Source organism: Rhamphochromis sp. 'chilingali' (genome assembly GCF_963969265.1).
Source record: "Rhamphochromis sp. 'chilingali' genome assembly, chromosome: 16".
Classification (NCBI taxonomy): Eukaryota; Metazoa; Chordata; class Actinopteri; order Cichliformes; family Cichlidae; genus Rhamphochromis; species Rhamphochromis sp. 'chilingali'.
This window is the reverse complement of record NC_137943.1, coordinates 1,442,520-1,586,698: the sequence shown is the minus strand read 5'-3', so window position 1 is coordinate 1,586,698 and position 144,179 is coordinate 1,442,520. Positions and strand designations below refer to the sequence as shown.

Here is a 144,179-nt window from a genome sequence, read left to right as displayed (position 1 = left end):
TCATCGCTCCGCGTAATTGTAGTGCTCTGTGTTTTATAACCCATATACATCACGTTACTGCCCTCTGCTGCCCTCTGCTGATCTCTCCTGTAAAAGACATTTTTAATGTTAATGAGCATTTTACATTCACAAATAAAGGATAAAAAGGGAACTGGAGCTATTACCTCATAACAGAAATGATCTTTCTGGCTTGACGTCATTCAAGAGAGATATGTTTGACATATGTTTTACAGATTATAGACCAACACGTCACAACTGCTAAATGCTGACAATCTGTTTGCGGCACAACTTTTTTGAATTTTCTGGGGAAGTTGAGCACAGGTTAAACCGTTAGTAACCGTGCTCGTTTTTTAAATGCTGATGCCTCAAGTTATTGTCACCAGTTACCTAACAGGGTTACATCACAGGCATGTAGTCTAACCATTGCTTGGTCATTTATGCGCCTTCTTAAAGAAGCATGCTGAACTGAGCTCGCTTGAGATTCACTTCAGAAGCAAACACATTCAAAATCGTTTAGAGGCCTGTACCACGAAGATGAGTTTTGGCATATTCAGGTAACTTCAGGGTTAACACTGAGTTTTCTCTGCTGCAAAGGTGGTTCACTCTTCCCAGAGTACATCCCCATGGCCACTATGCTTACCAATTCTGACGTCATCATGACACCATCTTTGTGTCATGCGACAGCTGCACCGAAGTGTCTGTGACACCAGATATCTATGTTCCAGTCGATTCTCTTATTTAAAATATCAATATTTTAGTAATTTGGGGTAAATTCATTTAGTTTGTCATTAACAGGAACACAGTGGAGAGTACATGTATTTTTGGGATCGTCTAAAGGGGCCAATATTACCTGCTTTGCTCACCGTTTGTTGTTCATCATTTACACCTGCTGTTAAGGGGCAAGAAGCTGCTGCAGTATTCTCCTAAATGACAGGTCTCGCCACTTGGACAATATTGCGTCATATGCAAACTGTTTCAACACTTGGACACACTCTCTGAGCTTGCAGGATTCTCATGAAAATGGTGGTTATTAAAATCCTGCTCCTCTTAAATAATCAGGCCCCATCTTAACTTAATGACCCTGTAGTACCATATCACCCTATTAGAGCACTTTGCTCTCACACTGCAGGCTCACTGCTGGGGGCTTCCCATGATGCATTCAGTATTTCCTTTTCAGTCACATTCTTCACTCACTATGTGTTAACAGACCTCTGCATTGAATCGTACCTGTTATTAATCTCTGTCTCTCCTCCACTGCCTGTCTTTATCCTGTCTTCCTCCCCTCGCCCCGCAGATGGCCCCGCCCCTCCCTGAGCCTGTTTCTTCCTGTTAAAAGGGAGTTTTTCCTTCCCACTGTCACCAAAGTGCTTGCTCATAGGGGTCATATGATAGTTGGGTTTTCTCTATATGCATTATTGTAGGGTAAATGGCCTGTATTTGTATAGTGTTTTACTAGTCCCTAAGGACCCCAAAGCACTTTACACATTCAGTCATGCACCCATTCACACACTAAGGTCTACCTTATAATATAAAGCGCCTTGAGGCGACTGTTGTTGGGATTTGGTGCTGTGTAAATAAAATTGAATTGAAAATTGAAAATCCAGGCTGGTATCGATGATACTGATCTGATACTGATACTTTGTACAAAAAAGTAATGTGTGGAAACTCAAAAGCAAAAGTAATGTATTTCAAATTATTCTTTCATAAAGAATACAAGACATCAGACTTCTTGTTCTAATTCTTTAATTAGGAAGAATTATCAAACAAAAAATTAAAAACACCTGAAAAGTCAATGCCTACATAGAAAAATATTCAGTTAGTGATCATGTGACTGAAAATAATAATATAGCTGAGAAACATTTTATAGACACATGTTATTATCTATCTTATTAAATATTTTTTGAGTTGAATTTCCATTATCTTGTATTTATTATAAAGGTTTTGCAATGTGGGCAACATGGTGGCATGGTGGTTATTAGGGCTGGGCCATATCATACCGTTCACCGCTATAATGTTGGGCAACGATAACAAATTGAAATATGGCGATAAAATATGGGTAAAACGCGCATGCGCAGTGCCTTTGTTTTCATATGCACATGGCGGAAAAAGTATGGCGGCCACGGAGAATGAGAAGAGTGAAAGTGGATCGTTGAATGAAACGAATGAACCTGAACTGGTTTGTAAAAATGCTGCAGCTTCACTGGTGTGGAACTGGTTTAGCTTTCGTCCCTCAGATACACAACAAAGCACTATTTTTGGTAGAGCATGCTAGTGGGCCGTCGTTATTACCGTGTTGTTTGGAAAATACGGCGCACTTAAAATCAACCCTTTGATTTGTCTGAAAGTCGACAGAGCACCTTATAATCCCGTGTGCCTTATGTATGAACTCTGGTTGTGTTTACTGACCTCGAGACGATTTTATGTGCACGGCGCTCGAAAATCTGTCAAATGCTTTAGTACGACTTTGCTAAGCTACGAAGCCGGTTGTCGTTAGCAACCACGACGGTTAAACAATGGCGTGGCTCCACCGTCCGCTTATTAATATATTGACCTTTCACAATAAAGCTCAAGATCCTGTTGAGACTTTTAAAAATAAACGAAATCCCGTGAAAGAGTATTCAGAGTGTTTACAGATGAGAAGCATAAAAGAGGCATCAGGTGCTAAAAAATAAACCTTAGACTCAAACGTTAGAACAGGCTTTTCCCCGCAGCACGCCGTGTAATAAATACTCACAAAGAAAACGGCACCGTTACAACTTATGTCTAAAAATGTATCGTTTCATGCATCGGTTAAAAGTCTCAACTCCAGGTACACAGCGCCCAGCTGAAAACACTTCACGCAAGTCGAGCTGCCCGAGATTCACAGAATTTACAGAAAATGTAAAATTTTTGTGATTTATATCGTTATCGGGACGATAGATGTCTTATATCAGGATATGAGATTTTGGTCATATCGCACAGCCCTTTGTTGATTCATGGTTTTCTTCAGTTTTTGTTCTACTGCAGAATATTTTTAAGGTTATCTGCTATAAAAAGCCAGGCCAGAAAAATCTCCTTCATGTTTTTTTCTGTTTTATCCTCAGTTACTTTGACACTGTCTGAGTCAGACCTGAATTGAATCAATAATAGAAATCAGTGTTGATACCCAGCCCTAGTCAGCAGCCTAGGCCTGACAGAAGTGGATGCAGCTGTGGGTAATGAGAAAAGATGAAAAGAACGATTGATAACTTTTTCGTTAAGGCCTGAACCATCTGAAATTCATAGCCAGCTCTGACATGGAGCCATCAACCTCTCAGGTTATGTCTAACACCGGTCCGGAGACGGCATCCCATAATGAGCCACACACGATTGACTCTGAGCCAGAGCCCACTGAAAGTAAAAGGGGGACGTGTATACATTTCAAAGAGAGTGGTTTGACCAGTTTCCCTGGCTAAGATACAGTAAAGCTGACCACCTGATGCACTGCGTTTACTGTGATGAGTGTGGAAAGACCACAAGCGGCAATACTGCATTTGTGACTGCTGCTTAGGGCTGGGCGATATAGCCTAAAATTCATATCGCGATATAATTTGAAGCACGTGCGGTAACTGTCATGGTCCTGGGTCGGTGACCCAGCGCTTTTAGTTTATTATCATTTTCTAGTTTATGATGATGATGATTATTGTTTGAGTTCTATGTGTTATATTCGGTCTGCCTTTGAGTCTGCGTCTGTGTCTCTGTCTGTCTATGGTGTCAACCCGTCTGTTTGTGAAGCTGTCTGTTTAGTTCTGTGTCTTGTTTGGTTCCCCGTGTTTGAGTTTCCTGCTTTATTGTGAAGGTCTCTGTCTGATGTGAGTGTGTTCAGTTTACATTTCCCCTGTCCCGTCAGCTCCGATTCCTCCCAGCTGTGTTGCCCTCCTGTCTCTCATCCCCTGATTACTGGTGTGTGTATTTAAGCCCTGTGTGTTCTCCTCCCTGTTGCCGGTTCGTCTGTGTTCCTCCGTGTCAGTCTGTGTTCCTCGGTGGCCTGCTCGTCGTCTGCCTCTCATCCTCTTGTCGTATGCTCCCAGGTCTGTTATTTTAGTTCTCCCAGTTTAGATGTTTTCAGTTATTTGTCATGCCCCCACTGCTTGTTTGCCACTACACCTTGTAAATAAACTTCACTAGCGTTTTCATCCACTGCTTGCATCTTGGGTCCTCCTTCCTCCACACCACACGGCTCGCCTTCCCAGCCGCGACAGTAACGATATATATCACGATATATTCTTCTGTATAACGTATTTCCCACACTATAAGGCACACTTAAAATCCTTTAATTTTCTCAAAAATCGAGAGTGTGATTTATGTATGAATTCTGGTTGTGCTTACTGACCTCGAACCGATTTTGGCTGCAGAAATCTGTTAAAAAATGTTTTAGTACAACTTTGGTAAGCTGCACTGCTTGATGGATTGTCAGAGCATTACGGCTGCCGTAGTGAGGAGCTTCGCGGAGTAATCTGGGTCCAAAACTCCGTCCGTTTCAGGTCCCAAAGTCAAACGAATACTAAGAGTTAAAAACGGTCTAAATTCTTTCATCATCAGCGTTGCTGCTTTACCAGGTGTAACAATTAAGTTTAACATCCAGGCATCCATGAAAACAGAATTTATTAAATTTCACGGAGTTAGAAGTTAACAGGAAGTTAGCTCGCTAGTTTACACCTAAACATGACATACTATGTTCTGACTGAGAGATTTTTGAAGCTAATTCAAACGTACAGCTCTGCTATCACTTCCTCTTTTTTTTTTCTTTTTTTTTTTTTGCCTGTCCCGTTTGGCTCTTTTGCCATCAGAATTGTTGTCTAAAGGCAAAGAAAGATGCCCAACGGATTTACTTTACCAAATTGACCATCCCAGTCTTGCCATAATGGTCCATTTGATTCACCTTTTATTGTTTATTTTATTTTCACTTGCTGAATACGGGACAGACTTGACTGGAGGAAAGAAGGGGAGAAAGAAAGAGGGAAAGAGAAAGAGCTGAGAAGAGGGACGGGGGAGAAGGGCAAAAAACAAAAACCAACAGAATGGGCAGAAAGAAAAAGAAAAAAAAATGCATATATCAGTCACCTGGGGCCCGTTCTTCGTACCTCGCTAAGTAAGTTAGCTGGATTTGATTGTTGACGATTTTGCGTGATCCTGGATCGTTCGGTTCCCCGAAGCTCATCCGGGACTTGCTGTCGTAGCAACAGAGCCGTAAGCGTAAACCTGCTCGGGAGCAGGTTTACTTTATGTAAACAGGATTAGATCGCGGCCACGCAGGTATGTCCGCTTCATTTATACGAAAGCAACAGCGATATTCCACCACTGTTTCACCATAAATAAATATTATCAATGTAACTAAAGATAATGCAGCACTGGATCCTTTTATTGATTACACACAGATACATACAGGTCATTTCCTAAAAAAAGGGAAATGTACTATTAACATTGTCTGTGAAGGTTCTCAGTCATCCAGGTCATCGTAGTCAAAGGAGCTTGCAAAGAAAAGCGTCTGGACTTCTTTAAGTTGCTTGAAGACGTTTCACCTCTCATCCGAGAAGCTTCTTCAGTTCTAAGGTCAAATGGTGGAGAGTCCCAGATATAAACCTAGTGGGAGTTTCCCCCCACAGAGGGACAAAAGGACCCCCTGATGATCCTCTAATCGCCTGAGCCAAGGTGGGAAACTGGGCGTGGGTCCCAATCAGCCAGAGTTTCGGGTGTGCTCATTGTGAAACCTGGCCCCACCTTATCATGTGAATTCCTGAGGTCAGATGGCCCAGGATGTGAGTGGGCGTTAAGGCGTCTGGGAAGGGATCTCAAAACTGGATTATAGATGGCAGAGAGTTGGTGTCGTAAACCCCCGCCTCTGTTCAAAGATGGTCGCTCACAGTGGACATAGATGGCTTCTTTCACTCCTCTTTCAAACCATCTGTCCTCTCTGTCCAAAATGTGAACATTGGCATCCTCGAAAGAGTGTCCTTTATCCTTAAGATGCAGATGGACTGCTGAGTCTTGTCCTGTGGAGGTGGCTCTTCTGTGTTGTGCCATGCGCTTGTGAAGTGGCTGTTTGGTCTCTCCAATGTAGAGGTCTGAGCATTCCTCGCTGCACTGTACAGCAAACACCACATTGTTAAGTTTGGAAATAAACACTTATGGATATATGTGATGTCTTGATGAATCGAGCAGGTATTTGAAGTTTACGCAGCACCATTCTCACATGAATCATCTTCAAAGGTTTATTTTGTGACCCAGAAAGAGTAATATTTCAAACTCTGCCACTCTGCGTTCCTCTGCCACTGCCTCGTTTGAGTTTTGGACAAAATGGATTCTGGGATATTTCATTTCGTCATTTTGAGCTGATTGGAGACAAAAACAGCCAATCAGATTTTTTTTGCATCCAAGTCTGTGATTGGCTGGTTTTGTCTCACAAATATAACGGTGTACAGAAAGAGTTGAGCGCGCACGGGCAGAAATGTTGAGAGCGCGAGTGACACATTGCGAGCGAGCGCAAGTGCAAAAACTGAGCGAGAGGGGCTGCTGTTGTGTGTGTGTGTGTGTGTGTGTGTGGATAATAGCAAACACTGAAATACAGTTTTTGCACGCAGGAATGAATTTTGTTCACTCAAATTCAGCTTTTCTTCGCTCAAAATAATTTTCTCCTCAAAATGCAACACTTGCACCTGCAAATTTTTTTTACGTGCGTTCAGAATAGTGGCACAAAAATAACGCCATACAACAGTGCAACCGTGACAACAAGTTAGTCTAGAGCTCTGACAGGTGTACTGCAGTCTTTATGCTTAGAGCCTAACCTACTCTCAAACAGGTTAAGTTCCAGATTAGAGATCAAGAAGTATGACATCATCACCCATTCACCAATCAGTTTTCCAGAAAATGGCATCACCATTCCTGGAAGATCCCATCAGACCTCCACAGAGTCCAAGGTTTAAAAATTAGGGGCTGGCTAAGAAACAAGCACTGATACAAAGCAAGTCTGTTTAAAAAGGAGGAGATTTGGAGATTGTGTGTTTTTGGATGAGAATGAAACATGAAACTGTTCATTATAGTTGTTCATATATTGTTTACATTATATTTGTTACATCCTGCACACAACCTAACCTTTTCTCACGCAGCATGCTTGGAGCAGTGGTGATTGGCATTGGCACAGCTGGTTGTGTTAGGATCAGAGACATGCTGGTGCCACTACGTGGCAGTCCTGCAGAGAAACTCGCTGTCAAAGGATTTATATCCAGGTAACACACACATGCTGATGCAGCTCATTAATGATATGAGATATAGTGTATGTGGTCTTTGTCAAGCAAAATTATTGTCATAAATCGTTAGCTCATGATGAGTCCAGAGGTGAATGAAAATAAAGCTAACTGATGGATGTCACAACATTGCAAGGGCAGCAGTGTAAGCAGAGACAAGTTGTCCTTATTCCTACCCAGGTCCTCCAGCTCTTCCAGGGGTGCACTGAGTAGTTCCCAAGGGCAGCTGAGATATCTAATCTCTCTAATTAATCTGTCCTGGGTTCTTCCATGAAGACCTCTTCAAAACAGGAGGCATCCTAGTCATCATGCAGAGGAATAGTAAAACTACAGTGAGCCCTTAACCAAAGCACGTGGATAGAATGTAGGTCGATTGGTAAACCAGCAGATTTGTTTTCAGACTCAGCTCTGCACCAATCGATGTCAGTCTTCTCACTTGTGAGACCCTGAGAAATTCCTTCCCTTGGAGTAGCTACTCCCCTCCAATCAACGGGCACTCTGCCACTTTTTTTTTTTTTTTTACAGAGGACCATCGCCTCAGACTTGGAGGTGCTGGTTTTCATTTGAGTTGCTTCCAGCTGGGCTGTTAACCACTCTAGATGAATGTTATCATCTGATCAAGCCAAAAGAAACAAATCATCTGCAGAAAGCAGAGGCCACCCTGAGGCCATCAAACCAGAGATTCTCCATCGGAGCAGTCACAGATACAGTAGAACACTTCTTCCACCTCTTCAGTTGCCGAACTGTTTCCCAGGATTGGAACAGGTTCCAGCCCCATTCCAGGGTCTGGTTTCAGAACCCCCAAGCTGTGACGAGGTGAAGTCAGCTGTTTCCAGCTGGTATCTCTCAACCTCACACACTAATTCATGCTCCTTCCAAACTGGAGGCCATGACTTGCCATGTACCCATAAAAAGTCACAGTACACTACAGTGTTCACTGTCCCGTCCAACTCCATGAATTCAGGTGTGTAAAGTCAAGCACCCAGGGTTGCAGACTGTGTTTACGAACAGTTTGTAAGACTGTTAGTGAATTAAAGTTCATAGCGTTGTAATGTAAAGCTGTTATGTTGACAATCGGTGTATATTTTCATTTTTGTTGTTTGTGAATCTTCAGTCTCATCGGATGTTGTCTTAACTGTGACTACTGTATTCTTCCTTTTGCTTCTTTTGCTTTGGTTTACCAAAGGAGAAGCCTGGAGCCTCAGCAGGGAGTGAGTCGGATCTCACTGGAGGAGGCTTTGGGTAGAGACGACGTTCATGTGGCGTTCATCTGTACTGAGAACATGTCACACGAGGACAATGTCAGGTAAATGTCTGTGCAACTACAAAATGTTGTAGAAAAAATGTACAGGGGGTTGGGAATACTTAGATTACAAACGTGAAAGAGGTTAAACATCAGATTTAAGGAAATATGCTGAGTCATTTTTCCTGGAGTGGAAACCGCGCAATTTTTTTTCACTGAATCAGTAGCCAGACTGCATCTAGACTTAGTAACACATTGTTTTTCCCTTCATCGGGAGCAGCGCTGGGCTCTCCAAATCACAGCCAAACAGGATCCCACATTCGTGATTTTTAGTTCACAAACACTTGTTATAATGACTAACTACTCCTGACATTTTGGAGATGTTTGCTCTTTATACAGTAAAGTTACAGCGGGATACAAATAACATCAGGCTGATCCTGCCACGATTTGTTCCCCCGGTTCAAATCACAGACAGACAGGATCCCACAGCTGTTTATGTTTTTGAACCTATTTCGCAGAGGAATTGAAAAATGTATTGACAGCAATGTTGAATATTATTACACAGGAAAAAACAACTACAGTAAAATAATCCCACCATGACGCCTCTGCCTTTGTAAATTGAGGGACAGTAACTGTGTGTGTGTATGTAAGTGTGTAAAACCTGCAGACAGTCAGATTAACAGTATTTTGTCTCTATCTGCCATTCTGCAATTTATCTCATGTAAACAATAATGTGGCCACAGCGTGACGTGATAAAAGGCGCATACCTTTGATGTTGTGTTACAAACTCCACACGTAAAGGCAAAAAATAAGTTTTAAAAAATCTCAGTTTTCTGTGATTTGAAACACGTTTACGTGGACGAAAGGTCCAAACACACAGAAACAGCTGCGTTTTTAAAAAAACCTGTGTGGGTGTTAACGCAGTGTAAAAGAGTTAGTAGTTTATTTTATTAATTTATTGCTGTTTACTTGCATTTGCTTAATTGTTTACTAAATGTTTGAGGTGTGAAATAAACCGCAGTGGAGCAAAATATGGGCGTGTGCGGTTGGAGGATGTGTTTGTGCGGGGGGGTCTAAACAAACGTTCAAATATGCCTAAGCGCTCATGTAAAATGTAATTACATATCTAATTTTGTCCCCAATAGTGCTCTATTATCTGACAGGAGTCTTTTTCTCCCATCGTAGAAAACATTTGTAACAAAATTCTGAATGTTTACGAGACCTACTACTTATTCTTGTTGCCTTCATTTTGACCAAGAACTCGTGTCTCATTAGGATGTTTCTGCAGGCACAGAAGCATGTCTGTGTTGAGTATCCTATGACCATGAGCTACAAGGCTGCGGTGGAGCTTTGGGACTTAGCTGAAGAAAAAGGTGATCATTTATGATTGTGTGCTACCATGCACTTTCCCTTTGCACGTCAAACGCTGAGTTCGGAGAAATGCTGTCAAACAGATAATTAAAAAGTGAAGCAATTCAGCTGTAACATCTCAGAGTAATGGAAGTTCCTTTTATTAAGTACAGTGTTGTCATCACTACTGCTGTGAGAACAGCATGAACATTTACCCCTGATGGTTCTGCAAGTGATCACTAATTCATAATAGCATTTGGATCGGTTGTTTTGCAGAAACACAGTTTGATGATACTGTGGGAAATGACTTTTTGTTTTATTTAAGAAAAATAGTAGCTCATTTTGGATTTGATTGCAGCAACACTTCACTTGTGTCAAGATGGGGAAACAAAGGCTAAAAAATATTTGTTATACTAAAAGAAACAGCTGAAGGAACATTTTGCGACAAATTAGGTTCATTGGCAACAGGTCAGTAATATGATTGGCTGTAGAAAGAGCATGTTAGAGAGCCAGAGTAATATTATGGGCAGAGAGTCACTAATCTGCAAAAAACCGAGTCTACAAAAGTTGTGGAACAATGTTAGAATAATGTTCTTCTGTTATGGACCACACAGACTAGATGTCTCCAACTACAGCAAATGATATTAATGATATATTAGATTCCAAGAATCTGGAGGAATGTCTGTGTGCATGGGCACAGAAAGGCTGAATGCCCCTCAGGGGGAGCTGCATTAAAAACAGACATGATTCTGTCATGGAAATGACAGCATGGATTTAGGAACGCATCCAGAAATAATTGTCTTTTAACACAGTTAGCAGGTTAAAGCTGCAAAGAAGAAGCCATCAGAAATCTGCTGTGGGCCAAACCTCTGAAGCTGAATCAAAATTTGAAATTCCTTCCCCAAAATATAAAGACGAGAGGGATCATCATGGAGGTGCATCAGACAGGAACAGACTTCAGAGGCTTTAGGGCAACATGTTTCTTCCAGGTTATACTCAGGGAGGGTCTTTGCATACCTGAGTAAGACAACAACATTTGGCACACGAGGAAATGAGATGCTACGCAGTGGCTGGCATCTTTTTGAGACACGTTGTCTTCAAATCCAAGTTGAGCTAATATTTTCACAACATTTTTCATAAATGGTAAATTTCCTCTGTTTAAACATTTGATGTTTTCTGTATTCTGCTGAGAATAAAATACGGGCACACATGATTGCATCGCCTGTTTGCATTTTGTGTAGCATGCCTTCTTTTTTTGTTTGTAAAAGTTTGAATCCTCTGATTCTCAGCAACTGTGTCTGTTTGTCAGGAGTGATTCTGCATGAAGAACACATTGAGCTGCTGACAGAGGAATACAAACAGCTGAAGAGAGAGGTAGAGGGGAAAACCTTGCAAGAAGGTACTCTTCATTTTACTGGTAAGAGACAGAAGCTAAAGAGTGTCTTTTTAAATAACCCTTGGGTTAGAGCTGGGCGATATATCGAGTTTTTAAAAAATATCGATATATTTTTATACGAGATATAAGATCTGACAATATCCTTTATATCGATATAGTCTATGTTACGTTATAATTATACTTGTGGAGCCGCAAGTTTGCCTCTCTTTCGTCCACTTTCGTCTTTACGCAACGTTACTCGGCCTCGCCTCTCTTTCACTGAACACAACTCCCCCTCCTCCCCCATCGCTTCACCTGCAGGAAGCAACAAGATGGACACGGCAAATCTCCTTTAACGAGTTACTGCGCATACCGTGCATTAGGGCTGCACGATATTAGGAAAACCTGCGATGTGCGATAACTGTGATCAATACTGCGATAACGATATGACTTGCGATAAAATAAATAGCAAAAAAAAAACAAAAAACAAATACATAATTTCCGTTTTACTGCACAGTTTTATTTAATGAAAGCTGCTGTATTAGCAGTGTAACAACAAAGTGCAGTCAAACATTGAAACATTGCCCCCATAAAAAAATTTCTGAGGCTTGAATTCTGAAAGACATCCTTCCCGGTCTCTATAATTAGTTTTAAATAAACATAACTTAAATTATACTGCAAATTATCTCTATGCAGTTGTTCATCATTTTACCACTCACCAAGTAGTTATGATGCAAGTCAAAACTGGAGTGGAAACTTTACTAGATTAAACTATAGGTAAGAACTTGTCTGCTGTGGGAACACACCAAAGAACAATTGTCTACCTTTGTGGTCGTACTGGCCAAGACTAATATTATCAACAATTAAGAACAATGTAGGTAGTGTATTTTTGTAATTTTTTGAAAAAAAAAAAAGGTTTCTCTATCTTGCATTCATCCTTCCTGAGTGAATGTTTTTTATGGCAAGTTCTTGTTAAGGAAAACCAACATGTTTACTCTCCAAGGTTTTAAACATGTGCGCTGACATGTTACTATGTTTCCTGATGTACTAAAAAGTCTCTCTGAAGGTGAGCTACTTGCAGGTATGCAGAGATACTTCCTTGCAAGCTTGCTTAGCTGTGGGAATGTCATTTTGTGGAGTTTCCACCATGCCAAGGGGTCTTCCTCACTGTCTATGGCCGTGGATAGCAAGTAGCTGTTAAGCTCAGCTTCAACAGCTTGTGAGAGATGCATAAAAGAGGAGGTAGGGATTGGAGCTGCCTTGAAGAAACTGCCCAGGGACTTTTTTGCCTTCTTCAGGGGACGACTGGGTGGATCATCTGTCTGGGCCTCTGGTTCAGCGGAGCTTCTCTCCTGGAACAGAAAGCAGATTATAAGAAAAGTAAACATTTTGGACTAAATATGAATTGAAAGGTTTTATATATAAGCATGCATGAATACCTTCTGTGCCACTGCTTCCATTTCTGACATCACTCTGGTCTTGATGTCTGAGACTCGATCAGTGCTGGTGTAGCTGACTTTAAATCTGGGATCCATGAAGCACGCCATGTCCATAAGTTCCTGGGTAGCTGGATTTTCATATTTAGTAATCAGGTACTCGAGGATTTTCTTCTTAATTGATTTTGTCAAATCACTGTCTTCTTCCTTCTCTGCAAGCACCGACGTCTTCATCAGATGAAGGACTGGTTTTACATATGAAACACTAACGTAGCTCTCACCAGACAGGGCATCTGTAAAGTCTTGCAGGGGGTGTAATGCCTGGTTGACAGACTCCAGTACCTCAAGATCCTGCCAAGTAGGAATCAAGTGTCTTGATTTCTTGTCTGCTGAGATGACATCAGAAATGGCCCGCTGCTGCTCCAGGACTCTCTCAATCATCTTCTGCCTGGAACCCCACCTGGTTGGGCATTCTGTGATCAGTGTGTGCTCTGGGAGGTTGAGCTTCTGCTGTGCTTTTTTCAGAGCCATCTTTGCTTTCCAGCTGTGGCAAAAATGTCCAACTAACTTTTTGCAAAGTCCAATGGCTCGGGCAATGCGGGCATCATCTTTGATAGAATTTTCTGGAGAAATAAGAGGAAACAAAAAAACTGTCATGTTTAAAACCTTTTTTTAAAAAAAAAAAAAACTAATTGAAATTTATAACTAAAGTTGTCTAAAAAGGTAACATTATCCTTATCAATATCAATTTGATAATAATGTATAGCACATTTTCATTGCTAAAAAGATCTGCCTTGAATAAAACTTACCGATTGCAAGGTGCAGCCTGTGTCCAAAACACTGAAGTCTGACCCAGTTGTTTAGCTCCGTGGCTCTCACAACATTGGCACCGTTGTCTGTGGTGATGCACACTTGTCGATCTTCTTTAAGATCCCAGCTGGCTAACACCTCACGTAATACATGGGCTATATTTTCACTAGTGTGGGAGTCTGGAAAATACACAGTCTCTAGACACCGTGTTTTCAGTTCAAAGTCTTCGGTGAGGAAGTACACTGTGAAACTCATATATGGTTCCGTTGTACGACTTGACCATAGGTCTGTAGTGCTTGCGTAGTTTTCAGCTTGGCTCAGTTCAAACATGACGGTCTTGCGGCATGTTTCATACATTTGTGGAATGGCGACATGTGAAAAGTAGTTTCGTGAGGGGATGCGGTATCTCTGGTCCACTTTATGTATCAGACTGGTGAAGCCCTCTCTGCTAACTGTATTTATAGGCATCATGTCTTTAGCCAAAAAATGTGTAATGGCCTCTGTTATTTCTTTGTACCGCTTCGACGTTTTCTCATAAGGAATTCCACTTGAAAAACTCTGATACAGAGACGGCTGTTGGACTGCTGCGCTCTTTGTCTTAACATTAGCAACCTTTGTTTGGCTAGCCCTATCTTTCTGGAACTCTTCAAACAGTTCTCTGTGGTTGTATTGAAGATGATGGTGGAGATTAGTCGTGTTTCCTCTGGTGGTTGCCACGAGTGTTCGGCAAGTTTTGCAGAGTACCTGTGTTTGGAGAACGTCGTCTTTATCAAATCCAAAGTACCTCCAAATAAGTGAGGTACTATTTTTTTTTTTTTAGCCACGAGTTCAGTAGCATTCTCGTCACGCGTCTCGCTCTCAGCCATTACAACTCTGACTCGTTGCTGCAGCGTTGTTCGCGCCCGACCTGCGTAGGAGGCGGGCCTCTAATCCATTTGATTGGTTAATGCCGTGAAGGGCTCTATTCGACTGGTCAAATGTGTAAATGGATTTCTTTGATTGGTAAATTCTTTACAGCACGTGTGTAAACATTTTAAGGTACCCAATTATCGCAGTTTACGCCGTCTTTTGCGATGGGCCCATCGCGCAGGCTGATATCGCGATGACAATAAATTTTCGATTTATCGTGCAGCCCTACCGTGCATGGGGCTGGACGGCGTCAATGTGTTAGCTAGCTAACCACGCTAACGAGCTAACCACGCTAACGCCATGCAGCCCAGAGGTGCTGCACGGACTAAAATCCTTTCATTTTCTCAAAAGTTGACAGCGCGCCTTATGTATGAATTCTGGTTGTGCTTGATGGCCGCGAACCGATTTTATGTGGTACACGGCACGGCGCTCAGCAATCTGTCAAAAATGTTTTAGTACGACTTTGGTAAGCTACGGAGCTGCACCGCTTGATGGATTGTCGGAGGATTACGGCTGAGCCTCGCGGAGTGATACGTACTGTGCTTCAACGTAATAGTACCCTACTGTGTATAAGGACCATAAATGGCACCTGTTAAGAGACGTGGTTACGAAGCGGATTTCAAACTCCAGGCTGTCAGTCACGCAGTAGAAGTTGGGAACAGAGCAGCTGTGAAATCTGTCTTTGTTATTGTGCTCGGCGTCTTTTAGTTTACATTTTGACTGCACAATTGTGAGCTCTTTGTTTAGCACAAAAACAACCTTGTTTTCTTTTATTTATGGAGCATTATTATTTAATAAATGCTCATAATTTATTTTTGAGTAAATTTTATGTACATCTGCTCTATGTTAATAAAAGTGCCTGTGTGACATCTGGGACACAGCTTTGACTAAGAACTCTCTTCTTGTTCTTACTTTATGGCTTTAAAAAAATATATCGAGATATATATCTTATATCGCCATCCAGCTAAAAAATATCAAGATATGAATTTTGGGTCATATCGCCCAGCCCTACCTTGGGTTTAAAATCTGATCACGTTTCCACCAGCAGAACGTTACCCAGGGAAGGGAATATTCTGAGGATCTGCAAAGGATGAACTAGGCCCTCGTTTACAGTCCCTGCACGCGAGGCAGAAGCACAATGACCAGTGAAAACCAGATGAATATGAAAACTCTAAATATGCTTGTATGTGTATCTATGTATAATATTCTGTGCAGCACCTGTAGTGTTTAAAGAAAATTGTTGGTGTAGTTACCGCCTGTGATTTAAATAGTGAATTGTGTATCCTGTTTGTGTATAGCAGCCTGCAGACGTTTGTTTGCGACAGCACACGTCTCCTGAGCAATCCCAGCACATTCTTCTTCGGCGAGTTAAAGCATAGGAGTGGTGTGTGCTGTTACTCAGTAAGACTAAGTTCAGAGGTAGTAACGTTGAGCTTGGTATTTTTCAGAAACAATTGTTATTCTATACAAACAAATATAGAAATTTATGCTTTCTAAAGAAAACTCGTATCTTTAGAAATGCTATCCTTTGCAATCTTAGAAACAGTATTAGGGGAATTTTTGACAAAAATTTGATGTGAGGTCTAATAATTCAGTCATCTGTACGATGCTTTAAACACACAACAGTTCTCATCAACTCTAATTCAAACTTCAGGAAACTCTTAGTAATGTACGTGCTGTAATTTCTTCAAGGTGGAGCTTTAAAGCCTGGATTTGGTTTCCCATCATTCAGCGGCATCGCCCGCCTTACTTGGTTGGTTGAGTTGTTTGGTGAGCTCTCAGTATCTGCAGCAACACTGGAGGAGGACCCTGCTAACAGCTACAGCAAGATGACTGCAAAGCTGCTAACATCTGACAACAGGTACGGAGGATAGATCCATCTGAATGAAGAACAAGAGGAGGACTATACCCTAAGTGAAAATAGGACATCTTATCCCACATGTCAGCACACAAGACTGGGGGCTAGGGCCAACATCAGAGCAGGGTTGGACCAAACAGACTAACTAAACCCCAAACAACAGGAATGTACATGTGGATAATATTTCAAAAATCATAGCCAAAAGTCTGTTTGAAGCATCACTCTTTTCTGTTGTCAGTTGTGCAGTACATGCGTCATAACTTCATTTCACCTAACTGGAATAAATAAAAGTATTTTTAAAGTCAGAAAGCCATTGGAGTAGCCACTGAGTGAGAATATGTCCCAGTCGTTTGGTTGTCATGACGAAAGGACAGATGAGAGGCGTAAATGACGTGTAATCATTTCATCTTATGTCCATCCAGATCTCTGACATGGATTGAGGAACGGCAACCAGGCCTCCCCCGAGCAAAAAACATCAACTTTCAGTTTGATTCAGGGCCTCTGACTCAGATTCCTCCGGCACCAAGAGGGACCGTGGGCCTTTTTATGCAAGACCTGATCCATTTCTCTGCTAAGCTGGCAGGCCAAGTGAGTCCTGAAGAGCTCCAGAGAGAGAGAGTCAGGGTCCTACACTGCCTGGAACTGGCAGGCAAAATACAAGAGCTTTGCCAAGGTTAAAGGGAAACTCCTTGATCTCATTGGATGATAGTTACATTTATACCCCTGTTTCAAAAAACATTTGGGATGCTGTGTGGAATGTAAATAAAATGCAGTGATTTGAAAGTCACATATATTTATAGGCTACGTCCACACGTACACGGGTATTTTTGAAAACGGAGATTTTCTGTTTTCGTTTTAAAAAATAATCCCGTCCACACATAAACGCAGAAATGAAGGAAAACGCTGCTATGAACATGCCAAAGCAACAGGTGGCGATATATTCCTAACCTGTAGAAATGTTGGCCAATCAGAAGTCTAGAAGCCTCGGTGGGAAATAGTAAACAAGGCTGGGGCATAGAAGCAGAACCGAGTCGTATGTGTGGAGGGACAGTAACTGTGTGTATATGTAAGCATTTAAACACTGCAGAGAGTACAAGTAACAGTAACAGTATTGTAGAAATTCATTTCACCGAAACAATTACGTGGCGTAATTGTTTCGGTGAAAAATGGCGCACACCTTTGACGCTGCGTTTTCTGCGTTTTCTCTGTTTTTTTCGTCCACACGTAAATGCAAAAACGGAGTTTTCAAAACTATCCACCCTGGCCGGAGTTTTTAAAAATCTCCGTTTTCAGTGACCGAAAACGCCGTTTACGTGTGGACGAAAGGTGCAAACGCATAGAAAAATCTGCGTTTTCAAAAATACCCGAGTACGTGTGGACGTAGCCTCAGTTTATTCACAATAAAACAACAACCTTCATAAATATCTGGGAAGTGAGGAATGCTGCGTTTGTAGCAGAGGAATGTCGTCCCATTGTTGTGTGATAGAGAATTCAAAGAACTCTTCTTTTGAACTGAGCGCTGACAACAACCTGGATGTCCACGTGCCATCCATGTTTCCCAAAAACAGTTGCTTTAATCGTTTGGCTTTTTCTTTGCATGACATAATTTTAAACTGCATTTATGGATGACATTATTGACTTGCAAGCTTATTCCAGTTGGACTTTCTAAGTGGGGACATCCCAGTTGTTTTGGGAAGTCAACAGGATGGTGATGTACACTAATAAAGTAAATATTAAACCACCTTAAAGTCTGACTTCATTATAGATCAATATTGGTAGGAGAGGATGGCTCGCAATGACAGACTTCCTCCAGACTTTGACGAATGAAAGCTGAAAGAATGAAGGTGCTTTCTGGATACGAGTCACAGCTCAACAAAGATAAGCAAGCAACTGGTGTTTTCATGGTTTCCAATTGGATGAGAGAAACAGTGGGGGAAACACTGGTTGATGACTTGAACAAGGACCCTGGTACGAACACATTACTCACGAATCTTGACAGTTTGTTTCTTGAAGAAAAAGACCAGACCTATGATGTTTCTTGCCTTGAGAAGATAACGACAGACCCCAGTGTAACTGTGACAAGCTCTACCATGGACTTTGAACAATGATACAGTCACACGTGGACGTACACGATGGAGCTTCCCAATGCAGTCTTGGCTTTTAAATCATTAGATGCTGCATGTTTGGATGCTAAAGTCTTTACAGCATGTTCAGATCTGACTTTTACATTTATGAAGTCGACTCTAAAAAGGATATTTGGAAGAAAATCAGAGGCTGTCTCAAGTAGGTGAATTAACCAAGAAATGGTAAATATCCCATAGCAAAAGTGACAGAAAGGCTAGCCACTGGCACAAAGGGATCAGGAAGAAACTCACTGTTTGGCTGCAGTACTAAATGTGCAGTTTATCCGTCTGTTTTTCACTGGGTTAAAGACTGTCCACAAAGGTGAGCAAGTCAAGATAACTGACACAGATAAAGGTGAAGAGTGTAATCCACCGTCTGTAACCAAAGAGTGCTTTGGGATGCAGTTACTGACATTGCCTGCACGCAAATTATGTGTGGGAAAAACAGTGGGTACAAAACTACATCACTGAGCAAAGCCAGAAAGAACTGAGTGCACTGAAGAAAACAATACAGTATGAAGTACAGTATATTATTCGTATTGTATTCTAATTTTTGCTATACAACTTTTGCACTGTCCACTTCCTGCTGCGACAAAACCAATTTCCCACATGCGGGACTAATAAAGGTGATCTTATCTTAGAAACACCCAACTGAAAACTGGTGTATTCAACAATAAAGGTGAAAATTACAGCAGAAATTGGTCTTAAGACCTTCTTTTCCAGAGCCTGAAACACAGCAGACACATTTGTTAATCCAAGTGACAAAGTGTCTAAACGGAGTATTAAAGGCCGTCTGAGACTCGCTGCCCTCCTGGATGCAGAGATGAGGCTTTTATTTTTCTTTTCTATGTTAGGAAGTTCCAATAATTATGAACATTCAGTCACATATGAATACAATTCTCTTCATGTTTAATTCAGTTTATGCAGTTTTATCATTAGCCCATTCTCACATGAACACCCACTGGGTCCTCTACCAGAGGCCTGGGGTCTTGGGGGTCCTTCAAGGTATCTTTGGTTCTCCAAGGACTACGCTTGTTCTGACTTTATAATTTACACTGGCTTATACAGTTTTATAAACTGCCCTAGAGCTCCCTCTGGTGGCTGCTTTGTAATATTCTTTTGATTACTTTGGAAAAAGAAAAATAGAGAAAGCGGAAAATCCAAGATGGCTGAACGTAATGCCAAAGTATTACTGTTTTAAGCTGACATGGACCTTAAAATGTTGCTTTGGACGAGATTTGTCCAAAAGTATGAGTGATGATAAAATAATAATTGTCTCTTTGTTTTATTTACAAATTGTATAATAATTTGTACGTGTGAGTTATGAAAGTTTTTTCTTGTCAGCTCGCAGTAAGTGTGTAACAAGCTAGTTTGCGATAGTAGTTTGCTAATGCAATATTTTGTATGTTTTCAGTTTTACAATAGTCAAAGAGAAGGCGATGATCAGAGGCCATTCTTCAATAAATCAGCACAAAAAAGGAAAATAAGTCTGCTTACTGGAGCATTATCTTACTGTCCAGCCGGTGAAAACAAAGGGCGAGGACAGCACAACTGGAGGGAGGGAAGCTCACCCCCAATTATCCTTTCGTCCCACCGCACTACCCTCTGGAGAGCTTTGCGGTCGTAAGTGGTGCTGTTGCCATACCAGGTGGTGATGCATCCAGTGAGGATGCTCTCAATGGCACAGCGATAGAAGGTCCTGAGGATGCGGGGGCTCATGCCGAATCTTTTCAGTCTCCTGAGGAAGAAGAGGCGCTGCTCCGCCTTCTTCACTGTTTTGTTTGTGTGTACTCACCATGTGAGATCCTCCCCCAGATTTACACCTAGGAAATGAAAGCTGCTGACTCTCTCCACAGCATCTCCATTGATGGTGATGGGCATGTGTGCTGCACCTCCGGAAGTCCACTATCAACTTCTTTGTCTTTGTGACATTGAGGGTGAGATGGCTGTCTCAGCACCAGTGCATCAGGGCGCTGGAGTCTTCTGAATCTTCTGGAATCTGCTGCTGGAATCTTCTGGAGCCACTCGCCCAGTTTGGAGGGTCATTGCCCCGAGTGCTCCCATTACTACAGGGACTACTGCTGCCTTCACCCTCTACATCTTCCTGTGTTCCTTTTCCTGTTGTTGCTATCATTCAGTATAGCTACGTCTATCACTGCAGCTGTCTTCCTCTGCTTGTCCACTGTTGAAATCTCCCAATTTTGGGCTGAAGGAAGGACAGTACTCGGTGTATTTATGCTCAATCAACAATACTTTATTTCCATACAATTCAACACTTAAGAGCATAGGGACCATCATGATGGGGAGACATGCCTGAAGAGGGTCACCGCAAGTCTCAAAATGGTGACGTGTTACTCAGCTTCTTATAGCCGCTAGTGGCCCCCACCTAGTCGTAAAAGCCCAAACATTCACATTCTTTCTCCCTAAGTTATGACCTCGGATCATTGCTCCTCTGCTCTAGACACAAAGTCTCCTTCTGTTTATGATTCAGCAATAAAACATGTCAAGAACACAGTATGAGACATTCACAGCAGATCAAGGATACAGAGTGATGCACACTTATCTAATAAACTAATAAGTGAATATGTTCTGTTAACTCAAAAGTATAATGAGAACTAAACTACATACTGATCACACACTCTATATTAAAGGGTATAATATGATCTACAGCAGTATTCTAATCCAACTACTTTGATTACATATATAAGGTAACATATAATAACAGAATAATCTCACACCACCACGACTATATCCTTTTGGTTAGCCATCACCAGCTTGTCTGTCTGTATTTGGAAGTTCCACAGGATTTTAATTCGGTCAGTCACCTCGGAGTCTCTAGGTCATCTCGACACAGATATTCCTGCATACTATGACAGCAACTTGGTAATGGCATTCCATGTATGGCCTGCCTGCTAGCACCTTGCTCTTAGGTGTTGGTTGTCTCAGGGGCATCTTTGCACAGCCTGTGTCTGGGGTCTTGTCCAGTGTGATAGACCCCAGCCTCTATTGATCGTGTGCTTAAGGGCTTGTTCTTGTGCTGCCATGAGTAGTGCTTCTGTGCTGTCTTTCACCAGCCACCGGTAGGATTTCTGGATGTCAGTCACTTTTTCTGCCCTCAGTACAAATCCTGCGGGCGCCTGTTCTTCCAGGGTGGTTTTTCCACTTGCTCGTCTTCTTTCTTTGGTTTCTTCTGCCTGAGGTATTCAATAAGCACTGGTGCTTAGTGTTCCTGATGCATTCATGGACATTCATGTTGTTTCATCCTGGATAGGGGACACAGTAGTCTTGGGCCTCCTTTCTTCTGCTTGACATATAATCTCAGGGTGCTGGATTTGGGGTGAAACCCTCCATACATGGTCAGGAGCTTTGTTGTCTTGATATCAGCTGTTTCTATCACTTCCTTTGGGCAGCTTATTATCCCAGTAGGGTATCTATCTATCGGCAGAGTGTAGGTGTGTATGTGCAAAACCTTCAGGATCTACAGTGGTTTTATATTGCTTGTATATTTTTATTGATCAAAATTCTTTGTCTTGAATTATAATTTGAATAAAATACTTGATTATTTTTGGTTGTTTTAAGATCAATATGATCGCTCAGAGAGATGTGTTTGCTGTATCAGCATGCAGGTCAGATAGATGTTTAAATGTTTTCATTCTTTTTTATGAGAGCCAAAACCCTTAATATTCCAGCTAATGACATTTAGTGATTGTATTGTTTTACTGTCATGATCCTGGGTCATGTGACCCAGCGTTTTGAGTGTTATATTTTTATCATTCATTGTAAGTTCAGCTCCTTCTATTTTCCCTAGGTTACCTCGTCTGTCTCATCTCCAATCCCCTTTTTCCTGTGTGTGTATTTACAGTGTGTGTTCCTCGTCAGTTTGTCATATTAAGTCCATCATGTGTTTCATGTCTGCATTTTCTGTGTAATCAGGTTTGTGTGGTCATGTCTGCGTCCTGTAATGTTTCCTATTTTAATTTTGAAGAGGTCATTTGTTCCATGTTCAGTGTGTTTAGTTTCACTTCCCATCATGTTTATTTGAATCAGCTGATTCCCCACGTGTTTCCACTTCCCTGATCACCTCCTGTGGGTATTTAATCTCTGAGCTCCTGTCATTCTTTGTCCGTTCATCTGTTTTGCCTGCTTACCTGCAATGTCACGCCACGTTTCCAGGTTTATGAAGTCTTCATGTTTCAGGTTTCTATGTTTATGTTTCAGGGTTTTTCATGTTTAGACTTCTTCCAGTATAGGTTATTGTTTCGTGTCGCCTTTGTTTTTGTACTGTTTTATCAGCCTCCAATAAACGGCTCACCCTTTGTTAAAATCAAGTTTCGTTTTGCGTGTCTGGACTTGGGTCCACCTCCTCACTCCACACAGTCTGCTTCCACAGATTGTGACATTTACATAGTAAAGTAAACAATGTCAAAGAAAATGAAAGAAAAGCATGTGACAGGCGACAATGACAAGTGAGGAAACAAACAAATAAAGGCAAAAATAACAGTGACAGTTCTTTGGTAAAGACAGCCAGGGTGTGACATCTTTGTCCCAGTACAATCTACTGTCTATGTACAGTTTGTCTGCTATTATCACGGCTTTCTTTCCTTCTGTCATCTTCATCTTTCTGACTGGGATAAGTTTCTTGCTCCTTTCATATATTTCCTGTGGAAAATGTTCATTTAGTCGGTAATTTGTTCCTCTCAGTTCTTTCCCTTGTTGCTGTACCATTTGTTTATGCTTAAATCTTTCAAATTTTGTGATTATGGGTAGAGGGCCATTGTTTGATGATTTCTTCTGACTGAGTCTTTGTACATATTGCTGAAAATTTCTCTGGAAATGTTAAGTTTCAATGTTATAAGTCCTTGATCAGCTGTTCAGGATCTTTGTTTATTTGTTCTTTGATGCTGGAGAAAATCAGATTGTCCCTCATGCTGCACATTTGTAAGTCGATACAATTCGAAGCTTTCACGCAGAGCTTGAAGTTCTTTGTATAATAGCTCGATCAATGAAAGTCTATTGTTGAATTCAGTTTTTGTTCAATGGACAATAAAATGTCACTCACCTCTCAAGGACTTGGATCAGCAGGGAATGTAGGTGAGTTATCCAAACTACTTGGAGTTGGACGAGATCTTTTAGAAGTCTGAGCTTTATGTGTTTGATATGTTTTTGCTTGTTTTTATTCATTGTGCAGAAATGGTCAAAACAACAGTCCATATATTCAATTAAATTTCAATTCATTTTTATTTACACAGCGCCAAATCACAACAACAGTCGCCTCAAGGTGCTTTATATTGTAAGGTAGACCCTACAATAATACAGAGAAAAACCCAACAATCACATGACCCCCTATGAGCAGCACTTTGGTGACAGTGTGAAGGAAAAACTAACAGGATCTACAGGGTGGGCCATTTATATGGATACACCGTAATAACATGGGAATGGTTGGTGATATTAAAGTCCTGTTTGTGGCACATTAGTATATGTGAGGGGGCAAACTCCTCAAGATGGGTGGTGACCATGGTGGCCAGTTAGAAGTCGGTCATTTTGGATACAACTTTTGTTTTTTCAATAGGAAGAGGGCCATGTGACACATCAAACTTATTGGTAATGTCACAAGAAAAACAATGACGTCCATTAAATTGTGGATGTAGCACAACGGCAATTCCACACACTTCACTCTTTGTTGTTGCTGCTCGTCGCTAGGCCAACTGGTCAGACAAACCAGAAGTGATGACAGTTAACATCACTATTGTGATCAACCTGCACCTGCAGGCTGTGTAAAGATGCCCCTGAGACAATCCAGCACATAACAGCAGGGTGCAAGATGCTAGCAGGCAGGGCATACATGGAGCGCCATAACCAAGTGGCCGGCATAGTGTACAGGAACATCTGTGCCGAATACTGCCAGGTCAAAATGGGAGACGCCCCCAAGGGTGGTGGAGAATGACCGAGCTAAGATCTTGTGGGACTTCCAGATACAGACGGGCAAAATGGTGGTGGCTAAACAAATGGATATAGTGGTGTTGGGCAAGCAAAGAAAGACGGCTGTAGTGATCGATGTAACGATACCAAATGACAGCAACATCAGGAAGAAGGAACACGAGTTACCAAGAGTTAAAAGAAAAACTTGAGAAGATGTGGAGGGTGAAGGTAACAGTGGTCCCAGTGGTAATCGGAGTGCTCAGGGCAGTGACTCCAGCAGATCCCAGGAACAGCATCCAAGATCTCTGTCCAGAAGAGCGCAGTCCTAGGAACAGCTAAGATGCTGCGCTGGACCCTCAAAACTCCCTAATGAAATGTTATCTTTGTTTCTGCAATGTATGCTTTCCTTTTGGCCAGATCTTTCATGAGAAAAACATTTTTAATCTCAGTAAACATTGATACCTGGTTAAATGAAGGATAGAAAAAAAAGGCACTTTGCCAAAACTGATTGCAGCTTCTACTGTCATGGTCCCTGTGCCTCCCCGGCCAGCCCAGTGTGGCCACAAGTGTTTGTTGTTTTTCTCTCGCTCTCTCTCTCCTACCTGTCTGCCTGGGCGGAGCTCTGATTGGGCTCCTGCCCTTGGCCCACGCACCTGCAGCTGATCTCGAGCGAATTGCAGTTCTCTGGCTCTTAAGGCTGGGGCTCTGAGCTATTCGTCGCTGGAATATTGAGTAACTCTCGTTAGTATTGCCTGGCTTCCTTGCGATTCTACCAGAGGTGGGACCAAGTCATTGTTTTGCAAGTCTCAAGTAAGTCTCAAGTCTTTATCCTCAAGTCTCAAGTCAAGTCTCAAGTAATGTCAGGCAAGTCAGAGTCGAGTCTCAAGTCACTGGTGTAAAAGTCCGAGTCAAGTCACAAGTCTGAAACTTTGAATTTCAAGTCCTTTCGAGTCTTTAAAAAAAACAAAACGAAAAAATAATGTTGCAGTTATGCTAAATGTAAATATTAGACCATGTAATTTTAAAATCTGTGTTTTTCTCAACACATGACAAAATAGTGAACGTAGAAAATATACACAAATTGTGAAATTGCACCTCTTTAAAATGCAGCTCAATTAAACCTAGCTCCAAGAATAATTTTCACCGACAGTTCTGAGATAAGCTGCATGTTATTCTTGGATGCGGTTGTAGGACCAGCTTTAAAATCGCATGACAAAAATATCATACACATTAAAAAAAACTGCATCACCAACGTAGCCTGGACAACATTTGCTAGTTAGATGAAGTCAGCTATCTCATCTTAGCATATTTATATGCATATTTATAATTATACGGTTCTTGGAGTGAGTGCATACACTCATGAAGTTTAGTAACTTCAGGTCACTGCAACAAGCCCAGGTACAGTTTACCGCCGGATGGGTACAGGACCTTGAAATGCACCGTGTAGAACGAAAGACCATCGTACGTATCATAAGTTTACCAGTCTCACAAACTGTCGTCATAAATACACATTCCTTAACCGTTTATTAATATAACCTTTGAGCTCAACGGTAATTAATTAGTAGTGGAAATAATTTCTGGTAGCGTTACAGAAATGTAGCAGTGACAACAATATTGGATGCTGTGATCGTACTGGGCAATTAGTGATACAAAAAACCTGTTTTATCCTGTGAATAAAAGTATATGTTTTTGTCAATGTACCATAATAACAGAAGCGAAACGCAATATTGTGTCAGGACAATTCACTATTTATGCACAATAAATAAAGGAGCATAGCGCGACAATTTCTGCTCAGCGCCAGACTTGCTTGTAACCTATATCACCAATTATGTTAAGAAAAATGACGCATTAACTACAACAGCAGACTGACCTTCGTGTAAATGCTTGGAGCAGACTAACCTGTGAGCTGGAGTGTTCTGGGACGTTATATTTGATCTTTGAATGGCTGCAATCCAGGCCATCCGTCGCGTCTTTGTTACTTCGGAAACATGGCTTGAACAATTTCTCTTCAACGACGTAATCTGATAACAACCGCTCTCTTTACCCGTCGGCTTCCCGTGGCTGTCATGCGACCGGCTATTGCAGTTAATAATACAACAGCTTCTTGACATTTTTGTGTTTCTTTTTATCGCTGTGTGACTGATTTTAATTGAAAGCCTGCGTGCGCTAGTACCGCTTGCCACGAGTTCCCAGAATCCTTTGCGGTTCTACCCGTGAATGACGTCACATTTTCAATCTCTATATAATATGCATGTTAAATTTTATATTTGGGGTAAAATATCAAGTCTTTTCAAGTAAACCGGTTCAAGTCCAATTCAAGTCCCAAGTCATTGGTGTAAAAGTCCAAGTCAAGTCACAAGTCTTAGAACATTTTTTCAAGTCAAGTCTAAAGTCATAAAATTAATGACTCGAGTCTGACTCGAGTCCAAGTCATGTGACTCGAGTCCACACCTCTGGATTCTACTGTTCCCGTGTTTGCCTTCGACTTACCCTCGTCTGTGTAAACAGGTTTACCTGGATCAGCCCTTTTGTGACCCCTGGACCCCGTGAGTAGGAGAGTGAGCTGCTTGTGTGGAGACTGTTTGGACGAGGAGCAGAGCGAGTGCGAAGAAGTGTGTCTCCCCAGCCTATTGATCCCCGGGACCCTGGTGTCCCCCCCCCCTTCACGTGTATATAGTGCACCAGTGTGATTAATAAAGTGTCGTTGAACTGTGCTACCTCGGTCTGCGCCTGAGTCCGTTCCACTCCCGTGACATCTACCTTGTGACAGAAATGTTCTTCCATCTCAAAATGACTCGATACCATTCATGACAGACATGTTTGGCAGACTATAGGACAACAAGCCATTTACAATGGTTTAAATACTTTTTTGCATCACCCATTCAGGTCTACAGTCGTCTTATCTTTTTTTAACTGCAGTTTATTATGCATTTGTTTTTCACATTTAGCTTATGTTACAGAGCCTTTATGTGTCTGTAAACAATAAGTGTTGCTAGTCAACCCAGCATGCCACAGTAGTTGTTTTGATTCCTGATGACCACTTGGTGGTTTTAGTGTTAAACATTTTGTTAGTAAATTTACATTTCAAAATGTTGTAACATTTTCATTAGTGGGCTCTGAATCTTAGACTGAAGACACAGCTGTTTAAAACACTATTTACTGCTTTTGTAGTGGAGCTGCAATCAATGAGTTGTGTGAATCATTTCTGCTATATCAGAATCATAATTCTATAGAATCTGCAGAAATAATTCTACAGAATCATAATAACCAAATTAAATAATACAACATATAACAAAGTTACAAAATAAAAGAAATAGATCTAACATATACAAATAGTTCAATCATAAATATCCAGAATATCACAGAGATAAAAAAAAATGCTCTGAACTGTAAAATGTTATTTTCACTGTAGAGCTCATGCAAAATGGTTCAGTTATTGCACTGTTTACTGTGGATTAGATGGAGGAGTCGTACACGGACAGAGCGACAGGCAGGAATAATTTCCTGTGTTGTTCAGTGGTGCATTTTGGGTCATCTCAGTCTGTCACTTAACATGCTCCTTAGACTTAATCATTATCTTGGACAACATCTGCCTCTCTGTTTATTGCAGCTGATCACTAGATGTCACTGACAGGATTGTCTGTGAATCGTTTTTTGTACAATCAGGAAGAAACCTCACAAAAGCGCCACAAAGCTTCATCCGCTCATATCTCTGGAAATGTACTTGGACTCTAAGCTTGTCATAATATGTGTGGAATTTGGACCTAAAATGCTTCACGACAGATTCTAATAAACAGAAACAAACCTTTATCTAATGAGGCAGCAGGTACAGATGGCTAAAGATGGACCGTTTGAAGCTGAAGCTCTGACACGTGTCAAAGAAACACCAAAACAGAAGCATTGTGTCGAGGTTTGGTCCGTCTGGCCAGGGTCACGTGATCAGTGACGTCCGAAGCTTTATTCAGTGTATCACAGCTTCAGCACCTGATTCAATTATTTATAAGGAAGTGAATAATTAGCAAAATTTTTCACAGTGATTTTGTGCAAAAAAAACCCCCAAACCAGCAAGAGAGGATGCGCTGTCATTCCTAAATAAAAACCAAATAGAATAAATGTGCTGTTTCTATTTTAGTAGTTCACAAGCAATTCTACCCCCAAAACATAAATAAAATATACACTATATGTATAAGTTTTTATATATTATATATAAATGTACCAGTCCAACCTCACAGCACACCCCCAACTTATTATACGATTGTGTTGTATATTATTATTTATATTGTCATTTTTATTGAATATGTTTACAAACATTAAGATGTCACAGGCAAAGGGAGACCGTGGCACATGCTTAAACAAAACAATTATTTATTAAAATAGATACACTGACCCAAACAAACAAACAAACAAACAAACAAACAAACAACACAAAAAATGAAAAACAAAGCACAACAACAGGGTAGCCCAATCACACAGAACTGTCAGTTCATACTATCATGGCTCAAGAGTTGGGTGTTCGTCTTGTAATCGGAAGGTTGCCAGTTCGAGCCCCGGCTCGGACATTGTGTCCTTGGGCAAGACACTTCACCCGTTGCCTTCTGGCTACACAAATACAGGTCATTTACTAAACAACTGAGCTCGGTATCAAAGCAGTGATCTACGTCACTCAGGGACCTGATTCTGTGGTTTATAAGAAAGTGAATCACTGGTGGGATTTGTGTTGTGATAAATAGCAGACCGGTGTGCGACACAATGACAGAGATTGAACTCCTCTCTTCCTCACTGGTTCAAACAGAATAACATAATGTGTTATGTTTTTATTTCACCAGTTCATAAGCAATTTTACCCACAGGTCCAAAACATAAATAAGAAATAGACTATACATGTAAATGTACCTGTCACTGGTCCATTACAAAGCCATGTGGAGGCAGGGACCTTACAGCACAAGCATACATTTATTAATCAACAGGACATAACATCATTTTTTCACCCCCCCAAAATGCAAGTTCAAAGCACCAAAATAGGAGCTCAGTATCACACAGAACAGTTGTGCCACTATTCTGAGCGCACGTAAAAAATTTGCAGGTGCAAGTGTTGCATTTTGAGGAGAAATTTATTTTGTGCGACGAAAAGCTAAATTTGAGTGAACAAAATTCATTCCTGCGTGCAAAAACTGTATTCCAGTGTTTGCTATTATCCACAAACACACACCAGCAGCCCCTCTCGCTCAGTTTTTGCATTTGCGCTCGCTCGCAATGTCTTGCTCGCGCTCTCAACATTTCTGCCCGTGCGCGTTTAACTCAACTCTCAAAAATAACGCCATACTAAACAGAAGCTATCAGCTGGCTCTGCAGACTGGGCAATCATAATGATTCAAGCTGCTCTTCATATTTTTGGCCACCAGATGTCACCAAACACATGAGAAAACATAAAGAAACCAAACCGGAAATGTGTCACAACTCAAGACTGCAAAAACGACAAAAAGAACTAATTTTAGTTCTTCTTAGAAGCATGACACAAAAACATTAAATGAGAGAAACAGAGAGTCCAAAACACCGGGTCACAGACCAAGAATCATGAAAAGCTACGTTGTGCACAAGTTACTTAAACTGCCTAAAGTAAATGTACTCATTACGTAGAATGGCATTTTTCAGAATCTACATTATATTATTGAATCATTGCAGATCATTATGTCTATGGTGCTGGATAGCTTTATATATAATAATGTTTCCATAGACGAAACAGAGGTTTTTAACATAACTAGAATGATATACAAAGTACAATATTTTCATCCAAAATATGCCAGAATAGAAGCAACATAACACGTAACATAGAAATACTTAAAGTAGATTAAGCTTGTCCTTTAGTAAAAGTTATCTTAAATTGCGACACGGGCGGTTGCCCGGGCGGCATCGTGGTGGGGGGCGGCATCACGGGCATGGCAAAAGAAATAAAAATAAAAAAAGCTTTCTATTAGAGCGGACAAAAAGCACCACTTAGATTCTACAACTAATTAAAATGATCTTACACAAATGTAACAAAATGGGACTGTCTACATGCGGAATGATGAATGGAATCAAATGAATGACATACCTAAGAACACGTCTGTGTAATATCTATCACTCAACTTTGTGCAGCACTAAAAATAAAATAAAAACAGAACAAGAACCTAAAGATTAGTTTACAAGTTTATTTTTAGCAGTGACAATGACACTATTTTCTTTCACAGTTGCAATAAAAATAATCTTTGATGTTGTGTTGCACTTTCCAGCAGCCATGACCATTTTGGTAATAGAAAAGCCACGCCCACTTATGAGTTGGAGGATTTCTCATAGGACAGAGTAGAAGGAAAATACAGCGTTATGCTCCCTGCCATTCCCTAACGGCCCTGACTGTTGAATGCCACGGCATCAAAGTTTGGTATGCATGTGATCTAATTATCTATATTCCACTTTATCAAAGTGATTACAGTAACAATAATTTCCTTGGCACAGACTGAAAACAAAGACACTGGACCAGATTACACAAACACATCATGTAACATGAAATCCAGTTTTAAATGCATCTCCTTAGAAACAACTGAGGGGAAAAAAACAACAGAAAATAAACATTTATTGCACAATAACACGTGACAACATGACAAACGTATCACTTGTAACAGTCAAGATGATAATTACCTTTAGAAGTCAAGCCATAGTGGTCACTACAGTGGACAGCTATTCAAAGGCTGCTGTCTTGTATTTGTGTCAGTGTTGATGGTATACTTGCACATAAATCACTACACTGATGTGTCACTCCATACTTGCCACCCACTGGGCAGCCAGTGGCCTGACTACGTGGACATTTTACATCTAAAAAACCCTTAAAATAAAGACTCTTAAAATGCCTCAAAAACACACAGCATAGAGTCAAGTACAAACCCTAGAAAAGAGGAGACTGTCATGTTGGTGTAAAATCAATACTAAAATAGACTTCACAGGAGAGATATTAATGCTTAATCCAATCACATACTTTTATTTGTCACAAAGGCTGAAATCTAACTCAGACAAAATATCATTTACACATTACAGACATTTATTTTCCATAAAGAAACTCTCCCAGTCTGTCGTCACAAACAGCATATTATCAAACTGTCAGTCCTGGGCTGTCTCCATCTCTTTGCTACTCATACAACTTCTTTCTATATCAACAGTTTTTCTTGGACTCTAAAAAAGAAAAGAAAAAATCAGACCTGAGTAAAATATTATGTTTCATAACGCACTGCCTGCCATAAACCTCGACCATGGAAAGACACAGACTTTATTCCTAATAAGCAAGTGTTCAGGCTTAAAATAGCACAGCACTAAAAAAGCAGGAGGGCCTGTTATGTGTGGGCCTGTTGCTATATTGAGAAGATGACATACTATACATTAATCAGCCTGTCAGATGCTCCAACACTGCATGGTACTCCTGAGACGGGAGCTGACATCTAAGAAAGTTAACGGGATCATTTTATAGTCTGTAGCGAGAAGCATGAAGGAAATAGTAGAACAGACGATTTCATCAGGTTAAGTTTTGAATCAGAATCCGGTCGTCTACAACCTGATTTCCAAAAAGGATTCAATGCAACTTCCAAATGTAAAGATGTGGAAGGATTCAGCACTCTGTAAAAAACTGGAAGAGCAAATAGTTTCACAGAATTACAGCATCGTGCAAAAGTCTTGAGTCATCCCTGTTTTTTTTACATATTTTTCTTCCAAGGAGCAAGACGCTGGAATTTCCAAGGTCTGAATCTACCAAACGTTTCCAAAGGCGACAGAGTATTGACTAGAATCAAATTATAATTTTATCTAAAATCTACATCAGACAAACAGTATCTGACACACAGAGCCAAACTTTGTGTCATTCACATAAGCCTTTCTGATGATGTTACTATTTTTGTCATATGTGCTCAACAATTCAAAGTTCATTGAAAATATTTTCTTCATTTTGTTAAATAAGAATTTCGTGTTAAAAAAAATATTGGACATATTTTATTCTGGATTAATGTGAAATATAACTATATACCATTCAGACATTATCATTAATCTTTTGCAAAGTTAAGTTGTTTACAGGTCAGCAAGATTTTTTTCTCCATATTTTAATTAACCGCCTAAAGTAAATTAATTAACACAAATTACAGCTCCTGATTAATTCTGATGGTAAGAAACAGCAGTAAAGAGTTTTTGAGATATGTTCAAATATTGCCTCAAATTTCAATGTGCAGAAACCAAAAGGACTGAAAATTGCAGGATGGACCTTTGTTTGACCTTTGACAAAAAAGATCAGGTATTTGATATATGAAGATTAAATTTCATGTCAATCTTTATATATTTTGTGCAAATCGGAGACTGTTAGAGCAGAAGGCCTATGTTCATTTCAGGTGGAATTACTCAGTGGCTCAATTTTAGCTCAGCAATTCAGAGTGTATGGCTGGGTCTCTCCACAGCGTTATTTATTGAAGCAGTGTGTGGTCACCTGGACAGAGAACAGAAAAAAGTCAGCCAACATCCAAAGAGTTTTAAATATCCTTCGACAAACCCAAAGAACTATTTCTGATGGCTACTTTTAAAAATATTACCAAACAGCTTCTTGAAGATAGTTCAAGCTGTGTTGGTCCTACCAAATACTGACTTTAAACCTTGTTATAATTGTGCAAACTCTACTTTTGCCTTATGGACTGTATTTTCATGTATATTGCACAGCTCAATAACACCGCACCTATTTTAGACTAGAAAAGTTTCACACAGTACTGTATATTCAAAGTGAAAAATGTACAGAAACAGGAATAAAATGTACTACACGCTGTTGCAGTACTAGTAATGTTTTATTTGCATCCCCCCCTCCAAAGATCACTTTGAGCAGCTTTGCAGCCGACTTGTTCCTGGCACAGCTCTCCCCAAAGCAGTCCCAGCCCACTGCCTCTCCATTCTTCTGCAGCACAGCCGCAGACCACTCCTACCACATACCTCCGCCGCCCTGAGGCCGGGGAGCCATCTGGCCGAGCCTACCGAGCCAAACAGATAGGTGGCAGCACATGCAGCATGCGGACGCAGCACTTGGTCCATGAGAAGCTAGAAATTGACTGGGGCTCCAAACAAGCCGAACAGAAGTGTGACAAATTGGTACAAACCGTACTGAGTGGAGAACGACGTATTTTTCCTTAAACTCTGGACAAAAAGAATCTGCCACTATCCCTTGGTTCAATGAGCAGTGCCTAACCGGTCCAGATGCTTGTCGACCCAGGCCCTGGGATAAGTGACACCTCATTCACCTTACGATAGTCAGCACAGAACCACATAGACCCATCTTTGTTTCCCACACGAACTATGGGGCTACACAAAGCACTGTAAGACTCTTCTAGTGGAGATATCATCTGAATTTCAGGAGCGGGACCACTCCTCCTTCACACCCCCTCTGGCTTCAGGCTATAAAAGCCCCCCTTCTCCAATACCCACTGTTCTCATTTTCATGCGAACACTCGTCGTCATCAGACGCCTCGCAAATCCTAAGAGCTCGATTCCTACTCACCCTTCAGCTCATCACCACGAATTCCCCGTCGCTCAGCCCATTGGACCATTTTACGATAGTTACGGGTCAGAGTATCTGTTAAGATGTTAAGAATAACAAGTATCTCTTAAAATGTTTCCAATAATGAAACATTTCAATATAATGTAGACAAAAAGGAAAAATAAAAAGATAGTTACGGATCAGGACTCCCGATCCTTACTTACATGTACAAAGTCGGACTGTACAAATCGGGTCTACCCGATCTGTACCGCGCATGTGCAGGGGTTTTCTTCTTCCTGTGTTCGTTTAATGGCAGTGTACTCCCCAGTGTACGAGGATACTGCCACCTGCTGATCGAGCAAATGAACCCTATTGTAAACTGAATTAGCGTCATTACAAACGTGTATTAAATTTGATTTAGTGATAATCGAGTGTGTTTATGTTTGTCTGTGTGGAGAGGATTGATTGGAATAGTGATGATGATGTCCGCTATCACTGTCAATTGTCAGTAAACACTTCATCTGGCTGATGAACCTACACGTGACATATTACAAAGTCTGTATTATTAACTCTGTAATTAGGCGCCATTCTTCTTATTTTACGGCGCTGTTGTTCAATCGGGGAACGCTCTTTGTTGAGGAGAAAAGCATGAATTTGTTTGTATACGGATTATCCATTGTTTAAATGTCCCGGTAGTCGAAAAGGAGGCAGAGCTGCTGAGAAATGCTAGGAGCTAACTGGGCGCTAACCGTGTCATTCAAATATATTGAATGTCGCAATGTTGGCAAAGAGAGGAAGTGACGTAAGATTTGCGCATGCGGGGTACCGATCGGGTTTCCGGTATGGATCAGGTAGTGACAAGCCTCACCCAGCCAGCTACAGCCGCAGCTCGCCACCACTCCGCATGCTCCCTCCCCAGCTGCTCCTCCCACCCAGCGTGACACTCGCCTAGGGTTGCCAGTTCTGCGTGCCTCTATTCCCCCTTCGCAGCTCGCCCCACAAACCCTCTTGGCACCGAGTTGCCAAACCCTCAGCCACGTATTCCTCCTTTGCTAAACTTTGCCTCCAACCTCGGCACCGGGATGCCAGGTTTTCAGCCACCATTTCCTCCTCTGCTAAACACCACAGGTAACCTCAGCACCGGGATGCTAGGTTCTCAGCCATTCATTCCTCCTCCGTTAAACGCCACAGCTAACACCTACACAGCGTTGCCGGGTCCAACATGCTACTTATTCCGTTTCTTTTAACATCTCAGCACCCCTGCTCTCATTCACCGAACTCAGTTAATTCTCTTCCGGGCACAAATGCAGCTAGCGCTTCCATGAACAACGCCTCCTTGCTCCTTTCAGCCTCACCTGACCAGCTATAGCGGCAGCTTGCCACCTCTCCGCACGCTCCCTCCTCAGCTGCTCCTGCCACTCAGCGTGACACTCCAGGGTTGCCAGTTCTGCGTGCCCTATAAGCCCCTTCGCAGCTTGCCCCACAAACCCTCTCAGCACAGAGTTGCCAAGCCCTCAGCCACACATTCCTCCATTGGTAAACTCTGCCACCAACTCTGGCACCGGGATGCCAGGTTTTCAGCTGCCTTCTCCTCCTCTGCTAAACACCACAGGTAACCTCAGCACCGGGATGCTAGGTTCTCAGCTACTCATTCCTCCCCCGTCAAACGCCACAGCTAACATCTGCACAGCGTTGCCGGGTCCTCTCACCTCCGCTACTTCCCACCGTATTTCAGCTAACATTCCTCAAACCAGCCGTCTGACTGCTCCTACCTCCAGTTCAGAGCTGCACCTGGCCTAGACTTTTCGCCCAGGCCCCATTTCTCCAAGCTAACACCATCCAGTTTTTGCTGGCCACAGCAATTCTTCCTTTCAACCCACCGGCCCCAAAGCCTTCTCCTGTATCTGCTAACCTTTGCTAACTAATCACCGCCTGTAAACATGTGGATTTGGCCGAGCTCATTCCTCCTCCTCTCACGCAACCTGCTCTTCCTAGGTGATCAATGGCCACGATGGTTCCATTATTATACGTGGTGCGGCCCCTTCTCAGTTGAAAGAGCTCTCCCGGCTGAGTTTGCTCTAGCCTTCTCGTTATATAGAGACGTCCTCCGCACCGCTTTTCCCTCCCGAAGACCAGACTTCGACTTCATCTGACCATTATTCTCAACCTCGCGTTACGATTTGGCGGCACCGGATTCTGTCAGTACCTCATTCAGTTCGCTTCTCAGGCAGCTGCTCACCTTCAGCAATTTAACCAAGACACCTTCCGGAGCAGTCCCGATCAGGAAATCTACTGCCGTCTTCGCCGCCCATCTTCTCTCTCCCGCAAGTTGTGTGGCGCTCCATCACTTCCCGCTTCCACCTGTATAGCCTCAGCCCAAAATGATTCAGCCCTTGTGCCGTCCTTCTGTTCTCTCCCGCTTGACCCCAGCTCCCGTACCAGAACCTCTAAACCCGCAATCTCCACCCCAGCATGCCTTTGCCTCACGGTTCAGACAGGCGGGGCAGGCCCATCACGCACCTCGGAGGCCGCACCATTTGCCATGACTTCAACGACTCCAGCTGTTCCTTGCCTCAATGCCGCTATCTTCACTGCTGCTCCCTTTGCGGCGGCGGCCATTCCCGCCCTGCATGACCCCTCAACCCCACCAGCCTCCACCCCTGTCCACATTCTGGCACCAGAAGTTGCCTCATTAAAAAAAAAAAAATAGGTGCTTCACCCCCTTGATGGCTCCCAGTCTGACCCCCTCCCACGTCACCACCAGCTCACGGATTATCTACTCTGAGGTCAGTCTTCTCCGAACTCGGCGTCCCTTCGTCGGAAGAGAAAACGCGGGACCTTTAACATCCCCGGAGTTCCTTAGGATAACCCTCGACACTGAACGCTTCCAGGCTCCCCTGCCCATCGAAAAGCCCAATCGCATCACCCTTCTTCCCCAAAGCTTCCTCCTCGCTCTCTCTTGCTTCAGACGACGGCTGCTCTTCCCGTTGGGATGCTTAAACTCACTTGCTTTCACCCGCTGCATCCAAACGGCCACTCCTCGACTCTGCCATGCTGCATAGCTCTCCCAGGGCCGAACCGCATCTCTGGCAACTTCCCGCCAACTGGAACGGCATCACCTTCTTCTACAACGATCGGCTGCCCCGCCCCGACGACGTCCTGCTTTTCACAGATGCCGCCCCTTCTGCCGGCTTTGGGGGTTATTACGGCCGAAGACATTCAGAGCCTTAGCGCCCCACGGAGAGGCAGCTCTGACCCCAGGTCCTCCATTTTCAGCCACATCTTTCGGGATCTAAACCCCAGCATCGCAGAACTCATCAGCATCTCCCAAGAAGCGATTATAAAATAGCCTTGCAGCAAGCACATTGTCCTCCTATTGGACCGCTCAGAACACGTTCCATTCATCGCATCACAACTTCAACCTGCCACAACCCCAAACTGCTTACCCCTAACTTCAGATCTACAAAATTGCTGCATCTCTACCATCCAGCTGAAGCATAGCGATTACTTCCTGGCGTGCACACTCGAGGCCACGTTCCTACTCGCCTTCTTCGGCTTATGCTGTTCTGAATTCACCTCCTCATCCTCGAATCCTCGAACCCCTCATCCGCTTCATTTTCATCCTCAAACGAAGCAAACCAATCAATCGGGCAGCACCACGCCTAAATACTACTTAAAATAAACTCTTGTTTAAGACCCTTCACTAACCCTTTACCTTGACCTCAGAAAATCTCAGCACACCTTACCTTCGGATCCTCTGTTCATCACCAAATCTGGCCACGCCTCAATCAGGACATGGCTCCTCTCACACTTTCGCCAAGCGCCCTCGTCTTCCGGGATTCCTCCAAATCACATCCCTGGCCATCCCTTCCTCACCGGCGTTGTGACTACTGCCTCCTGCCAAGGAATCCCTGACCACTTAATCAAGCTCCTGGGTCGATGGTCATCACAAGCCTACCTGGTATACATTCACAACATTCTCCAAAGCCTCCGTTATGCCCAGTCTTGCTCCTGCAGGGGATGCTGTCTTTGGGGGGGCTGCCCGGCCCGAGAGCCGTCGCCAGTCCCCTTCAAGGCCTTCCTCAAACCGCAGCACTAATCACACTCCCTCATCCCTCATTGGTCATCGTTACCAAGGGAGTGGTCCCTGCTAGTGAAGTGGAGATATCATCTGAATTTCAGGAGCGGGACTACTCCTCCTTCACACCCCTTCTGGCCTCAGGCCATAAAAGCCCCCCTTCTCCAATACCCGCTGTTCTCATTTTCATGCCCCCCCCCCCTTTTTTCTTTCCTCTCTTCTCCTGTCCTCTCCTCTCTTCCTTTCCTCCCTTTATTTCTCGTTAGTACAGGGGGTTCTGCACGGCCTGAGAGCCATCGCCAGTCCCCTTCAAGGCCTTCCCCAAACCGCAGCACTAATCACACTCCCTCATCCCTCATTGCTCATCGTTACCAAGGGAGTGGACCCTGCTAGTGAAATACTCCCACATCGTTAGCGCCTCAGCCAATTCTTTCTGAACAATTTGTCCTTCAGGTAACCTGTAGGGCTGTGAGTGCACTGTCACACCAGGACACATTTCAAACTGGAGCTCTATCAGAGAGGTACGGCTGGGCATGGGGAGAACATCTGCAAAATGCTGTTGCAACGCAGCAACATTCACTCGCTCAGCCTGAGTGTGATCATAATGGAGGGAAGGAGGAACTGGGCACCTCTGGCCAAACTCATCTCTCTCCCTCATCAGAGAAGTGGGTTTGGCCTCTCTCCATGTTTTGAGAAGGTTAACCCTCTCAAGGCAGGCGTTGCCGATTTGCAACAGTTAAAAACTAACAACCTGATTACCCCACATACATATTTTATGAGTTTTTTTTACTCAGAAGTACCACTGCAGGACTTGGTTGTGCATTAGCAACAAAAAGTTTAATTTGAGCCTGAGAGGGTTAAGGTGATATACCTGTGTGGCTCCTCTCCTGTCTGACCGCACCACTGCATAGTCAACACCTGTTACCCATTTACTGTGTGACCATGAAGGCTCCTTGCAACCTGCTGAGCAACTTTGAGATGAAAGAAGGGAGTAATGCAAGCACTTTGTCTCCCTCTAGCCGCTCTGCCATACAGGCACTCCTGAAGTTCCTGAGCCTGGAGACAATTTTCTCGTGATAACTTTCCCAGTGCGTGTCTTTGCTCTCAGGTCCAGAACATACTGAATGTCCTTCTTAGCTGGGCTTGGACCTTCCTCCCAGTTTTCCTTAATCAAGCTTCTTGCCGAACAGCAGCTCAAAGAAAGAAAATCCCATGGAGGCCTGGGGCACCTCCCGTGATCCTGATTGCTTTCATCCCCGTGAATAAACCTATGAATCATGGGCTTCAAAGTCTTATTCCGTCGCTCCACCAGCCAGTCCAGGATTCTGGGGGAAAATCCAGAATTTTAATAAGACTTTAAATTTTCCAAGATGGTTATGTTTGTTTGTCATGTTTGCATGTGTATGTATGTGTGTACCGTTCTGTCTGAAAATACAATAGCTAAAAAAGTGTTGAGCACATTTTGATAAAACGTTGTAGGGTCTAGAGTGGGGTCATGTTAAAGTTTGGGCTACATCCATCCAGGTCTTCAAGGTCAACTTAATGATTTATTGGTTGAAAATTGACAAAAAACCTCAGAACTTAGAAAGCACAATGTGAAAGAGTGCATTGTCAAAAACTACCATATTTCGAATATAAGGTAATATTATTAAGGTAATATTATGTCATATTTGACCTGTGACCTCTCCTTCAAGGTCAACAGAGTAATAGCCATCAAGTGAACCACACATTTAAACTCATTATACAATAAAATGAATGGTGCATGTTTCATATCCACATAAATACAAAATAATTATACTCAAAGTTCTGTCATTTATATTAAAATAGATTTTAACAAGGCAAACAAAAGCCTGCACTTTGCACTTCTTTTTACTGCACTATAGAATAGAATAGAATAGAATAGAATTCAACTTTATTGTCATTGCACATGCACAGGTACAGGGCAACGAAATGCAGTTTGCATCCATCCAGAAGTGCTTTAGTGATATAGATATATTACAATATATATTAGCAATAATATAGATATGTGAGTATATTACAGAATAAACTACACTATAAACTAAGGTTTAAAAAGAACAAAGAAAACAAATGGATACATACAAAATAAAATAATATTCCTTTAAAAGTAAATATCGTCCAAAGAGTGAGCTGCTTCGGTGGAGGTTCGAGTGCATTTTCAGCCCACTGGAAGACAGATTCATTTGTCAACTAAAATATTAACATTCAACATATACAGACTGGTATTCAGCCATCATAATGATCAAAACTATAAGTGCAATAAACCAGTTTTAAATGAAATAATGTGGACTGTGAATGAAAATATCGTCTATGGTTAAGTTTTAATAAAGTAAAAAAGCAGGCACTGAGACAGAATCAGATAAAAATGGATGTGAACAGATCACTAAACAGACCAATAGAAATAGAGCTGCTCTCCTAGGAGCTGGCACAGGGAAGCAGCTTGGTGCTTCACATTCCTGTCCAGCCATTCTTACCCACTACCATGTCACTCTGTAAAACGGTAAGGCAGCTGTTGGCTTCCATCAACTCAAAGTGCATCTCTGAACTTATCCAGCCCAACACCTGCCCATCCTCTCACACACAAACTGCTGAAGCACACACATATGTGATCAAATCTGTGCACAAGCTAGATCACAACAGTCTTATGAGAACTTACATGTGAGAGAAAAGGTGAGTTGTTCTTGCTGAACTGAAGCATCAGTGCAAAGTTATCTTCTAGACAATGTATGCTTGGTGCAAAGTAAATGACGGCTAACTAACTGAACAGAAGAGCAACATAACGACTGAATGTCCGTGCTATTGTTCACTGATCATATACAAAACAAATTCTTTACATCTCAGCTGGATAAGGCACAAACTTTTTATTGCAGCATTTCAAAACGTGAAAATTTACTCAGCAGTCAGACTGACTGCTAAACAGGCACATACTCCAGGTTTTTATGGGCAGTCTAGATGCTAGGCCCGACACTCAAATCCACTCTGCTCCCATTGGCTCATCTCGCTGAGGGTAAAGGCCTGGTTTCCAACTAGCTACTCCCAGCTTCAGCTTTCACTGCACTCTGAAGTCACACGTCATCAACAGTCCAATCAGGCTGGACTTGGGCACCAAAGACTTTCACACAGTCCAGGGGTGGTGATGGTTTCATCTTTCTCCCTTGCCACCCCCCTCATTCCTCCATGTGTTTTTATCCTCTCCTCCACCCGGCTATTTTCAGGCCTCCGTTTTGTCTGTGTCTGCTGTTCTGTCTGCTGTCGTTTTTTAAAAAGGCCCCTCTGACTAGTCTGGATGGATCCACTGCAAGGTCACAAAAGTAGCTGTTAGAGTAAAGTCATTCAGGAGTCCGGTCACTGCTGCAGAGAACAAGTTATCAAGTTTTATATGCAATGGATGTGAACAGATCAACAAACACACTCACTCTCCAAGGACCATAAAGAGTGTAAAGTCACTCCTTTTTAAAAATTACATTTACACACACACACACACACACACACACATACACATATATGTAAATACAGTATATTAGGTTAAAAACAGAAAAAAATTCTAACAAGCTTAAAGTGACTTTTACTCAATACAGACTGAACTCTCTGAAGCACCTTTTGTTCCAGTCTCTGTCAGTGGGATTCACAGTTTTATAATGTTGAGGTCCAGACTGTGGGGAGGCTGGATGATGTCACAGTACTTCTCTTTGCTCATAATTCCATTAATACTGACGAGATCAATGACATCAGTGACTTCAGCCCCAAACTGTGGCAGAGCATCCACGGTGTTTTACAGATGGCTGTCAACACCCACCCCGGGGCCTTTATCTTACCCCCTCCTACAGATTGATGATACTTTGAACCAACAATTTAAAATGTTTCATTCTGAATCGAATTTTTAGTTTTATAAATGTGAAACTGTTTTATATTTGGCATTTTACCAAATTTTTTCATAAATTCAACTAAAAAATTAGAAGCAAATCATGTTTTTTTCCCTCCAACATGCTGCTGGTAGCAAAGATACATTTTAAAACTGGTTCTTTGCTAAACTGTCTTATGTGTAGACACAGCACTGGTTTATACATATGTGCCTTCCTGGGTATCTCTGGACCACTTCCAGTACAACTGCTATTTTAGATGGCTCAGAGTTCCACTGAGACCACTTTTATGTGATCTCAAATTTGTGGAAGAAGCAAATCTTCTAATAAACTGAGCATTATCACAGGAGATTCATTCACTGCAAACAAGCTCTTGCATGCTGTTGTGTGCACATCCATGGGACCAACACAGCCTTTGCTGCCCCATCGTACTCCATTCATGTTCATCCCCATCCCCAAACAAAGTTCAAGTTAAAGTGTTGTCATCATTGTGACACACTGAATAATATACTGTTCACATCACAGTTTCATAAGCAGACAGAAAGTGGAGTGCTCTTAAAATAGCAGCAGAACTTGATGGTTAAGGTAAATCCATCATACAATAGACTCAAATGTACTTATTTTGCTTCCTGGAGCATCAACCTGCTACCAGCAAAGCTTTGTGATGTTTGTAGTTTTTATGTCTGTCCGGCTGGCGAGACAGAAGACTTCCTTCAACTGAATGCTATAATGTGTACTTGAATTAAGGTTTCCAATTTAAGCCACAAAAGAAAAGAAACCTGTGTATAAATCAGAGGGATCCCATGTCTGCTTTACAGAATGATTCTCACAACTTTCATGTGAACAATTAATTATTTCTACCAACACCTATTAGTTTATTAAAAGCACATAACAAAGCAACACCTGGTAAAGTCTCCTTTCTTTATGAACCATTTGAAAACTACAGTTTGTTTACAAACAGTTCATGAAATTAATAATATCCAAAGCTGCCCTCACAATTCTGAATACTCTAGCTGATACTAATATAGTTTGCTCTTGTGTGTCAGAAATACAGGACTGTCAGGACGTTTTACCTCACATCTTAAATTTCTCCTTAGCTTAAACCCCAAAAGGTTGATTCTGTTCATCTGGATGTAGCGGAATCACATAATTACGCTACATCCAGATGGATTTACTTACCTGGATGAGTGATCGAGACCTTCTTGGCCTAAAGTTTATAGGTCATGATTGTGGGCCAAGAAGCAAGCAAAGCAGCGTAAACAGGACTGTGTCTGAACATGACAACAGCTTTGGTCATCTGTAACTGTTAGACCAACTCTAGAACTCATTGTTTTAAAGGAACGCCACCCAGTGGGACAGTGTTCTGTTTTATGTTCTGTAAAAAAGGGCTACATCACCGTTAGTAGCTGTTTATCGTCCTTTTGTAGGACAATAGTAGTAGTAACAATTTTTAAAAAAAGACCAGTGTTGCCCTTTAAACAACCAACTAAGCTTCACTTTCCCTCAGTCTACTTAGGCACTCAGTTCCAGTTATTCACTTGGCTTTCCACAGCATCACAGTAACACTTGATGTGCAATACACTGAAACCTGAAAAAATACAATGATTGGAAAAAATTACTGAATTATTAATTTCTCTCTTCCTCGTAGTCCTTTCACCAGAGGATGAGGCAAGGATGGAGTCTCCATGGATACTCCATCGTGTCCTGTGCATCCGTCAGTGTCAAACATATATTCAAACCAGGCCCAGGGGTCAGTTTTGCTAATTGGAGCACAAACGTTCCAGGCTAACTGAAAACAGAAGAATTACCACAGCAGAACTGTAGAACCGTACCATTGTGAAGGTGCAATGCAGGGATAGAACAAAAATGTGTTAACAGTCATGTCAGTGGAGTGAATACAGTTTTGAATGTAATCAGCAGCCATGTTTGACTCGGACTGATGAGCCTTTAACCCAAAAATGTGTAAAATGCAATGCAATAATTTGCAAATGTTATAAAGCCATATTTTATTCACAACAGAAAATATCATGTTTACACCAACAAATTAAAAATGTGCAAGAACGTCAGACGTCATATAGCTGGAACCACATATTAAACACTTTTAGCATTGATGATGGCGTTGCCAATTCCATAAGCACTAATGCATCCCATAGCATCAGATATGCAGACTTTTGAACTGAGCACAGGTAACAAAGCAAGATGGTCCTTCTTTAGATCGTTCGTGGAAAACATGTCTAGACTAAAGAGGGACTCGTGTTCCAAAAACAAGGACCACAGTAACTCAAAGCCCCCCCACCACACTCGGATCTAATTCTGGGAACAGTTTAAAGATGTGCACCTGATGACCTGAGAGGTCTGACACTGTAGTGGAGAGGGGACAAAGCAGGGAAAAGCATTGGGACCTGTATAAAGCAATAGAAGGATTTTAAAGATAACTCCTTTTTGATTACTTGTAAAATGATAATAATTAGTATGTATTAGTAAAATGTTCCTCTTTTTAGTACCACTTACAGTTTCCAGTCTTTTATTGCCACCGTCTTAACTTCTTTATAAAGTAATATTTTCTTAAAGGGGTACATTGTCTTATTGTAAACATTTGCTACTCTTTCTGTTTTCTGTTGTGAATAAATTATAGCTTTGCAGATCACTGCACTTCTGTTTTTATATACAGTTTGTATTGAGGTTGTATTCTAAATGACCGATCTTTCCTGAGTGCACGATAAACACAACAGCAAACCAGTTTCAGTTGTGAAATACTCATACAGCTGCAAATTCTTACCCGAGCCCATATTTGGTCAGGTGAGGAAATGGACAAAAATGATTGCTAGACCTACATTCAACAGCATCACAAGAACCACCAAGATAGAGTTAGGGCCCTGTGGAGACACACAAGAAAGCTCTTTAAGTTATTTCATTTATTTTGCAACATTATGATTACTGACGCTATCAAAATCAACAAGACAAGCAGTGGGCCCCACTGACAGCATGCAGTATGTAGTGGAAACCAGTAAAGATATCCTCTTGAATTCAGTTCAGTCAGATCAGAATACTTTATTAATCCCTCAGGAAATTGTGTGGATTACAGTTGCCCAAAGACAGTAACAGTAACAGACTAAACTATTTAAATAATACAATATGTTACAGAGTTTACCAATTTAAGAGCTGGCACAAATCGCTCAACTATAAGTATGAAGAGTATCACAGAGGTGAAATATATATGATTGACATTTAATTCTAACCTGTGAACTTTTTACTGTAGAGCGTGTGCAACAGTGTGGAACTATTGCAGTGTTTACAGCATATTAGATGGAGGAGTTGTACAGGGCGATGGCCACAGAAAATAGTAGTTGTCCAAGACAGCTGTCTAGTTCAGAGTTCCCACTTTCTTCTTCTGCAGAAGGTCTTTGGTAACATTTGTTTGTCATCTTCTTATAATCCTTTTGTTGCTTCACCTTTTGCTCTTGTAGAGACTCATATCACCCTGTGTGTGTGTGTGTGTGTGTGTGTCGTTCTTTTCTTTTTTGCTCGTTTGCATACAACCTTTATTATACCATTTATGAATTTTGTTAATAAATCTGAACTGCAAATTCAGGTCCGGAAGCAGGGAGAGCTACAGCAGGGCTAGAGCCAACCTGAAAAAAGGCATTAAGAAGGCCAAGGCGGACTATAGGAAGAAGATCGAGAACCACCTGGAGAGTAAGAACAGCCGGCTGGTGTGGCAGGGTGTCCAGCAGCTGACAAACTACAAGTCCAAATCAGGTATGGCTGAAGGTGACCCAGCATTGGCGGAGGAGCTGAACATCTTCTTCACACGCTCTGAGGTCACTGCACCCTATGCCTCAGAGGAACAGCTACACCATACAGCCCACAGCAGCAGTACCATCATCACTCTGGAGGAGCATGAAGTGAGGCGCACCCTGCGGGCTGTTAACCCGAGGAAGGCAGCCGGCCCAGATGGCGTACCAGGACGTGTGCTGAGAGACTGCGCAGACCAGCTTGCCTATATTTTCACCAGGATTTTTAACCAATCCCTTGAACAGTCAAACGTCCCACCCTGCCTCAAGACCTCCACCATAATACCCTTGCCCAAGAAATCTCATATCTCTAGCCTAAATGACTATAGACCAGTGGCACTAACCCCGGTGGTGATGAAGTGCTTTGAGAAACTTGTGCGTTACCACATTACAGCAGCCCTACCCAGCAGCCTTGACCCACACCAGTTTGCCTACAGAGCAAACCGATCGACAGAGGACGCCATAGCAACAGCACTCAATGTAGCATTAACACATCTGGAGAGACAAGGAAGCTATGTGCGCATGCTCTTTGTGGATTATAGCTCGGCATTTAATACCATTCTTCCATACAAACTGGACGCCAAGCTAAAAGACCTAGGGCTTCCTCACAGCACCTGTAAGTGGATCAATAGCTTCCTCACCGACCGCAGACAGAGAGTGAGAGTGGGATGTTACACATCTCCAGCCCTAAATCTAAGCACTGGGTCGCCACAGGGCTGCGTGCTTAGTCCACTGCTCTACTCGCTTTATACACACGACTGCACCCCCGCCCACCAGAGCAACGCCATTGTAAAGTTCGCAGATGACACTACTGTGGTGGGGCTCATATCTGGGGGAGATGAGTCTGCCTACAGAGATGAGGTGGAGCGGCTGTCTTCATGGTGCAAGGATAACAACCTTCTCCTAAACACGAAAAAGACCAAAGAACTCATAATTGACTACAGAAGACACAAGACAGAAATCCAACCACTAATCATCAGCGACGACTGTGTGGAGAGGGTGGCAGACTTCCGCTTCTTGGGAGTCAGCATAGAGGGAAACCTATCCTGGAGTGTGAATACCTCTGAGCTACTGAAAAAGACACAACACAGACTGTACTTTCTGAGAGTGCTTAGGAAGAACAACATCACACAGAGACTGCTGGTGTCTTTCTACAGAGCCTCCATCGAAAGCATACTAACGTACTGCATAGGCATATGGTACGCTAGCTGCACAGTGGCTCAGAGGAAAGCACTCCAGGGAGTAATCAACGCTGCCCAAAGGACAATCGGCTGCCCTCTCCTCAAACTGAAAGACCTACACAGTTCCCGCTGCCTCAAAAGAGCCCATAACATCATAAAGGACACCTCACACCCTGGTCACTCCATGTTCGAACTGCTGCCTTCAGGTAAACAGTATAGAACAACATACACAAGGACTAACAGACTCAAACACAGTTTCTACCCAATTGCAATATCATGTCTCAATGCTACTAAAAGTAGATGACTTTCATTGCCCCTGTTGTCATTTGTGCCCTTGATGTTGGAATGCTTTCAGACATGTTTTGTTGGATGCGCTAACAAATTGACTGAGTGATTGATTGTTTGAGTGATATATCAACTAGGTCGTATGTTGAGTGTCTGTATGGGGCCTTAGGCCTGGATTGCTTGGGTGTATCTACGGTATGAGAATACTGTATTTTATATGTATTTCTATCTTTTATATCCTATCATTATAGTTTTTAAGTATTTAATTATAGTTTTTAAGTATTTATCTTTTGTGATGTTGCACTGACCAGAGACATCTTTCAATTTCATTGTACCTGTGACAATGACAATAAATAAAGAATATTCATTCATTTTTATTTAAATTTTGCAAGACAAATACTTGTCAAACAGGCCACCACCTACTGAAGCCTACAGAACCACATCATCTGCAAAAAGCAGAGGTGAGATTCTGAAGCTACCAAACTGGAAGCCTTCAGGCACGAGGCTATGCCTAAAATTTCTGTTCATAAAAATAATGAGCAGGATTGGTGACTGAGTCCAACACCTACTGTGAATAAGTCCAACACTGACTGCTGGCAGTGTACAACTGTAGCTCTTGCAACAGTCCTCAATCTGAGATTTGATTAATGGATAAAGTTTCCTTTCCAGTACCCTGGTACAGTCTATCTTCCCAGCGAAGCTGAGTAGTGTGATCCCCCTATAACCTTCCAGAAACTCTTCTTAAAGATGGGAATCACCACTCCAGTCTACCAATCCAGAAGCACCTTGCCACAACCGTGTTTACGGAAGCGGTTGTGGGATTCATCGGGAAACTAGCAGATGATACCGTGGAGACAAAGACTATCACAACGTTTCCCAACCAGAAGCCGTGGGTGGATAAAACCATCCGCGACGCTCTGAGATCCCGCACCGCTGCCTACAACACGGGACTCACGACGGGGGACATGGACCCGTACAAAGCCGCGTCATATAAGGTGCGGAGGGCGGTGAAAGAGGCGAAGCAGCGCTACGGGAGGAAACTAGAGTCACAACTCCAACAGAGTGACTCTAGGAGCCTGTGGCGGGGACTAAGGACAATAATGGACTATAAAGCACCAACAACCGGTATGACGAACGCGGCCGTGACTCTGGCAGACGAGCTGAACACTTTCTATGCTCGCTTCGAGGCTGCAGCTAAGGACTCCAACGATGCTAGTGTTAGCGGCGCTAACGGCTGCAGACAGGAAGATACTGCCAGCACCGGAAACGTGCTCGTCATCTCCGAGCATGAAGTAAGGAGAGCCTTCAAGAGAGTGAACACCAGGAAAGCAGCAGGACCAGACGGCATCCCAGGTCGTATCCTAAGAGACTGCGCATACCAGCTAGCTCCTGTGTTCACTGAGATATTCAACATCTCTTTATCTCAGTCGGTGATCCCCACATGCTTCAAAGAGTCCATCATTGTTCCTGTCCCGAAGAAACCCCACCCTGCTTCTCTCAATGACTATCGCCCTGTAGCCCTCACCTCAGTAGTGATGAAGTGCTTTGAACGCCTGGTCAGAGACTTCATCATTTCTTCACTACCAGACACACTGGACCCACTACAGTTCGCTTACCGTCCAAATCGTTCAACAGACGATGCCATCTCTCATCTCCTCCACACAACACTCACTCACTTGGACACTAGAAGGGGGAATTATGTTAAAATGCTCTTCATAGACTACAGCTCTGCATTTAACACCATAATTCCCTCCACACTCACCACCAAGCTGGAGCATCTGGGACTCAGCTCATCTATGTGTCAGTGGGTCTCCAACTTCCTAACTGGCAGACCACAGGCAGTAAGGATGGGCGGACATGTCTCAGCCTCCACCACTCTCAGCACTGGAGCCCCCCAGGGGTGTGTTCTGAGCCCCCTGCTGTACTCTTTGTACACATATGACTGTGTGGCCACTACCAGCTCCACCACCATCATCAAGTTTGCTGACGACACCGTCGTGGTGGGCCTGATCTCTGATAACAACGAGACGGCCTACCTGAAGGAGATTAGGAATCTGGAGAACTGGTGCCAGAGGAACAACCTCCTTCTAAACGTCAGTAAGACAAAGGAGCTGATAGTGGACTTCAGCACTAAGCAGGAGAGGAACTACCAGACCCCCGTCATCAACGAGTGCCCAGTGGAGAGAGTGGACAGCTTCAAATACCTCGGAGTTCACATCACGCAGGACCTGTCATGGTCCTGTCACATCAACACCGTGGTGAAAAAGGCCCGACAGCGTCTCTACCACCTCAGACGCTTGAGAGACTTCCAACTGCCCTCCAAGGTGCTCAGGAACTTTTACTCGTGCACCATAGAGAGCATCCTGACGGGAAACATCTTAACCTGGTTCGGGAACAGCACCATGCAGGACAGACGAGCTCTACAGAGGGTTGTGCGGTCAGCTGAGCGCACCATCTGCTCCGAGCTCCCTGACCTGCACTCAATCTACAGCAGGCGGTGCTGGACCAAGGCCAGGAAGATGGTGAAGGACCTCAGCCATCCCAACAACAGACTGTTCTCTCTGCTGAGGTCAGGAAAGCGATTCCGCTCCCTGAAGACCAACACAGAGAGACTGAGGAGGAGCTTCTTCCCGCAGGCGATACGGTCTCTCAATCACACCACCACACAGTACTGACCCACACATATAGTTCTTACACACACACTGGACTTTCTGGACATTGTTTCACTTCATTACTTAAATCACGCTGCTGTTATTGTGTATATGCTGCTGTTATTGTGTATATATTTATTTATATTTCTTCATACATTCTTATATAGTTCTATATTGTGTATTTTGTTGTACAGTTATTTTATTTTCAACTTTAATTTATATATTTTATCTTATTCTTCCCAGTTAAATTTACCCTTCATTCTAATTTGTGTTGTACAGTTATTTCATTTTTAACCTTAATTTATATTTTATTCCTTCCTAGTTAAATTTACCCTTTTTAATTTTTCATATTTATTTCCTATCTTATTCATAGCCTTTTCCTTTTTTGTTTTCTTTAGGTCACGAGCAGTTGTCCAAGCATTTCACTACATATCGTACTGTGTATGACTGTGTACGTGACAAATAAAATTTGAATTTGAATTTGAATTTGCCAGATCTTCAAGACAGACTTAGAACAACAAGAGCCTTAAGGAAGTCAGAGCAACTCATCCACCCCAGAGGCCCTGCTGCTACCAAGTAGTTGTTTAACTACTTTGTTGATCTTGCCCCTGGTGACAGGCAAATCGTGCCCCTCATCCACACACTCTGCGTCCTCTACAGAAGCAGGTCCTCAAAGTATTCTTCCTGCTGTCCGACTATATCCACAGTTGAAGTCAGCAGCACCCCACCCCCACTAAACCCTGTGTGAGAGAGCACTGCTCCTAAACGGTCTGAAGGCCACATCCGGCCCGCGATATAATTTCATATGTCAATATTGTCGCAGATGCCAACAGACTTAATAAACTAATCCGTAAGGCCAGCAATGTTGTGGGGATGGAGCTGGACTCCCTCAAGGTGGTGTCGGAGAGGCGGATGCTGTCCAAGATAAAGACAATGTTGGATAACACCTCCCACCCACTCCATGACATGCTGGTCAGTCACAGGAGCTCGTTCAGTGAGAGACTGAGATTACCCATGATGCACCACTGAACGACACAGGAAATCTTTCCTGCCTGTGGCTCCCTGTACAACGCATCCACTTAACACACTGTTTGCTGCTATAAACTACACATGTTTCTTGTTCAGCTATTTATTTATGAGTGACTTATGTATGTATATATGTATATATTGTACTATTCTTAGTTAGTGTATTGTCTGTCTTGTCTTAATGTTGGTTTATAATGGAGCACTGTAACAAAAAATAATTTCCCCCAGGGATCAATAAAGTATTCTGATTCTGATTCTGATTAATGGCCTGTCGGTATGTGGCAGCTGAATCTTCAACCCTGCTGAGAATCCATGTAGGAAGGACTTTATTTTGATGGGCACACCATGCAGCAAATCACAAGACTGACTGTAATCATACTGTTATGTGAAAGAAGGGAGGGAGTTAGACGCTTTCAAGACAGCTAGTGTAGTGATACAGGCTAGCTACAGAAAGAGACGAGCGGGAATTAAATGCAATCGCGTAGCGAAAAAGTGAAAAGACAAGCAAAGCTGGGTGCCGAATCCATAAAATTAGGAGCTGCCTAAAGTGGTACCCATATTTATTTGCAACCATTTTCCAGGTTTCATCATCGTCCAGGCCTTGAACCTCATGTGTGTTCTCCCCAGTAGGAGTAAATTCATTAAAAAATGAAAACACTGAATAAAAAAATGCTTCCTTGAAAAAGTCCAAATTTACAGTTTATTACTGAATATTACACAAAATATACAAAAAGTATGCAGAAGTGTACCAGAGAACCACGGTCAGTGTCCGAGTGTCTAAATGAGTCTCACAGGCCTGGATGTGTGTTTGAAACCATTTATAATTGTTAACTTGTTTGATCTGCTGCTCACCGCAAACAAGTACAACCAGTAACTTTGGACTTTTAACTGGATTTTCACAAGTTTTACAGCATTTCCTTGCAACTTCATGCATGTCTTCCTCCTGTAAAAACAGCTGAATTTCTTCTCTGAGCTCAAAGATTCATTATTATCAGGAAGTCCTAAAAACTCACTGAAAAGCCTTCAGTTAATCCAAAATGCTGCAGCAAGAGTCCTGACAGGGACTAGAAAGAGAGAGCAGATTTCTCCTGTTTTGGCTTCCTGTTAAATCCAGACTCTAATTTAAATCCATCTCATCGCACACAACATCTGGAATAATCAGATCCCACTGAAGGCTGACATGTGGGCCTCACTGCTAAACATGTCTGTCTGTGTGTGTGTGCTAGGGAATGTAAATGTATAGCATTGTTATATCATTAATATCAAAATATGGCACTTTTATATGAGGTAAAAATGTATTGTGGTATTACCGTGGGCACCATGATATGGCAACAGCCCTAATGCTGGACATATATCCATATTCAGATTATAGTTATTGTAACATTGGTGGGAAATTCTAGAAAGTATAAGTCATGTCAGTACAATCTGAACACGCACACTCACTGTGCGTTCGATTCTCCCTGATTGTTAGAATACTATATTATAAAAATATGTGTGGCAACTCAACTCACCGATTTGTCCTCTACAATTTCAGGATCCATTTCCATACTGGCTTTCTTGGTTTCTGCAAGGCTCCTTGATTTGCTTGATTCCTTTTTTTGCGATTCCTTGGGAGGCTCTTGTGCTTTGGTGCCATCTTTTGCTGGAACTTGTGAAGGGATAGGGGCTGGCAGGGGTTTTGGTGCTGGTGGTTGAATTTGTTTGACAGGTGATGGCAGCAAGTGTACAAGGTCAGATGGGTGAAGATCATCCACTACACCAATTGGTTCTTCAGGGGGTTGAATCTTAAGAGTTGCTTTAACATGGTAACCATGGAACTGGGAGTGAATCTGTCCATTGCTTGAGTAACTGCTGACTGTAGTGGTAGCAGACTGTTTGACTGCTGGAGAAGCCTCTTGTTGCCTTACTTGCTGTCTCAGAGAAAGTTTTGACGCTGCTTTTGTTATGCCTGTACAATGAAAAAAAGACAGGAGTAATGGAGACCACAGTTAACCAAATGACTAATGCGTATACAATATACTGGTTCAGGAGGTAGAATTTCAAGTTTTCAGTCAAGCTTCACATCTCAGTTCAGCTTCACAGTATCTGCGGGATGCTGTTAATTTTCAGCAAGACAATAAGCAAAAAGACCCTCCAGCTTCCTAATTGGCAAACCATGGGTCTCTATAACCTAATCCAACCTAAACCCACCAAACACAGATGGTTCAGGATGAGATGAACTACAGAGTCAAAGAAAAAATAACAGCTTTCAGGAGAACTTCCTCCAGACTGTTGGGAAACCTCCTGTTGCAGTAAATATGTAGAAATTAGCTGTATTACTATTACAGCTAATATCTGATAGACAAACATGCAATAAAGTTGCTTACCTGCTGTCAAAGCCTCCGCTGCTGCATCAGAGGCAAGAGTTTTACTGCTGTAAAAAGCCTTTTTAGCAGCAGTAGGTGAAGGACTAGGGCTGGGACCTGGGCTTGCAGATGGAGACTGAGTCGGTGTTGTGCCTTTCCTGTAGAAATGTGGGCTCCCCGAAAGAGATTTCTCTTTTGTCTCCTCTCTGGGCTTCTCAGTTACATCTTGCGAGTCACTGTACTTCTGCAGTGTGTAGTCGGGTCCTAGAAACAAACACAAACAAACACAAACACACACACACAAACACACACACACACACACACACACACACACACACACACACACACACACTTTTTGTTCTCTACACTTAGTTTGAAAGACAGATCAAAGTCAGATCGGACACAGCTGCCTTAAAAAAACCCCCAAAAAAACAAAAAATAATTACAGTTGGAACAGTTACAAATTTGGACACCATGTATCAACACCACTGTGGTGGAGGTGTGGTCTGTAGCTCCGCTGCAGAAGAGGGGTGGCACAGTGGGCTCAGAGCACAGTGCCAGAGAGGCTGGCAGTGCAGCTGGGGCCAGTCTGCTAATCAGGCTCTTCCTTTTTACTGACGCAGGGACCTGGCAGAGGGTTGTTGTTGCCAAGCTGAGACATGTCAGCTGCAAAGCTGCCACAACAAAACTCAAAGAAGTCTTTAAATAAATGGTCACTTACCTGAAAACGCTGTTTACTGGGTCTGTCTATCACAGTTGTCCCGAAAACGCAGGACGCATGTCAGATCCATAGCCTGTACAGCTGGCCCAGCTGCTGGGTCAGATGGCGGCAGAGCTCACAGCCGTGCACAAACAGTACATGGTGGTGCGTAAGGGGAAACTGAAGACACTCCTGGCCACAGCAGAGGGGTGTCAGTGGCCTATGGACGAGTGGTTGCTGCTGCTATGGAGGGAGGCTTAGATGGTGGCCCTGAGCTTGCTGCCGGCATCGCGGTGCTTTCCCAACATCTGCCGGGCCATGCTGGACCGCTGGCAATTCTGGAAAAGTGCAATGTCGGCAGAGTATTGGCCCTTCACTCAGCAGTTCATGGGCCCAGCGGTTCTCTGATGTGGTGGCTGCAGCCCGGGGGATCAGAGGGGGAAGCGTGGCAGTTTGAGCTGGTGGACCTTGAACAATTCGTGGAGGGGTTCCCTGGGAAGACAGCGCAATGGGTCCACTGCCCTCGACCAGCGAGCCTGGAGGTGGTAGTCATGCTGGCAGAGATCCACAAGCAGCATGGCTAGAGGAGACTGAGAGACGCGGCCGCCTAACGAGTGGGATGAGGCCAGTCTCAGCTCCGAGATGCTGGTTTCCCTTCTGTGCTGCAATCACATCTCCCTGTTCTGCCTTCCCAGGCACTGCACCAGGACCCACACGAGCTTGGGGCAGGAGTGTTGGAGGTGCACGTGATAAGGACACATCTGCTGGGAATGTCTATGGATGGAGGTCAGACAGGTGTTCCATGTTGCAGGCCCTCCAACACCCTCTATCCATCTGAGAGGGACGTACAGCACACCGGTAAGTTACCAAGGGGGTATACACAAGGCTATATGGTGGACTTGGGCTGCATCCAGAACCTGGTCCCCCAAACTCTGATCTAACCCAGGGTTGGAGTCAGAGTGGGTGAGTATCTCTTGAAAGCGATACTGACTGACTGACTAGTGCACATCGCTCATGTCTTTCACACTGAAAGAAATGTGCAAATTATTAGAGATTCAATTTATCTGGACCAGCATCTACCACTTTCAGACAGCCAGGTTGGTGGAGCATGTGGGCTTCATAGATAATTGGCAAACCTTCTGGAGGAAACCTGGTCTTGTTAGGAGAGACGGCATCCATCCCACTTTGGATGGAGCAGCTCTCATTTCTAGAAATATGGACAAATTTATTAAACCCCCCAAAATATGACTATCCAGAGTTGGGACCAGGAAGCAGAGTTGCAGTCTTACACGCCTCTCTGCAGCTTCTCTCCTCCTGCTACTTCCCCAAAAACCCATCTCCATAGAGACTGTGTCAGCTTCCAAACAGACAAAAAACAAACTAAAAACCAGCAACAAACAACTTAAACATAAACAATTACAAAGAAAGAACAATACAGTATCCACATCTGAACCAAAGAGTAAAACAGTGAAATGTGGATTATTAAATATTAGGTCTCTCTCCTCCAAGTCTCTGTTAGTACATGACTTAATAATTGATCAACAAATCGATTTACTCTGCCTCACAGAAACCTGGTTGCAGCAGGATGATTATGTTAGTTTAAATGAATCAACACCCCCGAGTCATTCTAACTACCAGAAACCTCGAAGCACATGCCGAGGGGGCGGTGTGGCAGCAATTTTTCAATTAAATTCAGTTTTATTTATATAGCGCCAAATCACAACAAAAGTCGCCTCAAGGCGCTTCATAGATACAGAGAAAAACCCAACAATCATATGACCCCCTATGAGCAAGCACTTTGGCGACAGTGGGAAGGAAAAACTCCCTTTTAACAGGAAGAAACCTCCAGCAGAACCAGGCTCAGGGAGGGGCGGGGCCATCTGCTGCGACCGGTTGGGGTGAGAGAAGGAAGACAGGATAAAGACATGCTGTGGAAGAGAGACAGAGGTTAATAACAGATATGATTCAATGCAGAGAGGTCTGTTAACACACAGTGAGTGAGAAAGGTGACTGGAAAGGAAAAACTCAATGCATCATGGGAATCCCCGGCTGCCTACGTCTATTGCAGCATAACTAAGGGAGGATTCAGGGTCACCTGGTCCAGCCCTAACTATATGCTTTAGCAAAAAGGAAAGTTTTAAGCCTAATCTTGAAAGTAGAGATAGTGTCTGTCTCCTGAATCCAAACTGAAGCTGGTTCCGCAGAAGAGGGGCCTGAAAACTGAAGGCTCTGCCTCCCATTCTACTTTTAAATATTCTAGGAACAACAAGTAGGCCTGCAGAGCGAGAGCGAAGTGCTCTAATAGGGTGATATGGTACTACAAGGTCATTAAGATAAGATGGGGCCTGATTATTTAAGACCTTGTATGTGAGGAGCAGGATTTTGAATTCTGGATTTAACAGGAAGCCAAAACAGGAGAAATCTGCTCTCTCTTTCTAGTCCCTGTCAGGACTCTTGCTGCAGCATTTTGGATTAGCTGAAGGCTTTTCAGGGAGTTTTTAGGACTTCCTGATAATAATGAATTACAGTCGTCCAGCCTGGAAGTAATAAATGCATGAACTAGTTTTTCAGCGTCACTCTGAGACAGGATATTTCTAATTTTAGAGATGTTGCGCAAATGGAAGAACGCAGTCTTACATATTTGTTTAATATGTGCGTTGAAGGACATGTCCTGGTCAAAAATGACTCCAAGGTTCCTCACAGCGTTACTGGAGGCCAAGGTAATGCCATCCAGAGTAAGAGTCTGCTTAGATACCATATTTCTAGGCTTTTCAGGGCCGAGTACAATAACCTCAGTTTGATCTGAATGAAGAAGCAGAAAGTTAGCGGCCATCCAGGTCTTTATGTCTTTAAGACATTCCTGCAGTTTAACTCATTGGTGTGTGTTATCTGGCTTCATGGACAGATAGAGCTGGGTGTCATCAGCATAGCAGTGTAAATGTATGCTATGTCTTCTAATGATGCTGCCTAATGGAAGCATGTATAATGTAAACAGAATTGGTCCTAGCACTGAACCCTGTGGAACTCCATAATTAACCTCAGTGTGTGAAGAGGACTCTCCATTTACATGCACAAACTGGAGTCTATTAGATAGATATGATACAAACCACTGCAGTGCAGTACCTGTAATACCTACAGCATGTTCTAATCGCTCTAATAGGATATTATGGTCGACAGTATCGAAAGCTGCACAACGCTTTCACACCAGCCTATTAATCAACCAAAGACCCAGACAGACTTTTAATTCATTTGAAAGCCTGATGCTTAGCCTCGTCCACCCCAGATTTAAAACTCAGAAACCAGTCTTACTTGTTATCATCTATCGTCCACCTGGGCCTTACACAGAGTTTGTCTGATTTCTCAGACTTTTTATCTGATTTAGTTCTGAGCTCAGATAAAATAATTATATTGTACGACTCTGGATACTGTAGCTCCTGTGAAAACTAAGGTCTCTAATCAGAAGTATTTGACTCCGTGGAATAATTCTCAAACACGTACCCTAAAGCAGATGACTCGTAAGCTGGAGAGGAAATGGCGTGTCACAAATTTAGAGGATCATCATTTAGCCTGGAGAAATAGTTTGCTGCTTTATAAGAAAGCCCTCCGCAAAGCCAGAACATCTTACTATTCATCACTGATTGAAGAAAATAAGAACAACCCCAGGTTTCTCTTCAGCTCTGTAGCCAGGCTGACAAACAGTCAGAGCTCTGTTGAGCCAACCATCCCTTTAACGTTAACCAGTAATGACTTCATGAACTTCTTCACAAATAAAATTTTTATCATTAGAGAAAAAATTACCAATAATCATCCCACAGATGTAATATTATCTACAGCTACTCTTAGTACCATTGATGTTAAGTTAGACTCTTTTTCTCCAATTGATCTTTCTGAGTTAGCTTCAATAATTACTTCCTCCAAACCATCAACGTGTCTTTTAGACCCCGTTCCTACAAAACTGCTCAAAGAAGTCCTGCCATTAATTAATTCTTCGATCTTAACCTCCTAGGACCTGGCGTCCACATATGTGGACATCACATTTTGGGTTATTTAGACCAAAATACTCAATTTTGCTCTACAAGGGCCTGATATCCACTCCACCGAGGACATTATACTGCTACTGTTCTATCGAAATTTTAAATGAATATCCTCATATGTGGCTCTCATTTTTCTCAGAAACAAAAATTAGGTAAAAAAAAAATCTGGCAAATCTTTGTTTTTACATTCATCAGGACCCAATCAGCCCAAATACCAAATAGAAATTAAAAATGCATGCCGTGGAAGAGTTCGGGTCTTAGGAGGTTAAATATGATCAACCTATCTCTAATGATCGGCTATGTACCACAGGCCTTCAAGCTGGCTGTAGTTAAACCTTTACTCAAAAGCATCTCTAGACCCAGCAGTCTTAGCTAATTATAGGCTAATCTCCAACCTTCCTTTATATCAAACATCCTTGAAAGAGTAGTTGTCAAACAGCTAACAGATCATCTGCAGAGGAATGGCTTATTTGAAGAGTTTCAGTCAGGTTTCAGAGCTCAGCACAGCACAGAAACAGCTTTAGTGAAGGTTACAAATGATCTTCTTATGGCCTCTGACAGTGGACAACTTAGTGCATGCCATGTATACAGTACGTAGCATATAACTGTTTGAATATTCAGATGAGAAACTTCCATCAGGACACCGAGTTATGGAGAAAAAAAGTGGCCCTGTTGTTGCATTTCAGCACACATCCCCGGTAAAGTCAAAACAATCCAGACTACGATGGTGAGAGTGGACGAAGCTGTGAAAGGCTGGCCATTCCTGAGGCTCATGTGAGCAAACACGAGGCCAAAGCTAATACAACTTTGAATCTGTCACAGTCATACATAACAGAGAAGGAAGCTGGAGGAACTATATGAAGCTGAGCAGAAATGTCTAAAACAGGAAAATGAAGCATTTGATAGATTTTGAAAGCGCAGCAGAGGCAGAGAAAAGGAGATTCCAGTCTATGCAAGGCCAGCAACAAGATAATTGGTACTATCACCACCACTTGGTGTCCTGGTCAACAACAGCACCCACAGTCACCACACTGGATCTATCTAGTTCCTGTGGGGTCACCCACAGGTAGTGCCTGGCCTATCCACTACTCTCCTGTACCACAGCAGTCCATGTCACCCGTTGCCCAAAAGACTGATGTCTGTCCTTCTATCAAAGTCTCGACAATTCTTGACAATGCACTGAACATGAAGAGACTTCAAAACCAACAAATGTCTCAGGTGCAACCCACCTGTGTAATTAAAACATTAACCAGCAGGTGATGATAGTTTCTCCAATGAGCGTTTTTCCTTTTTTAGTGCAGTCAGCTAGAGAGCTGAGTGACGTGGGTGCTGAACCGAAAGCACTCTGTACACTTCCATTTAAGTCTCTTCAAGGCACTTTATTTTGTAAGGTACCCTACAATAATACAGAGAAAAGATCAACAATCAGATGAACCCTTACAGCGGGGGTGTCAAACTCAAATACACAGTGGGCCAAAATTCAAAACTGGAACAAAGTCGCGGGCTAACAGTAATATTTACTGAAAAAAAAATCTTCCTCTAGATATAAGAATGAATCTTTTCTTATGGACTCAAGCACGTTTTGCTGAAAAACTGAATATAGAACAAGCAAAGCTTAATACTAAACAATATATATATTAGCTGTATAATACCAGTAGGCCAGCTCTAATAGTCATTTGGTATGGCTTCGCGGGCCAAATGTAATTAGGCTGCGGGCCAAATTTGGCCCGCGGGCCAGAGTTTGACACCTATGCCTTACAGGGAGTGCAGAATTATTTATAGTTTTCACACATTAAGTTTTTTACTTCTCACTAAACTGTATCTTTGTATCCATCTACATTTTCTGTCATAATCTGATTTTACTTTCTATGCAAATATCAAAAAAGCTGTGTTTTTGTCTTTATTCAGTTCAATATAAATATCTGATATTACAGGGAGTGCAGAATTATTAGGCAAATGAGTATTTTGTCCACATCATCCTCTTCATGCATGTTGTCTTACTCCAAGCTGTATAGACTCGAAAGCCTACTACCAATTAAGCATATTAGGTGATGTGCATCTCTGTAATGAGAAGGGGTGTGGTCTAATGACATCAACACCCTATATCAGGTGTGCATAATTATTAGGCAACGTCCTTTCCTTTGGCAAAATGGGTCAAAAGAAGGACTTGACAGGCTCAGAAAAGTCAAAAATAGTGAGATATCTTGCAGAGGGATGCAGCAGTCTCAAAATTGCAAAGCTTCTGAAGCGTGATCATCGAACAATCAAGCGTTTCATTCAAAATAGTCAACAGGGTCGCAAGAAGCGTGTGGAAAAACCAAGGCGCAAAAAAACTGTCCATGAACTGAGAAAAGTCAAGCGTGCAGCTGCCAAGATGCCACTTGCCACCAGTTTGGCCATATTTCAGAGCTGCAACATCACTGGAGTGCCCAAAAGCACAAGGTGTGCAATACTCAGAGACATGGCCAAGGTAAGAAAAGCTGAAAGACGACCACCACTGAACAAGACACACAAGCTGAAACGTCAAGACTGGGCCAAGAAATATCTCAAGACTGGTTTTTCTAAGGTTTTATGGACTGATGAAATGAGAGTGAGTCTTGATGGGCCAGATGGATGGGCCCGTGGCTGGATTGGTAAAGGGCAGAGAGCTCCAGTCCGACTCAGACGCCAGCAAGGTGGAGGTGGAGTACTGGTTTGGGCTGGTATCATCAAAGATGAGCTTGTGGGGCCTTTTCGGGTTGAGGATGGAGTCAAGCTCAACTCCCAGTCCTACTGCCAGTTTCTGGAAGACACCTTCTTCAAGCAGTGGTACAGGAAGAAGTCTGCATCCTTCAAGAAAAACATGATGTTCATGCAGGACAATGCTCCATCACACGCGTCCAAGTACTCCACAGCGTGGCTGCAAGAAAGGGTATAAAAGAAGAAAAACTAATGACATGGCCTCCTTGTTCACCTGATCTGAACCCCATTGAGAACCTGTGGTCCATCATCAAATGTGAGATTTACAAGGAGGGAAAACAGTACACCTCTCTGAACAGTGTCTGGGAGGCTGTGGTTGCTGCTGCACGCAATGTTGATGGTGAACAGATCAAAACACTGACAGAATCCATGGATGGCAGGCTTTTGAGTGTCCTTGCAAAGAAAGGTGGCTATATTGGTCGCTGATTTGTTTTTGTTTTGTTTTTGAATGTCAGAAATGTATATTTGTGAATGTGGAGATGTTATATTGGTTTCACTGGTAAAAATAAATAATTGAAATGGGTATATATTTGTTTTTTGTTAAGTTGCCTAATAATTATGCACAGTAATAGTCACCTGCACACACAGATATCCCCCTAAAATAACTAAAACTAAAAACAAACTAAAAACTACTTCCAAAAACATTCAGCTTTGATATTAATGAGTTTTTTGGGTTCATTGAGAACATGGTTGTTGTTCAATAATAACATTATTCCTCAAAAATACAACTTGCCTAATAATTCTGCACTCCCTAAGTAAGCACTTGGCGACAGTAGGAAGAAAAAAAAAAACCTTTTAAGAGGAAGAAACCTCCTGCAGCACTAAGGTCAGGGAGGGGTGGTAATCTGGCACGAGGGGTTGGGTGAGTGGAGGAAGACGGAAAGAGATTAACAATAACTAACGATTAATTAAAACCAATGATTGAATCATTGTTGTATAAACACACTGTATAAAAAAAAGAGGTGAGTGAAGAAGAAGTGCATCATGCAAACCCCCAGCAGCCTAGACCTATTGTAGCATAACTAAGGCTGTGTTCAGGGTCACCAGGTCCAGCCCTAAAGATCATTTAAAAATGGTAAATGGACTGATTCTTATATAGCAGTTCCTACTCTCCCAGAGTACTCAAAGCGCTCTACACAACATGCCACATTCAGCCAAGCACTATCTTCTATACTTTGAAGTGCTTACTAACTACCTACTAACTACTATGTACCAGAGAGCAACTTGGAGTTAATATCTTGCCCAAGGATATTTGGCATGCAGACTAGGGAGAGCCAGGGATTGAACCACCAACCTTTCAGTCAGTAGATGATCTGCTCTACTTCCTGCCACTCCGGTTCTTAATTTTTTAAAGAACACACCATGCCAAGATATGCCAAGGTTTCAACTAAAAGCTCTTTGGAAATCACTTTTCGATGTAAAAATACTCTTATGCCTGTCAAACTGTGTTATATTTGGCATTTATCATACAATCAAAATAGTTTTTTTTGTGCCTGAAGATACAATTTAAAATGTGTGCAGATACAACACTGTTTCACGCCTTTTTTTGTCTGAAGTTCACAGGTTAATGTTAACAAAAAACATTCCACTGAAAATGATCAGGTACAAAGACCGGACTGAAAATTTGTGGAAAAAGCAGCCGATATCCAAACCTTTGTAAGAACCTTCAGAAGGCATGGAGAACTATTGCTAAAGACCATTTTAAAAAAAACATTGCAATATGATCTGGCTCCTTGGTAGCAAAATTTGAAGAAAATAGGGGAGGACCAAGACAACCTCAAAGGGTTTCAAACCCAACCTTCAAACAGTTGTTCTAAAACCTTTCATAACCTTTTAGGCATTTCAATCATACAGAAGGTCACAAATTAAACCTAACAACAGAAGTTCAACATCGCATGTTTACAAGCAGCAGCTCTACAACATGTGCAGGTGTTACAGTACCTGGCTGATGGAAAGATGGGGAGAGCTCCCTGGCCACAGCTCGGGCAATATCAGAATCCTGGCAGGCTGATTGTGAAGCCTGATCTGCACACTCTGCTTTGACCCGGGCATGGGACGTCCTGCAAGAATCCATATACTCATTAGTAACTAACATACTCAGCATAGTGTGCTCTGTCTGGTTTATTTGGAAGTGTTTCAATAGTTTCCATGGGGCTGCCATCTGGGGCTTCTAAAAAGCATTGATATGCAAGGCAGCTGTGAAGAAATGTGATGCACACAGCTTTTAGGTTTTTTTCTCTCCTTTGATGTTGGCTGGACATTTCTCTTAATTGTAGACTTTGACAACGATAAGCCTTCGTCTTTGTGTGTTTTTGACTTGGCTAGTAACTGCAGAGTTTTTCTCTTAATCAAGGAAAGGATTTTGTAAATATCTACTTTCGTTGCCTTGAGGGGTCTTTCAGGGCTTTTAGTGTTGCTGAATTTATTTGATTTGATTTGATATTTTTCTAAAGGAATAAACTTCACTTCTTTTATCTCCTTAATGATGAAATAATGAGGAAACTAACACATATGTTTGTTTACCCCCCCCGCCCCCAAGAGCTTCCCAGATGTCTTAGGGATGGGGTATAAACCCCTAAGAGCTTTCTTGGTGCTGTACTGAGGAATGTGGTTTCTCTGTCAATCTAACAAAGTATTTCTGCCAAACTGGCTAAAGAGGTAAAAACCAAAGGGTGATTAAAATGGAACAGTATAGAAAAAGAAACATTAAAATTATGTAGAGGGTTACATGGGTATCACATTTGATTAGAAATATGCATCAATTTTTATGAACACTATTCAGCTCATCCAGACTTAAAATGGTGAATGGACTGATTCTTATATAGCGCACTTCTACTCTCCTGGAGCACTCACAGCACTTTAGATCACATTCACCCATTCACAGCCATGCACACAAGCACTTTCTTCTACACTTTAAGTGCATTCTATCTAAGCATTCACACACATGCATACGCTGATAGATGTATCGGAGAGCAACTTGGGGTTAGTATCTGAAGGTCAAAGTGATGCAACATTTGAATCCAACATTACATAAAATCCCTGCTGTGATCATTACTAAAACCAACCAGCTGATCTATACCACAGCAACAGTGATCCTTGAGATGCTTGGCTATAAGTTGACCAGCCACAAGTAGCAATACCTGCCATGCAGAAAGAGGCTGAGATCAAGGGAAAACTGCAGGAAGTTAGCAAAATATTTAAACTGCAGAAAGGTATGAGGAAGAATGGAGTGTAGAAGAAGTACAACAAGCTGCTAATTCTGAGGCCTTTGAAACAACCAAACAAAGATACACAGTCTTGGCTAACCGCCTTAAGAGGTATACCAGAAGTAGAAACCATGAGAATAAACCAGATGTTCTCTACTAAACCATCAAAGATGCATTAATATAAGGCAGGAAAACAATATGAGAGCAGTCCCACCAAGGCTGGAGATGAAGCAACACTGGAATAGCATATGGGAGATGGATGCAACACAACAACAATACTCAGTGTTTAGTGGATCTAAGAGCACCCCATAGCAACCACTCTAAACTGCATGTCATGTGATGTGACCATCACATCCAAGAAAGAGTCTCAAGCATGAGTTCGCCAGCACCAGGCCCGCACATCATTCACACCTACTGCCTAAGAGCCTAACTGTATTCAGTGAGCACCTGGCAGAACAAATGAACCAGCTGCTAATGGATGCAACTGGAACAGCTAACTGAAGGCTGGACAGTCTTGATTACCAAGGACCCTTCGAAGGGACTGGTCCCATCTAACTAACGTCCAATAAACTGCCTAACACCACATGGAAGCCTCTGCCAATGTAATTGTAACCTCTCTGTAACCTACAGAGAAATAACATCGTGGAAGAGGCAAAAAGTGAGTAAAAAAATGTCCTAAATGCAGTTAGAATTTATTTAGAACTATAAATTAAATTTCTTTTAGCAATTATTGTTTTTTAATGTCACAATTCCAACCCTGCTCCTTTATCCGGGCTTGGACCGGTGTTCTGAGAAACCATCCTACTCTGACAAATCGTCCTACCCGTATTATAATTTGACGGTGACTTGTGACTAAACCTAACCATAACCCTAACCATAATGGATTGGATTTATATAGCTTTTTTCAAGGCACCCAAAGCGCTTAAAAGCGCGCCATAACCATAACCTTAAGAAGTATTCCAGATGGGTGAGAGAAAAAGAAGTTAATTCGGCTTTGGTGTTGTGCACATGCGCCGCGTCTGCGCAGAAACATTGGGTAGGATGTTTTTTTGAGGTAGGATGGATTCCCAGAACACCTGCAAAAGTGACCCGAAATTGGCACTCTGGTGGAGTTGCTGTGTGTGTGTGTGTGTGTGTGTGTGTGTGTGTGTGTGTGTGTGTGTGTGTGTGTGTGTGTGTGTGTGTGTGTTTATAAGTAGTTTTAAACCTTGTGATCCACAAAACAGCATAACAGTAAAAGAAGAACTGACTGCGTTACAGTCAGTGCGAGAGCAGCGGCTTCGCTCATGCGCGATTCATTTGCAGTTTGGACGCATAGAGGTCAACATCTCTGTGCCCTGATAGCAGATGGGGGAGGACTATCATCCGCCTGTGAGTGCTTTGGCACGGGTGAGGTGCCCACGGCAGCACCGCTGCTTGTTGAGAGTAAGAGCAATATGCATTTTCACGTCAAAAAGTCGTCATAAATAAGTCTCCAATAATACCAGAAAAAGTCACCAGATTTGTCGCTAGTCGCTTTTTTAGGAAAAAAGTCTCTAAGGGGGTCTGAAAACTCGCTAAATATAGTGACAAAGTCGCCAAGTTGGCAACACTGGAAATAATTTAGACAGTTTGTAACTCTTAGTGATGCCGCAGTGTTCGTTTGACTTTGGGACCTGAAGAAGACGGAGTTTTGGACCCAGATCACTCCGCGGGGCTCCTGAATACGGCAGCCGTAATGCTCCGGCAATCCATCAAGCGGTGTGGCTTCATAGCTTACCAAAGTTGTACTGAAACATTTTTGACAGATTTCTGCGCGCCATGTACCACATAAAATTGGTTCGAGGTCAGTAAGTACAACCAGAATTCACACATAAGGCGCACTAACGATTTTTGAGAAAATTAAAGGATTTTAAGTGCGCCTTATAGTGTGTAAAATACGTGATACAGAAGAAAAGAATATATCGCGATATATATCGTTACCGCACTTGCTTCAAATTATACCGTGATATGGATTTTTAGGCCATATCGCCCAGCGATAAAGCCCTACCCTGTCCCCACTGCTGTTCTACGTAAGCCTGAACAACAAAAAGATGGAAAGTAGTCAGAACTGAGCAGACTGCACTATCAGAATGCAATATTCCAGATATTGAGGATAGCTAGAATTACATGGGAATACAAGAGGTGAACTGAACAATGAGGAGGCCACTAGAGAAGCTGCCTTCGCCAAAGAGCAAGGCAAATCCTGAGGAGTCTGCTGAATGGGAAGAACAAGCTCTAGGTAATCAACACCTATGCCCTGCCAGATACCCTGCTGGAATAATAAGCTAGCCAAGGGAGGAGATAGAACCACTGACATTAAAAAAAGAAAAGCCTTTACCACGTATCGAAGGTTTCATACCAAATCCAGGCCAACGAATAGTGAGTGTAGAATTACTATCCAGGATGTAAGAACAACAACAACAATCCATCAGTACATCAGAAAGATGGCCAGGAATGATCATGTGCTTGGTGATACCTCAGGCAGCAGAAACCCAAGAGAGAAAAGGAACAAGAACAGCAAAGATCATAAATACTAGTTGGCAGATCATACATGGAAAGCTATAATGAAGTGGATGGCATAGCATGCAGGAACACCGTTGCAGAGTATGGCCTGGAAGTGCTAAGGCTAACCAGCCAGTAGTTGGGTCCAAGCAGAGGAGGAAGGCTGTAGTGATAAGATGTAGCAATAGCAACATCAGGAAATAGGAACAAGATACCTGAGAAATAACAAGGGCTGAGAGAGGAGATAGAAAATACGTGGAAGCTGAAGGCAACTGTTGTCCCTGTAGTAATCAGAATACTCGGGTCACTGTGCCCAAAATTGAGTGAGTGGCTCCAGTAGATTCTAGGTATGGCATCTAAAATGGGTTTCTGGGGCTGAGATGCATGCCGGCAGAGGAGATTGAGGTGGAAGTGATGCTGGTGTTGGCTTGACTGGTGGGGACTTCGGGGTTGGTTAGGAGTACAGGTGAATATGCAGGTGTCACAGGAGGTCAGATCAGTGAGGCAGTGGGAGGAGGGCATCTAGGGGTGCTGATGATATTTGAGATGGGGGATGTGCAGTTAAAACTGTTGAAAAACAGGCTTGAAATGGTGTGTTAGTTTTACACCAGATGTAACCAGACTCAACCCTTTAAAAAAGTTTAGACAGAATATTTTTCCAAAGGTTTTGGGGATTTAACGGTTACTTTTTCACATAGAGCAGGTAGGGTTGGATAGCTTTTTTTTTCTTTTAATAAACTAAATGAGCATTTACATACTGGGTTATCTTTGTCCAGTTTTAAAATATATTTGATCATCTGAAACATGTGACACATATGAAAGACAATCCCAAACTAACAAGCAGCAAATATTTTTTCATTCCACAGAATACTAAGTACCATATGCTTACTATGAAGTTTCAATTACATTTGTAAGCCAGTGTGTCAAAATGAGCAATAAAATGTCTTTGTGTCAAGCATATGCAGAGTAGTATTAAGAGTATTACTAATACTATTTAATAATGATCAGTATATGCTCTGACAATAGTATAGATAAAATATGGATAAAACTTTGGATAGTATATACTACCCAATATACTTCCAATGTAGTAAAGAAAAAGGTGGTAAAAGTAGTTGTAACTTCCTTATGGTTCTCAGGATATTTTACCTGGAGATGGCAATCTCAACTTTGGTTCTGGCGATGGCTGCTGCTCTCACTGCTCCTTCAATGGCACGATCCACTTTTTGTTTGGTCTTGGTATTCTTTAGTGGGAACAGCTGCTTCCTGATACCCCGGATCAGCATATTGTTCTTGTACTTCCCTTCTTCCTTCGTCCCATTAGGAAAGATGGTGCAGCCATAGCCATGGCGTTTATTATTCAACCACTCGCCTTCATATTTCATGCCATTAGACCGCTCAGAGATACCAAAGCCACTGCGTTTGTCATTTTTCCACTCGCCCACATACGACTCGGTGGTGGTAGCATCCACACTGTCCTCAAGAGGCAGGTAGTCATCGCCAGGGTCTCCATCTCCAAAGCTAATGGTAGAGTTGGCGTCACTTGAACTGATGCGGCTCATAGTAGTGTCACTGTGTGCTGAACTGCGCTTACTAGAAATTGATGAGCGTGAATCAGATTTGCGTAGTCGCTGAAGGCTACCAAAAAAGGAGCCACGGCGAAAAAGACCCTTTCTCTTCTCTGAACCCTCTCCATCTGATTGGAAGTTGAGCACAAAACCACCACGTGTGCCAGCAGGGCTATCGGATAGGCTGTCACGCAGTACTGTACCATTACTCTGCTCACTGCGGAGTGAAGACAGCGAAGTTCGTAGAGGTGAGCGGATGACAGAAGCCATGCCATAAGGAACACTTTGACGTACTCCATAGCCGTGACGCATGCCACCACTCCACTGACCCTGATACGTGCCTACAGCAGTAGCAGAGAGACACACAGAGAGAAGACAGACTGTGAGTAAAGCATAAAAAATAAGCAGAGACAGAATAAAAAGCATATACAGAATAATGTAGAATACAAAGTGAGTGATAGAGGCTACCAAAGTAAATAAAAAAGATCAAGAATGCAAAGAAGAATGCAACTAGAGCTCCAACAATGAATCAATGAACCAACTACTTTATATAGTCGAATGAAAGTCATTTTAATCAACCTTTTGGCCATGCATCATTATAGCAAGACAAATATCGTACCACACCACATTACTTTATGACAGCGTAGGATACTAAGCTAAAAAAAACAAACAAAAACAAAGTCACTGCAGAGGTAGAGTAAAAATATAATTTTATTTTATTAACAACTTAGGTGACATTCCTAGCCAACAGAAATGTTAGCAATGTGTCAGGAGACTGTACAAACTTCAACTGCCATAAACAGGCTGCCCATCTACAAAGTTGTTATCATATAATTGTGTAAATGTATCAGTGATTATAACTATATCCAAAAGTGTTCAACAGATGTGCTTAAGCATGACATATCCAGGACACGTGTGAAGTGTAAAACACTGTGAGGCAGACTCCATGTTTAAGTAAAGGGTGGGCCATTTATATGGATACACCGTAATAACATGGGAATGGTTGGTGATATTAAAGTCCTGTTTGTGGCACATTAGTATATGTGAGGGGCAAACTCCTCAAGATGGGTGGTGACCATGGTGGCCATTTACAAGTCGGCCATCTTGGATACAACTTTTGTTTTTTTCAATAGGAAGAGGGCCATGTGACACATCAAACTTATTGGTAATGTCACAAGAAAAACAATGGTGTGCTTGGTTTCAACGTAACTTTATTCTTTCATGAGTTATTTACAAGTTTCTCTTTGTTCACAGCCATTGACATGACATTGACAACCAGTATTTAAGCCAGGCGATGACTGCTGTTCTTCGCTGGATCGTTGTGTTTGACTCGTGTTAGTGTCGTCAAGTTGCCAGCTAAGTTTCCCCTTTGTGTTTCTGAGCATTGAACTAACAAACATTTCCCTGTGTACAGACTCCCTTGACCTTTTCCCTGTTTCCTGTGTGGTGATAGTTGGAGAAAGAGAGCCTGATCATGTGTGTGGATTAATGGAAGAGGAGCGAGAGTCTGTTTCCCTGGATTTCCCTGGAGCCCCGTCCCCCCACTTTTGTACGTAGCACTATTTCTGCACATTTGTATATACATTCAGTGAACTGTGTAAATAAATTGCTTGTGAAGCTTCCTATCGCTGAGTTTTGCATGTGAGTTCTCACGACAAACCGTAACAGTAATGATCCAGCCAACCATGGACTCAGCAGACTCAACCCCCACCCTGCAGCCTGTCCTCACCCCGGAAGCAATTCTGGAACGCCACAAACAAATGCTACAGCACACTAACTAGCAACTGGCTACGCTCACCCAAGCCCTCGCTCAACGCCCATCCACGCCTCCTCTGCATGTCTCTCCACAGTTACCGGCTTCCGAAACTCTGGCGCCCGTACTATCTACCTCTTCCGCACCGGCTCACCCAGAACCCCCGGAGCAATCTTTACCTGCTATGGAATCTTACTCGGGTGAGTTTCATAAGTGTGCAGGATTTTTGACCCAGATCACAGACCTATGAGACTGATGGGGCCAAAATTGCCTATATTGTTCAGTTGTTACAGGCAGGTATTGAACTGGGCACAAGCCATGCTAAGAACTGACCCTGAGATCACTTAGCAGGACTTTCTCGTTAAATTTAAAAGTGGTTTTGAAAGAGGCACCGGGGCTGAGGTGGCTGCTCTTTGATTGTTGAACTTAAAGCAGGGGAGACGGAGTATAGCGGAATACTCAGTCGAGTTTTGGACTTTGGCTGAAGAGACCGGGTGGGGGCAGTCGGCATTGATAAGTACCTCACTGAATAATGTTTGTGATGAATTGAAAAATGAACTGGTAATGAGGGACTTACCTTTGACTCTCTCTGATGTGATTACACTGTGTATGAAGGTAGACGAGCATTTAAGAGAGAGCCGGGGAACCGGAAACTATATTACCCAGAGGCATCTGGGACACACGGAAATGGCGCTGGGCGGAGGCGCGACCAGTGGCGGAGGCAATCAGGTGTCGGACAGTATGGAAGAGGGTGAACAACCCATGCAATTGGGGCGCTCCAGACTAATGCCTGAGGAGCGACATTGACGGTGGAGGGCCGGTGAGTGTTTTTACTGTGGTTGCAAAGGCCATATCGCCAACGCTTGTCCGGCTTGGCCAAAAGACCGCCCGCCAGTAGAGAGGAGAGTATGGGTGGATGAGGTCTCCTGTTCACGGTCTCCTCCACGTCTCATGATTGCAGCAAAATGAACTGTGCAACTCATGCGACTCATTCTCTTAGGGCTCCGATTGACTCTGGGGCAAACAGAACTTTATTGACGCTTCGCTGGCGCATAAGCTAAAACTAAGCACTGAAACACTACCACACTCTCTTCAAGTTACAGCCCTCAGTGGTCAGCGTCTCCCAGACATCACCCACATTACAGAGCCCATTTCTTTAACCCTTTCTGGAAATCATTCTGAAACCTTGCAGTTTTCAAAGCCCCCCTCACACCGCTAGTCTTAGGCTACCCCTGGCTGCGTCAACATAACCCAGTCCTTGATTGGAGAAAGGAGAGTAACCTGGGGTGGGGGGAGGAGTGACCTCAAACTGGGTTTTTTTGCAAAGATAGAGCGTGCTCGCTGCCTCCTTACCAGCCGTACGATTGCGGGATTGACCTTCTCCCGGGCGCACCGCTCCCTACCAGCTGTTTATACAGCCTTTCACAGCCTGAATGTGAAAGCATGGAAAAGTACATTAACGAGTCACTTGCTGCAGGTTTAATTCGCCCCTCATCTTCCCCAGTAGCCACTGGCTTCTTTTTTGTGACCAAGAAAGACAAGGGTCTATGGCCCTGCATTGATTATCGAGGCCTCAACAACATTACGGTTAAAAACAAATATCCTCTCCCGCTGTTGAATTCCGCTTTCGAGCTTCTCCAGGGGGCCACAATCTTCACTAAGTTAGACCTGCAAAATGCAAATATCCTGGTCAGGAAAAGTGAGGGGGATGAGTGGAAAACGGCCTTTAACACCCATCTTGGCCATTTTAATATCTTGTCATGCCGTTTGGTCTCACCAATGCTCCAGCTGTTTTTCAGGCTCTGGTAAACGACGTGCTCCGGGACTTCATCAACCTCTTTGTCTTTTTTACCTGGATGATATCCTCATCTTCTCACGCTCCGTCACCGAACACGAACGCCATGTCAGACAGGTCTTACAACATCTCCTTGTGAACCATCTCTTTGTTAAGGAAGAGAAGTGTGAGTTCCACGTAACTACAGTTTCCTTTCTGGGCTACATCATTGAGCAAGGTAACCTCAGAGCCGACCCAGCTAAGGTTAAAGCCGCCATTAACTGGCCAACCCCTTCTAACCGCAAGCAACTCCAAAGCTTTCTGGATTTTGCTAACTTTTACCTTCGTTTCATTCGTGACTACAGTAAGCTTTCTTTGCCACTAACTCGTCTCAACTCACCCAAGGTTCCTGTCTGCTGGGATGAGCCTTCTCTCATCTGAAGCTACGTTTCGCCTCGGCGCCCATCCTTTTCCAACCAGATCTGAGTCTACAGTTTGTCGTGGAGGTGGACGCTTCGGACGCTTCGGACGCCTGAGTGGGGGCCGTGCTCTCCCAGCAACAAAGTGGTAAGCTTCACTCTTGTGCTTACTTCTCTCGCCGTCTCTCCCCCGCAGAAGGAAATTATGACGTGGGAGACCGAGAACTGCTAGCCATCAAGCTCGCCCTGGAGGAGTGGCGTCACTGGCTGGAGAACGCTGCCCAGCCATTCGTGGTGTGGATGGACCACAAGAATTTGGAGTATATTCGGTCAGCTAAACGGCCAAATGCCAGGCCAGCCAGGTGGGCCCTGTTTTTCACCAGATTCCAGCTCTCGATCACCTACAGACCTGGCTCTCATAACGTCAAACCCGGCACTCTCTCACGCCAATTCACTGCCTCGGAAGATACAGCTCAGGACTCCCCCATTCTCCCTCCCACGTGTGTTATTGGGACCCTGACCTGGGAGATCAAATTTGCCATTAGGGAGGGTCATTGAACAGAACCGGGCCCCTGAACGGGCCCTCCAGGTTTACTCTTTGTAGAACTCGTGACCTCTGTTAGGTCACGAGTGCTACATTGGGCTCACCTGTCACCCGGGGGTCCACCGCACCATTACCTTCCTTCAGCGCTTCGCCTGGTGGCCCTCTCTTGCAGAAGAGGATTGTGAATGCATTGCCACTTGTCCAATTTGTGCCCAAAACAACAACGTCCATCAGCCATCTTCCGGCCTACTCCAACCACTGCCTACACCAAGCCGCCCCTGGTCGCACATTGCTATCCACTTCATCACCGTTCAGCCACCTTCATCAGGTAACTCAGTCATTCTCACAGTCATCGATCGCTTTTCTAAAGCTGCTCATTTTGTTGCCCTCCCCAAGCTCCCCTCTGCTCTAGAGACCACCCAGCTCCTGACTGACCACGTTTTACACCTCCATGGAATCCCCACGGACATAGTTTCAGACAAGGGTCCACAGTTTACGTTGCGCGTCTGGAAGGAATTCTGTAACGTCGTCAGAGCTCAGGTCAGTCTCTCCTCCAGTTTCCATCCGCAGACAAATGGCCAAACGGGGTGGGCCAATCAGGAGCTCGAAGCGGCACTCCAATGCTTGACATCCACCAACCAGACGAATAACTCCCATGGATCGAGTACGCTCACAACAGCCTCACCTCCCCTGCCACCGGAGTGTCCCCCTTCGAGGCGTCCCTAGGTTACCAACCACCTCCGTTTCCTGCTGTTGAAGGTGAGCACTTTGTGCCCTCTTTCCAGCAGCATCGCCAGAGGAGTCGGCGCGCCAGGAGAGCCACTCAAGCCGCCCTTCTCTGCACGGCCGAGCGCTTGGCGTACTGTCACTGGACCCCGGCACCACCTTACGCGCCCGGACAGAAGGTTTGGCTGTCTGCCAGGTTCATCCGACTCAGGTCTGAATCCAAAAAACTATCTCCCACCTTCATCTGCCCTTTTGAAATTGACACCCTGATTAACCCTGTTTCTGTCCATCTAAGACTGCCCCGGAATACGCGGATTCACAATGTCTTCCATGTGTCACAAGTGTAACCTGGTCTCTCTAGCCTGATCGTGTTTGTGGATTATTGGAAGAGGAGTGAGAGTCTGTTTCCCTGGATTTCCCTGGAGCCCTGTCCCCCCACTTTTATATATAGCAGTATTTCTGCACATTTGTATATACATTTGGTGAACTGTGTAAATAAGTTGCTTGTGAAGCTTCCTATCTCGGAGTCCTGGGTGTGAGTCCTCATGACAAACTGTAACAAAAAGTTAATAACAATGCCTCAGTTAGCACAGCAGAGGCTTGGACCTGAAAATTCAGATTCAGATTCAGAAGACTTTATTTATTCCCAAGGGGCAATTACGAGACTGACCTTGCCGACCGTACATACAATACACAAACATCACATTGGAGAGACCGGTCAGGCTAGGTAGCTGGCCGGTCAGCCGCACGAGCAGACTGAGCTCAGACTTATCTGAGTTGATAAGTCATCACTTAACAACAAGACTGCCTATTTATAACCACAAATATTGTCATCTTTAGTAATCAAGTAATCTATTGATTATTCCATGACTTAATCAAGTAAAATACCACGGATAATAAATACTTTTGTCTTATTAATGAATAGTAATGAATATTCAAAAGAGAAAAAACAGGTTTTTCAAAATGAACTGCTCACTAGTGTCCATTTTAGAAATTACAACGTTTTAAAGTTTAACTGCAAAAAACATCTCAAAACAAAACCCTGTGATAGTATTTATGTGCCGTGCTAAAATGTTATGTTTTCTTAAATGCAAAAAATATATAAATAATCTTAGTCAAAGTGAAATAACTAAGGCATGAAAAAAAAAATGTACCTTTACTCTTTTTCTTGGAAGATTTTTCGCGGTGTAAAACAAACGGTGGTGGATTGTAGCTGCTCAAAGTCTTCATGTCCGAGTTTGTTGATGGTTGCTATGATGAAAGACGCCCAACAGCTTTTTCACAGTAAAGGTTTTAATGGTGATTACTGAAACAGTGCTGCTGTCTTGGACGCTAGAAACATGTTGTGTTTTTTTACTGAACTTGAGCTCGCCATGTCACTAATGGCTCCACATTAAACTGTGCCAGCGTCATCATCAGTGCAGCTGTTGTGTTAGCGATGTTTAAAACTGGGTGCTGGGCTTAATGTTGTTGAGTTTTTAATTCAAACACATGGTTGTATTGTAGGTCTCTTTTTACTCCGAAATGAAAATATTTTTTCACTCCCAAGACAATAAAAATATCCCAATTTTTGGGAAATAACAAAAATATTTGAAATGGATGGTTTTATTAATGCAACAGTCAATTAGAAATTTGTGTATCTCTATGTTAAGCTTTATTTCATGTTCAGAATCACTGGGGCAAATGCTGATAGAGATTTCTGGGGTGTGGGTGTGAGTATTAACAGTATATAAACTGGGGATGTTCCTGGAAACGAATTTCTTAGTTGACTGAATGAGGGGAAAAATGAGACTAGCTGTAAAGGTCCAGTTTTGTTTATTGATCTAAGCCTGAACAGCTACGCGTAGTGTCCAGTAGAGGGCTCTGTTGTTTAGTTAGCGGCAAGCTGCACTTCCAGCTCAGACCGGTTTTGTGGCGCACATGTCCCAGTAGGCAGCTCTCAATGAAGCGTGAAGCAGCGTGATACCGGACTCTAGCAAAACGAACAATTTGCAGTCCTTGGAATGCGGAGCGAGGTACATGTTTTAAGTTGTATTTCTTTGCTTAATTGATATTTTGTTGTATTTTCTGCTTTATTTGAGTTCATATTTGTAATAAGCGTCTAAGAAAATGTATTTTGTGTTTCTGTTTAGTTTTCACGGTGCATTGGCGCACCTGGCGCACTGTTAGATTCTGAATGAATCTCAAAGTAAAAATTACTGCACCCGTCGAGGCTCTCTCTATTTCTTCCTTGGTCCGGGGGACTGCTACAGTGAAAACTCGGTCGCTGAGTGAAGGCTACTTGCTAGCTCTCATGCCAGATGAGTGCAGCCCGTGCCACGAGGTCAATGGTCAATGGTCAATGGTAACTTTATTGTCCCTGATGAGAAATTGATTCGCAGTATGTCAAAACAAACAACAAACATACAACCAACACATCACGTACACTCGTTAAAAAAATACTATAAGCCTGATAAAACAACCTAGATATTCCATCGAAAAAAGTGCAATGTGCAATGGCAACAACACTTACAATTTAGTGTTGTTAATTAAGATAATAGCACTAGGTACAAATGACAATTTGTGTCGCTTTGTCTTCACTGCAGTCATTTTATAACGACGACCTGATGGAAGCAGTTGAAAATCGTTAAAGAGAGGATGATCTGAACACAACAGGACAGAAGTTGCCTTCCTCAGCACCTGCCTGTTATAAAAGTCCACAAGCTGGACCTGAGACCTCCCTGAAATCTTGCCCGCCACTTTAACCAGATTGTTAAGTCTGGTCTTATTATCCATGGACATACTACCGTACCAAGCAATGATACAGAAAGTTAAAACAGATTCAATAAAACTTTTATAAAAGAGAGTCATCATTTCAGATGAAACATTAAAACCTCTCAACCTCCTTAAAAAGTACAGTCTTTGTTGGGCCTTTTTCACTGTAGCAGCAAGATGTGACTCAAAGGACAGGGTCTTATCAAGAACAACCCCCAAGTACTTGTAACTATCCACCATTTCAATGGCTGCACCATTTACCACTGTAAGCGCAGGATGAGGGGATGACTTCCTGAAATCTATAACCATGTCCTTGGTTTTCAAGGTGTTAATCATTAAGAAGGACTGATCACACCATGAAACAAACTCCTCCACAACAGGCCCATGGGAATCCTCTTCACCATGAAGGAGGCTTACAATGACTGTGTCATCTGCGTATTTGATGAAATGCCTATTGGCCTGTGTGCTGCGACAGTCATTAGTGTACAAAATATACAAAAGAGGAGAGAGACAACAACCTTGTGGTGAGCCAGTGGAAGAGTTCAGCTGTTTGGAAAAACAGCCGTTTATTCTCACACACTGTGATCTATCAGTTAAGAAGTCTAAGATCCAACCAACGAGATTAAAATTAAGTTTAAATTGGTTAAGAAGCTTGTCCACTAAAAGATGTGGCTGGATAGTATTAAAAGCAGAAGAAAAATCAATAAATAAAAGCCGAGCATGAGCTTTGGCGCCATCGAGATGGCGATAAAGGAAGTTCAACAGAGTGACCACTGCATCATCCACACCTCTACAAGGCCTGTATGCAAATTGTAGTGGATCTATCAGCTTCTCTACTTGCTGCAGGATCTCCTTCCTGACAAGTTTTTCGAAGGACTTCATCACTAAAGATGTTAGAGCGACAGGCCTAAAATCATTTAATGATGTAGGTTTTGTGGTCTTAGCAACTGGAGAAATAATTGATTTTTTCCATACCTCTGGAACCTTCTGTTGCTGAAGAGATAAAAGAAAGATGTGATAAAAAATACCACATAATTGCTCAGCGCATGTTCTAAGCACCTGGCCACATATATTATCAGGACCTGGACTTTTATTAGTCTTACTCATTTTAAAAAGATTTCCCACCCTTCTTTCATCAAAGAACAAAACTGGGGGGCCTCTGGTGCTCTCTATTAAGGAATCAAGTGTATTCCTTGGAATATAGTTATCATTAAATCTCGAATAAAATCTGTTCAGCTCATTGGCTAACTGAAAATCTGAACTAAAACCAGGGAGACTTATCTTATTACAGTCACTGAGACAGTGACCAGTCATGTGTTTCATGCCAGCCCAAGCCACCCTTAAGTTATTGCTACCCATCTCCGCCTCTACCTTATCCTTGTATTTTATTTTAGCTTTTTTAATTTCTGATCTAATCTCCTTCCTAATTTCTCTAACTTTCAAGGTATTCCCTTCAGTAAAAGCTTTATTCCTTTCGTAAATCAGCCTCGTAAGAACTTTAGAGGACCATGGTTTGTTATTAGGGAAAGAATTCACAACCTTTGAGGTGGGTCCGTGTGTCAGCTGTGAGAGATTTCTACACCAGTCAAGGTCATCTTTGCTTCGTCGCCTACCTCCCCTTTGAACTCTGATTGTCACTTTACGAAGGTGCAGGTATCATGCCCATTAAGGACTTTGCTGATAACAAAGTTAAAATGTCTGCACACTAATTCAGAATTACTTGCCTTAAATATTTTTGTGGTTACAGCCTTAAAGGTATACTGCATTGCACTGAGTAATTACAATCTTTAAATTGTATGGGTTTATTCTTCTTGAAAGTAACGTTATGGTATATCAGCGGTATTTACAGTTACATTTTGTCTAATATGTGGGTGCTAATCTGTTTATTTATGTGATGTAAACGTCTGATGTGAGCATTGTTTCCAAAAGTAACACTCACATAAGTTTAAGTCCAGACGTTATCGCATAGAGCAACATACACATTGCAGTAACAAAATGTTGAACGCTGCTGAAAAAGCCGACGACTCAGAGCAACAAGGAGTAAGATCCAGCAATCGTGAAAGGCATTTAACTGACAAGGGTAAAGAAATGCAGGAATATGAGGCAAAGAAAAATGAGAAGGCATTTAACAAAGCTTATGACACTTGGATGAAGGCAGCTAAAGAAATCAGAACAAAGCTGAAAACTTTCTGCTCACCTGAAGAGCTAAACAATGCCAGTCATGACATAAGAGACAAGCACGCTGTAGTACAACAGCATTATGAACCCATTCGCCGCAGCCAATCCATGACGCCCGACATTGTTAAGCGAATGGATGCTTGTGCAGTGCTTACAACTGACATTTGTGAAGTTGTTGCTAAACGACAGGAAAATATCGATCAGCTCTTTAACGATCGCCTTGAAAAGGAAAGAGTACGAGTGATGTTAAACAAAAGGGACTATGGTTCTGTGTTTGGTGATACAAAAACTGAAACGTCGTTCCCGCAGGGTTCAGTTGCACGCTCAAAGGCAGATTCTACTGGCAGTCGTGAGGTGGAAGCAGAAGCTGAACTTGCAGCCAAAGTGGAACAAGCAAAGGCCACACAAGAAATATTGGCACAGGAAACCAAGATCAGCCAAATGGAAAATGAGTGGAAAATAAAGGAAGTGGAAACAAAGGCAAAGTTGGAGGAGGAAAAGACTAAACTTCAACAGTTAAAGGCAGACAGTGAAGTGAAAGTAGCAGCTGCACGAGTAAGAGCCCTTAGCGCTCAAAATGACATTGAAAGTCATGATCAAGTGTCCTGCTACAACTTAGAAAATTCCGCAAATCTCCCCAACAGCGCACCACGGCTCTCTTTAAATCCACAAGCACCAACATTTAGACCTCACAATACTACTCCAGAACGTGAAGAACTTAGCTTAGTTCAAGCCCTCGCCAGCTCTCTTACCCTAAACAGGCTTCCTGTACCTGAGCCCACCATCTTTAGTGGCGACCCCCTAAAGTTTATGGATTGGAAGGTATCCTTTATGGCACTAATTGGTGACAAACCTTTAACTGTGTGTGAGAAAATGTTGTATCTAAAGAGCTATCTTGCAGGTGAAGCACGAAAGGCAGTAGAGGGATATTTCTTCCGCAACAGTGAGCAGGCATACGCAGGCATTTGGAGCGTTTTAGAGGAAAGGTATGGCAGCCCATTTGTTATCCAAAGAGCCTTTAGGGCTAAACTCACAAAATGGCCTAAAATAGCTGCCAATGATCCTACAGGACTGAGGGAGTTTGCAGATTTTCTCCAAAGCTGTGCAGAGGCTATCCCTCAAGTCAAAGGCCTAGAGATCCTTAATGATTGTGAGGAAAATCACAAGCTTCTAAGAAAACTGCCTGAGTGGATAGTGCAGAGATGGAGCCGCATTGTGGTGGAGGAGCTAGACAAAAGCCAAGACTACCCCAACTTCGCTCGCTTTACAAAGTTCATACAAAATGAAGCTAAAGTAGTTTGCAATCCTGTTGCCTCACCATTCCTAATAAACGAAAGGGCATCAGAAGAGCGGCACGTTAAAAGAGCGAAGGCACTCAGTACTACCATCCAACCAAAGTCTCCACCAATCCCAGTATCTACTTCTAGACCTAAACCCCCATGTTTGTTTTGCAAAGAAGAATCGCACGGCATAGCTAAGTGTCCTGCTTTTGCAGCGAAAACTAGTGATGACAAGAAAGTTTTCATTCAAGAAAATCGTCTCTGCTTTGGGTGTTTGAGGAGGGGTCATGTAACCAAAGAATGCAGAGGACGTCACTCCTGTAGTAAGTGTGGTCGGCGTCACCCCACCTGTCTACACACAGAAAGAGTGAATGAACCTAAAGAAAAGAAAACTGAGGATTCTAAATCCCCAGATGAAGGTGCAAACAAGGAAGTGCATAATGTTATGACTCATGCACTAACAAGGAAACCATCTTCCACATCCAGCATAGTACCAGTATTTGTGTCAGTTGCATCTGAGCCTGAGAAAGAAATACTTACATATGCCCTGCTTGACACCCAGAGTGACTCATCCTTTATTTTAGAGGATTTGGCCTCAGAACTAAATGTAGACGCCCAGCCAGTGCAGTTAAAGCTTAGCACCATGACTTCCGTCGACACAGTCGTTGCAAGTAAACTTGCCAACAACTTACAGGTGCGTGGGTTTGATTCTGAGACTCGTGTCCGAATAGAACAAGTCTACTCTCGTGACTTTATCCCAGTTGACAAGTCTCATATCCCTACCAAGGAAACTGCACTTCAGTGGCCACACCTCGAAGGCTTAGCTAACAAGTTACAGCCATTGCAGAACTGTGAAGTAGGTCTATTGATTGGTTATGATTGCCCATCAGCACTAGCCCCCCTAGAGATCGTCACAGGCAAAATAAACGAACCTTTCGCACAAAGAACCCTACTAGGATGGAGTATTATTGGTTCTGGTAATCCTCACCTAGACAGAGAAGGTAACCAGAGTTATGTGCACAGGATCACAGTCAAAGAAATGCCCATACCATCAGCCACAGATGTACTCAAAGTCCTAGAGACTGACTTTAATGAGAGAAACTATGAGGATAAGTATGTATCACAGGATGATGTTCGCTTCATACAAATCCTCAGTGATACAATAAAACAAAGACCAGATGGGCACTATGAGATGCCGCTTCCCTTCAAGGGCAATGATCCACCAGCACTTCCCAACAATAGGAAGTTAGCCACAGTCCGACTGCAACATCTGAAGAAAAGGCTAAAGGCTGATAAACAGTATCATGAACATTACTGTTCCTTTATGAGAGACATTATGAGCAGTGGTGATGCAGAATTAGCACCTCCTTTGTCTGAAGGCAAGACTGCATGGTACATCCCACACCATGGGGTATATCACCCGAAAAAACCAGCCAAGCTAAGAGTTGTCTTTGACTGTTCAGCAAAATTTCTCGGTGTCTCATTAAACGACACTCTTCTCACAGGTCCAGATATGATCAACTCATTGGTGGGGGTACTCTGTCGTTTCAGAAAGGAAAATGTAGCCATAATCTGTGATATCGATGTTCCACCAGTTCTCTGTTTGTCCAGACATGCGCAACTATCTGAGATTTCTGTGGTGGCAGGATGGACAATTAGACAAAGAACCCAGAGAGTACAGAATGGCTGTACATCTATTCGGTGCCAGTTCATCCCCTGGATGTGCTAATTTCGGCCTGAAATATTTGGCACAACAGTACAGAGCAGACTATCCTAAGGCCTCAGAGTTTGTTGAACAGAACTTTTATGTAGACGATGGTCTAACTAGTGTCCCATCAGTTAAAGAGGCACAAGAACTCATCACCGAAACACAAGCAATTTGTAGACTTGGCGGTCTACATCTGCACAAGTTCAACTCAAACCAAAGTGATGCGCTTTCCCAGCTGGAACCCTCAGACAGAGCAGACACCACAGAACCGCTCGATCTCAAACCTGACACAACAGCTGAAGGCCATGTGCTCGGCATCCAGTGGTCAATCAAAAATGACACTTTCAGTTTCAAAATAAACACTAAGGACCAACCTCCTACTCGCCGGAGCATACTGTCAGTGATCTCATCCCTGTACGACCCACTAGGGTTCGTAGCTCCCTTCACCTTAAGAGGCAAAGGTATCCTACAGGAACTGTGTCGCAGAGGCATTGAATGGGATGACCCCCTTCCTGACAACTTACGCTCACGGTGGGAGGACTGGAAAGATGGGTTGGAAAGACTAAAATCGGTTGCAGTGCCTAGATGTTACCACCCACCAGAACTAACAGACATTGTAAAGGTGGAACTGCACCACTTTTGTGATGCTAGTGATTTAGGATATGGTGCATGCTCCTATATTAGGTACCTCAGCAACGAGAAGGTCCACTGTAGTCTTGTTATGGCTAAGGCAAGAGTCGCACCTACCAAGGTCACAAGTATCCCGCGATTAGAACTCTCAGCCGCAGTCACATCAGCCAGAATGAGCAGCATGCTAAAAGCAGAGCTTCAGATGTGCATTAATGAAGAGTTCTTTTGGACTGACTCCCAAGTAGTCTTAGCCTATATTAACAATGAGGCACGACGGTTCCACGTCTTCGTCGCCAACCGTGTTCAGTTAATTAGGCAAACTACAGATCCCAGACAGTGGCACTACATTGACACAGCTCAGAATCCTGCAGATTACGCCTCTAGAGGGCTCAGTGCATCAGAAATCATGTCAACATGTTGGCTGTCTGGTCCAAAGTTTCTGTGGGAACATGGCATTTCATATGCACCCAGCCCCTCAGCTGTGTTGTTAGTAGGGGATCCAGAAGTCAAAGCAGTCAAAGCTCTCACAACTCAAACAAGTGAACAAGACAATATCCTCAGCCGTTTATCAAGGGTTTCAAGCTGGTCAATGCTCCTTAAAGTGGTTGCAAGGATAAAAAGATTGAGATCCAGCAAAGCCCAGTATGGAAACTTTGTAACAGTAGATGAACGGAAAACAGCTGCTGACACAATAATAAAGCTCCTTCAGCAGCAGGCCTTTTCTCAAGAGATGGAAGTGTTGAAGGTGGGAGATAACCTTCCGAGTTCAAGTCCCCTCTTTAGAGTAGATCCAGTACTAGATCAAGGACTTCTCCGTGTTGGAGGAAGACTGAAGAAGTCAACACTCTGTCAGGGACTTAAGCACCCCATCATCCTCCCGAAAGACCATCACATTACAAAGTTGATCATTGCTCATTTTCATGCACAGATTTGTCATCAAGGTAGAAGCCAAACTCTCATGGGTGATTGGTGGGAGCAAGGAGGTTGCAAAACTAATAAGCAAATGTGTTCAATGTCGAAAACTAAGACGTTCACCAGAAGAACAACGCATGTCTGAACTTCCAAAGGAACGAGTTGAAATCTCAGATCCTTTCGTGTATTGTGGAATGGACTGTTTCGGACCATTTGTCACAAAACAAGGTCGCAAAGAGCATAAAAGATACGGACTCCTTTACATGTCTTTCCTCACGTGCAGTCCACATTGAGATGCTTGAGGATCTTTCTACTGACTCTTTCATCAACGCTCTGAGATGTTTCATCAGCTTAAGAGGAGCTGTTTGTAAGTTGTACAGTGACCAGAGTACAAACTTTATTGGAGCCAAAAATGAGCTAAGAGAGTCTCTTAAACAATGTGACATGGATGCCTTAGAAGCATTCCTTGCCAATAAACAGTGTGAGTTCGTCTTCAATGCCCCATCTGCTAGCCATGCCGGAGGTGTGTGGGAACGACAGATTCGAACCATCCGCAACGTTCTCAATGCCACCATTGCTCAATGCCAAGGCAGGCTGGATGACAGCTCTCTAAGAACTCTATTCTATGAGGCGATGTTTATAGTTAATGGTCGACCACTGAGCATCGATGGAATCAATGATCCTATATCTCCTGAACCTCTAACTCCAAATCACCTCATATTGATGAAATCAAAGGTTGCACTGCCTCCACCAGGAAAGTTTGTGAAAGAGGACTTATATGCAAGGAAACGTTGGCGCAGAGTCCAGTATCTCACTGAGCAGTTTTGGAGTAGATGGAAAAGAGAGTACCTTCTGAACATATCTACGAGACAGAAATGGCACGTACCACGCCGAAATCTTAAAGTCAATGACATAGTCATTATCAAAGAAGACATGCTTCCCAGAAATCAGTGGCAACTGGCTCGAGTGGTTGAAGCACCAGAAGAAGATGACGGTTTGGTCTGCAGAGTCAAGCTTCAAGTTGTCGATCGAGGCTTAATAAAGAAGCAGGGAACAGCACACAAACCTCACGTAGTTGAGCGACCTGTTCAAAAGCTTGTAGTTCTATTAGAAAATAACTAATTGATGTTTCAATCAATACTGTCACATCAGGCGTATTTGCGAAAGTTTATTGATGATGTATTTGAAATTGTGTTCGTACTTGTAGTAATGTCCATATGTTACAGCTGGAAATCATGTAAAGAATGTTGTTTATTATACATGATTTGGTGGGAGTGTAAAGGTCCAGTTTTGTTTATTGATCTAAGCCTGAACAGCTACGCGTAGTGTCCAGTAGAGGGCTCTGTTGTTTAGTTAGCGGCAAGCTGCACTTCCAGCTCAGACCGGTTTTGTGGCGCACATGTCCCAGTAGGCAGCTCTCAATGAAGCGTGAAGCAGCGTGATACCGGACTCTAGCAAAACGAACAATTTGCAGCCCTTGGAATGCGGAGCGAGGTACATGTTTTAAGTTGTATTTCTTTGCTTAATTGATATTTTGTTGTATTTTCTGCTTTATTTGAGTTCATATTTGTAATAAGCGTCTAAGAAAATGTATTTTGTGTTTCTGTTTAGTTTTCACGGTGCATTGGCGCACCTGGCGCACTGTTAGATTCTGAATGAATCTCAAAGTAAAAATTACTGCACCCGTCGAGGCTCTCTCTATTTCTTCCTTGGTCCGGGGGACTGCTACACTAGCTGAGTAGTCTAAAACTAAGAAACACTCAGACATTAAGTTAAATTTGACAACTGTTTAGTGGACAATGTCAAAGACTGTAAGGCATTTGAAACCATTAATCACATTTTTCAGTTGCTTAACTGTGCAGCATCACGCATCATCAATATTACAGGTTATACTCCAGACAAAGAAGAAGAAAAACACTTAAACTGAATATGATGTGATAAACATGTAAATGAAAACATGTTGCTACAAAAGACGTTCACATATTACTAAAATATGACAAATCAACATCCAAAAAACTGAACAGCAAGTAAAAAGTGCAGCACATTGAGCCATGCTTTATGAATGATGTACGAAACTTCATTAAAACCACTTCAGTGAAAGTTAAAATCTGAAATAACAGATCAATAAATCATTCAGGGTTTTCCTCCAGTTATCTGATGTCAGGCTGCTGGGAAGCAGCCGAAGGAGGAAAGTTCAGGCCTCCCTCTCACCCACCTCCTTCAGCTTATCCGAGGAAATCCTGAGCCTTTCCCAGGTCAGTTGATTGATGCAATCTCTTCAGTGTGTTCTGGGTCCAACTGGCATGCCCGGCTGAAACACCGTGCCCACGAGGCAACAGCCTTAGCTGGCTCGTTTGGGTGTGGAGGAGTATGGGCTCCACTCTGAACCTCTCCCGAATGACTGAACTCCTCACTGTGTCGCTGAGGGACAGCCCACCCACCCTTCGGAGAAAACTAAATTGCTCTTTCATTCTAATAGTGTTCATGTCTAAATTAGCAGATTTATGTTTGTAAACAACAGTGCTCCATCTGAAGGCAAATGGCCCCATAACATTTAGGATGCAACAATTTATCAGTATTGGACATCAATTTAAATTCCCTAATCTACACTAGACTTGTAGTCAAGACCGCCTAATCCGAGACCAAGACAAGACCAAGACCAGAGGGTATCGAGACCAAGACAAGACCAAGACCAAGTTGAGACGAGACCAAGACCGAGACGAGACCAAGACCAAGACCGAGACAAAAAAAGTCTTTAAACTGCAGCCAGATGCTATTCTATATACATATGCAGGACACCTTAAACTAGTTTTTTAATTAAGCAGCAAGGCAGAACAAAGTCGGGGCTGTATCAAGACACAGGGACTAAACCCCAATTCAACCAGACCCAGAACTGATCCGGAATTAAAACAGGACTACAACAGTTCAAAATCAGGACTACTGAGGACTTAACCAAGACAGAACCAGAATCAGAACTAGATGATAGCAGCACTAAAAATCATCATAGACCTGCACTACACTTATTTTTTAATTCTACCAAAGTCCACTATTTAGATTGAGAAACGTTTATATAATTATTTAGCCTTGTTGTGCAAACAAGCTGCATAACTTAATAAATATAGAATTTGAAAAGTAACAAACCTAAAAAGAAACACTAGGTACGAGATACATGTTCTGATGAGTTTTGGCAAACAACCATTTGACTAACATGTGAGTCTCACCTGCTCTTATTCATCTCTGTTCTGTCCTCATCCTCTCTCTCCCTCTCTCTCCCTCTCTCTCCCTCTCTCTCTGTTCCTCTTTGTGCTGACAGTCATCAAATATACAGTTGAAACCAGATATTTACTCTTCAGATCAAAACACAAACACTTTTTTAATTGTAACATCAAATCAGACTAAATGTTTATTTTTTAGATAAATATAAAAACACATTTGTTAACTTTAAGAGTAAAGAGAGAAACTATCTGTATTTCTTAATTGTAAATGGCACCAAATTGTATTCAAACTGAGCCACACTTATGGAGCTCCACAGTTCTCTTCCTGGTGTTTTGGTTGACATCTCTTGATGTTCCCATGTCACAGAAACAGGCTCTGTGTTTTGTCTTATATGCATCCACAGCTGTGCCACCAATTTACTCACATGGACTCTACTAACCAATCAGAAGCTTCTTCAGCTCAGAATGGAATCGTCTGGAGTTTCTTATTAATTAACAATAAACTTAGTGTATATGTACTCCTACATTTGATGAAAGTGACTAAAATAGAAGCTCTGTCTCTCTTTATTCTGACATTTAACTAATTCAAAAGATATTTCAACATTTATTTATCTAAAACAAAAGTTTACTCTAAATTGATGTTGTACAGTAAAAAAAAGTTTTTATGTTTTCTCCATAAAGTGTATGTAAATATCTGGTTTCAGCTGTGGATATACTGCTGTGTATTGAAATCCCTCTTGTTTTGCATAGAAATATACTGAACAACATCCAAAGCATAATATATAAAATAACATCTACCTGAGTTTTTTCTTTGAAAGAAGCTCCTTATGTCCATTGTTGTGTTCATCAGTACACAACTGAAACCGATTTAGAGTTTGTTTAGCCGTGGAGGGAAACAACTGAAAATATGAAGTGTAAGCTAAGACTCTCTAAAAATCAGCATTGCTGTTCGGCTTTTTATTTATCCATTTGTTGATTCACTCGAAGAGCAAGTAACGCAACCAAGTGATCAGTTTAATCAAAGTCTTTCGTGATACACCGTCATATTTACATTATTAGTTCAGTACGAATGATTTGCTTTGATACCTGGTCAAACTTAAGCTCTCCTCTGTCTGCAGCAAACTCGCAGGCAGCAGCTTCTCCCCCCTCACTCACATGGGTGCTGTGCTCAGTCGCCTAGTGCCTGAGCTCGGATCATACCAAAATTAGGGGGAATTTACGACGGTGCGCTCTGTGCTTCGTGTGTTATTTTTGTTTTATACAGTTGTCAGTCAGGCATCTAGCTAACAAATTACACTCCAAAAGACCCCATGCTTCTGAAAAAAATGACCCGGGCTTAAGCCCAGTAAGCCACCCCCCCGCTCTGCTGATGGTTGACTCCAAATCTCCCGAACACTATGTCGATTTGAGACCGCAAGACCGAAACAGCGAGACCAAGACCGAGACCAAGACAAAAGTCCGTCGAGACCAAGACAAGACCAAGACCACGTAAAAGTGGTCTCGAGACCACGACTGGTCTCGACACATCCAACTCTAATCTACACTATATTCTGCAGAAGAATTTCCTTGTTGGCCTTCACACACATATGAACCTGAGCGACAACCCATTCTTAATCCAGATGATTTAATAGGATGTCGGCCCACCCTTTGCAGGTAGAACAGCTTTCATGTGGCCTAACACTTTATGGCTGAGTTGCTGTTGTTGCCAGTCGCTTCCACTTTATTTGTTAATTGCACCTTTGCTTTGAATGACGGTGGCAAAACAGAAAAACACTGAACCAAAAAAGAAAAAACACACACCAATCTGTATTCTTGAAAAAGTCTTCTCCAGAAAAAAAAAAGGTGAAGCACAAAGAAAATGTTCAAGTCAATTAAAAATCGAATAAAACAAAACTACACAGTTTGCAAACAATAACTAAACTGACTGTTTGTGTAGGTTCACAGTCACCCAGGTCGTGGTGGTCCGAGGAGCTTGGAAAGAAAATGGTGGTAAAAACTGACACGATTGTACAGTCGTGTCTTCGGCTTACTGCGGTGGATGCAGCACAAAGACCCGGGTTACAGAAAGCGAGCGGAGCATGATCCGCCGATGCACCACAAGGATTGTGGGCGACACATGTGAGGTCAAAATCATCACGACACACCCATGACACAGTGAGCATAATGCCCCCATTAGACTGCTCAAGAAGTAAATCTCTTGCAGCATCTCTTGGTGTCTTTCTACCAGAACTCCACTGAGGTGTCTGCACTTATGCCATTCTGTTATAGTAAGGGAGCAGCTCTGCAGCACACAAAAAGACAAACAAACCAGCTGCCTGTCCTGGAAGACATCTTCATCTCCCGCTGTTAGAAAAAAGATTTGTTGTCAACTTCAGGACAACATCGATTAGAACATGCACCAGACGATTCACCAACAGTCTTTACCTTAAAGTCACTACCATCATGAACAGTGAACTGAAAGCACACCTCATATACTAAACATGCAGTAATTACAGGAATAAATCAAAATATGCATTTTGGTGGTCTTGTGTTGTTTTCCATGTTTAATGTGCGTGAATGAAAGAAATATATTTATATTATAACATATTTTTATATTCATTGTTAAGTGCAACCTAATTCCATTTTAGATTTCTTTACAATCATAATAAAGAAAAAAGTTAACCACTGTGCTGCCCTGCATTTACCGAGTATAGTGTGCTATTGTGCTGCATGTATTAACTGTCTATGAGTTCCAATACATGCTGATTTTCAATCCTCTGCTCCGTTTCCAAATCCTACACCCTGTGCAATCTTTGGAGCTTGTCTTGAAGTCAAAAAATGAACAATAAGCACAACTGGAGACAAATAACTGTATGTTTCTCTTAACATGTTTGAGTCTAAGAAAAGATTTTGACAGTTGGGAGTTTTTGCGATTCTAAAACTACGACCAGTGTCTGACATTAAGTGAAAAAACTGTTAGCTATGTAGCCTGATTAGGAGAGCTGTGGCACTGGTACTTTCAGCTGTAGAATGTCAGGATGTTCTATTTTAAAAGACTGAAGTAACTTGAGACACTGAGAAGTCTGTTGGATGGCCAAACATAACTCCAAGCAGCTACTTTGCAATGAGGCATAAGCCTCCAGAGTCCGACTGAAAACACCAGACTAGACTGGTTTCTGTAAGATCTATGAATAACTGTATACATAACTATAAAACTGTTATGATTTCTGTCATTTAGGTCTATTGAGCCAGTCTTTCATTATATTCCTTTCATAATACCACCTACATCCGCTTTACAGAAAAAAACTATCATAATCTAGAAGCAGAAGGCCTTCTGAAATATCAAAGTGCCATATAAGAATTACAAATTGAGCTGACAAATTATACTGATTTGATTTCAGTTGCATATGTAGGCGATTTATCACCAATGCCCATTCAAGCAATAAAATTAAGCAACAACATTAATGGATTTCCAACTCTCGTTTTGTGGCATGATGGTTATTTTTATTTATTTAATTATTTAAGTGACCGGAAACAATTTGTGAAGCTGGGTGTCCATTCCTCATCATGCTTGGACATTGCTTGTGGTGTTCCACAAGGCTCTGTACTGGGTCCAAAATTATTTATTATTTATATAAATGATATTTGTGAGGCATCTGATATATTAAAATTAGTATTATTTGCAGATGACACAAATATTTTTTGTTCTGGGGGGAATCTAAAGGAGCTGCTGGATACAATTACTTCAGAAATGTGCAAAATTAAAAAATGGTTTAACAGGAACAAACTATCGCTAAATCTAAGTAAAACTAAAATTATCTTATTTGGGAATTCCCTTAGAAATGCACAAGTGCAGATTCAAGTAGATGGTGTGGAAATTGAAAGAGTACTTGAACATAAGTTTCTTGGTGTGATTATAGATGATAAATTAAACTGGAAGTCTCATATAAATCATATACATAACAAAATTTCAAGAAGTGTCTCAATCTTGAGTAAAGTAAAACACATTCTGGACCACAAATCACTCCACATTCTCTATTGTTCCCTGATTGCACCGTATTTGAATTACTGTGCAGAGGTTTGGGGCAATACTTACAAATGTTCGCTATCATCAATCTTTATATTACAAAAAAGGGCCATAAGGATAATCCATAAAACTGGTTACAGAGATCATACAAATCCACTATTCTTAAAATCAAAAATTCTAAAATTCACAGATCTGGTTCATTTTCTCACAGCACAAATTATATATAAAGCAATAAATAACCTGCTTCCTGACAATATTCTAAAAATGTTTTCTAAAAGGGAACGGGGATACAATTTGAGGGGGGAATTAAATTTAAAACATCCTCGTATCCGTACAACATTAAAAAGTTTTTGCATCTCTGTGTGTGGAGTGAAGCTGTGGAACAGGCTAAGTAAAGATATGAAGCAATGTCCAAGCATGGCGCAGTTTAAAAAGCGGTTTAAGGATATGGTTTTTACAGGGTACAGGGAAAAGGTAAAGATTTGATAGGGTGTTCTTGTCTAATATTTTCATGTGTGTGCGCATGCACGGGTTTGTTGGTATGGGGAGATATATATATATATATATATATATATATATATATATATATATATATATATATATATATATATATATATATATATATATATATATATATATATATATATATATATATATATATATATATATATATATATATATAATTGCAGGTTGTGTATCCTTGAGGTGTTAATGGGGTTATTGTAAATGTGTATATGTGCGTATGTGTGTATATACGTATGTATGGATAGATAGAAACATATATGTGTATATATTAAAAAAAAATTACACATAACATATAATGTAATTGCAAGGAGGTATTTCTGTAGTCTATTGATACTAGATAGTGGAAAAGGGGTGGGATTAAATAAGCTTATGCTTCTTCCTGCTCCTTTTTGAACATGGACGTTATTTGGAGTTGTGGTTGCTCGTTTTCCTTTTGTTTGCTTTGTTCATTTGTCTCTTTTAATTCTATTTTTTTTATACTTTTTCAACATGTTCAAAATAAAGATTCAATCAATCAATGGTGTCAGAAGTGGACACAAAAATCAAGCTTTTTAATTTTATCAGTTTTAACACACAGCTTTAGCATTAAACAGCAACACCAAGATTGCAGCAAGCACTTAATCAATTTAATCTTTCTGTGCAGCTGTGATGATTACACACACATGCATTATATATGCACAATATATGTACATATGTAGATATATACTAATTACATCAAATATATCAAGCAACATGTATGGAATTATGTAGCAAAAAAAGAAAAGATAAATAACTCGAAATATGTTTTAGAATTTAGATTCAAGAAAGAAGCCACCCAGCTGCAAACCCTCGGCCTTCTCTCAGCTTCATGATGTCGTCACCTGAAATGGTTTCGCCTCACAGGTGAGCCTGTCAGGGTTCATTGGTGGTGTTGGGACCATCATCTATGTTGTGCAGAAGTCAGGTTGGTGCACAGCTGACAGCCCTATTTGACAGCTGTTAGAGTTCATATTATGGCAAGAACCAATCAGCTAAGTAAAGGCCATATCGTGCCATCGGCCCCTCTGGCCGATGGCACGATATGGCAGCCTCGCTTCTGTCTGTCTGCCCCAGGGCAGCTGTGGCTACAACCATAGCTTGCCTCCACCAGTGTGTGAATGTGAGAGTGAATGAATAGTGGTATTGAAAAGCGCTATATAAATCCAATCCATTATTATTATTATTATTATTATTATTAAAGAGAAACAACAGCCCATCATTACTGTAAGAACTGAAGGTCAGTCAGTCCAGAAAACTGCTAAAACTTTGAATGTGTCCCCAAGTGCAGTCAGAAAAACCATCAACACTACGATGAAACTGTCTGACATGAGGACGCCCCAGGAAAGGAAGACCAGGAGTCCCTCTGCTGCTGAGGATACAATCATCCGAGTCACCAGCCTCAGAAATCACAAGTTAACAGCAGCTCAGATTAGAGCCCAGATAGATGCCACACAGAGCTCCAGTAGCAGACACATCTCTACATGTTCAGAGCAGACTGTGGGAATCAGGCCTTTATGGTCAAATAGCTGCTGAGAAACCACGACTAAGGAAAAGCAACAAGCAGAGATTTGTTTGGGCCAAGAAACACAAGATGAGTCCAAATTGGAGAACTTTGATTCCACCCGCCGTGTCTTTGTGAACGATGGTCTCTACATGCATGGTTCCCACCATGAAGCATGGAGTTGATGGTTTGCTGGTGTGGGGGGCTTTACTGGTGACACTGTTGGGGATTTATTCAAAACTGAAGGCACACTGACCCAGCATGGCTACCACAGCATCCTGCAGCAACATGCCATCCCATCATGTATTGTTCAACAGGACAATGACCCCAAACACACCTGCAGGCTGTGTGAGGGCTGTTTGACCAAGAAGGAGAGTGATGGAGTGCTGCACCAGATGGTCTGGCCTCCACAGTCACCTGACATAAACCCAGTGGAGATGGTTTGGGATGAGATGGAGCGCAGAGTGAAGGCAAAGGACCAACAAGTGCTCAGCACCTCTGAACTCCTTCAAGACTGTTGGAAACCATTTCAGGTGACATGAAGCTCATGGAGAGAACGCCAAGAGTGAGCAAAGCAGGAATCAAAGCAAAGGGCGGCTGTTAGGAAGGATCTAACATATAAAACATGTTTTGAGTTGTTTCACACTTTTGTTTACTACATAATTTAAGTGAGAATCTACAATGTAAATAGTCATGAAACAGAAGCCAAGCCATGTATTTAGGCTGGTAGACTAAATAATGCAAGGGTGACTAGAAACTAGAAACTAGGGCTGGGTATCGTCACTGATTTCTTGAATCGATTCGATTCAATTCGGGGAAATTTTGCCTCAGACAGTCAGAAATAGTATAATTCAGATCATGTATCAGTACATTTCCATATTTTTATATCTATAAAAAGAAAACTGACACTTGCGAGACTTTACCAAAGGTGTGAGCATCACAGCAGAGGCCTTTGTGTCAAAGTAACTGAGAATAAAACATAGAAAAACATGAAGGTGATTTTCCTGTTCTGGGATTTTATAAAAATATTCAGCAGTACATCAAAAACGAAAGAAAACCATTAATCAACATATGAACGTTACCTGATGCTGCTGAAGTGAAGCAGAGCAAAGTTACAGAGGTTTTATTAGAGACACAGCTGAGAGTTTTTCAATTTTAAAAAGTTTAAATTTGTTCAGTGTTGAACAGCAGAAATGAGGCTTTCTTGTCAGAAGTAAGTAAAAGGAAAAAAACCAGCGGCCGACAGCCTGTAAACTACGGTAGACTGGTGCGTAGTAAGCAAGCGAATAATGCAGAAAACAGATTTTTAGAGAGCTGTGCATGAAGTAAAATAAATTTATATTAAAAAAATCAATTCAGGATTTTAATGAATCGTTATCCAAGCTAGAAGTGATTTTAATTGATAAATCGATAATCAAAACCCACCCCTACTATATGTGTTCATTCACAGTTTTGAAGCCTTCAGTGAGAATCTACAATGTAAATAGACATGAAAGTAAAAAAAAAAACATTAAATGAGAAGGTGTGGTATAGGGATAATTTTCTTCAGATAAGCAGAAGAAAATGGCAGGATGATTTATTGCGTTGTTATTTTTAATGTTTAGCAAAACGGTTGTCATGGATTTTCAAACATCGTCCATCATTCATAATGCATGGCACACTTTTCCGTCACAATTTATGAGTTTTTCAGTGGTTAATTTGTCATATTTTAGTAATACGTGAACATCTTCTGTAGTAACATGTTTTCATATTTAACATCTGTTTGTTTTAAGTGTTTTTCTTCTTCATCGTCTGGAGTATAACATGTAACCTAAGGAGCTTGGAAAGAAAAGCGTCTGGACTTCTCTAAGTTGCTTGAAGACGTTTCACTTCTCATCCGAGAAGCTTCTTCAGATCTAGGGTCAAATGGTGGAGAGTCCCAGATTTAAGCCCTGTGGGAGGGACAATGGACCCCCTAATGTCTTCAAGCAATTTAAAGAAGCCCAGAAGTCCAGAAGTCTCTCCAAGCTCCTTAGACTACGATGACCTGGATGACTGAGAACCTTCACAGAAATATAACATGTAACATTGATAAGGCACAGCATGATTCATTATTGAAGAACGTGATCAGTGATTTAAAACGGCTTTGTTATCAGTTTTTGACATATTCTATTAAACAGCTTTCACATTTAACTCACTGAGTGTTCCTTAGTTTTACACTGGTAGGTTAGTCAACAAAGAAATTAGTGGCTAGGAACATCACTAGTAAGCACAAGCATTTTAGTTGATGGTGACAAAAACATTATGTGTGACCTGATGTCCCCTCGCAATCCTTTAATCACCCTTTGATTTGGGTTAGAATGAAACGACTGCCACCATTTAAAATCCCCATTTTCAGAGCAGCCGCAAAACATCCATGATGGGCTCAGGGACACATGGGCCACTTCTGTTTTACATGCATGTGAGTAGTTCTATCACAGAGGACACATTATGGCCACATTAACAATTAAATATTAGCATTTTAGTTGTTTTTTATGTTCAACGTGAGGGCTGGTTGGTGTATCTTTGATCAGGCCAGGTGGGGGTTTCCAGAGTGTGCTGTCACATCACACACACACACACACACACACACACACACACACACACACACACACACACACACAAATTCGTTATCATAGTGTGTAAGATAAACTACTGTACAGAAGAAAAGGGTGCTTTGGTTATTCTGGGAGTTTGGTTGAAGAACAGTCAACACCTGTGCACCGTTTTATCTTACCTCCATCACCATACGTCTCCACGCCATACCCGTCCTGCAGGCCGTTACTCCAGGTACCCTCGTACCTGGCCGGCGTGTTTACGCTTTGCCTGACTCCGTAACGGCCCTTTAACCCATGAGTCCACTCTCCTCGGTAAATCCACCTCCCTTTGGTTTCAATCCCGAGCCCGTGTCTCTTCCCCTGCGCCCAGTAACCCTGATACGTGTTCCCACTGGGCCAGGTGTAGACGCCAACTACCTCGAAACCGTTCGACCAGGAGCCAGAGTACTCTCCCTGGCCCTTGGGTCCGGTGCACACACCGTGGCCGTGGGCTTTGCCATCCTCCCACCCTCCGCAGTAGGTCCCCCCATCATCAAAGTCGAATCGACCGCCCGTCATTCAGAACTTGAGGGTAAGTGTTACTCTGTAGCTTCCAGTGACGTTCCGATTTTGCGAATTGCTGTTAAAAGTGATGTAAGACTGACAGTGTAGTCCAGGTCAGAACAGGAGTTCTAGGCGGAGATATGAAGGAGCGGCGTGTACCGGCAGCGGTGTGCCGGGATTTGAAAGAGGGACGTGGAAGGATGGGAAGCAGTCGCCACTGCTGCCACAGCCGCTTCCATACCGCGTACTGGAAACTCCCCCACTCGTCTCTCACAAGTCATTTAGCTCAAAGCTGTCAGTGATCAAATAGTACTTTGCTTCCTGTTTGACTTTTCAAAATAATACCACAACCTGTTGCGTGGGTCGAATCTGATTACACGAGGTAAAATTAATTGGGACGCTTCAATATTCATAAACATTCAGGAATGCCTTCATAGTTTTCAAGTTGTACATCGTTACATTATTAATGTCTAGTTATATATAACTTTAGTAACATAACTTACGCTATAAACAATGTGAAACAAAAGGCAGCATATTCCCTAAATATCGTATTTTGTTTCTTCCCAAGTCAAAAACAGTATTCTTTTCATTCCTCAGTTTTATTTTTGTGTCACTTAGTTCAGATAGCTTGTGATCTAGTAAAGGGCTAACACGAAAGGATGAAATCCTGGTAACAAAGGCTGCAGTAAAATTACAAATGAACACTGATCATACAGAACCTTAAGCATACACTTAATATAGATGATAATCTTGAGCTGATGCAGTGCTCTGCATTCTTCTGCTCAGAGGGAGCTGAGAAGCTACTCAAATGGATGGATAGATGCATGTGTTTGTGGACCTGGAGTTTCTCACGTGACTAAATAGAGTACTGTGACAAACTATTACATTCCATAACTCAGTGACTTCTAGAACCAGCAATAACTTGAAGTAATTGTTTGCTGTCTGACTTCATCTTTCACACTGTTGTTGAGGAATATAAGTATTTTTCAGTACATTGTAGTCTGGGGGGGCATTCGTTTATGCACAGCTTTTCAAGGTCCTGCAACAACACTTCAGTTAGGTTGAGGTATGGACTTTGACTGGGCCATTGTGACACCATGATTATTTTTCAGCTAATCTGGTTGAGATAAGCTGGTTTTCTTGGGATCATCGTCCCGTTGGCCCAGTCTTCAGCTGTCAGACAGGCCTCACATTCATGGATCCTTTTGTCCAAATAGAATTCATACTCAACTAAATAAGATGGTGCCCAAGCCCTGTGACAGTAAATCAAACCAAATGATCACCCCTCCACCACCATGCTTGAGAGGTGCTATGACGTGTTTAAGTTAATGTACTCCAAGTGTGGTGCTGTGCATTATGACCAAACTATGACCAGAAGTGGTTGCTGTTTCTCCACATGCAACTTTAGAGAAATGTAAGCTGTGCTGTCATGTTCTTTTTCAAAAGATGAGGCTTTCTTCTCACAACACTTCCAAGCAAGCCATACTTATTCAGTGTTTTTCTGATTGCACTGTCATAACTCTGCACATTTATCATGGTAACTAAAACCCGTAGAGTCTGAGATTTAGCTGCCCCCCCCCCCCCTTTTTTAATGTATTTTTTCTAAGCATTGCTTGATCTGAACTTGGGGTAAACTTTCTAGGATGTCCACTCCTGGAGAAAATCTGGCATTGCATTCACAACACATACCTGAATGCACCAGACCAGCAAGAAAGTCTGCTTTTATAAAGGTGGTCACACTTGCAGAGGATACATGATTCAAGTCTATTTAATTATCATTCGGCACCTGGCTGCTACTTTTCCTTTTAATTCCTAAAGCACTGACTTTGGAATACATTTTTCACAGAACTTTGGTCCTAAACTACTTGAATGCTAACTTCATGTTCCTCCTTCTTCATTGAAAATGATTGATGTGTGTGACTGTATTACTAGTACAGTCACACACATCAATGTGACTGTGATGTCTTGATTTTTCAAGGCCAATTAACTCTTTGCTATCTCGTTTAAAACAAAACTGTTGCAAAAATAGAGTGTTGTCCCAGGTTATTTCAGAATAAAAGTCGGTAAACAATTTGCATTTATAAACTCAAACATGTGCGATAAAGCAGCAACACTATGCTTCATTTTACCTGTTGTGTATCCGAAGTCATCTCAATGAACTCCCATATTCATGCTCTGTCAAACAGCGCCATCTTCTGGAAATCATAGTTGTTACAGTTCAGCGACCACGAACAGAAAACACACACCCAGAAGCAAAGCAGCTCTTTCAGACTTTCTCTCTTTCATATATACATACAAAAATTAAGCATATCTGATTCAACTCAATTTTATTTTATTTATACAGCACCAAATCACAACAGCAGTCGCCTCAAGGTGCTTTATATTGTACAGATGACCCTGCAATAATACATACAGAAAAAAACCCAAGAATCATATGACCCCCTATGAGCAGCACTTTGGCGACAGTGGGAAGGAAAAACTCCCTTTTAACAGGAAGAAACCTCCGGCAGAACCAGGCTCAGGGAGGGGCGGGGCCATCTGCTGTGATTGGTTGGGGTGAGAGAAGGAAGACAGGATAAAAGACATGCTGTGGAAGAGAGACAGAGGTTAATAACAGATATGATTCAATACAGTGTGATGTTTAAACACAACACGTCTTGGGTATCCCGCAGCAGGCTACACCAGCGGTCCCAAACCTTTTTTGTGCCATGGACCAGTGTCGCAGATAAATACAACAAAATAAAACTAGTACCGGTACCCAAAAAAAGTATTTATTCATAACACATGGGAAAAGACTCAGGGAAACAGAGTTAACGATAAAAAAGGCAAAAACAATAATGATAAAAAAATGATTGAAAACCCTGAAAACCATAAATTTCACCCCTGAGCCTCAACACTTGCGGCCTCCTACCAAACGACTCACAGACTGGTACCAGTCTGTGGCCCGGGGATTGGGGACTGCTGTTCTACATCTGTTGCAGCATAACTAAGGGAGGATTCAGGGTCACCTGGTCCAGCCCTAACTATATGCTTTAGCAAAAAGGAAAGTTTGAAGCCTAATCTTGAAAGTAGAGATAGTGTCTGTCTCCTGAATCCAAACTGGAAGCTGGTTCCACAGAAGAGGGGCCTGAAAACTGAAGGCTCTGCCTCCCATTCTACTTTTAAATACTCTAGGAACAACAAGTAGGCCTGCAGAGCGAGAGCGAAGTGCTCTAATAGGGTGATATGGTACTACAAGGTCATTAAGATAAGATGGGGCCTGATTATTTAAGACTCTCTCTCACCTCCTGGCAATACAAAACGCAGCAGCCAGACTTCTAACTCGTTCTACCAAGCGTGTTCACATTACTCCCATCTTATATTCTTTACATTGGCTCTCAATAGAGTTTAGAATTCGCTTTAAAATTCATGTTTTAACATACAGAGCACCAAATGGCCCCAGATTATTTATCCCAGCTTCTTATAAAATACTCTGCTGCTCGCCGTCTCCGCTCACAGACTCCGAGTCTGTTGGTTGTTCCCCATACACGACTGAAGACAAAAGGGGCGGAGCCTTTCAGTCTGTTGCACCAAGGCTGTGGAATAGTTTACCACTACAATTACGTTTGCTTGACTCTGTGGATTCTTTTAAAAAGCAGTTAAAAACTTTTCTGTTCAAACAAGCCTTTTGTTGATCTATGCATTTTATATTCTTTGCATTATTTGCATTTGATCCTTTACATTGTGTATAATGTCTATTGATTGTATTGTTTATTTTAATATTTGTGTACAGTGCTTTGTGACTGCCTGTCTGTGAAAAGCGCTTAATAAATAAACTTTACTTACTTACTTACCTTGTATGTGAGGAGCAGGATTTTGAATTCTGGATTTAACAGGAAGCCAAAACAGGAGAAATCTGCTCTCTCTTTCTAGTCCCTGTCAGGACTCTTGCTGCAGCATTTTGGATTAGCTGAAGGCTTTTCAGTGAGTTTTTAGGACTTCCTGATAATAATGAAAGAAGTAATAATGAACTAGTTTCACTCTGAGACAGGATGTTTCTAATTTTAGAGATGTTGCACAAATGGAAGAACGCAGTCTTACATATTTGTTTAATATGTGCGTTGAAGGACATGTCCTGGTCAAAAATGACTCCAAGGTTCCTCACAGTGTTACTGGAGGCCAAGGTAATGCCATCCAGAGGAAGAATCTGCTTAGATACCATATTTCTAAGTCAGAAAGACATCTACTGTGATGAACTCTACCCCCCACTGCTGTGTAATCCATCCATCCGCTTCCGCTGATCCTTTTCAGGGCAGGGTACACCCTGGACAGGTCGCCTGTTGCAGGGCTAACACACAGGGACAGACAACTATTCGCACTCACATTCACTCCCGCATACAATTTAGATTTTTCAATTAACCCTATCCGCGAGTGCACGTCTTTGGGAGGAAGCTGGAGTACCCGGGTAGAACCCGGGCAAACATGGGAGAACATGCAAACTCAACACAGAAAGACCCCAGCCTGATGGTGGAATTGAATTCAGGACCTTCTTGCCGTGAGGCAACAGTGCTAACCACCGTGTCACCGTGCTGCCCGTTCCCTGCCCAGTGTAATCAATTACCCACTACAGTTCGCTTACCGTCCAAATCGTTCCACAGACGATGCCATCTCTCATCTCCTCCACACATCACTCACTCACTTGGACACTAGAAGGGGGAATTATGTTAAAATGCTCTTCATAGACTACAGCTCTGCATTTAACACCATAATTCCCTCCACACTCACCACCAAGCTGGAGCATCTGGGACTCAGCTCATCTATGTGTCAGTGGATCTCCAACTTCCTAACTGGCAGACCACAGGCAGTAAGGATGGGCGGACATGTCTCAGCCTCCACCACTCTCAGTACTGGAGCCCCCCAGGGGTGTGTTCTGAGCCCCCTGCTGTACTCTTTGTACACATATGACTGTGTGGCCACTACCAGCTCCACCACCATCATCAAGTTTGCTGACGACACCGTCGTGGTGGGCCTGATCTCTGATAACAACGAGACGGCCTACCTGAAGGAGATTAGGAATCTGGAGAACTGGTGCCAGAGGAACAACCTCCTTCTAAACGTCAGTAAGACAAAGGAGCTGATAGTGGACTTCAGCACTAAGCAGGAGAGGAACTACCAGACCCCCGTCATCAACGAGTGCCCAGTGGAGAGAGTGGACAGCTTCAAATACCTCGGAGTTCACATCACGCAGGACCTGTCATGGTCCTGTCACATCAACACCGTGGTGAAAAAGGCCCGACAGCGTCTCTACCACCTCAGACGCTTGACAGACTTCCAACTGCCCTCCAAGGTGCTCAGGAACTTTTACTCCTGCACCATAGAGAGCATCCTGGCGGGAAACATCTTAACCTGGTTCGGGAACAGCACCATGCAGGACAGACGAGCTCTACAGAGGGTTGTGCGGTCAGCTGAGCGCACCATCCGCTCCGAGCTCCCTGACCTGCACTCAATCTACAGCAGGCGGTGCCGGACCAAGGCCAGGAAGATCGTGAAGGACCTCAGCCATCCCAACAACAGACTGTTCTCTCTGCTGAGGTCAGGAAAGCGATTCCGCTCCCTGAAGACCAACACAGAGAGACTGAGGAGGAGCTTCTTCCCGCAGGCGATACGGTCTCTCAATCACACCACCACACAGTACTGACCCACACATACAGTTCTTACACACACACTGGACTTTCTGGACATTGTTTCACTTCATTACTTAAATCACTTTAAGCATATTTGCACTGCACAAGACATAATGTGGATTGCACAACACTGGTCACTATATTCTTCATTTCCGGTTAATACTTGTACAGCTGCTGTTATTGTGTATATATTTATTTAGATTTCTTCATACATTCTTATATAGTTCTATATTGTGTATTTTGTTGTACAGTTATTTTATTTTCAACTTTAATTTATATATTTTATCTTATTCTTCCCAGTTAAATTTACCCTTCATTCTAATTTGTGTTGTACAGTTATTTCATTTTTAACCTTAATTTATATTTTATTCCTTCCTAGTTAAATTTACCCTTTTTAATTTTTCATATTTATTTCCTATCTTATTCATAGCCTTTTCCTTTTTTGTTTTCTTTAGGTCACGAGCAGTTGTCCAAGCATTTCACTACATATCGTACTGTGTATGACTGTGTACGTGACAAATAAAATTTGAATTTATATTGTAAATGTAAATGTTATCAGGAAATGAGATTACCTTTGATTACTGTTACGCCCCACTTAAAAATGAAGTGTTGACTGGGGTGAGGGGTAACACAAAGTGAAAGAGAACACATGAACTACCGGAGAATAGATGTCATTAAACATGATTTATTGCCCAGAACTACTACAGTAAAAATAAACACAGGGAAGCTCTTTTCTTCAGGGTCTCCAAGGCCAAAACAACAAACAAAACACCCCCTTTAGCTAGAAATCAAACCAAGTACTCACTAACCAAAACAAAATACAATGGCTGAGCTCCCTGTCTAACAGAAACAGGAGAAAACAGTTGAAACAAAAATGGCAGAGAACCCCTACCTGCTTCCACAACGATGAACTAATTAACACAGTAAGGGCACACCTTTGCTTACAATAAAAGAGAAGCAAACCAAAGTTTCACAGAGTTCACCTTCTCTCTCTCACTCACTCACTCACTCACTCACTCACTCACTCACACACACACACACACACACACACACACACACACACACACACACACACACACACACACACACACACACACACACACACACACACACACACACACACACACACACACACACACACACACACACCTGCTGCTCAAAACACTACAGCTCACAGCTCTGGCAAAAATGGGGGACGTGGCAGACTATATGCCGTGGCTGACGAGCTGGAACACACCTCAGCTGTGGCTCATGAGGCAGGACTGTAACACAAGAAAAGGAGAAAAAAACTCCTACACAGAGCCACTAGAGGTCAGCGACCGTAACAATTACACTTTGAGATTACCTCAAATTAGAGGGTTTTCAGGAAACACTGTTAAATGTTCAGTTTCTATGCCATATGTTAAAACAAGATCTAGAGTGTGATTAAAGTGGTGGGTGGGTTCTTTTACATTTTGACAGAAGCCAATTGAGTCTAATAACAGATTAAATGCCATGTTGAGGCTGTCATTTTTAGCATCTACATGGATGTTAAAATCACCCACAATAATTATTTTATCTGAGCTGAGCACTAAATCAGACAGAAACTCTGTTTGAGGCTATATAAGAGGCTGACATTGGACACTTGTTAATTTTAGGGGCTTGTTAATCGTCTGTCCTGTTTTGTTTCACCAGCTAAGTTTTCCTGAACAAAAAATGCAACAATAAGCAAACCTGTTCATGCTCTTGGTCACTGGACTTGAATTAACCCAGACAGCGGTTTCTCTAAGGTCTGTGCTATATTTATTTTCATTGATCTAATGCTGTCGGGATTCCAACAGGAAAATCAGAATATTAAAAATAGTTTGGATTCAACCACATTCAGAGATATATGAGAAACAATATCAGATTTATAATCACTTTGAGATGACCTAATCTTCTGTGGGACTGCAGAATCCAAACCAAATAACTTTCCACTGTATCTACTGTTTTTTTTAATTTGACATTTTTATGTACGTGTAACCTTTTGTATTGTTTATATTGTTGATTTTGTTACTTAACATTCTGGTTATGTTACCCTTTCTGTGCAGACTGCCTGTCTATGAAAAGCACTTATTAAATAGACTTTACTTACTGTCTGAGCTCAATAACAACGAACTAGTGAAAAAAAACTAACAAAAAACAAAAGAAATGAACTGGGAGGATCAATTTTCACTGGAAATGCTGGAAAGACACAAACGCCTGCTCCCCATAACAAGCTCCTATTTTTTTTCTTTTTCCTGCTACGTTTTCTATTTACTGTTATCCATTGTACTGACATCGTACGACAGACTTTCATCAAATGTTCCTGTCTGTTACATTTTTGAGCCAGAATATCTGCAGGGTTGGAAAGTTGGCAAAAACCCCCCAAAACAAAACATTCAAGTGAGTGTAATTCTGTAACAACAAACACATCTGAATGACTCATGTGAATACAGAGACTGTGTTCAGACTAAGTCTACTGCGCTACTTTCAAGCACTTTGCAACCTGTCCTCTAATGTGTGCCTTACTGTATTGTGCCTTCCTCTTCCCATCAGTGGGCTTACTGAGTGTATCAGTGACTACATAGCCTTCTGCACCGACTCCATTGTCCCAACTCAGACTGTCCATTGTTACTCAAAAAACAAGCTGTGGGTGAGTGACATCGAAGCTCCTCTGAATGACAAGAAGAAGGCCTTAAGAGTGGGCAATAAAGAGGAGGTGAGAATGATTTAGGTGTTATTGAAGGGCAAGATCAGAGAGGCTAAGGACAATTACAGGAGAATAACCTCTCTCTTCCCTTGGAGTGGAAACTCCAGCAAAAGCGAGAGTGGTGTGGAGTGGCATGAAGACAATCAGTGGATTCAGGTCATCCATCAGCAGAGGAGCTGGGGGGTGTTGAGGACAGAGTTAATAAGTTGAATGTGTTTTTTAACAGCTTCGACACTGCAGTGAATGCTCACCCCCGTGCAGACTGACCTGTAGTCAGCCTGCAGTCCGCAACCACACCACTCCTAACCCTAACCCCCACCTGTCACTTTCACTCATGACCAGGTTCAAAGACAAATGAGGAGACTCGACTCAGGTAAGTCTGCTGGACCAGACGGAGTGAGTCCCCGCGTCCTCAAGGCCTGTGCCCCCCAGCTTTGTGGAGTCTTTCATAAACTGTTCATGCTGAGTCTGAGTCTGCAGAGGGTCCCAGTGCTGTGGAACACATCATGCCTCGTCCCTGTACCAAAGACCCCATGTCCCAGTGGCCCCCAGGATTACAGTTCTGTGGCACTGACATCCCACATCATGAAGACCCTGGAAAGACATCCTGGACCAGCTCGGACCCATAGTAAGACCACATCAGGATCCCCTTCAATTTGCTTACCAACCACATCTTGGAGCTGAGGATGCCATCATCTATCTGCTCAATCATGCCTACACCCATCTGGACCAGATTACTGAGGGTCATGTTTTTGAAGTTTCCAGTGCATTCAGCACCATCAGGCCGACCCTCCTGGGTGATAAGCTAACAGCGATGCAGGTGGATGCTTCTCTGGTGTCCTGGATTGTTGATTACCTGACAAGAAGACCACAGTATGTGCGTCTTCAACATTGTGCGTCTGAAAAGGTGATCAGCAACCAGTGATGTGAATACAGGTGTTACAAATAACGGCGTTACTAACGGTGTTATTTTTTTCAGTAACAAGTAATCGAACTAATTACTATTCCTATCGTTACAACGCCGTTACCGTTACTAACAGGAAAATGCGGTGTGGTCACATTACTATTTTTCAACAAACAAATGGTTGAAGCTGTGTTCAGCTTACCGCACCTTACATCAGTTGCACGGAAGTAGCTGTAAGTAATCTGGGCGCTACAGCTTTAAGCACCTCCACACGCTCCCACGAGCGGTAAACACTTTCTGGTAGACGATCACTTTTTGGCACAACACCTGGAGCTCAGGGGGCAAAACAATCACATGAGTGCTGCTGTTTGACTGAGGAAGAATAAAGTAGTCAGGGTAACCCAATCACATGACCACTTCTAACTCCGTTGAACTTAATAAATTCTGTTTTCATGGGTGCCTGGATGTTAAACTTAATTGTTACACCTGGTGAACCACCAACGCTGATCATTTTATTAAAAATGAAAGAATTTAGAAAGTTTGTAACTCTCAGTGATGTTACAGTGTTTGTTTGACTTTGGGACCTGAAGAAGACGGAGTTTAGGACCCAGATTACTCCGTGAAGCTCCTGATTACGGTAGCCGTAATGCTCCGACAATCCATCAAGCAGTGCGGCTTCATAGCTTACCAAAGTCGTACTGAAACATTTTGACAGATTTCTGCGCGCCGCATACCACATAAAATCGATTCGAGGAGAGTAAGCACAACCAGAATTCATACATAAGGCACAGTGTCGATTTTTGAGAAAATTAAAGGATTTTAAGTGCGCCTTATAGTGCGGGAAATACACGATACAGAAGAAAAGAATATATTGCAATATATATTGTTACCACAAATGCTTCAAATTATACCCATGATATGGATTTTAGGCCATATCGCCCAGCCCTATCTGGGATGCACCCTGGACCCAGTGCAGGTGGTGGAGACAGAAGGACTTTGGCCAAAATAACATCTCTGATGGACAGAGTCTCCCACCCTATGCATGTAAATGTTACTGAACTGCAGAGCTCCTTCAGTGACAGACTGCTGCATCCTCGATGCATGAAGGAGCGTTTCTGCAGGTCCTTCCTCCCTGCAGCTGTCAGACTGTACAATCAGAACTGCTCCCAACAAACACAGATGTTTACATCAGCGCTGTAACTTGCACTACTCAACCGAAAAACTTCTGTCATAACTTGCACATTACTTTTCTCAATGTATATACACTGACTTATTGGACGTTGTCTACTTTGGAGTCTTCTCTCACCCCCATTCTCTGCGGCCTGCTGGAGCGGGGGGGCTAGGAGGAGGAGTTGACTGTCCAACTGCGGTCTGGAGTGTGGGGCCTCCCTGCTGCTGCGGAGTCGGGGCGGTCTGCCTCCCCCCACCGCAGGGAAAAGGGTAACACCACCTGGGTCTGGGTGCAGTTCCCCCCTCCAAGGGCAAGGGTACCTAGACCCGGTTCGTAGAGTACACTTGGGGAGTGTGATCGTGTGTACAGCGTCTCTTTATGTCTGTCTCCACGTTGGTTGAGTGTGGAGTAAGTGCATATGAGAGCATGAGGGTGGGAATGGATGTTTGTATCTGTGTGTGCCTGTATGTCTGTGTCTATATGTCAGGTTGGGTATCAGACGCCACCTCTCTGGGGACATCTCAGGCCCTCCAAGGTTTGGAGGCCTATCTCCACCCACCACCACTTCCCCTGCCAGTGGCGGACTCCCTCAGGTGTCGGTGCGTTGGTGGTTCTTTGTGTCCGGGGATGGGCGTCCAGGTACACACCGGCTCACTCCTTGGCGGGCCTGGAGCCTGGGGCTCGCTCGAGTCATTTCGGAGGTGGGGTGCCCCCGGCCTCTCGGCCTGGGGCTCGGTCACTCAGGCACGGCTGGCTGCCAGCGGAGCTCACGGGCACGTCACTGCAACTCCCCCTGGCTTCTGCTCCCCGGCTGCTGAGTGAGCCCTCATCTGGGACTCTCCTCAGCTCTTTCTGGGACAGTGGCGCGGCTGCCCCTCTGTTGGTCTTCCTTGGTCTCTTGTGTTCTGGGGGCCTCTGGATGTCTGGAGTTTTGATCTCCTCCATACCTGCTTCATGCCCTGGAGGACGGGGCTGTGGCCCCCCCACACCCTCTAGCAGATCATTACATGGAGAAACCTTTTAAAAAAACAAGCGCGTCCATGCTCACAGGTGTACACACGGGTGATCACACCCACAAACTACACCCTTTTTGGCTCCTACCTCAAAGCACACTGTGTTCTGTTGATCTTATGTGCTGCACAATAATGTTTAATATTTAGTATTTACTGTCATATTCCCATATATCATTGTGATGTTGTTTATTCTATTACTCTTGTTCTCTTCTGCTTGCTTTCTTTTTTCTTTCTCAGCAGGTGATCCAGGTGATTGATATATGCATTTTTTATTTCTTTTTTTTTTCTGCTCATTCTGTTGGTTTTTGGTTTTTGCCCTTCTCCCCCGTCCCTCTTCTCAGCTGTTTCTCTTTCCCTCTTTCTTTCTCCCCTTCTTTCCTCCAGTCAAGTCTGTCCCGTATTCAGTAAGTGAAAATAAAATAAACAATAAAAGGTGAATCAAATGGACCATTACGGCAAGGCTGGGACGGTCAATTTGGTAAAGTAAATCCGTTGGGCATCTTTCTTTGCCTTTAGACAACAATTCTGATGCAAAAGAGCCAAACGGGACAGGCAAAAAAAGAAAAAAGAAAAAAAAGGAAGTTGTCTACTTTTTAATGCACAGGTACAATACACAGTCTGTACACAGCAAATCCAGCATGTCCAAATTAACACTGTCGGATTTGATTTCAACACTATTAAAGTGTCTATATGGGTCCACACCAGAGAGTGTTAATTTAACTCTTTTTGGAGAGTTGGTACGTTAACTCTGATTTAGTGTTAAACACCAAATCTGTCTGGAGTTGATAATTTAACACTTGGTGTTAAGAGTTTATATATTAACTCTCAAAGAGTATTTTAGTTTAACTACGTAAGAGTTATCTTCTAATTCATTCTAAAAAGCGGGAATTTTACTGTTCTGAACTTCTAGAAATTTCTTTTGGAAATAAACATTTACTAAAAAGATGCAATGGTTTTTGAAAAACATTTATTCTGAACTGTGCACCTCAATTTCAAAACATTTTCTGAAAGATGTAACAGTGTAGGGGAGACCGGGGATAGTTGTAACATTTTTGACATTTCTGTCTGTAAATTGGAGCTCTTTTAAGGTAGTGGATTCAAAATGTAATGCAAAGTATTTACATGTCTCTGCTATTAAATAATGCAGCTATTTTCTCTGCAGCACAATTACCCATTGCATGGTATGGTCTCAAACACAAAGAGTGAAATGTTACAATTAACCCCATAGTCTGGGTTAGTTGTAACACATCCTGGGGTGAAATGTAACACAATGAAATAAGGGTACTAACAAAACATTAACATGTAATCTTTGTTTATTCAACACATGAATGCACTTACATCCATTTATGTAGCTGTGTGTGTGTGTGTGTGTGTGTGTGTGTGTGTGTGTGTGTGTGTGTGTGTGTGTGTGTGTGTGACAGAATGCAGAAATCTAGCTTTTGAACATATTCCAACCCCCCAAAAAAGACAAATTATGGAATTTTCTGCAACTGAATATTTCATTAATTTTGGTTGGTCTTCCTTGAGTTTGGCCTCATTGGTCCAGTGGGCATTAGAACCTACAGCTCTTGCACCAATTTTGAACATAACAATGAAGCTGAAAAAATGTAGTTGTTCACCAGCATCGCAATTCCATTACTTTTTATCATGGCTTACCTTGGTGTGGTTTGCAAAGTGCTTCAGAAAGATGAGGAAATCTGCTTCTTGCACCCATCCTGATTTATTTCCACTACCAGTACTTCCTACTGGTCCATCTCTGACACAGAGGTCTGCATAATGTGGGAACACAAACAGTGGAGGAATTGTGTTGCCAATGGCATTAACCGCATATACAAATGCGACCAGTGAACCTCTCTCTGCTGATGTCGTTGCCCCAACTTGTTTAATATAAGTTAAAGTAATAGTGTGGCAAGTTGTAACATCTGCATTATTGTTACAACTAACCCAGACTGTTGCTGTTACAACTGACCCAGACTCCTATAGCCATGAACTAGCTAACATTACAGCCAACGGCTAAAACATTAGCACTAAAGACCTACACAGAATATATCCCCATAGACATACAAATAACATAATTTAAGTTTGATGAGTTTAACTGCAAAGCAGATAATGCTATTAGAAATTGAAATAAAGTAGAAAAATTTACTTTTTGGCATACAAATTACTTTTTTCCATGTTAAATTGTCTGTGTTTGACAAAATGTGCTGATTTTTCACATGTGATAGCAGAACTGAATTGGGCATGCACAGGATGAGTCACATCATTTGAAACTTAGCCCTGATTGGAGAAATTGGAAGTGTTACAACTGACCCACGTTACAACTATCCCCGGTCTCCCCTACATGTTCTCACTTTCATTAGAATTTTGTTTATCAAAAGGTCTGACATGGTAAATGCAAATAACAGCATTCTCATCACTTATTTCTTCAATACAATATGCATGTCCTTCATTCATCACTTTGTGGAACTTCAACGCACTTCTGCTCTCCCCCATATTCCATCTTCACAAGCATATCCTGTGCGGAGATCGAATAAAAATTAGTTGACACTAATTAATGGCACAAATAATCCAGTAAACAATTGCAGCACAGTAAAAAAAAAAAGGAATCCTCTTTGAGCCATTACTTGTGTAAAGTATTTTCCCAAAAGACAAGGACACAGGCAACAGGTAATACTGAACTAAATGTAAAACCTCAACCTTTTTCATTTTTACCTAAACCGTGTGCACAAAACTCTGGAGGGATCTATGCTAACGTAGAATCCAGTCAGGACGTCTGCTACTGCTGTTTGCTCGTTTTTTTATTTATGGGCGATCGTTTTCAGGCTTCAAGTAGCACCATTATACCAACATTTCACATTCTAGACATTGTTTTAGGTGTATTTGACCAAAAGTTTGACTGAAAATTCACATGCAAGCTTTTTTTCAAGGCTGTGGTATTTGCCCGCAAACAATACCTTTCAGCTAGCTAAAACAGAATATTATGCTATCAGCGAGCAACATGGCTAATGCCTTTCACACAGCTTTGTCTCAACTCCAAAGAGCCACAGAAGTAAAAGCTCATAATAATAATTGAAACAATCTTTGAAAAAATGACTTACCAAGCATGGCAAACAACTCAAATATGTAGAGCAAAATGCTCTGAAACGGCTTCACTTCAGCTTCGATTGGAGCCGTGCTGGGGGCGGAGTCTGTGAATGTACTCTGTTGGTGTCATAGCCCCTGTAGGAGTTCAGAGTTAAGAGGTCAAGAGTTAATGTTTCCATTGTAACGCCTCCAGATTTGACAGAGAAACACTCATTTTTAACACTTGATTTTAACTACTATCATTTTACACCTCAGAGTTACATTAAAAGAATGTGACTCTGCTTAGAGTAAAATTAACTCTACTTTTGCAAGAAGACTATTAACACCAAAACATTTAACACTTTTGAATTTGCTGTGTACTTTTCTAATTATTCTAAGTATTCTTAACTATTTAAACATCTTTCAGTATCATACTCTACACACAGGCATACTCACACACTACAACCTGGGTTCTTCTGCCTCCCTGGCTGCTGTGTCAGTAGGGATGGTGTTTGCTCTGTGTTGTAGCGTCCTGATGACACCCAGTTTGTGCTCCAGTGGAGGATGAGAGTCAAACCTTAGATACTGATCCGTATGTGTAGGTTTACGGTACACGTCAGCTTTTAGATGTCCTCCATTACTGATGGAAATCTCATAGTCTAAGAAGGCTAACCTGCCACTGTTCATATCCTCCCTGGTGAATTTGATGTGTCGGTCCACCGAGTTAATGTGATCCGTGAGTTGTGGTACGTCCTGAGATTTGATTTTCACCCAGGTGTCATCCACATACCTGAACCAATGACTAAGTGGTGTTCCAGGGTAGGATAGCAAAGCCCTTTTTTCCACTTCTTCCATGTGCAAATTGGCCACGATGGGTGAAACTGGGGAAACCATGGTGCACCCATGTTTCTGCCTGTAGAACTGACCCTTGTATGTGAAATAGCATTGTCTTGTTCTAACTGCTTCAATGCTAACTGCTTTTTATATATTTTATTTATTGTTGACTCTATTTAATTTGTAAAATATGTGTACACACACACACACACACACACACACACACACAGAAAAATATTTAGTATACACATCCAGGAATGCATATACTATTATATATTGTACATATATTTATTAGTTTCAGATGTAGCCATTCTTGTATTTTGCTTGTTTACATTATTGTATTTTGCACAACTCTGTTGCTTGTGAAGCTCGCACACAAGAATTTCACTCACATGTGCTGTACCAATGTACCTGCACATGTGATGTGACAATAAAAGTGATTTGATTTGATTTGATTCAATGTCTGTCACCCTCTTCCTGTAACCACTGCTTTTAGAATTAACCAGTGTATATTACATTTGTGGTAGAATGCATAAAATGAGGAAAGGGACTGATCAATATAAATGTAGTTTAATTGCTGGAAACATTTTATTGGGGTCAATAAACTCATATTTACAGTAGCAAAGTATCTTCAGGATGCATAATGATTGTTATGGCATTGCTGTTAAAAAATGTTTAATATGGACATTTCAGGTAAACACTGCTTCAACCATTTGAATCAACACAAATTACACTGTGTAATGTTAATGAACCAAGGTCTTCATCATGTACTTAAGTCATGAAATATGCATGTAGAAAATGTAGTGCTTGTATGTATTTATACATTTATACTGAAGAGAACGTCACGGTTCTTAAGGTATACCACTAGATGGCTGTAATAAACCATCTTGTTTCAAACAAAATAACTGCATATACAGAAGAGGGACAGCTGTGTGAAATGAATTGGGCAGCTTGAGAAATGTTAAAGATAGAAACATTAGGAAAACAAAAAATGAGATGTTATGGCACAGTTTTTTTAACCAAAGACGGTGGTGGTTCAAGATCGTGTTCTGAATAGTTTGGGGGCATTTTAATGAAGCTAAAGTTGAATGAATGTCTAAATGTGACATTTACACCTGCAGCAGGTGTTTACTGGCGTTTTCTTTTACATCTTCTAGAGAGACTAGCCAAGATGTGAACACATCTGAGGTGGTTGGACAGCCACAGGGCAAGTAAGACAAACAAAGGTGAATAGTTTCATGACTATAACATGAATATTCTAAATTGAACTTTCCAAAGAGAGACCAATGTTTGTTTGTTTTTTTACATCTCCTTGAAGCATCAATACATGTTCAACAGCTTCACAGGGAGTGAGGTAGAGGCTCTAATATTGTTTAGAAGTCTGAGGAGAGAACAAATGTGACCTTTGTATTTACAGCATGTCACTAAACTGACTGCATTGTACAACTTCAGAATTCCTCTTGATCACAGGTGTTTGCACTGTTTTATGATCACCCAGAAGGTGAAGTGGAGGAGGCTTCTGGTTCTTATTGCTTTTGTTAAAATTTTTTAAATTCTATTGTTATAACTCATTCATGTTAAACCACAAGAAAACCTAAGCTGGCTAACTGAACTTTGCATATTACTTGAGAGATATTCTGCAGGCCACTGTTGTGCTGCAACGTCACAGAGTTTGGATTCAGCTAAATATTGACTGGACAGTATTATACAGTCAGACAGACACTAATCCTATAGTCCTGTAAACTACATTAGTTGAAGACTCAAGCATTACTTTCCCCCGATGCTGCTTCTTGACTGCTGAGATGGTGCTGAACAGCAAACTTGGTTAGCTTTTGATAACCCCAAAGAAATTTGGGAAAGATCTCCTGATTAGTTAACAAGTGGCAACAGACTTTATCCACAGTGATAATTATCAGTGATTAAGTGTATGAATAAACTTTATAGTGTGCATTATGACTAAGCAGGAAATAGAAAATAATAAGGTTTTGATAATAAAATTTCAAAATTACAAAAATAACTCACAGCAAAATAACATGATCTCTCTCCATTTGTCTCCATCTTATTTTTTTCCAACTATTAGTATGGATAGTATTATCTATAATCTATTAACACTGTGAGGAACCTTGGAGTCATTTTTGACCAGGACATGTCCTTCAACGCACATATTAAACAAATATGTAAGACTGCTTTCTTCCATTTGTGCAACATCTCTAAAGTTAGAAATATCCTGTCTCAGAGTGACGCTGAAAAACTAGTTCATGCATTTATTACTTCCAGGCTGGACGACTGTAATTCATTATTATCAGGAAGTCCTAAAAACTCCTAAAAAAAGCCTTCAGCTGATCCAAAATGCTGCAGCAAGAGTCCTGACAGGGACTAGAAAGAGAGAGCAGGTTTCTCCTGTTTTGGCTTCCCTTCATTAAGTCAATACAGGAGGCTCCCTGTTAAATTCCTGCTCTTGCTCTTGACGAAGGCGGTCGCACTTTTCTCCTCTCCCTTATCTTCCCTGCTTAGCCTCTTGTGTCCTTGTCTAGTCTCGTGTTTTTTGTATTACTTTTCCCTGGAACACTCTCTCACAGTCTGTTCTCTAAAACCTAAAAGAGGAATTATGGTTTTGATCAACTGGTCCCTAAATGCAATTGACACCCCTTTCTCAACGAGAAGTCTGGGCTCGGGTGAGCCTGAGTGCTGAAGATATCTAACTATTCAGAACCATGGTAACAGGGTTCTGGTTGATCGGAGCTGGCTTGGCCCTGACTTATCGAAGAATTAAGGAAGCGGAACCGGCTGTTCAAACCCCCACAAGGCTGCCCGCTGGGATTGGAACGATGGGAAGAGGCGTGAGTTTCTCAAAATGGGCTGATTGAACGCAGCACGGAGAAGATCTTGGAGAAGCTACGGCTGCTGTGAATACTCAGAATAAGATCTCTGACTGCAGACTGGATACATCTAAGAAGGGCTCGCTCGGAATAACATCTCTGGGCGCAAATTGGATGACATCTTGGGGAGGCACACTGCCGTGAGTTCTCAGAATCGGCTCCTTGAGCACAAGAAATGACAACATCACAGAGCACAAGTATGGCAAAGCTCACGGCTCTCCAACGGGAGATTGAGAGACCAGTGTTGGACTGTAGAACAGCTTTGAAATTCATATGAGCTGTTTGCACTAAAGTAAAAACCACCATCACTTCATGCGGATACCCCTTTGGCACCAGCTGCGGCCTCAAGGCTGGAGCTGAACAACAACACCCTGATAACGACTGTGTTTAGTATGTTCTTCCCATTCCATGCAAGGCCACCTGGGTTGGCTGGAAGACTGTTTACTTATGCTAGCTTGCCTTGCCTTTCTTTGCAAGGACACTCAAAAGCCTGCCATCCATGGATTCTGTCAGTGTTTTGATCTGTTCACCATCAACATTGCGTGCAGCAGCAACCACAGCCTCCCAGACACTGTTCAGAGAGGTGTACTGTTTTCCCTCCTTGTAAATCTCACATTTGATGATGGACCACAGGTTCTCAATGGGGTTCAGATCAGGTGAACAAGGAGGCCATGTCATTAGTTTTTCTTCTTTTATACCCTTTCTTGCCAGCCACGCTGTGGAGTACTTGGACGCGTGTGATGGAGCATTGTCCTGCATGAAAATCATGTTTTTCTTGAAGGATGCAGACTTCTTCCTGTACCACTGCTTGAAGAAGGTGTCTTCCAGAAACTGGCAGTAGGACTGGGAGTTGAGCTTGACTCCATCCTCAACCGAAAAGGCCCCACAAGCTCATCTTTGATGATACCAGCCCAAACCAGTACTCCACCTCCACCTTGCTGGCGTCTGAGTCGGACTGGAGCTCTCTGCCTTTTACCAATCCAGCCACGGGCCCATCCATCTGGCCCATCAAGACTCACTCTCATTTCATCAGTCCATAAAACCTTAGAAAAACCAGTCTTGAGATATTTCTTGGCCCAGTCTTGACGTTTCAGCTTGTGTGTCTTGTTCAGTGGTGGTCGTCTTTCAGCCTTTCTGTCATGAATCGCTGTGTGGCAGGCAAGCAGGAGTGGTGGACCCAAAATGCAGAACTCAGACACGGAAGTGAAACTTAAACCTCGTACAAACTAAACTCACCAAAAGAAAACCAAAAGTCAGAACAGAGGAACCAAGGACTGAAACACTGGAAAGAAACACTAAACTGGAGCAGAAGACCAAACACTAGGAACATAGAAGCAGAACACACAGCTAGTTAAGGGTACGACACGACACTAACACAGAGAAACACAGGGCTTAAATACACAGATGGCAGTAATCAAGGGATGAGAGACAGGAGGGGAACACACCTGGGAGAAATCACAGCTGACGAGGCAGGGGAAACGTAAACTGAGCACACTCACTTTTGACACAGACCTTCACAATAAAACAGGAAACTCAGACACATGGAACCAGACAAGACATTGAACTAAACAGACAGATTCACAAACAGATGGGGTGACACCATAGACAGACAGAGACACAGACTCAAAGGCAGACCAAAAATAACACATAGAACTCAAAAAATAATAATCATCATCATAAACTAGAAAATGATAACCAAAAGCGCTGGGTCACCGACCCAGGACCATGACAGTTTCTTACCTTGGCCATGTCTCTGAGTATTGCACACCTTGTGCTTTTGGGCACTCCAGTGATGTTGCAGCTCTGAAATATGGCCAAACTGGTGGCAAGTGGCATCTTGGCAGCTGCACGCTTGACTTTTCTCAGTCAGGCCCGGATGTGCTGTCTAATTCGGCTGTCTCTCACCCTTTACCCCCCCCCCCCCCCGTTGCTTGTCATGTGTTTCTTTGGTGTATTAAGAGTTTTTTCATGTGCAGAGGTGTTTTTTTCTGTCCTCAAACTGATCTCCCTGTTGGAGCTCAGTCTGAGGGGAGTTATTTTTTTCTCCTTATCTTTCCTCATGTGGTGCATTTTCCATTGTTATACCTCTCTGACCTGTCTTCCCCATGTGATGTTTTGTGTAATGTATGTATGGTCGGAGGGTAAGATGGCGCCGCCATTGCGTGCAATAGGTCGGCAGCCTTATGAAATTTCCCCTTGTGGGACTAATAAAGGTAAATCAAATCAAATCAAATATCAAATCAAAATCAAATCTAGAATTCAAATCCTGCTCCTCACATACAAGGTCTTAAATAATCAGGCCCCATCTTATCTTAATGACCTTGTAGTACCATATCACCCTATTAGAGCACTTCGCTCTCGCTCTGCAGGCCTACTTGTTGTTCCTAGAGTATTTAAAAGTAGAATGGGAGGCAGAGCCTTCAGTTTTCAGGCCCCTCTTCTGTGGAACCAGCTTCCAGTTTGGATTCAGGAGACAGACACTATCTCTACTTTCAAGATCAGGCTTCAAACTTTCCTTTTTGCTAAAGCATATAGTTAGGGCTGGACCAGGTGACCCTGAATCCTCCCTTAGTTATGCTGCAATAGGTGTAGGCTGCTGGGGGATTCCCATGATGCACTGGGTGTTTCTTCTTCACTCACTATGTGTTAACAGACCTCTCTGCATTGAATCATATCTGTTATTAACCTCTGTCTCTCTTCCACAGCATGTCTTTATCCTGTCTTCCTTCTCTCACCCCAACCAATCACAGCAGATGGCCCCGCCCCTCCCTGAGCCTGGTTGTGTCGGAGGTTTCTTCCTGTTAAAAGGGAGTTTATCCTTCCCACTGTCGCCAAAGTGCTTGCTCATAGGGGATCATCTGATTGTTGGGTTTTTCTCTGTATGTGTTATTGCAGGGTCATCTGTACAATATAAAGCACCTTTTTTTTTTTTTTTTTTTTTTGTGTCCCGTTTGGATCTTTAGCCATCAGAATTGTTGTCTTAAGGCCAAGAAAGATGCCAAGCGGATTTATTTTACCAAGTGGATCATCATGGCCTTGCCATATTGGTCCATTTGATTGACCTTTATTATAATTATGAATTTATTTTATTTTCAGTTGCTACAAACGGGACAAACATGACTGGGGGATAGGACAGGGGGAAAGAATGAAAGAAAGAGAGGGAGAGAAAGAAAACCAAAGGGGAGAAGAGACGGTGAGAAGGGGGGAGGAAAGAAAAAAAAAAACCAAACAACAAAAAAAACAAAACACCTGGGTCACCTGTATGGAGAACAAAAACAGAAGAGAAAGCAAACAACAAACATAATAAAAAAAAAAACGGCACCATCACAATAAACTAGCTGGCAGTAGATATCAGTAGATACTAAATAATAAACGATATTGTGCAGCACGCAAGATAGACAGCGCACAATGTGCTTTGAGGCAGCAGCCAAGAAAGCTGTAGTCCGCGTCTGTGAACACCCGTGTGTACACCTGTGTGCATACCTGTGTGGATCAGCATGCTTGCATTCCAAAGGTTTCTCCATGTAACGATCTGCTAGGGAGTGTGGGGAGCCACAGCCCCGTCCTCCAGGGTATGAAGCAGGTATGGAGGAGATCAAAACTCCAGACATCCAGAGGTCCCCAGAACACAATATAACAATATAAAGCACCTTGAGGCGACTGCTGTTGTGATTTGGTGCTGTGTAAATAAAAATGAATTAAGTTATTTCATTACTAGGGAACTTGTGCTGGTTTGCCTTTGCTGTTTTTTGAAACCAGTAATTCAACTCAGGGTTTCAGGGGCTAGAACCTATCTACCTGTTATATGGGAAGAGGCAGGTTACACCTTGACTCCTTGTACAGGTTACAGTCTATCATAGAGCACTAATTTTATTGCAGGATCTAGTTTTAGATTCCCTGTTGTCCATTTTAAAAATGTAAAATTTTATTTCATAGATAAATACATTTGTACTTGTTAGTGACAATATTGAGTGCTGTTTTTCTTAAAAATGCCAAAGCAATAAAACACCATGAAAACACCTCACTACACATGAACCAGTATTACTTTCAAATTCTACTTTTTTTTTTTTTTAGTTAATTTTATTCTAAGTTATTGTAATCAGGCCAGACCCAGCCTTGCCGTAATGGTCCATTTGATTCACCTTTTATTGTTTATTTTATTTTCACTTACTGAATACGGGACAGACTTGACTGGAGGAAAGAAGGGGAGAAAGAAAGAGGGAAAGAGAAACAGCTGAGAAGAGGGACGGGGGAGAAGGGCAAAAAACAAAAACCAACAGAACGGGCAGAGAAAAAAAAATGCATATATCAATCACCTGGATCACCTGCTGAGAAAGAAAAAAGAAAACAAGCAGAAGAAAACGAGAGCAATAGAATAAACAACATCACAATGATATATGGGAATATGACAGTAAATACTAAATGTTAAACATTATTGTGCAGCACATAAGATCAACAGAACACAGTGTGCTTTGAGGTAGGAGCCAAAAAGGGTGTAGTTTGTGGGTGTGATCACCCGTGTGTACACCTGTGAGCATGGACGCGCTTGTTTTTAAAAGGTTCCTTCATGTAATAATCTGCTAGAGGGTGTGGGGGGGGCCACAGCCCCGTCCTCCAGGGCATGAAGCAGGTATGGAGGAGATCAAAACTCCAGACATCCAGAGGCCCCCAGAACACAAGAGACCAAGGAAGACCAACAGAGGGGCAGCCGCGCCACTGTCCCAGAAAGAGCTGAGGAGAGTCCCAGATGAGGGCTCACTCAGCAGCCGCGGAGCAGAAGCCAGGGGGAGTTGCAGTGACGCGCCCGTGAGCTCCGCCGGCAGCCAGCCGTGCCTGAGTGACCGAGCCCCAGGCCGAGAGGCCAGGGGCACCCCACCTCCGAAATGACTCGAGCGAGCCCCAGGCTTCAGGCCCCGATAAGCAGCCGCCAAGGAGTGAGCCGGTGTGTACCTGGACGCCCATCCCCGGACACAAAGAACCGCCAACGCACCGATGTCTGAGGGAGTCCGCCACTGGCAGGGGAAGTGGTGGTGGGTGGAGATAGGCCTCCAAACCTTGGAGGGCCTGAGATGTCCCCAGAGAGGTGACGTCTGATACCCAACCTGACATATAGACACAGACATACAGGCACACACAGACACAAACATCCATTCCCACCCTCATGCTCTCATATGCACTCACTCCACACTCAACCAACGTGGAGACAGACATAAAGAGACGCTGTACACACGATCACACTCCCCAAGCGTACTCTACGAACCGGGTCTAGGTACCCATGCCCCTGGAGGGGGGGAACTGCACCCAGACCCAGGTGGTGTTACCCTTTTCCCTGCGGTGGGGAGAGGCAGACCGCCCCGACTCCGCAGCAGCAGGGAGGCCCCACACTCCAGACCGCAGTTGGACAGCCAACTCCTCCTACTAGCCCCCCCGCCCCATCAGGCCGCAGAGAATGGGGGTGTGAGAAGACTCCAAACCTACTTCTAAGTATTAAATGTCCCCCATCTTTGATATATGGATCAGATTAACTACTGCAGATGTAATTAAATGCAGGTTAAAAACACAGACTTAAGGCTATGGTTAGCTTCTGCCTAGCCACCCCTTTATTATCAGGCAAGTTTGGCCCAACTTCAGGAGATTAATAGGAGAAGTGTGCAGGGGTGCACTCACGACTGGTAGCGACTTGTGATGTCTGTGCTGTGCTCATTGGGCCATTTCAACGGACTCTATGTAGATATCACTTTGTATTAGTTCATATCTTACACGCAAAAAAACAAACAACTGTAAGAATTATTTGCCATTAAATCTGTTTGATTCAGTGTCTGATGTGTTAGCGGAATAAGACTTGAAAGTCCATAATTCATGAGTTCATTCATGAGGATGAACGCAATTGGGATCACTAGCTTGAGCCTCTGTTATTTGCTGTGTGAGAGGCCTGTCCCTGTGTAACAGAGGGACTAGGCTTTACATCAGGAGGTAAACTGGGGTACGCTGATAATGAGCTGCTGTGGTCAAACAGTGGTTGAGCCACACAGATCTTACCTCAACCTCCTTGAAGCATAAAGAGAGGCTAAACCCATTTCTCTGGTGAGCCTGGTTAAGGATCAAGATGAGTTGGGGCCTGAGGTGCTATTTCATCCTCACTCCTTTGTGATGACCATCTCACAAAGGCCCAGAAAGCTGATGTTCCTGCGTCACAGCAACATTTTGCAGATGTGGTCTCCACTTGCTGCCCGGTCGCACCAATCTCATAAAGCACCATTTTGAATGGAGTCCCTGAGACAGGCCGGGCTTAGAGCCAACCCAACAGGTTGGTTGTGAGCAGGATAGGTCCCCAGCCTAAGTCAGATGATTGGGGTATGTGGCTCAGCTGCAGGGGAGGGGTGGAGCACTGGGTTCAGGGTGGAGTGTCAAAGGATGCTGGCAAACACATCACATCATCATCTAATCATGCCTCCACTTTTTCAGTAGGTCCCCAAGAGCTGACTGTGTGAAGTACAAGTGGAAAAGACGAGCTGGGCGGAGCTGAAGTGCCAGCAGTTGAAAAAGAGAGTGCTCTAAATCGTCAGACACTATGGAGAAAAAACTAGAGATGGTTTTCTGTCTCTGCAGACCAATGCGTGCTGGAGAAATATGCTGAAAAACACTATAATTTAAAATATTTCTAATAATAAAAATAACAGGATGTGAGTCAGGCATCCTGACTCAGCACCCTGAGTGGCCATGTAGTTACTTAAGTTTAGACAGTCAGAAGTAGTAAAAATATTTAATTTAAGGGCGTCTTAGAGTAAAAAAGGCCTCATGTGGCTCACACTTTTAAAATATTCTGTGTACTGCTCATTGGTTTCTTGCCTTAAGCAATTATAGGTGAGAAGATCATCTTGCGCCCATTGTCTCTTATGTAATCTTCCCGAGAGCAAGTCATGGTGACTGCTTTGTTTTACTTGATTAATTTGATTTAATCACAGCCAGTCAGCCCCACCGCATTCCGCCCACATAAAGATTCTTCTGACGCCATCCTAATTCTGCACAGCACCAGACTCATTATGTTCATTTGGAACTCGTCTCATGGACACTTTGTAACTTCCCAACACAGAGATCAATATATCACTTTGAGAAGCTGTGTTTTCAGAGGTAAAGACTAATCAATTAATCAGTTAATATATTTGATTAAAATGGGTTCAAATGCAATGAAAACTTATAAATCTCTGGGTTGTTATTTAACATGTACAGTTTTCGTCAACAATATTCCACATACTTTGAGACAATCAAATATTTATATAGCCCTTTTTTTCCAATTTGCATGTCAAAATATCCTTATAGGCAAGATACTGAATCCTAAGGTTTCCCCAATGCATCCATCAGAGTGTTTTTGTGCAAATGTTAGATAAGGCCCTAGCTGCTGGGTGGGGACCTCAACCTGAATACAAACCACCCCGTGGGGACTTGGTTCATGGTGGGGACCTCAAATCAGGTCCCCACGTGGTCAAAACCTGAAATCAGTGTGAGTGTAAAATCCCTGCGCCTCTAGTGGACACACATTGGTACTGCAGTCCCGTGGGGTGTGTGACACTTTGCCCACTCAGCATTGGACCCTAGTGGTAAAGAGTTGTATTACAGTTTGGAATTTTATTTTAAACTTGGTGTCCTTTATATTATAAAAAATTATATTAGAAATAAAAAAAATATATAATTACAACACCATATTTTAAATTGCATTAATTTAAAAAAAATTCAGAGTAGCTTTCAAAGAAAAGCGTCTGAACTTCTTTAAGTTGCTTGAAGACGTTTCACCTCTCATCCAAGAAGCTTCTTCAGTTCTAAGGTCAAATGGCGGAGGGTCCCAGATTTAAACCTAGTGGGAGTATTCCCCCACAGAGGGACAAAAGGACCCCCTGATGGTCCTCTAATCACATGAGCCAAGGTGTGAAAATGGGTGTGGGCCCCAATCAGCCAGAGTTTCGGGAGAACTCATTGTGAAACCTGACCCCACCTTATCATGCAATTTCCTGAGGTCAGATGGCCCAGGATGTGAGTGGGCGTTAAGGCATCTGGGGAGGGATCTCAAAACTGGATTATAGATGGCAGACAGTTGGTGTCGTAAACCACCGCCTCTGTTCAAAGATGGTCGCTCACAGTGGACATCGATGCTTCTTTCACTCCTCTTTCAAATAATCTGTCCTCTCTGTCCAAAATGTGAACATTGGCATCCTCGAAAGAGTGTCCTTTATCCTTTACATGCAGATGGACTGCTGAGTCTTGTCCTGTGGAGCTTCTATGTTGTGCCATGCGCTTGTGAAGTGGCTGTTTGGTCTCTCCAATGTAGAGGTCTGGGCATTCCTCGCTGCACTGTACAGCATACACCACATTGTTAAGTTTGTGTTTTGGCGTTTTGTCTTTCGGGTGAACCAGTTTTTGTCTGAGTGTGTTGCTGGGTCTGAAATGCACTGGGATGTCATGCTTGGAGAAAACTCTCCTGAGTTTCTCTGATACACCGGTTACATAGGGGATGACAATGTTGTTGCGTCTGTCTTTCTTATCCTCCCTCGCTGGTGTCTGATCTTCTTTTCTGTGCCTCTTTGCTGACTTTATAAACGCCCACTTAGGATAGCCGCACGTTTTGAGTGCTTCCTTTACGTGTGTGTGTTCCTTCTTTTTTCCTTCAGGCTTAGGAGGAACATGTTGTGCCTCCTAAGGCCCTAAGGTGTAGGGTCCTAATCACTCCAAGTTTGTGTTCCAGAGGGTGATGGGAGTGAAAGAGGAGGTACTGGTCCGTGTGTATGGGCTTCCACTAAACTTCGATGTTGAGGTTGCCATTCTCTTCAATGTGCACAGTTAATCCATATGGCGGTTTCTGTGGCTGTGATGAGGTCTACTATGGGCAACTGTTGCGGGGAAATGGCAAAATTGAGTCCTTTGGCTAATACTCTCTTTTCAGGTTCAGTGAGATTCCGGTCTGAAAAGTTCTTAACCCATTTCTCCTGACTGTCTTCAGGTGTGTTTTCTTCTCTGAGTTGTGTAGGTTCAGAATGAGGAGTGTGTGCTTTTGAAAGCAAGGTGTGAAATTTCCTGCGTTGTCTTTCTTTTCCCTTAGAGTGTTGGGCCCGCTGGGCCTTGTCCACAAACTTGTAAACCTCTTCCAGGATTGGAGAGGGTAGAAGGGTTTCCAGTTCCTGCAGAGTCTGGCTGATCTTGATCTGGAGGGCATCTATGGTGAAATGGACCTGTCTTATCCTTTCACTTAAAAGCTGACTTCGTGCTCTCTGTAGAATCAAGTCTGCTCTGTATCCCCTGACAGTGGATCCAAGGCGCAAGCTCTTAGGAACAACTCTGCTTTGTCTGCATCTTAGGTTGAAACGAGACAGCGGTGATGCAAATCTGAAGGCTAGACATTTCACAGCCTTTCTGGCCTTCTTGGTCTTCGAAAGAACCCGGAAGTGAATGAGGAGTTATCGATCTACAAGCCCGTAGCATGCGAGACAACCTTGTGTTTTCTGGTATTACAGAATCTGCCGGAGGACACCGTAAAGAACATCGCCTTTGAAAGAGTGTATCGCTTGGGGGCCGTGAGGTCGCCAACTGGGAGACCACGTCCAATTGTGGCCAAATTCGGCCAATTCAAACAGAAAGAACAGGCAGGAACAGACTTCAGCGTGAACGACCAGTTCCCCAAAGAGATCCTGGAACGACGCAAGGTCCTGTTCCCAGTTCGACGTAGCTTCATCCAGAGAGGCTCCCGCACTGTCATTGCCGTGGACCGGCTCTATGTGGATGGACAACAGGCTGGAGAGCACGGGTTTGACCTGGGAGACATAGAAAACATTATGGATACGCATGTTGCGAGGCAGCTTCAGATGGACAGACACCGGATTGACCAGGGCCTCGATCTCGAACGGACCGATGAAAGCCGGGGAAAGTTTCTTCGACTCAGCACGAATGGGAACGAAGCGTGAGGAGAGCCATACCTGTTGCCCAACCATATAGGCAGGTGCAGGGATCCGGCGGCGGTCAGCGAGCGCCTTATTGCGCTCCGCTGTCCGCAGCAGAGCGGCTTGGGTGGACCGCCAGGCCCGGCGGCACCTGCGGAAATGATGTTGCACTGATGGGACGGTATGCTCACCTTCCACGGCCGGGAACAGGGGTGGTTGGTAGCCCAGTGAGGCTTCGAACGGCAACAGTCCAGTGGCTGATGAGGTCAGGCAGTTGTGGGCGTACTCAATCCAGGGGAGTTGCTCGCTCCAAGTGGTCTGGTTGTGAGAGACGACACAGCGGAGTGCTGCTTCGAGCTCTTGGTTGGTACGCTCGGTCTGTCCATTGCTCTGAGGGTGGAAGCCCGAAGAGAGACTGACCTTGGCGCTGATCTGCGTGCAGAACTCCTTCCAAGCCCAAGAGGTAAATTGGGGTCCCTGGTCGGAGATGATGTCCATCGGAATGCCATGAAGCCGGAAGACGTGGGTGGTGAGCAGCTGGGCGGTCTCCAGGGCCGTAGGGAGCTTCGGGAGGGCGATGAAATGAGGTGTATGGGACCAGGGCCGTCCTGGCGTGGGGAGCGGTTGAAGAAGCCCGGCGGGTGGTTGGTTGGGACATTTGTTCCGGGCACATGTGGTGCATGCCATAACGTACTCCCTGGCGTCCTTGTCCAAGGAGGGCCACCAGAAAAACCGCTGGAGGAAGGTGATGGTGCGCGGGCTCCTGGATGACAGGTGAACCGGGCAGTGTGGCCTCAGTGGAGCACCTGGGGTCGGACAGCAGCAGGGACAAACAACCGACCAGGGGGGCCCGTGCCCGGTCGGGGTCAGTATCCTGGGCCTCGCGCACGAGAGCTTCGATCTTCCATGTGACAGCTCCAATAACACAAGTAGCTGGAAGAATCGGTTCAGGATCGGAGTCCCCCTCCGTACTGGAAAACTGACGGGAGAGTGCATCGGGCTTCACGTTGCGCGACCCTGGTCTGTAAGTGATGGAGAAATTGAATCTTGTGAAGAAGAGGGCCCACCTGGCTTGCCGTGAATTTAGGCGTTTGGCGGACCAGGATGTACTCAAGGTTCTTATGGTCGGTCCACACGATGAATGGGTGTTCTGTGCCCTCAAGCCAGTGCCTCCACTCCTCCAGGGCCAGTTTGACCGCTAGCAACTCCCGATCACCGATGCCATAGTTCTGTTCTGCGGGTGAGAGACGACGAGAAAAGAACGCACAGGGATGGCGCGTACCTTTGAATCGCTGTGACAGAACTGCTCCCACTCCAGAGTCCGAAGCATCCACCTCCACCATGAACGGTTGCCTGAGGTTGGGCTGACGGAGGATGGGGGCGGTAGTGAACTTCTCCTTTAGTAGGGAAAAGGCCTCCTGAGCAGAGAGGTCCCACTGAAAAGGAACTTTGGGGGAGGTAAGTGCGGTGAGAGGTGAGGCAATCTTACTGTAGTCCTTTATGAAGCGTCGGTGGAAGTTGGCGAATCCTAGGAACTGTCGGAGTTGCTGGCGGTTCGGCGGTTGAGGCCAGTCCAACACAGCCCGGACCTTCTCAGGGTCAGGTTTGAGATCCCCCCGAGAGATGATATAGCCAAGGAAGGCCACCGTGTCAACGTGAAATTCACATTTCTCCGCTTTTACGAACAGCCGGTTCTCCAGGAGGCGCTGCAGGACCTGCCTCACGTGACTCTCGTGCTCCGCCTGGGACTTAGAGAAAATGAGAATGTCATCAAGGTACACAAAAGCACATCGATTAATAAAATCCCTCAGAACATCGTTAACTCGGGCCTGGAAGACCGCGGGTGCATTGGTTAAGCCAAAGGGCATGACGAGATACTCGAAGTGTCCAATATGTGTGTTAAAACCGGTCTTCCACTCATCTCCTTCCTGGATTCTCACCAGGTGGTAAGCGTTTCGCAGGTCTAGTTTGCTGAACACCGTGGCCCCCTGGAGTAGCTCGAAAGCTGAATTCAGGAGGGGAAGAGGGTACTTGTTCTTTACAGTGATCCTGTTGAGGCCGCGGTAATCAATACACGGCCGGACCGTCTTGTCTTTCTTGTCAACAAAGAAGAAACCTGCCCCCACCGGGGAAGATGACAGGCGAATTATCCCGGCAGCCAGAGAGTCATTGATGTATCTCTCCATGGTTTCCCTTTCGGGCTGTGTGAGGCTGTAGAGGCGGCCAGAGGGCAGAGGCGCCCCAGGGAGAAGATCGATGGCACAGTCATAGGGCCGGTGTGGTGGAAGCGAGCTCGCCTCATCCTTACTAAAAACTGCTGCGAGGTCATGATAGACGGAAGGAACTGAAGATAGCTCTGGCGCTTTAGAAGGCTTCCCGGAGAGGGAAGAAGGGACAGAAGACGTGGCGGCCCGAAGGCAGGTCATGTGGCAGCCCATCCTCCACCCCATAACTTGCTCTTTCTTCCAGTCGATGTGTGGGTTGTGTTGTGAAAGCCATGGATAACCTAGTACGAGCGGGGTCACTGGTGCCTTAAACACACAGAAACAAATGTTCTCAACGTGGTTACCAGAGAGAGTGAGTGTGACAGGTAGGGTGATGTGCGTTATGTCAGGCACCGGTGACCGGACAGGGCGGACACGCGGAGAGGATGAGGCAGTGGCCGTGTGCCAATGTTGAACTTGGAGACTAACGATGCATCAATGAAATTCTGTTCTGCACCAGAGTCAATTAACACAAAGAGGGAATGGGACAACGACCGGAGGGTGAGTTTTGCAGACAGCAAGAGACGGGGAAGAGGCTTGTTGCTGGACAGGTCGCCCACCAGTACCCTCTCAATTACTGGCGGGTGCTTCCTTTTGCCAGCGCCGGGCAGGCAGAGATGAAATGCCCCTTGCGACCGCAATACAAACACTCACCTGCGGAAAACCGGCGTTGTCGCTCCGCAGGAGTGAGTCGAGAACGTCCCAGCTACATGGGTACCTCCTCCTCAGTTCCAAAAGCTCTAGCCTCCCGTGCGTCGGGCTGGGGGTCCCGGGAAGCCAGGGGCTCGCAAAACTGCTGTCTTCTTGAGCTCTGGCACGCCCATAGGCGATCATCCACCTGAATACACAGGGACATTAAAGCATTTAGAGAAGCAGGAAGCTCCCGCATCATTATCTCATCCTTGAGCTCTTCGTGGATATTATTTAGCAGAGTGGTCTTCAGGGCCTCAGGTCCCCACTTGGTCTGTGCAGCTAGGGTCCAGAAATCAACAGAAAAGTCAGCCATGCTTCGCCTACCTTGCTTCAGATTAATCAAACGATAGCCGGCAGCCTCCGTACTAGAGCCTTTATCAAACACCGACTTGAAGCGAGACAGGAAGTCATCGTAAGACATTCCGGGGCACGCCTGCAGCTGGGCCTGGGCCCAGGCCAGGGCTCAATCACGTAGTAGCTGGGTGACGTAAGCGATCTTAACCCCGTCAGTAACAAACACATGAGCTAGTAATTGAAACTGCATGGAACACTGCAACAAAAATCCTGCACATTTTCCCATCTCCCCAGAAAAAGCCTCAGGTGAAGGTAAAAGCTTATCCAGCGAAACCGGGGAGGCTACTGAAGCTACCGCGCTAGCGGCCGGAGTAGCTGTGGCTGCTCTAGTGACGGAAGGAGCGTGTGTTACCTGGGGAGGAGCCGCAGGAAGCGGGTAGTCGGGCAGTGGAATCCGTTGGGCGAAAGCCTGAGTTAGAGATGCCACTTCTCCGCTGAGCCTTACTAGCATTTGTTCGTGTCGGTGCAGAAGCTCCTCCAGAGACATGGGGGCTGTCGCTGCCGAGGCTGGGTCTGCTGAGTCCATAGCAATGGCTGGATTATTCTGTCAGGCTCAGGAGAGACTCGGAGGCAGACCGTCACTTAAGTTCACAATTTATTTACACACAGACACCAGGTGCGGATATATACAGGTGAGGGGGCACAGGAAGAGGGTCTCCGGGGAACACAGGCACGGGAAGGGGACGGGCTATGTACACAATCCTTCGCTGAAGCTCAGGTAGCTCGGACTCCGGCTTTTAGCTCACCAGACGGCGGTCCTCAGGCTGGCGAGAAATCTGGCACAGGAAGGAAGAACACACTAAGGGCACACTAAGGTTTGTCACATGGAATGTAAATGGAGCTGGCACCAGAGAAAAAAGGTTAAAGATATTTAACCAGCTTAAAAAACTACAGGCAGATGTTGTTTTATTACAAGAAACTCACAGGCCTGTAACAGGTTTAAACGAACTTAAAACACCTGAGTTTCCTAATATGTTTGCAGCCTGTTATAATTCTAGACAAAGGGGAGTAGCAATTTTAATACATAAAAATGTTAATTTTACAGTACGCGATACAGTTATGGATCCAGAGGGTAGATTCCTTATTATTAAATTATCAATATTTAACAAATAGCTATGTATTGTAAGTATATATGGTCCAAATGTTGATGAACCCTCATTCTTCCACGGATTTTTTAGTGCACTCTCTAATTGCACACTTATTCTTGGAGGCGACCTCAACCTTGGACTAAATGAAGAAATGGATAGGCTCAACACAACAGGAACTCAGCGCAATTGGCAGTCCACAAATATAATCAAACAGTATATGAGCGACTATGGCCTTTGCGATGCATGGCGCTCCCTTCACCCCAACAGTAAGGAATATTCTTTCTTCTCACATGTCCATCACTCCTACTCTCTTCAGGATTATTTCCTAGTCAGCAGCTCACGAGCAGTTGTGTAAGCATGGGATGTTCGTCTCCTCCTGAAGGCCCGTAACACTGCCTTTAGGTCAGGAGATGCACACGCCTACAGTACAGCCGGGGCTAATCTAAAGAAGGGCATCAAAAAAGCCAAACACCATTACAAAAAGAAGGTGCTAATCACAGTTTGGCCATAACGAACACCCTGTTCGAACATAAGAGTGTCCATAAGTGCACGTGGCACCAGGACGCTCTAGGCCGTAGGTCGATGATCAATTTTGCAATCGTATCACCAGACCTGCGACCATATGTTCTGGACACTCGGGTAAAGAGAGGGGCTGAGCTGTCAACTGATCACCACCTGGTGGTGAGTTGGATCAGGTGGCGGGGGTGGACGCTGGACAGACCTGGTGCACCTAAACGCGTAGTGAGGGTGTGCTGGGAACGTCTAGCAGAGGCCCCAGTCCGCGAGATCTTCAACGCACACCTCCGGCAGAGCTTCAACAACATTCCGAGGGAGACTGGGGACATTGAGTCCGAATGGACCATGTTCAGCGTCTCCATTGCCGAAGCTGCTGCATTGAGCTGCGGCCGCAAGGTGGTTGGTGCCTGCCGTGGTGGTGATCCCCGAACCAAATGGTGGACACCAGAGGTGAAGGGAGCCACCAGGCTGAAGAAGGAGTCCTATCGGGCTTGGTTAGCCTGTGGGACTCTGGAGGCAGCCGACAGGTATCGACAGGCCAAGCGGAATGCGGCTCGGGCAGTGGCTGAAGCAAAAACTCGGGTGTGGGAGGAGTTCGGAGAGGCCATGGAAAAAGACTTTCGGACTGCCTCGAAGAGATTCTGGCAAACCGTCAGGCATCTCAGGAGGGGAAAGCGGTGCTCTACCTGCACTGTGTATAGTGCTGGCGGAGCGCTGCTGACGTCGACTGAGAAAATTGTCAGGCGGTGGAAGGAATACTTCGAGGACCTCCTTAATCCCACTGACACGTCTTCTGAGGAGGAAGCAGAGTCTGGGGATGAGGGGAATGACCTGCCAATTTCCGGGGGCGAGGTCACTGAGGCAGTTAAACAACTCCTTGGTGGCAGAGCCCCTGGTGTTGATGAGGTCCGCCCTGAGTTCCTGAAGGCTCTGGACGTTGTATGGCTGTCCTGGTTGACACGCCTCTGCAATGTTGCGTGGAGATCAGGGGCAGTACCTGTGGACTGGCAGACCGGGGTGGTGGTCCCCATCTTTAAGAAGGGGGACCGGAGGGTGTGTTCCAACTACAGGGGGATCACACTCCTCAGCCTCCCTGGGAAAGTCTATGCCAGGGTGCTGGAAAGGAGAGTTCGTCCGCTAGTCGAACCTCGGATACAGGAGGAACAATGCAGTTTTCGTCCTGGTCGCGGAACACTGGACCAGCTCTTTATCCTCTCGAGGATACTTGAGGGTGCATGGGAGTTTGCCCAACCAGTCTACATGTGTTTTGTGGACTTGGAGAAAGCATTCGACCGTGTCCCTCGGGGTGTCCTGTGGGAGGTGTTGCGGGAGTATGGGGTGTCTGGCCCATTGCTACGGGCCATTAGATCCCTATACAACCGTTGCAAGAGCTTGGTTCGTATTGCCGGCAATAAGTCGGACTCGTTCCCGGTGGGTGATGGGCTCCGCCAGGGCTGCCCTTTGTCTCCGGTTCTGTTCATAATTTTTATGGACAGGATTTCTAGGTGCAGCCAAGTGGTGGAGGGCTTTCGCTTTGGTGGCCTCAGAATCTCATCTCTGATTTTTGCGGATGATTTTGTTCTGTTGGCTTCATCGGGTGAGGGCCTCCAGCTCGCGCTGGAACGGTTTGCAGCCAAGTGTGAAGAAGCGGGAATGAGGATCAGCACCTCCAAATCTGAGGCCATGGTTCTCAGCCGGAAAAAGGTGGAGTGCCCACTCCAGGTCGGGGATGAGTTCCTGCCCCAAGTGGAGGAGTTCAAGTATCTCGGGGTCTTGTTTGCGAGTGATGGGAGAAGGGAGCCGGAGATCGACAGACGGATTGGGGCTGCAGCTGCAGTAATGCAGACGCTGCACCGGTCTGTCGTGGTGAAGAGGGAGCTGAGTGTAAAAGCGAAGCTCTCAATTTACCGGTCGATTTACGTCCCACCCTCACCTATGGCCACGAGCTGTGGGTAGTGACCGAAAGAACGAGATCGTGGATACAAGCGGCAGAAATGAGCTTCCTCCGAAGGGTGGCTGGCCTCTCCCTTAGAGATAGGGTGAGAAGTTCAGCCATCCGGGAGGGGTTCAGAGTAGAGCTGCTGCTCCTCCACATCGAAAGGAGCCAGTTGAGGTGGTTCGGGCATCTGACAAGGATGCCCCCTGGGCGCCTCCTGGGTGAGGTGTTCCAGGCATGTCCCACCGGGAGGAGGCCCCGGGGAAGACCCAGGACACGCTGGAGAGATTGTATCTCTCGGCTGGCCTGGGAACGCCTTGGAGTTCCCCCAGATAAGCTGGAGGAGGTGGCTGGGGAGAGAGAGGTCTGGGCCTCTTTGCTTAGGCTGCTGCCCCCGCGACCCGGCCTCGGAAAAAGCAGATGAAGATGGATGGATGGATGGATGGATGGATGGATGGATGGATGGTAGAAGAACGCTTCTCCAAATCCAACCCCCGACGCATGTGGCAAGGACTCCAGACCATTACAGACTACAGGACCATCAAACCCTCCCCCGCATCCTCTGATGTCTCCTTCCTCAACGAGCTCAACAACTTTTATGCTCGTTTTGAGCGAGGGAACCCCACAACCACACCCAAAGCAGACGTGACGCCAGACCACCAACCTCTGACTCTCTCCCCACCGATGTAGGAGCGGTGCTGAGCAGGATCAATGTCCACAAGGCTGCAGGTCCCGATGGCATCCCCGGGCGTGTTCTCAGAGCATGTTCTGGGGAGCTTGCAGGAGTGCTCACAGAGACATATTCAACCTGTCCTTGTCCTACGCTGTGGTACCAGCCTGCTTCAAATCCACCTCCATCGTCCCGAAACCCAAAAACTCCAACCCATTTTGCCTCAATGACTACCGCCCAGTAGCCCTCACCCCCATCATCACTAAGTGCTTAGAGCAGCTGGTCCTAGCACACTTCAAATCCTGTCTTCCCCCCACCCTGGACCCCCACCAATTCGCATACCGCCAGAACAGGAGCACAGAGGATGCAGTCTCCATCGCACTACACTTTGTCCTCTCACACCTGGACAACAACACCACCTACGCCCGAATGCTGTTTATAGACTTCAGTTCAGCATTCAATACAATCCACCCCTCACAACTCATCAGGAAACTGACAGACCTGGGCATCAGTTCCCTCATCTGCAAATGGTTACTGGACTTCCTGACCAACCGCCCCCAACATGTCCAGCTGGATAACCACTGTTCATCTACGATCACAATGAACACCGGTGTACCACAAGGCTGTGTGATGAGCCCTTTCCTCTACTCCCTCTTCACCCACGACTGCAGACCGGCTGATGGTTCCAACACCATCATTAAGTTTGCAGATGACACCACGGTGATTGGCCTATGGAGGAGGTGGATCGTCTGGCTGAGTGTTGCGACAGAAACAACCTGCTGCTTAACACCAAGAAGACCAAGGAGCTCATCGTGGACTACAGGAGGAATGCTGACCCACATCCACCCATCCACATTAAGGGGACGGCTGTTGAGCGTGTGAACAGCTTCAAGTTTCTGGGAGTCCACATCTCCGAGGATCTCACCTGGACAACCAACTGCTCCAAGCTGGTCAAGAAGGCTCACCAGCGCCTCTTCTTCTTGAGGACTCTGAGGAAGAACCACCTGTCCTCAGACATCCTGGTGAACTTCTATCGCTGCACCATCGAGAGCATCCTGACCAACTGTATAACAGTCTGGTACGGGAACTGCTCTGCCTCGGACTGGAAGGCGTTGCAGAGGGTCGTGAAAACTGCCCAGTGCATCGCCGGAGCACCACTTCCTGCCATAAAAGAAGTAGCGGTGTCTGAAAAGGGCTGGGAAAATCATCAAAGACCCCAGTCACCCATCACATGGACTCTTCACCCTCCTGCCCTCTGGGAGGCGCTACAGGAGCCTCCGGACTAAGACCACCAGGTACCGGAACAGCTTCTTCCCCACAGCTGTCAGACTCCTGAACTCTGCTTCCTGACATCTGACCCACGTTAACACATGGACTGAACATACACACACCCACAATGGACAACTGTACCCTCAAACACACAATAATAACACGGACTGAACCACCACTCACAACCACTAGCACTTTATATAGCCTCTGTAGAAACTATCTACACCCTCACTTATCTTAACTGCTGTCATGGTCTGCGGTGGGTGGCTGGAATTTCCATAAGGCTCCTGAACTGACCTGGGATCCGCCCCTGGGCAGGGCCAACTCCAGCTCCCGCACACCTGGAGCCTATTGCAGGCAATCAAGCCAGAGGGATTTAAACCACACGTTGATGTTCATTCACTGCCAGTTCGTCATCAACACATGTTGGTAACAGGCCGTATACGTTAAGTTCTTGCTGTGATTCATCCTGTTAACACGACTCTCTTGTGCTACAGTTGCTGTATCCACCTTGGCTCACACTCCACCTCTGGACTCAGGATACCTAGTAATCATTCTGGAAATCTCTCTGTGCCTCACCTGCCTGCCCTCCTGCCATCACACTCCATCTGAAGCCCCGGATCTCAGGCCAGCTTTTCCACGCCACTCAGCCTCCCCTGGATCTTCATCACCCCCCTCTCAACACTCCAGGTCCCTAACTGCAAGTAAGAATTGCTGCTCTTACAACTGGCCACTGCAGAGCTGCCTTCACTACCTACCTAACTCCTATATCCTCTTCCTTCAGTGTGACTGTTCCCCACTCAGCTCCGTTCCGCATCTCAGGCCTCATTCCCTCGCCATAGCCACGTTCCCCAGGCCACGCCGCACCAAGACTCCACGTCTCGTTGTTTTTTTGTCTTTGCCACGTTTTTCTCTTGCACTTAAACCTAATAAATTGTTGCATCATCTGCTGTCTCCGCTCTGGGTTTCTGCACCTGAGTCCTGTTCAGTACCGGCCACCCGGCCACGTGACAACTGCACTACTGTATATGTCATGGTCCTGCGGCCATGACTCAGTGACTTTGTGTTTGTGTTCCTTATTGTTATTATTCTCTTTATTATTCTTGGGCTGTTTTGGGATGGTTTGTGTTTTGGGATTTTAGATACTGGGTTTTGGGTTTGTGCTCCCTCTATTGGTCCCTGGTGTTAGTGTTCCCCTGTCTCGTCAGGTTAATCAGGTCCAGCTGTGTCTCCCACCTGTGTGTGATTTCCCAGTGTCTCTTTGTGTACTTATAGTGTGTGTTTTCCTCTGCTCCTCGTCGCGTCGTCTGTGTTCATCCTCTGTGTTACCCTGCGTACTCTGCATTTCTCCGTGAATCCCCTGCGTGCTCTCCCTGCTGTTCTCCCTTCATGTTCTGGTTTGCCACTCCCTTTGTGTAGTTTCTCCCAGTTTAGTTCATCCTTAGTTCTGTTTGCCATCTCCACTTTATGTTCAGTATTGTCAATAAATCACCTTCACATCTGAGTAAGTGCTGCATCTGAGTCCTCCTTTCCACTCTTCACACGGCCGCTGCCCCGGACCGTGACAGTACGACGCGACCACAAGATGGACCCAGCAGCGCTTAATCCGTCCAGGGAGCTACGGGAGACGCTCATCGATGCCACACAGGAGCTGATCGACCTGTGGCTGGAAAGCCCGGGTGGCACGTCCCAGCGCGCTATAGAGAGGCGGCTACAGCGTCTGGTGACCGGTCTCCCATGGCTTCTGGACTCGCTCTGTTCGTGGGAGCGGGAGTTTCTCCTTTTGGACCTTGGACTTCACCCCCCGTCTGCATTCACTTTCGAGCAGCCCGATGCGGTGAGTCAGCGGGATGCATTGCTTTCCCCAGTTTCCGGGACTTTGTTTTCTGGGGCTATTCAGAGCGGGATGGGAGACTGTATGGATCGCTTACCTACCTTCGTGGTAACAGATCCTTCCCAAGTGGGCGTGTACATACCCGCTGCAAAACTGACAGACTGTGTCTCTGCCGCTCCTTCTGAGCCAGGACTTTATTGCCATTCTCCGGCTCAGTTCTGTGTCCAACCACAAGCTTCCCAGTCTGTAGCTCAACCATTAGCCTCCCTTAAGCCACAATTTTCACACTGTTTTTCCACCGCTGTTTCTGAGCAGGGAGACAAACTGTTTCACTACGGACCTGTTCCTCAAAAGCTGGCTACATTAGAGACTATTGCTCACTCCGGGGCTTCCCCAGAGGCTGGGTTACTGCCCTCAGCTTACTCTGGACCCCTGGAGGCCAAGATGCCAACTGTGAAATGCACCGGGCTGTCACTGCCTGAGCAGGGTCAGTGCTCTGCGCAGCTGCAGCCCTCCTTATGTGTGCCGGAGGCCCACGTGCCTACTGGTTTTGTTTCATATGTGCCAGAGGCCCACGTGCCTACTGGTTTTGTTTCATGTGTGCCAGAGGCCCACGTGCCTACTGGTTTTGTTTCATGTGTGCCCACTGGTTCTGCGGCTGTTTTCGCTGGGGGGCCCGAGGAGCCCGTCCAGCCTCCTGCTTCGCTAGCTGGGGGGCCCGAGGAGCCCGTCCAGCCTCCTGCTTCGCCTGCTGGGGGGCCCGAGGATCCCGTCCGGCCACCTGTGGCTGCTTCTCCACCTGTGGCTGCTTCTCCACCTGTGGCTGCTTCTCCACCTGTGGCTGCAGTGCCGCCTCCTGCAGTACCATCACCTGCAGCGCTACCACCTGCTACTGCCACGCCTCAGCCTGAAGCTTCATCCTCGCCTGATTCTGGTCCAGCTCCATCCTCACCTGGCCCAGCTTCAGCTACAGCGTCAGCTTCGCCTAGCCCAGCTTCAGCTACAGCTTCGTCCTCGCCCGGCCCGGCTTCAGCTACAGCTTCTTCATCGCCTGGCCCGGTTTCATCCACGCCTGGCCCGGTTTCATCCACGCCTGGCCCGGCTTCCTCCACGCCTGGCCCGGTTTCATCTCCAGCTTCATCCACGCCTGGTCTGGCTTCGGCTTCTGCTTCAGCATCGCCTGGTCCAGCCTTCGTGTCTGCATCCTCGTCTGGTCCAGCCTTCGTGCCCGCATCCTCGGCCACAGCATCCTCATCAGCATCGCCTGGTCCAGCCTCCGCTTCAGCATCCTCATCAGCATCGCCTGGTCCAGCTTCAGCATCCTCATCAGCCTCGCCTGGTCCAGCTTCAGCATCCTCATCAGCCTCGCCTGGTCCAGCCTTCGTGTCTGCATCCTCGTCTGGTCCAGCCTTCGTGTCTGCATCTTCGTCTGGTCCAGCCTTCGTGTCTGCATCTTCGTCTGGTCCAGCCTTCGTGTCTTCAGCATCCGCACCATCGCCTGCAGCAGCGTCTTCAGCATCCGCACCATCGCCTGCAGCAGCGTCTTCAGCATCCGCACCATCGCCTGCAGCAGCGTCTTCAGCATCTTTGCCCGCTGCGGCCCCGGCTTCCGTGCCTTCAGCCTCGCCTGGCCCAGCCTCATTTGGGTCTGGAGCTGAACGGCCGTTTTCTAGACCGCTGGCTAGGCTACTGGCCGGGTGCCGTCGCCTGACTGGCCGCCGTTGCCTTCCGCACGGCCGGCCCCCGGACCGCCATCGCCTGACTGGCCGCCGTTGCCTTCCGCACGGCTGGCCCCCGGACCGCCATTGCCTGAGCGGCCGCCGTTGCCTTCCGCACGGCCGGCCCCCGGACCCTCTTCGCCTGAGTGGCCGCCGTTGCCTTCCGCACGGCCGGCCTCCTGAACCTTTTGTGCGCCTCCACGGCCTTCTTCGTGGCTGGCCGCCTGAACTGTGCTTCGGACTCTGCTCCCCTGTGAGTTTTGTGGACGTTTGTTTGGGACTCTGGGGCCTTCGTTTTGGTCATGGCCCGGTCCCTCCGTCCTGGGCCCCCTGCCACCCGCCCGGGTCTGGTGGTGTGTTTCTGTGGCTGTCGGGGGCCAGCCCTTGAAGGGGGGGGGGGGGGGGGGGGGGGGGTACTGTCATGGTCCTGCGGCCATGACTCAGTGACTTTGTGTTTGTGTTCCTTATTGTTATTATTCTCTTTATTATTCTTGGGCTGTTTTGGGATGGTTTGTGTTTTGGGATTTTAGATACTGGGTTTTGGGTTTGTGCTCCCTCTATTGGTCCCTGGTGTTAGTGTTCCCCTGTCTCGTCAGGTTAATCAGGTCCAGCTGTGTCTCCCACCTGTGTGTGATTTCCCAGTGTCTCTTTGTGTACTTATAGTGTGTGTTTTCCTCTGCTCCTCGTCGCGTCGTCTGTGTTCATCCTCTGTGTTACCCTGCGTACTCTGCATTTCTCCGTGAATCCCCTGCGTGCTCTCCCTGCTGTTCTCCCTTCATGTTCTGGTTTGCCACTCCCTTTGTGTAGTTTCTCCCAGTTTAGTTCATCCTTAGTTCTGTTTGCCATCTCCACTTTATGTTCAGTATTGTCAATAAATCACCTTCACATCTGAGTAAGTGCTGCATCTGAGTCCTCCTTTCCACTCTTCACACGGCCGCTGCCCCGGACCGTGACAGTATAGCTCTGTGTAAATAATCATTCTGTACATATGATAATAATTTTTAACCCTACAACTGTTTACAACTTGCATAGTTCCCATTTCTGTATAGCTGTATATCTCTGATTCTGTAAAGTTATTTATTTCATATTCTGTATAGTTTTTCATATTTATATCCTGTTCATAGCCTGTACATAGCTTGTACTCACTACAGCCTGTACATACTTATAGTTATAGAATATTCACAACATACTTCATACCGTGTACATTATAACATACCATAATAGACCCATTTCTGTAATATACTTACATATCTATATTATTGCTAATATATATTGTAATGTAATGCTCAATGTTCCATTTGCCAGAACTGAACTGGGAAAGAGGGCTTTTACTTATGCTGCCCCTTTTACATGGAACATGATGCAAAAACACTGGAAGATAGCAGATCTTATTTCATTAAATGCTTTTAAGTCCAAATTGAGAGAGCCAGAGAAAAATCTTTTTTAAAATTTAATTGTTACTTATAACATGTATGTAACTTTGTAATTTTAACATGTTGTCGCCTCTTGGCCAGGACTCCCTTGAAAAAGAGGTTTTTAATCTCAATGGGACTTTTCCTGGTAAAATAAAGGTTAATAAATAAATAATATATCTTTATCACTAAAGCACTTCTGGATAGATGCAAACTGCATTTCGTTGCCCTGTACCTGTGCATGTGCAATGACAATAAAGTTGAATTCTATTCTATTCTATTCTATTCTATTCTAAAAGCAGCCCACCCCACCCCGCCCTCCAACTCCCCCACACTCTCATTAACATAAACAATCATGGATACATACCCAACCCCCCCCCCCCCCCCCCACACACACACACACACACACACACACTTAAAGAGTAAAATTGGGCTGGGCACACATGAGCCAGGTGAGGAAACACTATCACGGGGAGCCGTGTGCACAGGGAGCCGGTCACCGCTGAGAGGACCCACACAGCCCCAGCAGCCATGGTCGATCACAGCCCCAGTGCAGAGAGCCCCTTCCGAGGAAACACTGGAGATATGACCTAATAAGAGTATATACAGAATAAAAAAATAAAATAAATAAGAATGGGATACAATGTAAATATAAATAGAGTAAGAAGATAAAAAATGAATAAGAATAAAATCAATAAATATTAGGTAAAACCTAAATTAATAAATAGAATAACAGGATTGGGGAAATACATATAAAAGTAATATTCAGACTATAATCATAATGCAGAAAAGGGCCATTAGACTAATAAATCAGGAGGGGTATAGGGCTCACACAAATGCACTCTTTATTAGGACGCAAGCTATAAAATTCCAGGATCTGGTGAAGTTTAAAACAGTGCAAATAATATATAAGGTAAGGAAAGGGATGCTCCCACTCGAAATAAGTAAATGGTTCTTAGAAAGAGAAGGGAGGTATAATTTTAGAGGGAAGTGGAATTTAAAATTACAAAGAGTAAGAACAACATTGAAAAGGATGTCTATTTCAATAGCGGGAGTTAAATTCTGGAATGAGTTAAAAGTAGAAATAAAGGTCAGTAGTGCTATAAACCAGTTTAAAATAAAACTCAAAAAATAAATATTAAATAAGTATAAGAATGAAGAAAATGCAATTAACCCAAGACAGCAGTCAAACTCATGTTTATTTTCTTCTGCAAATTAGCAAATCTAAATATAGTTTTAGTTGAACATGTGAAAATATTTTTTTGTGATGTCATGTTCTAAGTTGAAGGGCTGTGATCGACCATGGCTGCTGGGGCTGTGTGGGTCCTCTCAGCGGTGACCGGCATTACGTTTTTGTTGTTCAAATTTAGATGATGAGGATGTAAACCTGAGGGGGTAGGGCTAAATAAGTATATACTTCTGCCTACTCCTTTTCAAACAACTGTATGGAATGATTTTATGAAACATTGGTGAATGTATATGTTTGAAATAAAAAAGAACTGAACTGAACTGATAGAGTAAATAAGCATAAAATAAATAAACGTTAGGTAAAATCTAAATTAAAAAGGTGGGTCTTGAGCCTGTTCTTAAAAACATGTACGTTCTCTGCGGCCCTGAGCTCCTCCGGCAGGCTGTTCCACAGACGAGGACCATACCAATGAAAAGCTGCCTCTCCGTGAGTATGTGTCCTGACTTTAGGAACAATCAAAAGGCCAGTACCAGAGGACCTCAAGGTCTGCGAGGGTTCATATGGTAAAAGCAAATCTGAGAGATAAGAAGGCCCAAGACCATTAAGACATTTAAAAACCAATAAAAGAACTTTAAAATCGATCCTGAAACACACGGGGAGCCAGTGCAACGATTCTAAAACCGGTGTAATGTGGGCCCGCCCTCTGGTCTCCGTCAGCACACGAGCTGCCGAGTTTTGCAAGAGTTGTAAAGTTGAAATATTCTTCTTAGGAAGACCAGAGAGCAGGGCATTACAGTAATCAATGCGACTGGTAATAAAAGCATGCATCAGCATCTCCGTGTTGGCCCAAGAGAGAATAGGGCGGACTCTGGCTATATTTTTTAGATGATAAAATCCAATTTTGGTTACATGTTTAACATGTGGGATAAAACCAAGCTCAGAGTCAAAAATAACACCCAGGTTTTTCACTTGTAGCGAAGGACATAGTGAAAATGCCTCTAATTTAGACAAGAGTTTCTCTCTCTGAGCCTCGGGACCGACGATTAAAACTTCAGTCTTGTCCTGGTTAAGCTGTAAAAAGTTTTCTGACATCCAAGATCTTATATCCAAGACACAGTTAAAAAGGGCATCCATTGGTCTGGTGTCATCAGGAGACACAGAGATGTCTGGAGGATATTAGTTCACAGAGGCTGTTAGAATTATATGTCTAACGTTAAAATGTTGGTGACACAGTCATTTCATCCTAGTGGCACTGACATATTCATAGGGTTAATTTTTGAGACAAAATATCATGAGGTAGTTATGATTTTGCAAATATTCCACCTTGTAGTGCAGTTTGCACAAATTGTTTTAAAAATGCACTCACACTACAAACATTACTGACGAGTCAAGATCTGCACAAACTGACAGAAACACTGAAGCAGCTCCACATTTTATTCTTATTGTCATGTTTGTCCTATTTGTCAGGTGACAGAAGAACCAACACAAAGCTCAGAGAGTAATGGTGACACAAGATCACAGGTGAAACTGGATGATGACTTGGTGGTGCACATGTGTGACTGCATGTATTTTGTAATTTAACATTATATAATTCATATATAAAGAGATGAATTGTAATTTGAAATGGTTTAACAGCATATACAATAGCATATTTAGGCAAGTATATTTCTCCTTTTTTATTTATTTTTTTATCAAGAAGCAAAGTCAAAAAGGGAAAAACAAAAAGAAACAGGGCAGGGTTTGGTGGTTGAATCATCCGTCCCCACCAATGCCAAAACCAAATCTACGCCCTTGTGTTACCACATATTCACATTCTATTGTACTGTTGCTTTAGCTAGCAGACAGGTTGTGTGGCAAACTGTGCAGAGCATGTTTGTTCTTGGTGTTATAATTTTAGCAGGTATGTTTGTTTTTGTTAATTGTCTGACACAGTAACTCTGTTTATGCTCGCTCCACTTCAGCTACAAGCTCAAGTACCATGACTGCAACATTACAGACATCTGCGTGCATAAATGTGACAGGGATGAAAAAGTGCATGTGCAGGTGGGACAATGTGACAGCTGCGAACAGAGTTCAATTTTCTCATGAAAAATAAAGTTGCTTGACAGTATTTGGTATTAAATTTTCTATAAGAAGGCACACACATACAAAGATGCTCCATGATAATGTCAAATCTGAGCCTACCCGTATAAAGAATCCTCTATATGTCACGCACACATACACAAACAGTTTCTCTAGCCTCTGGCATGGAAAAGTAAATTCTAACCAGTGGCTTTCTCTTTATGACATCGACAGTGGAGCAAACATGTTCTCGGCAGGAAGTTAATTACTTGTTACAGTCAGGGTGTAATAAAAAGACAGACTGATATGGTGTGACACCTGAAGCCATTATCTCCCACCTCCACACACACATTAATAGCCCCCCCCCTCCCTCCCCACACACACACATACACGCACACAGTAAATGAACACACAAGTACAAGGTGCATGAGTGGATAAATGAAAACACTGTGTGTTTAGTCACTGTCCAGGAGGTCTCTGTCACCTTTGTAATAACATTACCCTAGGGGTGTCAGTTAAATTAATTAAAAAAGTACACACACACGCACATATGTAGACTTTCACACACATTTAATGCTAGGAAATTTAATTAGGTTCGCTTACATCAATACTAAACACATTTGGGGCTGGTGGAATTAATTTTCATAACAGCGCTTGGATATTAGCTCTTCAAAGTTGTGTTAGTGTAAAAGAGATGACACAGGAACTGTGTGTGTGTGTGTGTGTGTGTGTGTGTGTGTGTGTGTGTGTGTGTGTGTGTGTGTGTGTGTGTGTGTACACTTTCAACAAGTTTGAGATGTAAGCCACTGGACTTGGAACACTTTAAAAGAAAGGAAGATTTCGACTTAAATCAGTTCAGTTTTATTTATATAATGACAAATGACAACAACAGTTACCTCCAGGTAAACACAACTACGGTAACACAGAGAAAACCCCAACAATCAGATGAGCACTTGGCAATAGTGAGAAGGAAAAACTCCCTTTTAGCAGGAAGAAACCTCTGACAGAGCCATCCTCAGGGGGAGTCACCTGCCATGACTGGTTTGGGATCAGGGAGGAAGACGGGATAAAAGACATGCCGTGAAAGAGAGCCAGAGATGAATAATAACTAATGACTAAATGCAGAGAGGTGTATAAACACATAGTGAGTGAAAAAAGGTGAGTGAAGAACAAAAAAACAGCACATCATAGGAAGACCCAGACGCCTATGCCTATTGTGACGAATGTAATGAAGGGTTTCAGGCCACCTGATACAGTCCCATCAACAAGTTTTATCAAAAAGGAAAGTCTGAAGTCTAATATTCAAAGTAGAGAGGGTATCTGTCTTCTGGTAGAAGAGGCGCCTGAAAGCTGATGGCTTAGCCTCCCATTCTACTTTTAAATTTAATCACAGACATCCTTATCACCAAACTGGGCCACCCTCAGATCCCCCCAGCCCCCCTTTGCTGGATCAAAGACTTCCTGAACTGGCACCTGTCAGACTCCACCCCCACCCACCCCGCCCCAGCACTGGATCTCGTAGGGCTATGTTCTCACAGACGGGTCCAATCTTCTCTCATTATAAATGGAGAATGGGTGGAATCTGTCTCCACCTTCAGGCTTCTGGGCACCCACATCTCCATCAGCCTCACCTGTACTCATAACACCAACGTGCTGGTAAAGAATGCCCAGCAGTGGCTGCGCTTCCTCTGTGTTCTGAGGAAGAACAGCCTGAAAAACAAGCTGCTGCTGGTCTTCTACTGCTCCTCAGTGGGGAGCATACTCTCCTACTGCCCGGGTGTTTGTTTGGTACACAGGGACCACTACTAAGAACAGGAAGGCTGCACAAAGGGTAATTAATACTGCCTAAAATGATCACTAGCTGCCCTCTGCCATCCCTGGAGGCCATTGCCAGCTCCTCGTGTCTCAGGAAAATCAGCGCCATCACATGACCCGTTGCATTCCACCTATCACCTGTTTGACCCACTGCCTTCTGATGGGCGCCTCGCGTCAGTCAGGTCACACACCTCCAGACTCACAACCAGCTTCTTCCCCTGGGCCATTCGGACTGGAAACAAACATTTATATTATGTTTATATTATATTATATTATGTAAATAAATATGTACAGCTGCTGTTATTGTGTATATATTTATTTATATTTAGATTTCTTCATACATTCTTATATAGTTCTATATTGTGTATTGTGTATTTTGTTGTACAGTTATTTTATTTTCAACTTTAATTTATATATTTATCTTTATCTTATTCTTCCCAGTTAAATTTACCCTTCATTCTAATTTGTGTTGTACAGTTATTTCATTTTTAACCTTAATTTATATTTTATTCCTTCCTAGTTAAATTTACCCTTTTTAATTTTTCATATTTATTTCCTATCTTATTCATAGCCTTTTCCTTTTTTGTTTTCTTTAGGTCACGAGCAGTTGTCCAAGCATTTCACTACATATCGTACTGTGTATGACTGTGTACGTGACAAATAAAATTTGAATTTGAATTTGAATTTGAATTTGTTTACATATACTATATACTCCTTTTGTCTGTTATTTATTCTTGATGTCCTATATATTTTTACTTTATGCACAGTTGGTGCAGAGCAATAAAATTGTATTCTATTCTATTCTAGGAACCATGCATAAGCCTGCAGTGTTGCAGCTAAGTGCTCTATTGGGGTAATATGGTTCTATCAGGTCTTTAACCATTTAAGACCTACCATAGAACCAAGTCCGCCAGAGCTTATATTATATTTTTACATGGTGTGGAGCCATTTTTGGGAGCATTTCAAGTTGCTATACATCAATACAACAATTATAGCCCAAACTTTAATAATATGTCTGCATTAGGTGCATAGTAATTACATAAATTGCAAAAAAGTGCAATAAACTACAAAAAAATTGAAAATCGTTTTGCTTTTTTAACATATATTTCTAGTTAGAGAAATTTAAGAGGTTTATCCATCAAAACTGTAAATACAAAAAAGTTGCACAAAATAGTTTCCCACCACAGGAAACTTAATTTAAGTGTCTTCATAGTTTTATCTTTGAAATACACCAATTTTTATACACTGCAGGAAAAACGAAAATAAATATTATACTGCAAATTTGCAAAAAAGCAGCATGTGCATCAAAATAAACTATTTCCAGCAGTGCAATATGAGTCGTAAGCATCCCAGAAACGACACAGAAAGTCATAAAGTCAAACATAACTTTTAAAAACACCAGTATAGGCTCATGAGGCCCTGATGGTAAAAAAGACTACATTTCCGCAAAAATGACGTCACTTCCGGTTTCGGGCAGGTAATGGCGGACATGCAAAAGTTTGCGCTGACGTCTATTCCAACGTAGGAAGTGTTACGAACAGCTGATCGGATCGGCAAAGCGTGTTTCTGGAATATTATGTTTTTGTTCCTGCAAGCGCTTTTTATGCAGTTTTTGCAAAGCTATATGTGGAAGGAAACTGTGACCGAGGACAAGCTGATGGCATAAGATGTAAGTACAACTCCTCCGGTTTCATATGCAAAAAAAATTATTGCGCTAGCTTACGTGGTTGCAGTGCTACCAGGATTTAAAAATAGTTACGTAAAACAGCTGACCGGCTCTAAAGGGTTAAGATAACATGGAATTTTAATGAGGAGAAGGAATATAATATAATATAATATAATATAATATAATATAATATAATTGATTTTGACTTTCACAGGGAGGCAATGAAGAGAAGCTAACATGAAAGTTATTTTTACTTCCCTATTTCTTATTCCCATTTTCTTCTTTTCCTTCTTATTTCACATTTTCCTCACTTTAAAGAAATATTTAAATTAGGATTAGGGCAATGGTCAGAGTTTAGCATGTAACTGTGTTGGTTAGGATTTAATTATATGCATCACATGACTTAATGTCTTCAAACACGGACATCCATACAAACATACGTAAACAGTGCCAAAGACAGAAGATCAACATCAGAAATATACAAAATCTTTACAGTATGTTTATGCTGTCTGAAGGTTCAAATCTTGGGAATGGGTCAATAACTAGCATTAATAAAGCCTATAATGAAGTATTATTACCATGAAATAAAAATATATGTATTTCAAATATTAGAGCAAATCCTATATCCATACATTACAACATTCGGCCCATCTG

The 144,179-nt window shown here is 43.5% G+C and overlaps 3 protein-coding genes across 10 annotated transcripts in view; 1 reads left to right on the top strand and 2 right to left on the bottom strand.

Moving 5' to 3' along the window:
* blvra (biliverdin reductase A) overlaps window positions 1–17,985 on the top strand; it is an 18,866-nt gene extending 881 nt beyond the window's left edge. The window contains exons 2-7 of one of the 2 annotated variants that reach the window (XM_080862028.1): window positions 7,125–7,244; window positions 8,449–8,568; window positions 9,781–9,878; window positions 11,165–11,254; window positions 16,078–16,246; window positions 16,666–17,985. In XM_080862028.1, the coding sequence (XP_080718154.1) occupies window positions 7,126–7,244; window positions 8,449–8,568; window positions 9,781–9,878; window positions 11,165–11,254; window positions 16,078–16,246; window positions 16,666–16,921 (852 nt within the window). In that variant the 5' untranslated portion in view covers window position 7,125 and the 3' untranslated portion in view covers window positions 16,922–17,985. Of the gene's footprint in view, window positions 1–7,124; window positions 7,245–8,448; window positions 8,569–9,780; window positions 9,879–11,164; window positions 11,273–16,077; window positions 16,247–16,665 lie in introns of both variants that reach the window. The other variant, XM_080862027.1, reaches the window with a different exon arrangement.
* Window positions 12,117–13,702, bottom strand: LOC308383860 (E3 SUMO-protein ligase ZBED1-like). Its single transcript, XM_080862023.1, has 3 exons — window positions 13,476–13,702; window positions 12,670–13,289; window positions 12,117–12,582 (listed from the first exon to the last, which is right to left on the bottom strand). Exons 2-3 carry the CDS (start codon window positions 13,195–13,197, stop codon window positions 12,187–12,189), a joined length of 924 nt encoding a protein of 307 aa, XP_080718149.1. The 5' UTR covers window positions 13,198–13,289; window positions 13,476–13,702; the 3' UTR covers window positions 12,117–12,186.
* Window positions 17,986–30,346: 12,361 nt separating the features above from the next.
* On the bottom strand, window positions 30,347–95,108 carry LOC308413106 (junctophilin-1-like). Of its 7 annotated transcripts, none has more exons than XR_013974670.1 (7): window positions 94,514–95,108; window positions 67,397–68,156; window positions 62,463–62,581; window positions 53,070–53,312; window positions 52,215–52,651; window positions 42,946–44,642; window positions 30,347–42,893 (listed from the first exon to the last, which is right to left on the bottom strand). XR_013974670.1 is itself a non-coding variant. In XM_080907897.1 (7 exons), exons 1-6 carry the CDS (start codon window positions 94,890–94,892, stop codon window positions 44,562–44,564), a joined length of 2,019 nt encoding a protein of 672 aa, XP_080764023.1. In that variant the 5' UTR covers window positions 94,893–95,108; the 3' UTR covers window positions 30,347–44,168; window positions 44,546–44,561. The 7 variants fall into 7 exon arrangements, 5 of the variants coding, with proteins under 5 accessions (XP_080764023.1, XP_080764024.1, XP_080764025.1 ...); XM_080907897.1 differs by having other exon boundaries at window positions 30,347–44,168; window positions 44,546–44,642; XM_080907898.1 differs by having other exon boundaries at window positions 30,347–41,201; window positions 44,546–44,642.
* Between the last annotated feature and the right edge of the window lie 49,071 nt (window positions 95,109–144,179).

Bases quoted from the DNA above. Each gene is read 5' to 3' on its own strand.
- LOC308383860 (XM_080862023.1), bottom strand. From the start codon at position 13,197: ATGGCTCTGAAAAAAGCACAGCAGAAGCTCAACCTCCCAGAGCACACA. The intron at 12,583-12,669 runs GTATTCATGCAT...TTTCTGTTCCAG, and splicing joins TGGAAGCAGTGGCACAGAAG to GAGAGAAGCTCCGCTGAACC.
- LOC308413106 (XM_080907896.1), bottom strand. From the start codon at position 94,892: ATGACGGGCGGTCGATTCGACTTTGATGATGGGGGGACCTACTGCGGA. The intron at 68,157-94,513 runs GTAAGATAAAAC...CTACTGCTGTAG, and splicing joins GGAGACGTATGGTGATGGAG to GCACGTATCAGGGTCAGTGG. The intron at 53,313-62,462 runs GTACTGTAACAC...GTTTGTTTCTAG, and splicing joins CCCATCTTTCCATCAGCCAG to GACCCGACTACACACTGCAG.